At 44.2% G+C, this 144179-nt stretch overlaps 3 protein-coding genes and 1 non-coding gene across 10 annotated transcripts; 1 reads left to right on the top strand and 3 right to left on the bottom strand.

Annotated features, from left to right (window-relative positions):
- Window positions 1–1814: 1814 nt before the first annotated feature.
- On the bottom strand, window positions 1815–26235 carry ZNF449 (zinc finger protein 449). 3 transcript variants are annotated; one of them, XM_022554222.3, is made up of 5 exons: window positions 21702–26235; window positions 19024–19473; window positions 17122–17326; window positions 4936–5049; window positions 1815–4743 (listed from the first exon to the last, which is right to left on the bottom strand). In XM_022554222.3, the coding sequence occupies exons 2-5, from the start codon at window positions 19375–19377 to the stop codon at window positions 3857–3859; spliced, it is 1560 nt and encodes a 519-aa protein (XP_022409930.1). In that variant the 5' UTR covers window positions 19378–19473; window positions 21702–26235; the 3' UTR covers window positions 1815–3856. The 3 variants fall into 3 exon arrangements, with proteins under 3 accessions (XP_022409930.1, XP_030617686.1, XP_089760193.1); XM_089904067.1 differs by having other exon boundaries at window positions 4655–4743; window positions 4875–5049; XM_030761826.2 differs by lacking the exon at window positions 21702–26235 and having other exon boundaries at window positions 19024–20597.
- Window positions 23604–23901, top strand: LOC149744173 (signal recognition particle RNA). Its single transcript, XR_016391444.1, has one exon.
- Window positions 26236–26372: 137 nt separating the features above from the next.
- ZNF75D (zinc finger protein 75D) lies at window positions 26373–63349 on the bottom strand. 5 transcript variants are annotated; one of them, XM_089904064.1, is made up of 8 exons: window positions 63236–63349; window positions 61222–61748; window positions 59546–59738; window positions 58728–58819; window positions 58266–58392; window positions 28808–28884; window positions 27339–27427; window positions 26415–26556 (listed from the first exon to the last, which is right to left on the bottom strand). In XM_089904064.1, exons 2-8 carry the CDS (start codon window positions 61666–61668, stop codon window positions 26526–26528), a joined length of 1056 nt encoding a protein of 351 aa, XP_089760190.1. In that variant the 5' UTR covers window positions 61669–61748; window positions 63236–63349; the 3' UTR covers window positions 26415–26525. The 5 variants fall into 5 exon arrangements, with proteins under 5 accessions (XP_089760191.1, XP_089760190.1, XP_022409925.1 ...); XM_089904065.1 differs by lacking the exon at window positions 27339–27427 and having other exon boundaries at window positions 26373–26556; XM_022554217.3 differs by lacking the exons at window positions 26415–26556; window positions 27339–27427; window positions 28808–28884 and adding an exon at window positions 52039–52978.
- Window positions 63350–100337: 36988 nt separating this feature from the next.
- On the bottom strand, window positions 100338–121828 carry LOC111164553 (small integral membrane protein 10-like protein 2A). Its single transcript, XM_089904068.1, has 2 exons — window positions 121087–121828; window positions 100338–102215 (listed from the first exon to the last, which is right to left on the bottom strand). Exon 1 carries the CDS (start codon window positions 121665–121667, stop codon window positions 121431–121433), a length of 237 nt encoding a protein of 78 aa, XP_089760194.1. The 5' UTR covers window positions 121668–121828; the 3' UTR covers window positions 100338–102215; window positions 121087–121430.
- Between the last annotated feature and the right edge of the window lie 22351 nt (window positions 121829–144179).

Genomic DNA, 144179 nt, shown 5'->3' on the forward strand with positions numbered 1-144179 from the left:
GCTCCACGGCATGTGGGATCTTCCCGGACCAGGACACGAACCCGTGTCCCCTGCATCCGCAGGCAGACTCTCAACCACTGCGCCACCAGGGACGCCCCAAATATGTGTCTTTTTAAAAAACCTAAATGAACTTTAAATGTAGAAATAGAGTGAACCTCATTTTCTGATCACAGGGCAGGAGAACCAAAAATTAAGAGGAAAATGGCAATATTGTACAGTTCTTGGGTCAAAGAGGAATTATAATGAAAACTGTGATAATAAATAATTTTGAAGTCATCAATAATAACATTGTGACGGTTAATTATATGTGCCAACTTGACTGGGCTAAAGGATTCCCAGATAGCTGGTAAAACATTATTTCTGGGCATGTCTGTGAGAGTGTTTTCAGAAGAGATGTGCATTCATTCCGTGACTGAGTAAAGAGTTCCGCCCTCACCGATGTGGGTGGGCATCACCCCATCTGTTGAGAGCCTGAATAGAACAAAAAGGCAGAGGAAGGGCGAATTCCCTCGCTCTCTTCTTCAGCTGGGATGTCCACCTTTTCCTGCCCTTGAACATTGGAGCTCCTGGTTCTCTGGCTTTTATTTATTTTTTAAATTTTTATTGGAGTATGGTTGCTTTACAATGTTGTGTTAGTTTCTGCTGTACAGCAAAGTGAATCAGCTATACGTATACATATATCCCCTCTTTTTTGGATTTCCTTCCCATTTAGGTCACCACAGAGCACTGAGTAGAGTTCCCTGTGCTATACAGTAGGTTCTCATTAGTTATCTATCTCTGGCTTTTAGACTCAGGGACCTACACCTGCAGCTCTCCTCCCATCCTCCATTCTCAGGCTTTTGGACTTGGACTGGGAGCTAAACCATTGGCTCCCCTGGTTCTTACATCTTCGGACCTGGACTGAATTACACCACCAGCTTTCCTGGTCCCCCAGCTTGCAGACGGCAGATTATGGGATGTATCAATCTTCATAACTGTATGAGTGAAGTTCTATAATAAATCGAGTTTTATATATATATATAAATACATACACATATGTATATGTATGTGTGTGTATATATATATATATATATATATATATATATATATATATATATCCACCTACCCATCCTACCTGTTTCTCTGGAGAATCCTGGCTAATAGAAGCATTATATATAAAAAGTATGGAATGTGACTAAAGACATATTTAGAGGAAAATCCATAGCCTTAAATGCTTTTATCATTAAACAACAAATACTTAAGATACGATATGCTGGATATTTATTGAAAGTGTACACTGTGTGAGGCCTGAAAAAAATATATTTCATTTAATCTCCGTAGTACTTATGAGGTGGGTACTGCGTTTTGCTATTCGTAATACTTAGGAGGTACGTACTATATTTTGCCCTTATCTTTTTGAAATGCTCAGAAGTATAATTAGGCACATCCACACAATGTTTTAACTATGATATGTTTCCAAGGACTATTTCACATAATTCTTGATTCAATGCCACAAATATTTATTAGTGCTTATTATATACAAGGCTCTATGACAAAGAAATGAATAATAGATGTTCTCTACCCTGTAAAATCCAGTCATGTGTGTTTATGATATAGATGATACAGCTCATATTATGATTGCAACTAACACTACTAGCTAAATTGATTGTATTAAATGCTAAAACTGGTACATAAACCCAGCACCATGGTTGCAGGGAGTAAAGTGATTCCAACTGAGGTTGGGGTCAGGAGTCCATCGTGGTGCTTGTTGCCACTGCTCAGGGAAGCATCTCTAAGTTGTTCAAACAATTAGTTAATGTGATTGAAGCAGGAAGGGCACATACATTTCCACTTTATTAAAATATTGCATAGATACAGAGCAGTTGGGCACATCCATTCTAAGGCACTGTCCTGGTTTGAATGCAATTCCACAAGAGAGAAAAGAGAAGCCATTACATTCGGTATTATTCACCTCTACATTCAGACTCCTCCCATGTTCCATGTTTATTGCTACTGGGATCTCAATTTTAACCCCAAACTTATAGCAGCATCATACTGGGGCCTAGATGACAAAAATGAAAGACACATCCTGGCTCTAGCACTTGATATGATTTGGCACTTAACTACAAGCTCTCTTGCATTGCTCTCCATTTGTTTCCCAACTCTTGTTTAACTAAAGATATTATAAACTCTTTATGAATTAATTTCTTTACTAGTTTTCATTAAGCCTAGAACAGGACTAGTTAGGCACATAGTAGATACCCCCAAAATGCTTCTATTAAATATCACTTCCAAGAACTTCAATGGAATAGAAAAAAATATACTTTCCATAATTCTAGTTTAAGGAAAGGATGACTGGTATCCTCATAAAGGGGAAATACTTGAATGTCCTATTTCTTGTATTTTACAAGGAACTAGGCTGAATGAATATTTTCATGTATTAACAGCTTTAACTGACAAAGAGAGTTCTTCCCTTGCTACAGGAACTTGAGTCATTACCACTATTATATGAGAACATTTATATAAGTAGCAATGTGTGTGTGTGAGATTATAAGTAAAATTCAAAGAGGCTGTGAATCACTGAGCAACGTATAAATATCTGAATTAGTGACCTTCACCTCCTTAAATAATGTGTGTGTGTGTTACATAAAAAACATATAAGTTTAAAGAGTTTTTCATAACACCCTTGAGACAACTGGAGATAACTAGGCTTGGGAACAATCAGACTATACAGATAGCTATAGAAATATCTGTTAAAGGCAGTGTGTTCCAAAGCATATTTGCAGAATACTAGCTTTGCGGGTCATTACTGGGTATACATGAAAAAGGGTTCTGGGCTCAAACAGGATTGTAAAACACTGAGCCAAAAGAGGTGCTTTTTCCGCCTTTACCAGAGGACCTCTCAGAATTCTTATATGCTGATGTGCGCTGTGAATCTACAAAGCAGAAACAGCAGGAAGTGATTCCCAAACTTATTTGCAGACTATCTTGTATAACTAGGTGTTCTATGACACACACTTAGGGAGACACTGAATTAAAGGATGGGTAAAATTTAAAAGCACTGAGAGATACATAGCTGGATAGCAAAGGAGAGTGAAAAGCAATGGACACTGGTTCCTCAGTCAATCTAAATTAAATTAGATTCCACTTGTATAGCTTCAACTGTCAAATGGGTTCTTCCACAAAGAGCTGACTTATTCTGGGAACAAAATAAATCATCAAATCAATACTCAGCTCTAAGCGGCACCACCCCCGGCTGCAGCTAAGCAGACTAGCCACCTTTGCAAAATTCAAAAGTAAAAATTAAAATTCTAATTTCCTCAAAAATAAAATTTTCAATGGAAAGAACCCAGTTCATACCAGGCAAATGAAATCGTCTTCATCCATGTGTTCCTAACACATTTTCATTATTTCATAAAATACACTGTCTCCTTTCTTGCCACTTGGGACACATATAAAGCTTTAAACTAATATAATCACCTTTAATAATGACAGCAGAATAATTATAGTGTTGCTATAATAGATATGTCAGACAAATATGATTATCCATTATGTTGACCCTACCCTGAAAAGGATTGCCATTATTTTTATGCTTACATCTATGATACGGTTGGCTTGGTTCACAAAATTTTTCAATGTAATAAAAAAATAAAAGTTGTAGAGACAGAATAAATCAAATCTAGGAAAACTGCAAGAGTAGATAGATACTCTAGAATTCATATGACTTGGAAGAAGGGTTTTTAAAGTAGAAAAAAAAAGCTGTTCTTATAAGCTCAAACAAAAAAATTCTTCCAAGACAAACAGGATGCTGCAGGTTTAAGATTTTGTTTTTTGAGTTACTGTCAATCTCTGTAGGACTTGTTTCCTTTAACAATCCTTAAAGAAGACCTCTAAAGTGAGTGACTTGGTGCATAATAAGGCCTGCTCTCTGTCTGAAGCTTTTAGAACAATGACTACACTTGTATGGCTTCTCCCCTGTATGAATTCTTAAATGAATAACAAGGCTTGGTCTCTGTCTAAAGCTTTTCCCACAGTAATTACATTTAAATGGTCTCTCTTCAGTGTGAGTTCTCTGGTGCAAAGTAAGAGCTGTCAGCCTACTAAAACTTTTCCCACAATTATGACATCTATGAGGTTTCTCACCTGAATGAGTTTTCAGATGTCTTTTAAGACTTGATCCATGACAAAAGCTTTTCCCACACTCAAGGCATTTATATGTTTCTTCTTCAGAGTGGGTTCTCTGGTGCCCTATAAGGTGTGACCGCCGAGTGAATCGCTTTTTACACACCGTGCATTCATAGGGTCTCTCCCCGGTATGAAGTCGTTGGTGTCTGTAAAGGTCTGAACTACGAAGGAATCTTTTTCCACATTCAGGGCACTTATGAGGTTCCTCTCCTGAATGAATTCTCTGGTGCCCCGTAAGCTGTGACTTCCGAGCAAAACATTTCCCACACTGAGAACATCGGTGAGGTTTGTCTCCTGGACTCTTTTTCTTATGGGGTCTAGCGTTGAGGGGTTCTTCCAAGTTGGAGCTCTCAGGTTTCTCTCCTGCTGAGGGGTTCTGATGCTCTACAAGTTTTGTTAAATCTCTCTGTAAATCCTCTGGGGGGGTTTCCCATTGATTTTCTAACTGTACATAGTCTTTTTGCAAAATGGGGCCATGAAGAGCATTCCCCTCTAAAGTAACAATAAATGGATACATATTCTCCATTTTTTTCTGTTTTTCTGAAGTAGCTTCTTCATTTTCTATCCCGATCTCAAAACCTGAGAGAAGAAACAGAATGCAGATGTCACTGTGTCCCACATTGAAAAGAACATGAAGGAAAATGAGTTATATTAAACCACTGGTAGAAATAGAGACATTCTTAAGTACAATAGAATCCAAAACTCTTTACCTTGTTCAAAGTTGAGTTTTTTCTTTTCTTTCTTCTGTGTTATCAACGAATGATTACTTACCTAACTTGGAATCGAGTAATTGCTTAATTTCTTTGGAATCTTGTAGTTCCTTCACCCATGCCTCTTCTCTATGCTCCAATGGAAAGCTCACGTCGAGTTTTGGTATTGGATATCCTGGCCAGAAGAAAGATGAGAAGCATAATAGTTTAGGTCACCAAAGATTTTTCCAGAGTTGAGGCTGATATCTTGGACATATGGCCCTTAATATCTACGTCCTCCTCAACTACTATTATGTCATCTGGAATCTCTTGCAAGAGTCTTATTTTTCTTTAAGACAAGAACAAAACAAGGCTATTCTCTTCTAACCTATGGAAAGAGAGTAAATCAATTCTGTGCAGAAATCAATACAATAAACTGCTACTGTATCTATTTTGATAATAGATTTATTTAGGTTAGAGCCAAAATATGAAGTAAATCTTCATAAAGTTTTGGCACATTAAAACTGAGAAATGCTGACGTTGAGTACTACGTAAGGAGAGAGAGGTAAAGCCAGAAGTTATACAACTGCTTCCTGGAATAATTTCAGTTGAGATTTTCAAATTATAATGGAAACGGACTGGGTTAGCAACCAGAAAAGCAGTCTTTATGCTTGCTTCAGCTGAAGACTAGAAGTGGATCCTCTTGAAATTAACCCAAGTAACCATCAAAGGGTGTTTCTCACTGTCAAGCTAAGGACAACCAGAGAAGTTTCTACATTCAGTGCTCTGCTGTGTCCTACCACCCCCTCCTCACTGAGGAGAGCCACTCTGACTCCCATCCTCTCTCCATGCCCCTTCCTCGCCTTCCTCTGCTCTGGCCAAGTTAACCGGTCCGCCATCAAGTTTGGGTTGCAAGTGGCTCATCTGAGATCAAAATGCGGCATGATGTTTAAATATTAGCATCATTAAAATAATATCAGCAAGTTAATTTGATGAAACTTTAAAATTTAAAACATGTCAAAACAGAGGAAGTGGACTAAAATACCTTATTTTATATTTTCATGGAAAAAAGGACCTTTTAAGATTAAGAAGCAAAAATGCGTTGCAAATAAAATTCTTTTTAAATTCACTATATTGTTTTTGTTTGGGTTTCAAAGCTAAGAATAGGATGAGAGGGTAATGAGACCGAGGTCAAATAAAAATGGAGGTCATAGATCAAAGGAAAGCTGCAATTACATAAAAGTAGGAGCAAACTGAAACTTGAAATAAGCACAGAGAGTAGCAAAGTCCTAGGTGTGAAACACTAATTTATAATCTAAATGCAGGGAGGGAGACAGACTTCCAACACGATACCATGAGGAGCTCTGCAGACCTATTTCCTAGTGAAACTGGTGAAAATTACTAAAAATAACAAAGAAACGTTCAAGGTCTAGAAAATTAGGAAACATCTATTGGGTTGGCCAAAAAGTTCGTTCGGGTTTTTCCATAAGATGTTCTAGAAGAACCTGAACAAACTTCTTGGCCAGCCCAATATTTTAAAAAATCTGCTAAAATGTACAGAGAACAGCAAGAGTCTTACACATTTAAACCAAAACTGTTCTCTTTGGTCCCTCTCGCAGCTCCACTACAGACTGGCATAGCCAAGAGCCTGGGGCACTCTTTCCCCCAGCTCCCATTCAGAGGGATATCTTCCTGGGAGGGGCAGGACCCCAGCATTTGTCACCCTACCCTTAGCTATCTACAGTTGAGTCTAAATTCCAGGCCACTGTGGCTGAGAGGTGAGGGCTCCTTTCATCTACCCAGTCTCCACTGGTGGGATAGAGGATCTATCTACCTTGGGTGTAGTATTGCTGAGAATACTAGGGCCCTGATTGCCCTTGCAAGGCAGTTGTGGTTTTGTAAGGCAACTGTGATTGTAAGGCAGTGGTTTCTTGCCTGGAAAGGCAAGTCAAGGAGACCTGAGGCTCAGACTTAGTGCTCAGCTCCTAAAGTGGCAATGTGACTCAGGGATAAGCACATTATTGTCCCCACCTCCAGCTCCAGAGCAATGCATCTGAGATTTGGCCTGAGAGGACAAGCAGGCCTTAAAAGAGGTAGCTCCTAAAGTCTTCTCAAAGAAACTGACTTCATTTCCAAGAGAGAGAGGAGACGTTCAAGCCTAAGGATACTCTCAAAAAGAGTGGAGGCTGTAATGAAAGGCAATTGGAAAGAGTGATAGATTTATTGCATATACACACTAAACTGTAGGCTGACTAGTTTGCAGAAGAGAACTGGGGAAAGAGACAGCTGGGAGGAGCCCTCCTGGGATCAGAACAAATCTCAAAAACTGACCTCAGGAACTAGCCCATCTAAGGTGTCTGAATTTGATTGAATTAGTCTACAGAGCAATTTATGCTCCAGGGCATTGTTGAACGCAATAGAGCAATTAGCTGACAATTAATAGCTGGGGCTGGTCACGGCAAGAGGCAGCCAAAGAAAGCCCTGCAAAAACTACTGTCATTCCAGGGTGACTATGCGCACACCCAAGGCTGTGCTCCACGAGGGCAATATCAAATGCTTAATATTGCAGGGTGAACTAGAGTTCACTAAAATAATCCAGCCACTCACCAAACAAATAAATAAACTCTGGAGAGTGGGAAGAAGGACACACAGTTGCTACAGTATGTAATCTAAAATGTCCAGTTTCCAACAAAAAACAAGACATGTATGTGAACAGGAAAGTATGACCCCTACACTGAAAAAAAAAAAAAAGAGCAGGCAACAGAATCTGCCTATGAAATTGACTAGCTATCTAATTTAACAGACTTCAAAGTAGGCATTATGAATATGTTTCAAGGACTAAAGGAAACCATGATTAAAGAAGTACAGTAAATTATGATGGCATTACATCACATCAAATAGAGAATATTGATAAACAGGGACTTCCCTGGTGGCGCAGTAGTTAAGAATCCACCTGCTAATACAGGGGACACGGGTTCAAGCCCTGGTCCAGGAAGATCCCACATGCTGTGGAGCAACTAAGCCCGTGCGCCACAACTACTGAGCCTGTGCTCTAGAGCCCGTGAGCCACAACTACTGAGCCTGCGTGTCACAACTACTGAAGCCTGTGCGCCTAGAGCCCATGCTCCACAACGAGAAGCCAGTGCAATGAGAAGCCTGCACACCGCAACAGAGTAGGCCCTGCTCGCTACAACTAGAGAAAGCCCGTGCGCAGCAATGAAGACTCAACGCAGCCCAAAGATAAATAAATAATTAAATTTAAAAAATATTGATAAATAGAAATTATTAAAAAAAATAATTGAAATTGAGTCCCCCTAAAACTGAGTTCCTCTGCTGAGTTTATGATTAACCCCTCTATCCAAAATTTTATTCCCTTTCTTGTCTGGCACCTGCTCCCCTCAGGATTGAGGAGTATCAATGCAAAGGGGGGATTGGAACCAAGCAGGACTCTCTGTGCCCTCCATTTCTTGTTTGTAGAAAAAGGCTTTAGTCTCCTAGGCCTTCCCTGACTTCCAAAGAGCAAATTCAAGCGGTTACTAATTAGGGAAGTGAGGGAATGCAGAAACAAAGGAAAAGCAGTCAAGAAACAATAGTTCAGTAAACAGAGTCCTAGTTCCTCCTCAAGGGAGGGAGATATACGTGTGTGTGTGTGTGTGTGTGTGTGTGTGTGTGTGTGTGTGTATAAAATAATCTGATACATATCTTTGAGTTGTTCTGCAGGAGCTAAGGTTCCCCACCCAGGTGGAGGATGGTAACTACCTTCTGAGACCCCAGACTGGTCAGAAACTTGATGACTGAGATTCCTGAAACATCACTCTGCTACCTCACTATCAACCAATCAGAAGAAAGTCATGCACCCTGCAGCCCTCACTCCGAATGCTGCCTTTAAAAACTCTTCCCTGAAACCCATCAGGGAGTTCAGGTCTTTTAGGTATGAGCCATCTGTTCTCCTTGCTTGGCCCTGCAATAAACCTTTCCTTCCTCCAAACTCCGACACTTCTGTTTGTTTGGCCTCACTGTGTGCCAGGCACAAAAACTTGGGTCTGACAACAGAATCAAGTGGTAATTCTGGAGTTGAAAAGTACAATGACCGAAATGAAAAATTCACTACAGTGGCTCAAGAGTACATCTGAACTGTCAGAAGAATTGCTGAACTCGAAGACAGATCAATAGAGGTTATGCTATGAAAAGAACAGAGGCAGAAAAGAATGAAGAAACATGAATGGAGTCTCAGAGAAAAGTGGGGCACCATTAAGTGCACCAACAGATATATAATGAGAGAACCAGAAGGAGAGGAGTGAGAGAAAGGAGCCGAAAAAATATTTGAAGAAATAATGGCCCCAAACTCCCCAAATATATTTAAAAATATCAATATACACACCTAGGAAGCTCAATAAATTCCATGTACAGTAACTACAAAGAGATCTACAAACAGACATATCAGAGTAAAAATCCTAAAAGCCAAATAAGAAGAAAAAACCTTGAAAGACAGCAAATGAAAAATGACTTGCCACTTACAAGGGAACCCTAGCAAGATTAAAAGCTGAGCTCTCATCAGAAACAACAGAGGCCAGAAGACAGTGGGATAATAGATTCAAAGTGTTCAAAGAAAAATAAAAACTGTCAACCAAGAATCTTATATCCAGAAATGCTATCTTTCGAAAATGAATATGAAATAACATTTCTGATAAACAAAAACTGATGAGAATTCATTGGTAGCAGACTTGCCTAACATGAAACACTAAAGGAAGTTCCTTAGTCTGAAAGCAAGTGATCCCAAACAGTACCTGAATCTACATGGAAAAACAAAGGGCACAAGTAAGGGTAATTATTTAATTATAAAAGATAGTACAAATACAAATTTCTGTTTCTTGTCTTAAAAGATTTTAAAAGCAATTATGTAAAACAGTATTTATGTAGTATATTGTTGGGCAAATAACATATAGAAATGTATCCTATTTGCCAATAACAGCACAAATGAAGTGGGTAGGAGAAAGCTGCACTGGGCTAAAGAAATGACTTCAGTTAGTAACTTGAATCCACAGGAAAAATGAAGAAAATCAGAAATGATAAATAATGTTAATATAACAAAAGCTATAACATATACTTGTTTTCCTTTCTTCTCCCAGCTCCTTTAAAAGTCTTAAAATTATATAAAGTAATAACTATAACAAGATATTGTTGAGTTTGTAACATTTTTGATATAATATGTATGACAGTAACAGCCCAAAAGGGGAAAAAGGGAATAGAGTTACATAGGAGAAATATTTCTATAGCTCACTGACATTGTTAGTATAAATCCAAAGCTGATTATGATAAGTTAAGATGTACATAATAAATCCTAGAGTAACCACTAAGGAAATAACTTTAACAATAGTGAAAATCCATTAAAGTACATAAATTTTACATTGAAAATATTTACTTAGTGTCAAAGAAAGCAGTAAGTGAGGGATAGAGGAGCAAAACAGATATGAGACACATACAAAAACAAAAAGTGAAATAGCAGATATAAATCCAACCATATCAAAAATAAGGTTAAATGGTATGAATTAAACAACTCGATCAAAAGGCAGAGATTGTCAGACTGGATTTTTAAAAATCCAACTATATGCTGTCTAAGGAAACACATTTCAGATTCAAAGATACAAATAGATTGAGTGTAAAAGAATGGAAAAAGATATATCATGCAAGTAGTAACCACAAGACAGCTAGAATGACTATATTAATATCATACAAAATAGACATTAAAACAAAAAAGTTATTAGAGATAAATAGAATCATTTTATAATGATAAAAGAATCAATCCATCAGGAAGATGTAACAATTATAACCATACGTGCACTTAATAAGAGAATACCAAAATACATGAAGAAAAAATGGACAGAAATAGTAAAAGAAATAGGCAATTGAATAGTAATAGTTGGAGACTTCAATATCTCCTTGCACTATTGGATAGGAAATTTAGGCAGATGATCAACAACAGAAGACTTAAAAATTACCATAAACCAACTAAACATCACAGACATTTATAGAACACTCCAACCAACAACAGCAGAATATACATGCTTCTCAAGTGCACAGAGAAAATTCTACAGGACAGTTGAGATACTATACCGTAAAACAAATGTTCAAAAATGTTAAAGGGGACTTCTTTGGTGGCGCAGTGGTTAAGAATCCGCCTGCCAGTGCAGGGGACACGGGTTCGAGCCCTGGTCCGGGAAGACCGCACATGCTGCAGAGCAACTAAGCCCGTGCGCCACAACTACTGAGCCTGCGTGCCACCACTACTGAAGCCCACGTGCCACAACTACTGAAGCCCATGCACCTAGAGCCCATGCGCCACAACAAGAGAAACCACCGCAGTAAGTCCGCACACCACAATGAAGAGTTGCCCCCGCTTGCCACAACTAGAGAAAGCCCGCGCGCAGCAAAGACCCAATGCAGCCCCAAGATAAAAATAAATAAATGAATAAAAATTTATAAAAAATGTTAAAGGATCACAATTACAAAGTATATTCTCCCACCAAAATGGAATGAAATTATAAATAAATAACAGAAAGAAAACTGGGAACTTCACAAATATTTCAAAATTGAACAACATACTCCTAAGTAACCAATCAGTCAAAGAAGAAATCAAAAGGGAAATTAGAAGTATTTTGAGGTGAATGGAAATGAAATGAAAATGAAAACTTAGGACTGTAAAACCAGTGCTTAGAGGGAAATTTATAGCTATGAATGCCTATATTAGAAAGGAAGAAAAATCTCAATAACCTAACTTTGCACCTTACACCATCTCTGGATACAGAGAACATGTGCTCATACTTGAGCTTCTTCTTGGATGAACTTCTTAATTATCTACCAACCTCGCCCCCCACTCACCTTGTCGTCCTACATCCTACATAACATTCAGATCCTTGTGCCTCTGGTGCACTCAGCCTCCACTTCCTGGACTCTCAGAGCCCTGCTCCTGACACTATAACCAGTTTGCATTTCCCAACCTATGCTCATGACCCATGTCAGCGGAGGCTACTGACCATTCCTTGACCCATCTTCCACCCTTCTGATGTTAGTTCCTGTCCTCTACTCTTACACACTCCATAGTATACCATCACAGATGCTGAATGAATTGGACGCTTATTGAAAAGGTTTTCACAGATATCAGCCCTCCTTCTATTTGCTAACATGGTGATAACAGTTATGACTTTTACACAGCAAAGATCAAACACTTTGATGATACAGAATAAGTGAAGGCAAGGAGAATTTGGCACTCTCATATGCTGTGATGGGAGAATAAATTGGTACAACAATTTTGGAGGACAATTTGACAATATCTATTAAAGTTTTAAATACCCATTAACCAATCAACCCCACTTCTAGAAATTTAGCCTATTGACACCTGCATATACACAAGGATGCTCACTGTATATTTTACAGCTTGGCTCCAGGGCTTTGAATCAATGTTGAATGGCAGTCAGAAAGCAGGCTCTAATTTCTACTTCTGTCAGGGGGCTCTTCTCTTCACCCTCAATGCAGACTAGTCTGTGTAGCTGCTATTACCATTGGATGAGTGGTTTTACAGCAATAGAAGAAACATCAATTGCTATTCAGTTGGTATAAAATAAGAGGGTCCTACAAATAGAAACCAAAGCCTATTACCTTAAATTCAACCATTGCTTCTGTCTTTTAGACTATAGTCTAGAACCTTAGACCTTAGTTTCCAAGTGATGATAATGTGTTGTCCAGGATGTTAAACTCACCTCATGGTTATAGCCAAGAGACTCATCATGGGTATATTTTATTTGACCTAATTAACTGAAGAAATTTACTCAAGAAAAATTGACTGCAGAAAAAGAAAAAAAAAGATACAAGGATATAATGTACAGCACAGGGAATACAGCCAATATTTTATAATAACTTTAAATGGAGTATAGTCTATAAAAATACTGATTCACTATGTTGTACACCTGAAACTAACACAATATTGTAAATCAACTACACTTCAATTTAAAAACTACTTTCTGACCTAAAAAAACTGAAGTATAAAGTAAAAGGCTAGTAGGGACAGGGAAGCATAGGTGCATACTTGTTTTAAAATATAGCTCCAAATTCTTTGATATTTTTCCCTTCAAGTGGTGGAGTTTAATTTTCTTCCCCTTAAGTGTGGGTTGGATTTAGTGACTTTCTTCTAATGAATAGAATATGGTAGAAGTGATGGTGTGTGACTAGTTCATCAAAAACATTGTGGCATCCTCCTTGCTTTCTCTTGATTCGTTTGCTCTGGGGGAAATCTGCTGCTGTGTTGTGAGGACACTCAGGCAGCCTATGGAGAAGATTGCTTAGCAGGGAACTGAGGTCTCCTGCCAGCCCCTGCTGACATCTTGACAGCAACTACATGAGCAGCTCTGAGCCAGAAACACCCTGTCAACCACTCCCAAGTTCCTGACTCTCAGAAACTGTGAAGTGATAAGTGCTTTTTCTTTTAAGCTACTAAATTTTGGGGGGTAATTTGTTATTCAGCAAAAGCTATCTAATACAAAGAGGGAAAAAGCAACTTGAGGTTAACAAAGAAGGTGCTTGATTGATGAATGTTCCCCCCATCCCAGGCTCAGGGAATGACTTCATTAAGCCCCATTATCAAACATTGTGTCATAAAGTCTCCACTGTACCAAGAAATATCATTACTATTGTTAGGGCTGGATATTAGCTAATGATACATCATTTAGTATAAGAATAATCTGAAGAAATTTAAGTTACAAGACTCTTTTGTTGCTTTACAGACAGCATTTTTTGCCCTACATTTTACTTTAAATTTTCATCTCTCATATCCTGCATCACCAAAAAGATGTGACCTTTGACATTTTGTATACAATTTCCTAGTGTAAGCTCATGCACTTAAATTTTAAAAACCTGAGGCTTCGGCAAATGAAAATTGTTCCAAATTTGGTGTACTAATTTTGAACTCCAGACTTTCAAAGATAAGCATGGTATACTTTATATTTTTAGGACCAGCACATCTTTTCTTTCTTATTGCAGACATTCTAATATTTTTGCCTATCTCTTAACATCTGGCGTGTCTGGCTTGAATTCAAATAAGGGATTTTTTTTTAAATAAGGGATTTTTTAAAGCTTATGTATTTCTTAGATCTCTTTATATTTTCTACTTAAGTTCTTTTCCCTCTTTCTCTCTTATTCTCTCTTCCCACCCCCCTCTGTATTCACATTAAATGAATATCATTAGGTGAATATATGTGTGTATATACATATAATTTTTTCCATTTTATATATACCCAACAACTTAATGTTTTGCTAACAGGGAATACATTCCAAACTTTAATATAAAATCAACTGACCTCTTCCATTACTTTGAAATTTCTTCTATTCTGCCAGCATCCTGTGCTTTTCACTCACTCAGCCTACAATATGATGTGCTTCATGTAATATACCGAAGATGTTTTCATTTAAAAAAAACCCAGTAAAAGTATAAGCAACCTTTAAATTATAGAACAATAAGTCTTGCATCATTTTGCAAAGCATAATATATCACTTTAACAGTGATGAAAAAGGGGTAGTTTCCTCTCCTCCAAATTGGTATATTTTACTTGTTTAATTCATTCTATCTCTTCCTTGTTGAACACACTGGACATTCCCGTGCTTTAAAGAGTAAAGTATTACAATCAAGAGCAACATTGCTGTTCTGCATCACCTGTGATCTTTGTACCTGGGACTGTTGCTAAGAGGAGCAAATTAACATGGGGAATGAGAGTGCATGTGCAAAAACATTTATCATTAAATATTTCTAGCTAAGTTTCACTACTTGTTGCTGGCATACATACAAAATTACAGATTTTTTAGAACTTTTAAACAGACTATAGACTATAGGTAATGTAAAGATTGGAACGTAAATGACAATATTATATAGTTCTGCTTTGACCATAATATACATACATATGTAGTTGTCGGTTTTTCTTTTTTGTCACCTTTATTTTAAAATATCTAGAGACCCACAAACACCTCAAACTCCACATGGTCAACATGGTCAAATCTAAACTCACATTGACCCACCAAATCTGATCCTCTCTTCTGTTCCCTGTGTCAGTGAATAATATTATCAATCTTCCCAGTTCATTGGCCAGAATCCTGGATACCATCCTTAACCTCTTTTTCTTCTTCATCCAACACCCAGTCAATCACCAAGTCCCATAATTTCTATTTCCTACCTATCTTTCAAATTGGTCTTTTTCTCTCTACCACCACCGACACAATCTTAGACCAGAAAATCATGCTCTCTAAGGTGGATGATTGCAGGATAGCTGTTTCCAGTCTTCCCTCTCTTATTGTAGCCAGAGTGACCTTCTAAATGCAAATCTGTGTATATCCCTGCCTTACTTAAGAACATCCAGTGGTTCCCCACTGTCCTGGTAATAAAGTATATCTTCTCAACAAGGCTGACAAAGTTCTTCAAGATCCAGGACCCTGCTTCTCTCTCCAGCCTCTTCAGTGGAACTCTGGCTCCTCTGCTTCTCCTCTGCGCCCTCACACTGCAGCAGGAAGTCTTCAGATATGCCATGCTCTCTACCCCTCTGAGCCTTTGCATAGGCTGCCCATTCTGTCCAAAGCCCTCTCACCTCCCCACTTCCACCACTCAGCAGGCTTACTGCAATTCATCTTGTAGGTGTCTACCCAGATCCCCCTTCCTCAGGGATGCCTTCCCTCTCTGCCAAAAAGCTGGTTAGGTGGCAATCCTATGAGCTCCCATAACATCCTACTCCCTCCAATACATCATTTAACCATCCTATTTTCATATCTGAATCATCCATAGGAGCTGAAGCTCCAAGGTGCCTGGGACTGATTTTTTGTCTTGTGTACTAGAGACCCCAGGGTGGCAACCCACTGAATGAGGAAAATATTTGCAAATCATATACCTGATAAAGGATGGATATCCAGCATATATAGAGAACTCTAAAATTCAACAACACCAAAAAAAAAATCAAAAATGTGCAAAGGACCTGATTAGACATTCTCCAAGGAAGATTTACAAATGGTCAATAAGCACATGAAAAGATGCTCAATATCACTAATCATTTGGAAAATGCAAGTCAAAACTACAATGAGATACCACCTCACACCCATTAGGAATGCTACTATCAAAAAAAAAAACAAAACAGGTGTTGGTGAAGATGTGGAGAAATTGGAAACCTTGTGCACAGTTGGTGGGAACATAAAATGGTACAGTCTCTGTGGAAAACAGAATGGAAGTACCTCAAAAAATTAAAACTAGAAATGCCGTATGATCCAGCAATTTCACTTCTGGTTATATACCCAAAAGAAGTAAAAGCAGGGTCTCAAACAGATATTTTTACACCCATGTTCACAGAAGCATTATTCACAATAGCTAAGATGTAGAAGCAACCCAAGTATACGTTTATGGAAAATGGATAAGCTAAATGTGATATATACATACAAAGGATTACTATTCAGCCATTAAAAGGATGGAAATTCTGAACCCTGAGGACATTACGCTAAGTGAAATAAGCCAGAAAGGTGAATGGTGGTTGCCGGGGGTTGGGGGCAGTGGTGGAATGTAAAAATGGGGAGTTATTGTTTAAATGGATCTAGAGTTTCAGTTTTACAAGATGAAAATAGTTATGGAGATGGATATTGGTAATGGCTCCACAAAATTATAAATGTATTCAATACCACTGAACTGTACACATAAAAATGGTTAAGGTGGCAAATCTTAGGTCGTGGGTATTTTACCACAATAAAAAAAATTGAAAAGAGAAAAATACGCTTCCTGAGCAGGGTCATTAGCTTAAGGGGTTTTCAATCCCATTCGATTGAAGGTGCTTTGTACCCAGCTATTCTCAGAGAGATATTTCCTCCTTCTGCTCTTTTTTTATTTTTTGATTTTTTTGATGTGGACCATTTTTAAAGTCTTTACTGAATTTGTTACAATGTTGCTTCTGTTTTATGTTTTGGTGTTTTTGTCCACGGGGCCAGTGAAATCTTAGCTCCCTGACCAGGGATCGAACCCACACTCCCTGCATTTGGATCTTAGCTCCCTGACCAGGGATCAAACCCACACTCCCTGCATTTGGAAGGCAAAGTCTTAACCACTGGACAGCCAGGGAAGTCCCTCCTCCTTCTACTCTTGATCAGAGTGGCCTGTTTCCATCAGGTTATCGGTATTCTAAGCAACCTCAACCCTGGAGAGCTCTTGAGCTCTCAAAATGGAAACCAAAGAAAGGAAATAAAACCCTTGCCTTACCAGGGTCCAGAAAGGGCTGGCCTTCCCCAGCAGCACCGAAGCTCAGCTCCTGCGGCCCTGCCTGTGGGATCCACGCCTCTGCCACTGGGACCTCCGGGGCAGGTCCCATTACTTGGAGTGGGGGTGACTCCAGGTGGATGTTTGGCGGTATGTGTGCCATTCCCACTGGTGCCAGTTCTTCCAAGAGCATTTCCTGCCTATCGAGCTGGGGGAAATGCCAGAACCGTCACTGAAGTCCAGACCAGCCCTGCCCAGTAGCAATATAATGCAAGCCACCCATGTCCTTTTAAATGTACCAGCAGCCATATGAAACAAAAAATGAAATAGGTAAAGTTGATCTTAATAACACACAGTATTTAACCCAAAATATCTAAAATATCATAATTTCAGAATGTAATCAATATAAACAATTGTTACGAGATATTACACCGACTTTTGTTTCACACTAAGTTTTTGGAATGTGCTGTGCATGTTACACTTACAGCACATCTCGATTTGGACTAGCCACATTGCAAGTGCCCCAGAGCCACCCCTGGCTAGTGGCTACTGTTCTGGGTGGTGCGCGACTAGACCATACAAAGATAAAATCTATGTGGTAAGCTAAACCGAGAAGATGGAGAAAGGAAGGGAAACCATAAATTCATTCTATCCTAGGGGGACAGGGACCCTTGGATGACTCCAAGGAGAGTTGACCCCATCAACACACCAGGCAGAAGTGCCCCTAATGCCCACCAACAAACACTTTCTTCTCCCAAAGATTCTGTCCGTGCTCAGCTATGGCTTTCACTGGATGGTTCTGAACAGAGGCCAGCGCCACCGCCCCCATGGGGCATTTTGCCTATGATGGCAGGTGGTGGCTATCAGAATGTAACGAGCCAGAGGTGGGAGTCTATGTACTTGGCTGGCCAAAATGTTCGTTCGGGTTTTGCTGTAACGTCTTATGGAAAAACCAGAACAAACTCTTTGGCCAACCCAACAATTCACAGGGCAGAGTTGTTCCACCTCCCAAACAATTTAGGAATGTTCCCTCAAACATTCATGTAGGTAAAAAGAACCTTTCAAGGACCTCACCCTGTTGGTCATATAAACACAAAATATTTTTGCATATTTTAGCATGACTTGAATGCTCTAGGAAAGCATTACTTTGGAAATCAAATGAAGACTATACTACTTATTGTTTGGACTGACCAAGAGTTGTTTGCCACTTTGAGAAATAATATGACCAACAGCAACACCGCTCACAGTGTTTGAGCTGTATCACATCAGTCAGAAGTTCTGCCTGTCGCCTTCCCAATGTATCTGTGCATAGATTCAAGCAAATGACAACCTCCTGAAGTTTTGGTGCAGTCAAGTCCAAATATGTGCACGCTCACATGCTTATTAATTCATAAGAAATCACATTCCTTTTCCTTTATATTCCTTCTAGACTCTACTTGACTCAGGGTTGGCAAAATTTTCTTGTAAAGAGACAGACAGTAAATATTCTAGGCTTTGTGGGTAGTATTGGTCTGTTGCCTCTTCTTTTTTTTTAAACCACTCTTCAAAAAGGTAATAACCATTACTAGCTCATGGGTTGTATAAAAACAGGCTTTGTCCAATATTTGGCCCATAGAGCACTTATTATATTGATTTTTTTTCTAATTCGGTGTATATAAGGAGGTTATATTATCTATAAATTTCATTTTAGCACAGTAAAGGGGACATTACCAAATATCTGTTATAGAAGTGGAGTTGGGTTTAATAGTTGAGAATCACTGAAACATATGCCAATTCCAGCAGAAGGAAAAAATGGAAAGCCCTGCAGGGAAATCCTGAGGCACCAGACAGAATGTCTGATCTGGTCCCAGCTGCCTCTGCTACTTCTTTTGGTCTAATTCCCAAGATCCCAACCTCTTTTCTCACCTGCTGCTCTGGTATCTCAAGTTCTCTCTGTAAGTCTTCTATCAGTGACACAACTCTTTCTCTGTTCTCCGGGCAATGTTCCCTCACCCAGGTCTCTATCTCTGTGGGCAGAATCGTTAGGAATTGCTCCAACACCAGCAGCTCCAAGATTTGCTCCTTAGAACGCATCTTTGGCTTCAGCCATTGACAGCAGAGCTCCCAGAGTTTGTTGAAAGCTTCATGAGGCCCAGATGCTTCTTTGTACTGGAACTGCCGGAAGCGCTGGCGGAAGACCTCACAGTCGGTATCATACTCTTGAAACACCGAGCCCTGATTCAAGGAGGCCTGGATTGCACAACCCAGGGCCACAGCCATCGCCAACTTCCAGCACTGTACAATTTATCTGGGTCCCGAAGCGGCAGATTCCAATTTCTTTCTTTGTGTTATCCTCCGGGCAGAGCCACCTACAAGCTGAGGACGGGACAAAATGAGGAAGGAGAAACAGCAGTGGTTACCAGAGGGCAGACTAACCTCCCTTAACTTGTTTACTTTTCTCCAAAGCCCTAAAGAAGCAGATCATAATCTTTTGGGGGATTTTGAGAATCTGATGAAAGTCATGGACAATTTCCAGAAAGATACACTACACAGCAAATTCTGCATTCAATTTCAAAAAGTTTACAAAATCTTCAAGACCATCCACGGATTCTCTAGAACTGTGCTATCCAATATGGTATTCGATAGTCCCATGTGGGTCGGGGGAGAGATAAATTAGGAGTTTGGGATTAACAGATACACACTACTATATATAAAATAAGTAGACAACAAGGACCTACTGTACAGCACAGGGAACTATACTCAATATCTTATAATAACCTATAATGGAAAAAGAATCTGAAAAAGAACATATATATATATATATATATATATATATATACACACACACACATATATGTACATATTGGGTTGGCCAAAAAGTTCGTTTGGTTAGTGAATACGTTGTTCCATAAGGTTTCTCGTGAAAATGAAAAATGTGTCCTTTATTTTCACTTAAAACCGAACAAACTTTTTGGCTGACCCAATACATATATATCTGAACCACTTTGCTGTATATTTGAAACTAATACAACATTGTAAATTAACTACACCTCAGTAAAAATAAAATAGTCCCAGCTAGGGCCATGCCTTGCAAAGACAGCAAACCACCAATCAGTCCCTCATTCCTCTCCACTGGAGGTTATGCATAGTTCAGGCAACATCACTGTGACCCTCATCCTGAAACAGTATTCTAAGTGACTTTCTCATGAGCAAAACACATGGCAACAGGGCAGGCCAGCAGGAATCAGTTCTACATTAATAACCAAGAACATCTGTCACATTCATCACGCCTTGTGCCAGCTACTGTTCTAAGCCTCCCACACGCATCGGTTCATTTAGCCCTCACCCAACGTTAGGAGGTGGGTTCTAGTACTGTGCCCTGAATACAGATGAGGGGACTGAGGTGAACCTGAGGAGGACGGAATAACTTTGTCCCAAGTCACACAGTAAACGTCAGAGGGAAGTGGGGAGGAGGTTGGAATCTACAGACTCCCGCACTGCTCACGTCCCAAACATCCACATGTTCTCTGAGTGCAGCCTCTGAGGTCACAGAGGCTGTCACGTACATGTCCCCACAGGTCTCAGCACCGGTGCCCACTCCCCCCACCGCCCCGTGTGCTGTGGCTGCACTCTGTCTGCATTTGCCAGGATGCCTCATGTACCTGTCCTCTTCCTTGGAGTGGTGGGACAAGGAAAAATATGCTCATGATCCCACCCAGTCATGCCAGATGGGCACTGCCCCCATAGCACCGTTATCTTGATGGCAGCCTGGGCTTCAGCGGCAGACCCATCTCGTGATAACATGCTAGCTCTGAGTCCCTGACGCCCAGGGCTTCTGTCGCTAACACGAGATAATCACGGCATCTCTTTCATAGAAGTTCCTGAGGCGGATCCCAGCGCAGGGAAAGGAACAGCAGTGTGCCTGGCACAGAGGAAGCGCTCAGGAAAGCTCATTTCCTAGGAAGCTCCTATTTCCTCCCACCCCACCCCGCCAAGGCACCTAACCGTCGCTGGAGGGCATCCAGGGACCGTGCTGGTTTGTGCTATGGACCCGCCTTGAATGCGCTCCAGCCTCACAGCTGGGCAGCCCTCCGCGGACGGTCCCCAACCTTCCACCACGCCGACCAGGGACTTGACCCTCCGCCTTTCTCCCCGTCGGCCCTTCCGGATGAAAACTTCACTCCACCCCGGGGCTGATGGCTTCTCCTCAAAGCCTCCTGAATGAAGCCGGCCCACAGGGCCCGTGGATGAAGAAGGGTATAAAGAGAGGGCACTCGGGGAAAGGATAGGGGGACAAGCCTAAAAGCCGGCTTAAAATCGGGGGGCCGCGGCGCGGCCCGAGCGAGCTCCCCGGGGAGGATGTCCCGCCGCCCGGAGGGGCGCTCCCCGCCCAGGAGAAGCCCGGGAAGGCCCGGCCGGGTCGCAGGGAGCGGCGGCGGGGATCCGGGCCGGACAGGGGCCCGCCGCCCGTCGCTCCTTCCCGTGCCCGCACCCGGACCGGGGCTGGAAGCGGCCGGTTAGCGCAGCCCGAGCGGGAAGGGAGCCCCGCTCCCCGCGCCCGCGCCCCAGGGACGGCCACGCCCTCTGACCGCTCCGGGACTCACCGCCTCAGCGCCCACGGCTCTCCCAGGCTCACCGGGGGCAGCTGCCCAGGGCGCAGGCGCGCGGCCAGGCTGCGGACTACAACCCCCGGCAGGCTACACGCCACTCGCCTAAAGATCTCGGCCCCTAAGGATGCTGACGCGGGAGAGGCTGGGAGTTTCCTTGGTCTCCCCTCGGCCTGAGGCCGCTTTTGGAAGCGATCCCATTTCCGGTCTTAAGCGACTCTAGATTCCCGGGGACTGGGTGGGGCGTGCTCCAGTTCTAGATCCTAGTGAGGGCTTCTCTCCCGTCAGCCCTAGAGTAACCGGAGCGACTGGGGACATCCTTAAATCTGTTATGACTGTATCAGTGATTCTCAAACCTCTCTTTTTAGGAAGAATTTTTTTGCGAGAATCTTAAAAATTCAGATTTCTGCGCTCTACCCCGACACCCATACTCATTGGATCTCGCATGAACTCGAGAATTTGCATTTCAATAAACTTTTCTGGGGATAATGACTCTGATCTTCCGCTCCCGGGTCACAGTGGCCTAGCTACCTTTGTATTTTCTTCTCGTAAAGAACCGAGCTTCGACGAAACTACCCCGTGCATTCCTCTCTGCTTTCGGCCGCCACCAGAGGGCTCTTGGGTCTTTAGGTTAGCCCAAATGGCCCCTCCTCTTGTCTTCCAATTGGTCGTCCGCAGGTCCCGCCCCTGGAGTCAAATTTTCCCTTCTGGGTGGTCAGCCGTGAGTTGTGGCCAGGCCAGAGGCGATGATGTCATTCTGGAGATGTAGTCCTCACATTCGTCCCGAGCTAGTTTGTGAGTGTGTGTGTCTCTGGACGCCAAAGTTTAGTGTTGGTCCAAGACAGAGAAGAAAGAGCTGCCTGCGATTGTGCCTCCCAGAGGCTCTGGTGGAAGCGAGACCTGGGGCAGGCGCCCCGCTGTCGCGAGCCTACAGAGGCCAAGGCACTTGAATCTGCTCCGCCTGGGCTGGAGTTGGGCTCATGGACTGGGTGGCCCCAGGGGTACGCCGACTCCTGCGGATTCCGTGTATTGTTGGGTGAGGCGCCAGGCGCCTTCGCCAGCTGTCGCAGCTGGTTTCCGGACCAAGATGGTCTGCGTTTGACCCCAACTCCCAGGAGTAAAAAGTAGTCCTCATTGTGATAGCAGAGTAGTTTCTGCGCCTGGAGCCATGCGAGGCCCAGCTTGGAAGCATGTCATCTGCGCTTCTATGTGTTCTGCCGCTGGTCCCCCAGAAACCCTCAGGCGGCTTCTGGAGCTTTGCCACGGCTGGGTGGCTTTGGCTTGAGATGTGCACCATGAAGCAGGTCCTGGCGCTGCTGGTGTTGGAGCAGCTGCCGACTATCCTGTCCCAGGAGATCCACAACAGCGTGCAGAAGCTGCACCCGCACAGCTTGCCAAGAAGCTGTGAGTCTTTTAAAATGCATGCAGACAGAGGTTGCGAGACGGAGGGGGGGGAATAGGTGAGTGAGACAGAGATGTTTTATGTGCGGTTTGGTGGCCGCGACTGGGACATCACGGTGTCGTACTTCCCCACCCGGAGTCTCTTGATTGCCCTGAGTAGAACTACACGGGCAAGTGACTTTGTAGTTTAGTCTGGAACTTCCATCCTCCAGATTTCCCCCCAAGCGCACAGAGGGAACAGTGAAGAGGGCCTGTTTCCACAGGGAGGCAGGTCACTGCTGCAATAGCCAGTGTCAGCTTGGATCACAGGGGTTCGAATCTTGGCTCTGCCCTCTGCGCACTGGCTCCGTGGCTTGGGACAAGTTACTTTCCTCTTTGCGCCTCAGTTTCCCCTTTGGTAAAATGGCTTCTGGTATTGTTTTGAGGATTAAAGGGAGAGCAGCGCGTACATTTTGATCACACTGCTGGCACGTAGTCAGTGCTTAAAACTGTGAGCTGGCCGGGTGCGGCGGCACACGCCGGTGGTCCCAGCTACTCCGGTGGTTGAGGCGGGAGAACCGCTTGAGCCCTGGACTTCCGGGCTGTAGGGCGCTCTGTGATCGCGTGTCTGCACTAAGTTCAGCTTCAATCTGGGAACCTCCAGGAAGCGGGGGACCACCAGCTTTCCTATGGAGGGGTGAACAGGCCCAGGTCTGAAATGGAGCAGGTCAAAACTGCCCTGCTGATCAGTAGCCACATGGCGCCTGTGACTAGCCACTGCCCTTCAGCCTGGGCAACAGAGCAAGACCCCCGCCCTGACAAACAAACAAAACTCTTAGCCGTCGAGTTCCCTGGCAGTCCAGTGGTTAGGACTCTGCGCTCTCACTGCCGAGAGCCTGGGTTCGATCCCTGGTCAGGGAACCAAAATCCCACAGCCGCGTGGCCAAATCTGTTAGCTGCATATTAGGGTCAGCAGTCACGGCTGTGGAATGGCCTCACTGACACCGGGAGGGTGGAGCATGGATGCTAACAAGAAAGAGTTTCTGAAGTCAAGGTTCCTCAGTGCGGAGAGAAAGACCTCAGAAATGGTGGTTTGGGGTTTTTCTGGAAGGGGGCTGGGGAGTATCTCTTAGTAGAGTCCCTCTTTTAAATTAAACTTTTAATCTTGACATTATTGTAGAGTGGAAGGCAGTTGAAAGAAATAGAGAGGTCTCCTTTCCCCTCTCCCTCCTTTCCCCAGTGGTAGGTAACATCTTGCAAAACTATAGCACAAGGCACAACCAGGATATTGACATGAATACAGTCTGGATACAGAACAGTTCATCACTGGAAGGGGCCCTCCTGCTGCCCCTTTGTAGACGCACCCACATCTTGTCCTTCCCATCCACTCCTCTCCTGCCCATTCCCAGACCCCTCACCCCTGGCAACCATGAATCTGTTCTCCTTTTCTAGAAGTTTGTCATTTCAAGAATGTTTTATAAATGAAATCATATAGTCTGTAACCTTTTGAGATTGGCTTTTTTTGTCCCACTCAGCATAATTCACTGGAGATTTATCCACATCCTTCTGTGTAACAATTATTTGTTCCTTTTTATTGCTGGGTAGCATCCCATGGTATGGATGTACCACAGTTTGTTGAACCAGTCACCCACTGAAGGACCTGGGGGTGGTTTCCAGCTTTTGGCTATTAGAAGTAAGCCCGTGTGAACATTTGTTTGCTGAATTATTTTTATGGTCGATGCTTTACAATCATGGTCAGATCATTCTGACACCTAATTCACTTTGGAGTTAGTGTCACTTGATTGTCTTTTCTCATTCAGGCTGTGAATTTCCTGGTTCTTTGTATGAAGGATGATCTTCCATTCTGTCTTGGACATTTTGGTGTCGTGTCAGGAGACACTGGGTTCTGTTGGAGCTGGGTACTGTAGCACAGGGGTCCCCAAACCCCAGGCCGAGGACCGATCCTGGTCGGAGGCCTGTTACGAACCGGGCCGCACAGCAGGAGGTGAGGGGCGGGCGAGGGAGCGAAGCTTTGCGGCTTCCCACGGCTCCCATTACCGCCTGGACCACCCCCGCTCCCCCGTCCGTGGGAAAATTGTCTTCCATGGAAACCGGACCCTGGAGCCAAGAAGGTTGGGGACCGCTGCTCTAGCTTGCAGTCCCCCTGTTGAGGTTTGGCGAGCAGGCCCTGGCCTCCTGCCGTGGGCTGTGCTTGGGAGGACAGCATGAATTTCCAAGCCTCTGCGGTGCTGTTTCGGTTTGCTTGGTTTACCGCAGGCTGCTGGGGATGCTGCCTGGGGAAATGGAAGGAGCTTCCCCAGGCCGGGCCACCTTGGGATTCTAGGCGGGGGAAGGGATTCCACCTGCTGCCTCCGAGAAAGGGATGCTTCTGGAGGCAGGAGCCCCCGCCAGTGGGCAATGGGGAATGTTTCCTGGGCCTGGGCTCTTTGTGGCCGGTGCCTCCCAGCAGTAGAGTGTCTCTTGGGGTCGGAGAGGGCAGTTTCAGGGCCAGCAGAGAAGCAGTGTGCTTGCTTCGCAGTGGATGTCTTCCTTGAGTGACCTAGAACTACATAACTATTACATTTTTTTTCAGATTTAAGATGGAAGAAATCTGACATGCAGTGTGATCTCACCATCTCCGCTGTGTCTGAGAGCCCCTGCATAGACTGTTAGGAGGAATAGAATCCCCTCTCCAGTGTAACCCAGGAAAACTGTATCGACATAACAACATATCAAATGAAAAGGAGTGACAGGCACCTTTTATTTTAACAGGTGAAACAAGGGAGGAGTTTGTTATTCTACAATTATTTATTGATTTATGGCTGTGTTGGATCTTCGTTGCTGCACACGGGCTTTCTCTAGTTGCAGCGAGCGGGGGCTACTCTTCATTGCGGTGCACGGACTTCTCATTGCGGTGGCTTCTCTTATTGTGGAGCACGGGCTCTAGGTGCACGGGCTTCAGAAGTTGTGGCACGCGTGCTCAGTAGTTGTGCCTCGCGGGCTCTAGAGCTCAGGCTCAGTAGTTGTGGTGCACGGGCTTAGCTGCTCCACAGATGTGGGATCTTCCTGGACCAGGGCTCGAACCCGTGTCCCCTGCATTGGCAGGCGGATTCTCAACCACTGTGCCACCAGGGAAGTCCTCTACATTTTTTTTTCATTTTCCAAAATTACAGATAGGCATAAGCAGGTAGGTTATACGACTTTTTGGCAATGGCCAACTCCATCCTGGTGCAGCTCGTGTCAGCATCCATAGCCATTTGGACAAATCCACATCATTTCTGTGCCTCCCCAGTTGCCTACCGAGTAAAAAACTCATTATGTTTTTGGAGGCCAGGGAGGGTTTTAGGTATTCATCTGTCATCCTTCTGACGATGGGTGGGGCGTCCTGGGAGTGACTTCAGAGGCTCCTTTATCCATGACTGGTTGACGCCACAGGCAGCTTCAGGAAGAGAGCACAACCGACCGAGGTGGCCTGAAAGAGATGATGAAACCCACTTAATCCAGTGGACCCTGGGGCCTCTTGCCCCGCCCCCCGGCCACCTCCCCACCACACACACTTGTTTCCAGCAGTGGTCATAAGACCTTGCTTTGGGGCATAGTCTGATTTGAAATGTCAACCTTATCATTTCCTTCATTCTGTCATATACATGGGTCTGTGTCGAGAATCTCTGTTCTGTTCCATGGACAAATTTTTGATTCCTGTTTTAATTGCTAAATCTATAATGTAGATTTTCATATTTTGAAACAGCTCACTATCATGGCTGTTTCCACATAGAGTCTCTTCAGTCGGCTCATTTCATGGCAAGATCCTGTTGAGGTTCATGACTATATTTACACTGAATTCATAGATGTATTTTGGGAAGAATTGATACGATGACAATAATTAGTTTTCCTATCCTGCAAGAAATGGTATTTTTAGTCTCAAAACAGGAAACATAAAAACGTTTCAAGCATATTTCCCTCTAGTTTAAAAAATGATATTCACATGTGTTTTGTGGCCAGTGTGAAATGGACATATCATTTCTGTTATTTCATATTTTATTCTTCAAGTATATAATATCTTCTGTGTTTAACTTGTATCCAATCTTACTTTTTTGCAAAATATCTGGTTGAATGACTTGTTATTCTAAAGAGACACTCAAGAAGACAAAGGCAATTTTTTCAATTTCCTTATGTACATAAATTATAGTATATCAATAATATGATATAAATTACAGCTATTGAAAATGATAAAGGGGTCCTCTATGTACTGACCTGGAAAGATCTCCAAGAAATGGTAGTTGAAGAAAGAAACTCGAAAAACAATGTGTCTTATCATCCCATTTGTCTTTCTTCAGAGTCATCTATATCAATAAAAGTAAATGCAAAGAATAGGATCTGAAAATTTTACAGCAAACTGCTAATGGCAGTTCTTCTGGTGTAGGTGTGTAAGATGGGGGAATATAAGAAAGGAGTGGGGAGATGGATTATTAGTTGATCTCTATAAATGTAATTCTTACTTGTATTTTCTATAGGAATGTAAAAATATAAGTCAATTCTGTAAAATTATTTAAATAAAACAAGATTCCTCAGAAGCATACATTTGAGACGCAGACAGGTGCAAACACCAAGGCAGACTGACGCAGATTCAGCCTGTTTTCTCCATGGGAAGGGCACTGGGGCTCAGAAGAATGACATCAAAACCCCCAAACAAAGAGTCAACCAACCTGTAACTGGAGTTGAAGGCAAGAGCACAGACTTAGCCAGGGAAGACTCTCTACCTGTCTGTGGCTTTAAGAGGTTCTCATTCAGGAGGGAAAGTGGAGGTGATGACACCCATTCTCCAGTCTATTAGGCTTCCTTGTCCTCCCCATTTTACCAGGAATACACTCATGATAAGAATAGCAACAGCAGCAGCAGCAGACGTCTGCTCAGGGAGTCTGCCCGCCAGGCACTTCTCCAAGGGGCTTAACATACACTGGCTCATTTCATGTCTTAACAGGTTTGGTGAGTGCCACTGTCATGCCCATTTACCCAGAGCAGGGCACTGGGGTACGGGAAAGGCATGTAATTGGCCCAAGGTTACATAGCTAGTGCGTAGCAGAGCCAGGGTGTAAACCCAATTTGTTTGGCTTCAGAGCCCCCGCCTTCCACCCCTTCAGTTTGCCTCCTCTTGATCCTTGTGGAAGACAAAGAAACAATTCCCCTCCTTCTATTTGTTTTGAACACTGAAAACAGTATCTTAGTGCCTTTACATGGTTCTACATGGGTGAGAAGAAACCTGGATGACTGAGCCTTCCCTGCACTCTAGGAAGGGTGTGTGTGACCTGGATCCCTCCTCCACATATGTGTCTCAATTTCCTCAGTTGTTATGTGAGACTGAGTAGGACAGCCAATATGGGGGCAAGGCACATTTCATCATAATAGTCATTTTAGTTCCTTAAACAGCAGCACTGTAAGAAACACAAAGCCCTGTCCTCACTGTTAGTAAAAACATCCTGTAAAAATCCATGTCCTACTTCTAGACAATATCCACATGGGTCACACACTTTAATGTTAACTATATACTTGTTCTATATCAGACACTCACAAGGTAATACGGCGTGAGAAGTCTGACCACTCACAACCATATTTTCTACAATTAAACACCCCATTTATGTGAATTGGTGTTTAACAAAAAGCAGTCATTTGAGAGTCATTGCCAAGGCTGGATCCAGAGATCAAGGAAGTGTAGAGAATCCTACCTGGGACTGAATTGCCTTGCAGCTTTCACGGGGTAATTGGATCTTGAGACCACAATCGCTGACAGTACCCAGTGGACCTGTTGAAATGCAATGAGCACTGTTAGGACACTTTTTGTAATTCCTCCCATGGGAGAAGTTTTAATGGAGAGATTTTGCTCAAGTCAAGGAAAAGCCTGAGAGAAGAGAGCTGAGTGTCCAGGCAACAGATACACAGGTGGTACCCAAACATAGGTAATGTCTGCCCTGCCTTCCAGCACCTCTAATTCAGTGTATTCAGCCCTGAACATGGAGTAACTCAGGTGGTGGCAGCCACTGTCAGATCTTGCCATTGCACGTGGCCACAGTGTTCTGAGCCATTGTGCGTCACCATGACTCCTCTTGGTGCCTAATGAATCAGGTCCTGGGACTTAGAGAAAGGTAGTGGGAGAAGGGGCAAAAGAATTTTTCTCCCCTTTTTTGCTCTCTCTTCCAGACCAATTGTTACTGCTGTGAGAAATGTGGCTTATCAGAACAACTCCTGGGATAAAACACTCAGATACATCTAGCTAACGTAGCATCTTTATCTGCCATCACAAAATGAATTGGCTTGATAAACTCCAGCCCTGCTGGGTAATAGTTATGTGAGTACCATTTGTCCACATTAGGAAAATGATGCTGCACACAGAAGTGTTAGGAGTACAAGCTCAGGAGACAGACTGTTTAATTTCCAATCCCGGTTCTGTGGGATCTCGGGCAAGTCCCTTAAACTCTCTGATCCACAAGTTCCCCCTCTGTAAAACGGAGAGGACAACACTTCCTTCCTTAAGAGTTTGTGAAGACTGAATGAGACGATACTACTAAAGTGCTCAGAACAGTGTCTGGCATGCAGGGAGTGCTCAGATGACCTTAGCATTCATAACTGTGCTCATCTCAGCCAACCTCTTTGATTTGGCTCAGTCTTGGTTGGATCTACTGTATATCCAATCCCTTCAAAGTTCATCTCCCCAGTGGCACTGTTCCCCTCCTCTCCAGCCCATTTCCAAAGAAGAGGTCTTGGAGTGAGGCAAAGCTCATGCTCCTTGCAGTATCAGAAGGGCTGGGGCTCCCGAATCTTGAGCTGGTCTCCACATCACGCTGATGGTCAAGTCCTTGGCTATGCAATTACTTGTATTCTCTCAGGAGAGAACATTCCATTTGTATCCCTGAAAGTTCTGCTAGCTTCTGCTGTTGAGAAGCATTGCTGGAATAACTCGGCATGTGCCATATTCCCAGAGAGCTAGGACAACTACTCTTGCAGCCATGCATGACCTCAATTCCAGTTCTCGCTGGCGCTGGGGATCCCGAGGTATGCCTGTGACCAGGATGGGTGCCAGTATGGGCATCTAGGCCAGAAGCGCTGCTGCTGGTGATACTAATGGTGATCAGGGAGTCATTGCCCCAAGCCAGGCACAAGACTGTGAAGTTCCATAGCCTACAGACACACCAACCTACAGCCTCTGTCTACAGCATTGCTGGTGGCAGCGAGGGACATGTGTGTCCTCAGGCCAGAACATTTTCATTAATGCAGTACGAGGCACTGATGTAAAGGTGAACTTCATGTCCAACTGGAATAAGGATTCATATACCAGCAGTAACATCCTGAAATTTAAAGGGTAATTGTATACTGTACATAACTGGTGCAACATTTTTCATTAATTTACAGGAATCCAGACATAATAAGAACACTCTGCTCACTTGCTTTGGAAATCAACTCGTTGTTAATGCAAATGTTCCCCACTTTACCTTATATCAGTTAAAGACACAAGCACTGACTGACATAAAATAAATGTGTGCTCAAATCCCATCACTGTGACAATATGATTTATCTAAGCCACATTTCTTCATCTGTAAAGTGAAGGTCATAATTGCTCCTACCCCAGAGTTTGTCAAGGAAACGTCTGTAGTAACGTGTTCTACTTCGGTTTGAATGTTTGCTGAGAGATTTTAAGCCCTACTACTACCCCTTCCCCTTCTCCCCTACATGTGGGCAAGCTGATAAGAGAGCCTGAGTACTCCCTCCTTTTTTTATATGTCTCTGTTTTTTCTTAGTTTTTATTTACCATTTTGTGTACATGGATTATGCATTCATTGTGGAATACATTTCCCAATTTCTCCCTCTTATTACAACTTTTTTTCAAATTCTTTTCCCACTTAGAAACATAATATTGAGCAGAGTTTCCTGTGCTATACAGCAGGTCCTTGTTGGTTATCTATTTTAAATATAGCAGTGTGTACATCCCAAACTCCCAGCCAATCCCTCCCCCCACCCTTTCCCCCTGGTAACCATAAGTTCAGTTCTCTAAGTGTATCAGTCTGTTTCTGTTTTCTAAATAAGTTCATTTGTACCATTTTTTTTAGATTCCACATATAAGTAATATCATACGATATTTGTCTTTCTCTGTCCAACTTACTTCACTCAGTGTGACAATCTCTAAGTCCATCCATATTGCTACAGATGGCATTATTTCACTCTTTTTAATGGCTGAGTAATATTCCATTGTATATATGGACCACATCATTTTAAAGAAGATGTGGTACATATATTCCCTCCTTTGATGCAAGCCAGAAGTTCAAACCATGCCAGCCCCACCCAGTGGAAGCAAAATCCCTCACCCCAGCTCCATCTCCTAAGCATAATAAAGCCCCAAAGTCAATTTCCTTTCCTTGTTCACTCAAGCCATTTTCAGACCTACTTGGGGAGGCTGCCCTGGTCTCCCAAGAAAGCCTCAATATGTGAGTAGTGATCCTGTTACTAGTGCTTTAATGCATGTAAGGCGTAACCTGTCTTGATATCTAAACCAAATTCGGGGTTAAGCAGAACAGAGAGGACACTGGAAGTATCCAGTAACTACTCAAAAAGCAAAACACTGGATGGTGAGGGGGACAAAAAACTAAAACAGAGGTTCATAGTTTTACCCAATTGGAAATCCAAAATTTACTAAAAGAATTTATGCAACAAAAGATTAAATTATGCTAACTGGCTTTTGTACTTCTACAAGAGAGGTTCTGAATTAACTTTAGCATCTCAATATGTACCAATTGGCAAAGCTTCATAGCCTTAATCAGCATCAGACTTAGGACACGAATACAGTTATACCTGGAGATTTTCACTAAATCTTAAAAAGGTACCAATTATACTTTTAGGAGAGAGTTATCAAACACAAAATAAAGGACAAAAATATGCCTCACCCTAACCATCAGAACTGTTGCCCTGCATAAATTCCCCCATAGTCAAATTACCCAAAACTATGCTCTGATTCAATGAAAGATAAAGTCTTTGGCACAATTGGTTTTACAAAATGGAAGCCCTTGGACCTTCAATCCCACATAAAATAGTTAATACAGCCCAATATAAATTAAAACAGGGGGTTATGGGTTGACTTCCCCCCCCCAAATATGTGGAAGTATTAACCCACTGTGTCCGTGTTTTTCTGCCAGCTGAGCATAGTCAGGTGCAAATTATAAGTCAACTGTACAAGGACGTAAGTGTACCTTGCCCTGGAATCATCCTTACACACAATTACCAGCCATGAGCCATTATGCAGACCCAGAGGTTCTGGAACACCAGGGCAGCCTGAGGAAAGGACCTCCTGTAGCTCTTGTGGAGCCTCCTACTGGTCTTCCCCCAAATTCACCTGAACGCATTGACTCCGGCAACCGTGCAATGAAGAGGACAGAAGCAAAAGTTTCAGAGACTGATTGGATACTAGGTATGAATCAACAGTGATGGCTGGAATTAATCTTTCTTTCTTTTTTCCTTTTTTTTTTTTTTTGCAGCGTGGCATGAGGGATTGCAGTTCCCCAACCCCGGATAGGACCTGCGCCCCCTGCAGTGGAAGTGCGGAGTCTTAACCACTGGACCTCCAGGGAAGTCCCGGGAGTTAATCACTTTGATCACATTAATTCCTTTTTAGGTAAAAGACTAAATCCATACTTAATACAAAGGGAAAAAAACAACATTCCTCAAACGTATGGACACCGAGGGGGGAAAGCGGCGGCGGCGGATGGTGGCGGTGGTGGGACGAATTGGGAGATTGGGATTGACATTTATACGCTAATATGTATAACATGGATGACTAATGAGAACCTGCTGTATAAAAAAATAAAATTCAAAAAAGAATTATAAAAAAATTAATGTTCCTTTGGTAAGTATAATCAAGTATAATATTTTAAAAATATTACTTATACCTTAAAATTTTAGAACAGGCTTATCTTATTCAGTATTGGAGATACACTCTTGCAAATGAAAGCACTAACCACATCACTATTATTCAGTCATTACAGAATAAGTCGTTTGGAGATGCTTTCCAGGCATAGTAAATATTACATGATCAACATGTAATTAATATGCAATTAGAAGTTTATTACCTAATGTCTTTTTCTTCTCTGCCTCTTTTACAATTTGTCTAATAGTGGATTTTGCCAGACTTGGAATATGGCCCACCCAGATCTACCTGATGTTTACCTACTTAAAATCTGCATTTTTAAACAGCCTTTAATCACCAAAGTAATTCCTTCTTTGACTATGCAAACTATTTCCTGTGAAGCAGAATATGATAATGAGAAAATAAAATATTAGTGGCAAAGAGACCTTCACAGAGTAAACAAAACAAACTTATGGACTGAATGTTTGTGTTCCCCCTCTTCCCAATTCAGATGTTGAAATCCTAACCCCCAGTGTGATGGTATTTAGAGGTGAGGCCTTTGGGATGTGATTGGGTCATGAGGGTAGAGCCCTCACGAATGGGATTAGTGCCCATATAAGGAGCTGAAAAGACCAGAGTTCTCTTCTGCCATGTGAGGACACTGCAAGAAAACCTCTGTGTGAGAACCAGGAAGTGAGCATTCACCAGACACCGAATCTGTCAGCATCTTGATCTTGGGCTTCCCAACCTCCAGAACTATGAAAAATAAATTTCTGTTGTTTATAAGACACCCAGTTTATGATATTCTGTTAGAGCAGCCTGAACAGACTAAAACAAAACCTATTGGCAAGTGCCTGTCAAACTGGGTAGAGTGACTCCGTTTCTGCTGGTTTGCATTCACAGAGACTTGTTTCTATCTGTGCCTACATGTTTTTGCACTCCTGCTGTCCACTGTGTTTCAAATATATTGGTAAGAATAACTTGAGACCTAGAATGCTAGCAGCTTACTCCAGAGAGGATTTTCATTTGCTTCTGCCAGATGCCTGGGGTCATTCTAGATGGGGTCCAAGAAAACCAAGTGCAAAACTTGAGGCCCCTACACAAACCAGGGTATTTGAAAGTAATCTATAATTCCACCCAATATTAAGTCCACTTCCTGTTCCTCCCAGCCGTTAGATCATAACAACTTGGGGGCCCAGATCATTTCTGGCAGAGTTAGAATCCCCATGTTGTGTGCCTCTGGTTTCTTTCACCTTGTCAGTTAAGGAAGTCAAACCTCACCAGGCTAACAATTTCCCTTAGGGAAATAGTCACTTCCATGCTCCTTCACATGATTAGATTCCTATTTTCCTTTTGATTTTTAAATTCAAAATGATATACAAAATTTTAAATATACAGAGAAATTGAAAGAATAGCACCATGAACACCCAAATATTCACCATCTAAACACAACTATCATTAACATTCTTGCCATGAACACTGTGCACATAGGAGAGCAAAATTTGCCACTCCAAAATGTCTCTTAAGTCCAAAAGACTCAAGAAGAAACTTTGACTTTCCCCCTAACCACCTAAAGAATTTAGATACAGGGCTTGTTCTCAGAATAGAACTATCACCAGAGACATCTGTAAGAATATGGGCTGGGTCTGGGGGGGGGCAACTCTTAGAGATCAGAGTCCACCCCGGGTCCCATTGTCTCTGCAGGGCCCAGCAAACATTTGTTTACCGAACATTTGCTTTTCCATCTTCATGTGGAATGCCTTCCTCCCGTTTTACATTCCAAACCCCTACCCCCAACATCCTTTCCTATCTTTAGCTGAAGTTGGTATTTAAGATGAAGGTTTTGTCCATTTGGGGGAGTTACTCATTTCTCCTGGGGTCTCTCCCATGTATACACATTATTAAACTTTTCTGTGATTTTCTCCTGTTAATCAGTCTCATGTCAATTTAAGTCTTATTACTTCTGAAACTAACAAAACATTGTAAATCAACTATACTCCAATAAAATTAAAATTTTAAAAAGTTTAATTCTTAGACCAGCCAGAAAAAGCTAGAAGGGTAGAGGAAAACCTCTTCCTCCCCAACATGCTGAACCTTTTCAAAGACATTTTCTAACCTCATGACACCTCATTCCTAATTTTATTTTTTTAGCACATATCTCCTAAAAACCAGAACATTCTCCGACATAAAAATAAAACCAGGTTTCCTGCCCAGCAAGTAAGGAGCTTGGAAGTCATGACTCTCATCCTCATAACAAGAAAAAAGATGAACAAATTGAAAATCAACAACTCTTTTCAGATACATCAGATGTTAAATTTAGGAAAACCACTGCCCCTAAAGTTGGAGCAAGAAGCAAATACACCGACTCACAGCTTACAAGGATCAGAAAGCCAGGGAAAGGTGCTAGCACACACCCCAGACCTCCTCCTGATCTGTCAACCAACCCCTCTCCGCGGGGTCTTCACCACTCTCTTGGGGAGTGTTTCTGGAACGAAGGGGGAAGGAGTAGAAGGATGGGTGTCTCCAGGCTCTGGCCGCTGAGCGTGACCCTGTGCTCATGGGCACCAATGATGGAGCCAGACTGCTCAGGCCCACATCCCATTTCCCCCTGGCTGGCACCGTCAGGCAAGTTGTTCCACTTCCTTTAGCCTCAGGACCCTCATCTTTTATAGATAACACCTACCATGAAAAACTTGGCGGATGAAATCAGTTGCCGCACGTCAAGCGCTCAGCACAGTACCAGCACAGAGCACACGCTCTAAAGGCTCAACCATGACGAGTACGTTAAGGAAAAACCTTGCCTTTATTCTTCCCCATCTCTCTCATTTTTTTTCATGCTGACACTTGCTGAAAGGACAGACCACACTCTCTATTCTCCCCTTGTGACTTGTTGCTGCCCAAATCCATCCCATAGCCACTGGTGATCACCTAAGCCCAGTAGACATTTCTAGCCCCCTGCACTCAACACCATGCCCCCCACGCCCTATAGACCTCCCCTCGTTGTCCGAACACTGCTCTCCCCTGGTTCTCGGGCGTCTCCCTTTCCATCTCCTCCATCAGATGATCCTCTTTGCAGCTCTTCTGCCGTCTCCCTCTGCAGGGCATGAAGGGCACACAGTTTCCGCCACAGTGCCCAGGCATGAAGCAGTACCTTTCTACTTGGCCTTCCTGCTTCACTCTTCAGCCCATTATAACATGTTCACAGTCAAGCAGCCACAGGCGTCCTTCCAAAACATAAGACAGAATCCTCTCTAAGGATCCAAACCCTCCAGGGACTTCAGATCTCATGTACAGTAGAAGCCTGAATCCTTATTCTCTTTCTGATCACATCTCCTACTATTCTATCTCTCACCTACACTGCTCCAAGCACTTGGCTCTTCCTTGAATACATCAGGCACACTCTGGCCTCAGAAGCTTTGCACAGGCTGCTCCCGCATCTGGATAGCTCCAGAGAGCTGCCACAGGAGCCCGCCAGCTGCACCCTCATTGGCTGGACGGCCACAGGGGTGGGCCTTGCATGTGATGAACCCACACACTGGAGCATGGGGCCCGTGTCACCTACTAGGGTGGAAGCTGGGTCCCTTGGGGGCACCGAGGCTGAGGACAGACAGCAGGAGGCTCAGGCCCCGAGAGGTCGCTGTGGCCAGAGGGCATCCGCGAGGCAGCGGCGTCAGCCTCGTGCATCATCTCGTGCGGCGCATGCCCAGGCTGTGGTGACCACGCTCAGGCCTCTGACCAGGGCGGTGCCCGTTTTCCGGAGGAGGGGGACCCCGCGGAGGGGGAATGCCCAGGGCAGCCAGCGCTCCCACCAGGTACCTCTCAGTCCCCTTGTCCCCCCACAGCACCCTCGCAGAGAAGGCCCATGGGGGCGCTTCCCGACCCTGCATTTCCCCAGCTGCTCCTGCAGCAGATGACTTTCCAGATTTCCCCTACGGTGCATCGGCCCCATCTGAGGGTGACCCTGATTTTACTTGACAAACGCGCGCGTATTTGAAGCCAAGTGGAGGAATCATATATCTGTCCCCGTCGGAGGGCAGGGGCCGTGTTTAACTTGCTCACCTTTGTGCCCTAGAAACCTGCCCCAGAGTCTGGCACCGAGGGGATGACTCGGGGGACACTGAGAAGACGTCATTTTCTTGGCGGGCATCTGTTAAATTGAGGTTTGCTAGGGAGGGTGGCGTCCGTGCTCTGGTTGCATTGATTCCGTGGGTGCTGAGCGCTCGTCTGTGCCAACCACCGGGCTCAGGGCCTGAGAGGCATCCACGTCCTTTAACCCTCAAGCAACTCCCGGAGACAAGTCGCAGTGTTTCTGAGTCCATTTGGCGGCGGGGTCGGGGAGACGCAGGCAGGGAAGGGCAGGTACAGGCCAGTCTCACGCGGCCCCGAAGCCCCACGGCCGCTTCCTGACCTCTGCGCTTCGCCCCGGGCGCCTACTGCGCGGGAGTCCGTGCGCCGGGCGTTTGCTCAGGATGGCAGTTTGCCAGAGACGGCTTTTTTTTTTTTTTTTTTGCGGTACGCGGGCCTCTCACTGTTGTGGCCTCTCCCGTTGCGGAGCACAGGCTCCAGACGCGCAGGCTCAGCGGCCATGGGTCACGGGCCCAGCCGCTCCGCGGCACGTGGGATCTTCCCGGACCGGGGCACGAACCCGTGTCCCCTGCATCGGCAGACGGACTCTCAACCACTCCGCCACCAGGGAAGCCCCCAGAGACGGCTTTTGAGCAGCATTATTCCCTCAGCAGGGCCCCGGCTTCCAGGTGCCGGAATCTCCCTGCAGCTTCTCTGCCAGCAGAGCTCGAGGAGTTGGAGCCCCGCAGAGGTGGCTGAGGCTTAGTGAAGTTTGCGACGCGAGGCTGCTGCGGAGCTGTTAGCTGACATCTCTCACTGCAGCGTCCACGAATTGCCACCCTCCCTTTTACCAACGGAAAGACACAGGAGAGTCTTTGACAATTTGGAGGTAGGTCTGTGCTCTGTTTACTTCCATATGGCTCAAAGTCACTTATTTGAGCTTGAGACGCAGTTCCATCCTAGTTTGAAAACTTCACAAATTTGTTTCTCAATGGGCACTGTCTGCTTTTCACAATCACTTTCTGAATCCTCTGCATCCCAGTGCAGCAAATATCTCAGTAATGAGATTTTAACAAGTTAAGGCTATACGAGCTACAGAGAAAAACATCAAAGGTCCCCTCTGACATTTAGCTGACTATATTTTTTGGTTTACACTGAATATATGTATATTCATGGGCTATGTTTAGCATGACATAAAACTTTTAGTAGCTCTGAAAAATATCAAATGTGCAGCAAACAGAGTGAAAACTACAAGCTGAACCCCACCCCCGCCAATTCTACTCTCTAGAGGGGCCCTTTTTATATCTTGGGTATCCATGCAGATATTTCAACATAAAAATATTTTTCCAGTATTAGAAAAATGGTATTATTTTATGTACATTGTCTTCCAAACTTGCTTTCTCATTCATTAATATATATGGCCATCTTTGCACATTAGTGCACAGAAATCCATCACATTGTTTGCAGTGTCTTCAGTGTAGTCTGTGGAATGGATTCACTATAGTTTATTCAGGGAGGCCTCTGTTGATATTCACTTAAGTGTTTCCAATTTGTAACACATTGGCCAGGGTGGTGGGCAGCTGCATGTTCTAGCAGGATGAGTGATCTGAGAGAAATAGTGCCAGTGAGACTGCCATTAGGCCATTGAAAAAGTGCAGGTGAACACAATCTTTTTTTTCTAAAGAAGAAAGTAAATAGAGAAAATATCTTGCTGCATAGGAGTTTCACAAATGGAATGTTGGAACTATAAGTAGAGACGGATAGGTGGGTATATATCTAGGTGGGTATTTCTAAGCTACTTTTTGGATGGGTAAAGGCTGCAGTTCACTTGGGTCAAAGAAATCTCTCTTGAAGGTATAGTATATGAAGACAGTTAAAAAGCAGAGGCCTCTAACGATTCCCTCATAAAACAGTTAGAACAAATAACTGAGTTCACCAAGTTGCAGGATACAAAACCAAAGCACAAAAGTCTATTGTGTTTCTATACACTAACAATGGACAGTCCGAAAGGAACTCAGGAAAACAATTCCATTTACAACATCATCAGAAAGAATAAAATACTTAGGAATAAACTGAACCAAGAAGGCAAAGGACTTGTACACAGAAAGCTATAAAACATTGCTGAAATTAAAGAAATAAATGGAAAGACATTCCATGTAAATGGGCTGGATGACTTAATATTGTTCAGATGTCAGTACTCCCCAAAGTGATCTACACGTTCAAGGCACTCCCTATCAAAACCCTAAATACATTTTTTTTTGGCAGAAATAGAAAAAGTCATCCTAAGATTCCTATAGAATCTCAAGGGACCCTGAATAGCCAAAGCAATCTTGAAAAGAAGAAAAGTTGGAGGGCTCACACTTTCTGATTTCAGAACTTACTACGAAGCTACAGTAATCAAAACAGTGTGGTTCTACCTCCAAAGTAAATATAAACATACAGATTAAGAACAAGCATTAAGTTAATGTAGCCACAGACTCTTTAATTGGGGCACAAAATCTCTCCACTGTATACCTAGTGAAAAATAAAATGCACACTCCATGGTCTTACATGACCTCACCTTGGAATTCATAAAGCATCACTTCTGCTGTGCTCTGAGGGTCTATTCATTTTTCTTCATCCTTTCTTCTTTCCATTCCTCAAACCGGATAGTCTCCATTAGGCTGTCTTCACACTTGCTGATTCTCTCTTCAGCCTGCAAAAATCTGCTTTTGAGATTCTCTAGGGACTTTTCATTTCCAATACTGTATTGTTCAACTTCAGAATTTTCACTCGGTTCTTTTTTTTTTTTTTATAATTTCCCCGTCTTCATTAATATTCTCTGTTTGGTGAGATATTGCTCTCCTACTTTCCTTTCATTTTTAAGCATGTTTTAATTTATACCTTTGGACACATTCAATACAGCTCTTGAAAGGTTTTATCTAGTAAGGCAACATCTGGGCCTTGTCAGGGACAGTTCCCATGAACTGCTTTGCTCCCCTCTGTATTGGTTACACATTTCTGCTTCTTTGCATGCCTCGATCATTTTGCTTAAATTATACATTTCAAATACTATAATGTGCCAACTCTGGAAGTCACATTTTCCCCTTCTTCCAGGTTTGTTGTTGTTGGGAGTTTGTTTGTTTTATCGTTTTTGTTGTTGCTGTTTGTTTAGTGACTTTCCCGAATGAATTTTTACTGTTTGTATTCTTTGTCACTTGCGGTCACTGAAGTTTCTTCTCAGTTACCTTTGTGGTGAACCAACAACTGGAAATAGATTTTATTAAATATCTTGAATCAATAAGTCTCCCAACTTTTGTGTTCATGTTAGGTCATACCTTCAATGCACATGTAGACAGGTTACAAGTCTACTTTAGTCTCAATTCTTGCTTACACAGAAACTCAAGATCAGCCAGAGCAAAAGCATCAGCCTTCTCAAGTGTACCATAGCCTCAGGCAGCCATAAAATTAGCCAATTGCCAGTAACTTTCTTTTCGACAAATGGCCTCAGGAAAGGCTTTTCACCCTGGGTTAACTCCAAGTCAGGACAAATAAAATCAGGTTTGCAAATGGAACCTTCCAGGGAACACCCCAATCTCGTCAAATAATAATGCTATGAATACTAGACCCTTGCTTCTATTAATAGATATGATTTGCAAATATATTCTCTCATTCTGTGGGTTGCTCTTTCACTTTCTTGATAATGCCCTTTATTCATTCACGTTTACCTCAAATATTTATTGAAAGTCTCCTATGTACCCCTCACACTGCCAGTTGTATGTTCCATGAGTTCAACAGTGAACATGATAGGCAAGATCCCTGCTCCAGTGAGATTAACACACAGGCTAGGGCGAGGCGGGGGGTCACACACCATACATAAAGAAACAGCAATTTCCAATTACAGCAAGAGCTATGAACGAAATAAGCCATTCAACCCAAATGCAAGCATTATTAGCCTTCTAATTTATAAATGGGTAGAGATTTGGACTAGAGTATTGGTTTTCAAAATATGCCCCTTGAACCCCTAGAGAACAGATTCTTAAACTTTAGCATATCAGTGTTCCTTGTTAAAATCAAATGAAAATTATAGGCCATGGGGATTATGGATTTCCTTAGTGAAAAAGCACATGCACCAATAACTTCCTATCTCTCTCTTAGGTTTCATAGATTACCTGAAGTCTATCTGCAGGAAGCTGGTAGGGGTGGCTCTAAGCTTAGCCTATCCTTCTGCCAGAGCAGCTCCTATTGTCCACTATTTTTGCATATTGGACCTTCAAGAAAGATTTTATTTGATCCAAGTGTGTTGTGGGCCCCACTCTCCCAGAAAATAGTTTAGAAACACCAAGTTAGAGGATCTCTCTGTGTTATCTCTTTCAACAAAACATTAGTAAGAATTCTACCCTTTGAGATGCTTTTTCCTTGTTTACTTTCTTCAATGAAAAAACTAGACTGTGTTCACTTTCTCTTTTTTCATTCTTGCCATCCTCCTGGAACCTGCCTGTCCCTCTTGCCAGCGAGATATAAATTGGGATTGATACAATGTCTCTCGATAGGGGCCTGTCTGAATGAGTCATGGTGAGTTCATTCCATGAACTACACTGCAGCCATTGAAAACAAGGTGGTTGATTTCTGTGCACTAATATGCACAGTCTGATTTCTTAGACTAAAAGCACGGAGTTCTGATTAAGATAAGGTCCACTACATTAATCTAGACAGAAAATAGAGTGAAAGCCTGAATTAAAATAGTGCTGCAGGGCTTCCCTGGTGGCACAGTGGTTGAGAGTCCGCCTCCCGATGCAGGGGACACGAGTTCGTGCCCCAGTCCGGGAAGATCCCACGTGCCGTGGAGCGGCTGGGCCCGTGAGCCGTGGCCACTGGGCCTGCGCGTCTGGAGCCTGTGCTCCACAACGGGAGAGGCCGCGACAGTGAGAGGCCCGCGTACCACACACACACAAAAAAAATAGTGCTACAGCAGATGAAGAGGGAAAAGAGATAAGGAAAACATAAGGAAGCAGAATCCATAGGATCTGGTGATTGATAACATAATACTTCGCTTCCCCCCACATAATGACACCACAGTAACAGGATCTAGTATAAGAACAGGGGATTATTATACTGTTACACTGCAGTGGAAAAGGCTGCAAGGTCCAGACCCTAAGAAGGAGTTTTTAGGGACAACCAAGCCAACAAGGGAGATAAAAATAAGGATGCTAGAGGAAATTGATGTGTCTGACACTTACAGCTAGAGCAAGCACTAAACAAAGCCCAACTCCTAGGCAGATTAACATAAAACCTCACTCTGAAGGCCTATTTATCTTAGTTCCTGTTATCTAATATATCATTACAGCTTTCAACAAAGAATTACAATCCATGTTAGAATGAAATAATATTCAGAGTCTGAAGAGACAAAGCAAACATCAGAACAACATTCAGATATGGCACAGAGTTTAGAATGGTCAAACAGGGAATTAAAAATGACTATCGGGCTTCCCTGGTGGCGCAGTGGTTGAGAGTCTGCCTGCCGATGCAGGGGACGTGGGTTCGTGCCCTGGTCCGGGAAGATCCCACATGCCGCGGAGCAGCTGGGCCCGTGAACCATGGCCGCTGAGCCTGCGCGTCCGGAGCCTGTGCTCCAAAACGGGAGAGGCCACAACAGTGAGAGGTCCACATACTGCAAAAGGAAAAAAAAATGGCTATGATTGGGTTTCCCTGGTGGCACAGTGGTTGAGAGTCCACCTGCTGATGCTAGGGGACACGGGTTCGGGCCCCGGTCCAGGAAGATCCCACATGCCGCGGAGCGGCTAGGCCCGTGAGCCTTGGCCACTGAGCCTGCGCGTCCGGAGCCTGCGCTCCCCAACGGGAGAGGCCACAACAGTGAGAGGCCCGCGTACAGCAAAAATAAAAAAATAAAGTAAAAAATTTAAAAAATAAAAAAATGGCTATGATTAATATGTTAAGGGCTATAATGGAAAAAAAATAGACAACAGGCAAGAATAGACAGGTAGAATACAGAGGAGTGGCATCAACAAAAGTAGTAGAGTAGGGAATTTGAAGGGCCTGTCCTTCCACAGAAACACCAAAATGAGCAAACACTGTCAGAACTAAATTGGTCAGACTCTAGGAAATAAAGGTTTGAAGCAACCAAATGAATGCTGAATCAACAAAAAGAAGCCTTCGACAGGAGGGCTTTGTGGTGTTTTAACTGAGCCTTGCCCCCTTCCCCTCCCCTCCATGGTGATAGTCTTGAAGACAGTAGCCCTCATTCCTGATGTAGGTATCTTGTTCTGGAGGAACAGCGTAGACCTTGTTCCCAAGGAATTGTATTTGTCTATTTTGACCCGTCTAGGGTTTCCCTGAGGACAGATACAAGGTGCAAGTTTTTTTTCACCCAACTCAGAACTCTCTCATGGTGACACAGTGGCTGTAAAAAGACAAAGATAGAATCTTGAAAGCAGCAAGAAAGAAGTGACTCATCAAGTAAAAGGAATCTTCAATAAGATTAGCAGTCAATTTCTCAGAAGAAACCATGGAGACCAGAAGGTAATGGGATAACATATTTAAAGTGCTGACAGAAAAAAAAATCTGTCAATCTCTCAACCAAGAATTCTATATCTGGCAAAACTATGCTTCAAAATGGAAAGAGAGGGCTTCCCTGGTGGCGCAGTGGTTGAGAGTCTGCCTGCCGATGCAGGGGACACGGGTTCATGCCCCGGTCCGGGAGGATCCCACATGCCGTAGAGCAGCTGGGCCCGTGAGCCATGGCCACTGAGCCTGCACGTCCGGAGCCTGTGCTCCGCAACAGGAGAGGCCACAACAGTGAGAGGCCCCCGTACCGAAAAAAAAATGGAAAGAGAAATTAAGACATCCCCATATTTTAAAAAAGCTGAGAAAAGTCATCGCTAGTAGACCTACCCTAGAAGAAATGCTAAAGTTAATTCTTCCAGCTGAAATGAAAGGATACTAGGCAGTAAATGTAAGTCATATGAAGAAATAAAGAACAGTGGTAAAGATAACAATACAGGTAAATATAAAAGCCACTTTTATCATATTTACGGTTTGTAATACCTCTGTTTCTCCTACATTATTTAATATGCAAACACATAAAACAATACTTACAAATCTATGTTAATGGAAACAATAAATAGAAATTTAACTTGTAATAATAACGACAAGAGTGGGGACTGAGCTGTATAGGAACAAAGCTTTTGTATACTATTGAGACTAGGTTGCTATTAATTCAAACTAGATTGTTAAAAGTTTAATATGTCAAGTGTAGTCCCCAGGGTAAACACTTAGAAAATAACTTTTAAAAATACAGGGCTTCCCTGGTGGCTCAGTGGTTAAGAATCCACCTGCCAATGCAGGGGACACAGGTTCGAGCCCTGGTCTGGGAAGATCCCACATGCCACAGAGCAACTAAGCCCATGCATAACAACTACTGGGCCCATGCACGACAACTACTGAAGGCCGCGCGCCTAGAACCTGTGCTCCGCAACAAGAGAAGCCACCGCAATGAGAAGCCCGTGCACTGCAACGAAGAGTAGCCCTCGCTCGCTGCAACTAGAGAAAGCCCATGCACAGCAACGAAGACCCAACACAGCCAAAAATAAATAAATAAAAATAAATAAATTCATAAAAGAAAGAAATAAAGCACAGATTAAGATCACATTTAACCCTAAAGTGGTCAGGCCCATATGTTCAGGGAGTTTCGATTGCTATGCAGCCCTGGGCCAGCCTCTGATAGAGTTACTAAGCTTCTAAGACAACCTCTGCCCTCAGGAGAAAGTACATGAGACAGGTTCTAAGGCAGAGGTTCTCAAAGTGGGGTTGCTGGCACATCAGCATTACGGGGGAACTTGCTGGAAATGCCAGTTTTCTGGCCCTACCCCCAGCTAACTGGAGCATAAACTCTGAGGGTGAGGCCCAGCAATCAGTGTTTTAGCAAAATCTGGGTTTTAAATACTGTTCTAGTGGAAAGGACAGTCAGTATGGAGTGAGTTTGGGGCGGAGGTAGAAGGAGGAAGGGGGGATGCGATGTTGAAAGAAGGATTTGGACAGGCCAGGAGGCAACACTGGGGACTAAATGCAAAGAATAATTGAAGACAGACTAACAGCCTGGTTCAGCAGCAACAATATGTGAGCTGGGAGAGAGGAGAGAGGGTTGGCGATCATGTGAAGCCACGTGATCTACTGAGCCAAAGCAGGGAGTGGGACTTAAACGATATGGGAGCTGTTGAAAATTGAGTGGAAGAGTGACTTGGTGACCATGGTGCTTGAGGACAATTAATGAATATGTAGCACAGAAACGAGGAGGTGGGGGACTTCCCTGGCGGTCCAGTGGTTAACACTCCACACTTCCATTGCAGGGGGCACGGGTTCGATCCCTGATCGGGGAGCTAAGATCCCACATGCCGCGTGGCACAGCCAAAAAAAAAAATGAGGAGGGGGTATTTGGAGGAGAGTCTGCCTCTCCAGGGACATGCCCCTCTTGTCCAGCTTTTCCTGTGACTCTCCCACAAGTCCCAGACCCCTTCGGGCGTTAGAATGGGGATGATTATCTGGTCACAGTCTGTGTACAGGGACAAGACGTACTTTTGAAGGACACAGTATCCCGTTAACAGGGAAGCCCTTTCTTAAAGAGCTCAGGAGTGGAATCCCTGCCTGAGTGGTTATCCTGAAAGAATAGAGTTTGGAGCCCTCCTAGAACAGAACAGACCATCACTAAAAAGGAATTCCTAGCCCCTGGGAGACAGCCAAGAGATCATAATTTGAGAGTGATAACATTTCCTGAGATGCCACTGCCAGGAGGTGAAGGTATTGTGATGTGTAGAAAGAGGGACCTTAGTCTCCAGGCCTGGGGCTTGGGAGACTCTATTCCAATCCCCCCTCTGCCTCAAGGTCCTGGAAAGGAAACCCCCTAAGCTCCAGTTGCCTCTTCTGTAAAACCAGGGGCATGGTCTCCACGGCTTCTCCAAGGGCTCTTTCAACCCTAATGCACTACAAGACTTGAGGGAGTCGGGGATACAGCTTTAAGTAACTGCAGCTGTAATTGTGCCTAAATGCTTGGGGGTCACGAAGACTTTTGATAATCCCAAAAAGGTATGGGCTAGCTTTTTGGACAATTGCCCGCATACTCAAAACTTTGAAGGCCCTTTGAAGTCATCCACGGACCCCCAGATGAGGAAGCCTTGCTTCCCAGGTTGGTCAAAGACCACTGAAGGAAAGATATTGATATACTGGGTTGGCCCAAAAGTTCGTTCGGGTTTTCCATAGGATGCTACGAAAAACCCGAACGAACTTTTTGGCCAATCCAATGTTTTTTTGTGTGCTGATCTATCCCGTGGGTATGCCCAGCTCCCAGAGGGGCCCTTGCCAGCAAAATGGGTGGAAAAGGCTTTGGATCCCTTTGGCAGGGGAGGGGGAGAGTCTTTGCACAAGGACCATTAGGAGCCTGGCCCTGGGTAGGCCTATGTCCACTGAGCCTGAAGACTTGAGAATTTTCTCCATACTTGAGAATTTTCAGGAAGATTTCACCCACTGTGTCAGGATCTGTGGGAGTGGGGACTGGACAAAGCAGAGTATAATCCATATAGACTGCCCTATGCTGCTGTATTTTTCTCAGCTCACATTCCCGCTTCCCTGTTGTAGCAAGGATTTTAAAAGCAAACAATGTATAGAGTTGAGATGATTATTTTTCAATCTTGGCAGGGGGTTACATTTATCCCTTTAGGTTTACTTCTCTCACACACAAAAATCTGCAGACAGCTTACGCCCATACTACCTCTACTCTGTGTGAGATCCTGCACCAGCTCCAACAGGGGGAATGCCCAAAAAATAAGGTGCTGACACTCCAGTGAATGGGGCACGAGGTGAAGAAGAAAACCCAGAATAACACCCTTTAGGAAAGCTGAGAGCCTCCCCAAGGGAGGCCTGGGGATGGCAGATATATGGGTACTACCTGAAGAGAGAATGCTCTCAGCCATGACATCTTCTGCTACCAAACTCGAGTTCCTCTGAGGTGTCTGCAGCCCTTGGGTCGGAGTCAGTTCCTTCTTGTCACCCCAAGTCGCACACGGCCATACCAGAGCCTAAGGAGGGACGAGGGAAATGTTTCTTGGTGTTTCGTGGCTCCTCCTCTCCACTTCCCCCCTAAATCCCAACCCTGGAGCAGAGCTCCCTCCGGAAGCTGGCCTGGCCACCTCCCTCCCTCCTTCCCCCGGGTTGTCCAGATCTGAGGGTGAAGGGTGCTCACCACCACTCCTCTCACCTCGCCTCCCGCCCTCTCCCCCTCACACGCTCATGATTGTCGACCCTCGGGAGGGCTTCCCTGACTCCCTGTCACTTTGTCCACAGCTGCATCCCTTGCCTGGCACCACGATGGTAGTAAGAAGCAGGGGGCACAGAGGGAGGGAAGAGAGACGAAGACGGCCACGGGAATGGAAGGGCTTAGAAGCGACTACGTCCGGCTGCCGAGCCTGGGACAGACTTTGGCAGGGAGTCCCCTCCTTTACGTGACCGACAACCTAACATTTAATGATTTTCAAAGGACACAGAGAGAAGGTAGCAAGGAGAGCATTTAAATCTCCTGACAAAGATGAGACCATGATTCCTTTTTTCTTCTCTCTCCCGCCCTGCCTGCCCATTCTCAGTCACCGTGGCCGTTCCTCTGGGAACAGTGGGACAGTTTACACTCACTATTGGCAGTGGCCATGGCAGAGGGAGCCAGGCAATGAAGGAGGAAGAGGCCGCTGGAGTGGGGGAAGGGCTGGAACGGACCCCCACACACACAACAGGCTCTTGAGTAGCAGTCACCTCGCTGTTTTCTGGGAGGGAGAAGCTGAAGAGCCAGGCCCTGCACGCAGCTGGACAGATCTGGCCTGGACACGCGGACACGCCCTAGCGTTTCGGCCACAGCGGGCAGCGCCCCCTGCTCCCCGACCCCTTGACTCCCAACCTCAGGCATCACAAATGCAGACCGATCAGAGTGCAAGAGGACCGCTGGCCTCTGCTCTCCTGGCTCCTTTCTCATCCTCTTTGCTCAGCCCATCTTTTCCCTGATGTCCCTCAGTTGCTGAGGGCCGGAGCACAGGGGTGGGGATAGGAGCCCACACCCCTCACACCTGGCTCAGGTCAGCTTTCGTCTCCTCAGTGCCATCTCCGCCTGTGGGATCTGAAGTTGGAGTGTTCTGCCTCTCCATTCTATCCCCTGAGTGAATATCCGGCCTGTGTCTCCAGCCCCCGGGCTTTTGTGTGATGTCTTCCTGTTGTGTCCTCAGAAAAGCATCAGAGTTCTCGTCTTTCAGCCACACGCTGGGGAGGTGGCAGGTGAGTATGAAGCAGAATGACATCTCCCCTCCATTCCCTCCTGCCATTTCCTTCCTTAGTGCCCACGTCTCTTCTTTGTCTGAGATGATGAGGGCTGATGTGAGTGGTCAGGATGCATGAGCAAGGCGCCCCTGCGAGGCTGTGGCAGAGGGTTGATAGGGAAGAAGAGGTACTAATGAGTCAGCTAGGAGCCCCAACTTCTACATCCTGTGCCACAACAGCTGGGACAAGAATGTCCATTCTTCCTGGAGCCCCTGTGTTCAAAGGGTGCTGGAGTATCTGAGCTTGGAACCAGGAATCCTCGATTCTTTTCCTGTTTCTGCCCATTCACATCTAAATGTCTTCCTGCCACTTGCCTTAAAAAAAAATCTCTAAAACAGGACCCATGTTCCATGCTTCTGACCTCTCCTGGGAAGGTCAGCATAGACGAGGACCTGGAAGATGAGCTCTGAAGCTAAAAGGTGTTGTAACGGGATGGCAGCTTTGGGAAAAGAGTGCCCTTTTGCTGACCCGTTTTCAGGAACTTTGCTGAATCTCATGAAGGGGCAGTATCTGCGGGCTCCATCCACGCGGTACTTCCTTCAACTTTTGAATCCATCTCTTCTTTCTAAATGCTAAACAGGGAATTCCCTGGCGGTCCAGTTGTTAGGACTCCGTGCTTCCACTGCAGGGGGACGCAGGTTCGATCCCTGGTCGGGGAATTAAGATCCCGCAAGCCACGTGTCGCGGCTAAAAAAAAAAAAAAAAAAAAAGCTACACAAATAAATGTCCTTTGCGTGGCAGCATGATACCAGCTATCTAGGGTGCTACCAAACATGGATTCACACAGAAAGTGCCCTCTGCAGGAAGCTGAACTTCCCCTTAGTTCCAAGGGCACAATCACAGAGAGACCTGGAAGGGATGGTGGGGCAGTCCTTCTCCAAGCCTTCTGCAGTATAATGGTCTCCTTTCCTTCCGGGTCACTTCCTCCTGTGAGATTAACTCTTTCATTCTTTTTAGTGGCCGTTCTACAGTCACCTCTCATGAGTTTGAGGATACACCTAATAGTGTAAATACTGTCCACAAAATTTCCACCCCTAGCCATCACTTGCCCTCCTTTTTCAAGCATCTCAAGTTTAAGGAATCTAATATATTGTGGTTGTTACTCATTAGCAGTGTATCTAGCTGAATGGGGACATTAGCTTCTTGTTTACCACTGACTAGAGAGGAGCATCTCTAGAAAGGAATGTCACACCAGAAGGCTACCCTTCTGACCATCATGAGCCAGCTTTAAAAAGAGCTGGAGGGGCTTCCCTGCTGGCGCAGTGGTTAAGAATCCGCCTGCCAATGCAGGGGACACGGGTTCGAGCCCCGGTCCGGGAAGATCCCACGTGCCGCGGAGCGTCTAGGCCCGTGCACCACAACTACTGAGCCTGCGCGTCTGGAGCCTGTGCTCCGCAGCGGGAGAGGCCGCGACAGTGAGAAGCCCGCGCACTGTGATGAAGAGTGGCCCCCACTCACCGCAACTGGAGAAAGCCCTCGCACAGAAACGAAGACCCAAACACAGGCAAAAATAAATAAACAGGGCTTCCCTGGTGGCGCAGTGGTTGAGAGTCCGCCTGCCGATGCAGGGGACACGGGTTCATGCCCCGGTCTGGGAGGATCCCACATGCCCCAGAGCGGCTGGGCCTGTGAGCCATGGCCGCTGAGCCTGCGCGTCTGGAGCCTGTGCTCCGCAATGGGAGAGGCCACAACAGTGAGAGACCCGCATACAGCAAAAATAAATAAATAAATTTATAAAAAAAGAAACAGCTGGAAATGATGGAAAACTCAGTAAGGATGCTTAAAAGCTGAATAAGTAGACAGAGTTGATTTTTTAAAACAAGATGAAACATGTTCCAAATGTTTATGGACCATCTTCTGTAACATGGTTTATGGACCATGAACATAGACTGTTCCAAATGTTTATGGACCATCTTCTGTAACCAATCAATGTTAGGCATGCTCACCAGTCTCTCTTAATTCTCACAGCAGCCCTGATAGGAAGGAATCACTATCTCCATTTTATAAACATGTAAACAAGCTTAGAAAGGACTCTTCATGGAAAAATTATCTGGGGAATTCCCTGGTGGTCCAGTGGTTAAGACTCAGCGCTCTCACTGCCAGGGCCCGGGTTCCACCCCTGGTTGGGGAACTAAGATCACGCATGCCGTGCGGTGTGGCCAAAAAAAAAAAAAAGAAGAAGAAAAAAAGAAAAATTATCTGAAGACACCTATTCTAAAAAAGTGAACGTTGGTCATCTCTGGGTAATATGGAAACAATGGAATTTTGTCTGATGTTTAAATCTCATATGAAACAAAATGCCGTTTTCATTTAAAAAGTAAAATTTTATGAAATAATAAGTATATAGAAGGCTTGACCAACATCCTAAACTAGGATCTGACACAGGTATAAACCCATGTCTTCCAACTTCCCTGCCCTTCCCTTGACATCACGTCGTCTTCTCAGGAGATACAGTTGTCTCTCCCGCAGGGGATTGGTTCTAGGACCCCCTGCAGCTACCAAAATCTGAGGATGCTTAAGTCCCTTATGTAAAATGGTGCAGTATTTACATATAACCTACACACATCTTCCCATATACTTTAAATCACCTCTAGATTACTTACAATACCTAGTACAATGTAAATGCTATGTAAACAGTTGCCAGCATGCAGCAAATTCATGTTTTACCTTTCCTAAGCTCTGGAATTTTTTTGATCCGCGGTTGGTTGAATCTGTGCACGTGGAACCTGTGGATATAGAGGGCCAACTGCGCAACCTCAGGCCAATGGGGAAGGAAGAGGAACCATGAACAAACCAGTTTCTGTCTGACCTGGCTCTCACTGAGCCATCACTCTAAGTCACAGGCCTCACCCTGCTCTGACTGGACACTCCCTCCTCATATCCAATGTTCACCGAGGCTACGAGGCCATGAGGCCACGTGGCTCTCCTTACCACTCTAGTAAATCAGTTTGCAAAATCTCCAGACCTTCCTGCAAAGCATCCATGTATATGGGGCTGTGGCTGAACAGCCATAAAAATGGGCCTCCTGTTAGGTCCTGGAGCAGGGTGGCATCAACTTGAAAGCCTTCCAGTCCACATAGTGAAAGTCAAAAAAAGGCCATTCACCACTGCCCTCTGCCTTCTACAGATGCCTGGATGAAGGCCCCGATTACCTCCTTCATCATTTCATTCTGAATACCTCAGTGTTGAGAGGACCAGCAGGAAGAACGATATCAAGTGCTTCCAGGGTCCCTAGGTCTGTGCTGGCATTCAGGCCTCTGCATGCTGCTTGGAATTCCTTTGACAGAAAACACTGCAGCAGTAGTGGCTGCTCAGGAGAGAGGCAACTAGAATGGGGGTACTTCTCCCAGGGCAAACACTGAACCCTCTCTTCCTATTCCAGAATGAAGTTCCCTGAACCCTGGTTTGGTTGTTCATGTAGCCAGAATGGTAGCCACAGAAACTGCCTCAAACTTAGTAATTCTCTCTGAGCTCCCTTCAGAGGACCTGAATACTTATTTTCCGTCTCTCCTGAGAAAGAATGGGAGTAGGACTCATGGCCATCACATATTTGCTGAGCACCTGATACCTGAAGAATTTAGATCACGGAGGGTGGGGAAGCTGAGTAACCAGACAGATACAGATAGTTAGAAATAGATAGATAGGTAACTTTAGATATATGAGAACTATTTCACTCTTTTATTTATAAAGAAGTCATTATGGATCAGTCTTGTGCTAGGAGGCACTGAGGATACAATGCTGAATAAAAGAGAGTTTAGATTCCTTTTTATGAAACATGACATGTACCCCTCCCAAATTTTGTTGATGATAGATTCCTATCACTGGGTGCCTCATCATTTTGTATTCTTTTATCACCTCTAGGGTCAAGCTCTAGCTGCTGGCTTTCTTCAGACTGGAGACACTGGACACGATTCCCTTCTCCTGTGGAGTTTCTGGTGTCTAAGAAGGCTTGACCGCCTGCTAAAATTTCTCCTGCATATGCTACAAGTATAAGGCTGCTCACCTGTGTGGGTTCTCTGGTGTTTAATAAGGTGGGAATTCTGAATGAATCTTTTCCCACATTCATAACATTTAAAGGGTTTTTCTCCTGTGTGAATTCTTAGGTGGGTGTGTAGATTTGTGTTATGACTGAAGCTTTTCCCACACCATGAGCATCTATATGGTTTTATTCCTTGGTGTGCCAGTAAGTGCTTATTAAGATCTGAACTCCACCTAAACCTCTTATCACATTGTTGACATTTATAGGGTTTCTCTTCAGTGTGAATTCTCTGGTGCTTAATTAGGTCAGAGCTAACCCTGAAGCTTTTCCCACATTCCTGACATTTAAAAGGTTTCTCTCCTGCATGGCCTTTCCCATGAAGATCCATACGTTTTGGAAGCTCTTGTCTGCAAGTTGTAAGTTTCTTTCTTTTCTTCCCTGGAAAAGCTCGATGCCGTTTCCGTACCCTGTGTGTACCACCATGATTTTCTTTGCCCGTTGTTTTCTGGGCAACTTTCATTCTGGCCTTTCTTAATACTTTGCATCCTGATGCTTGTATTTCTAATGTAGAAAGAGACATAGGTTGGTCATTTCCAGTGTCATTTTTGAGCTTTAACCCTGTTGAAATAAACAGAAGAATCAGACATCTGATCCCAGAACAAGAAAACTACAGGAATGAAAAGAAAAATCAACGATGACAGCTTTTAAAAAATACAAGAACAAGTGATTTCTGGTCCAATCTGGACAAAATGGCATAGACCCATTTCTCCCTGATCCTCCTTGCTAGGCACAACAACAAACCCATTCAAGAATGCAAGACACAATGAACAGAGAATTCTAAAAAGTGGTAAAAAGAAGGCAAAATGGTTTGGGACCCCAGAACTACAAGAGTAACACAGCAGGTGTCTTACATCCCCACACCCAAAAAAGAAGGCAAACCAGATCTAGTGTTTTCCAAACCGCAACCTAGCAACAGAAGGCTATCTGGATAGGCTTATTCCTTCCCATATCTGAATGGGAAACCTTCTGACAACACTAGAACTCCAGTGAGGAGACACCAAATTAGGCATGCAGAACTAGCAAGAGGGACCTAGCCACAAGTGGCCGGGCCCAGGAAGCCTCTTCATCCCTACAGGTCAGAGATTCCCACTGAGAGACACTCTGGCCTAGGTAAATATCTTCCTCACCATCAGGCAGCACCAGCGGGGACGCAAGGGAACCCTAGCAGTACCATATAAACCAAGGAGACCACAATAACACTATAAAGGCTCTGAAAACTAAACTGTCACTAGACACATACTCCACAAAAGTAGGAAAGAACCTGTGTGCTAAATTAAAACAGAGTGACTGCCCATTAAAATAAAATATTTAAATAGGACCCAGACTCTCCTAACATAATAGACAAAATGATCAGGATGCAATAAAGAAAATAACACATCACACCTAGAACCAAAAAAAAAAATCACAGCTTGAGTGAGAAAAGGCAATCTGACAAAAATGGAATCAGACTGGAAGTCAAAACCAGAAAGACAACAGAAAAATCTAAAAATATATGGAAATGAAACAGTATACTTCTAAATAATCCATGATTCAAACAGAAAGTCTCAAGGGTAATTTAAAAATACATAGTTAAATGAAAATGAAATTAAAATATATCAAAGTATGTGGAATGCAGCTAAGGGAATGCTCAGAGGAAAATGTATAGCCCTAAATGCTTACAATAAAAAAGAGGAAAGGTCTCAAATAATCTAAGTTCCTAACTCAAGAAACTAGAAAAAAAGCAAAATAAAATTTTAAAAAGTTGAAGAAAGGAATAATAAAGATCACAAAAGAAATCACAATCAAACAAAAAGCTTATTCTTAAAGAAAATAAAATTGATAAACCTATATCAACACTGACAAAAATAATAGGAGAGAAGATATAAACCATCAGTGTCAAGAAGGAAATTGGGTATATCTCTACACATTCTGAAGCAATTAAAAAGATAATAAGGGGGCTTCCCTGGTGGCGCAGTGGTTGAGAGTCCGCCTGCCGATGCAGGGGACGCGGGTTCGTGCCCCGGTCCAGGAAGATCCCACATGCCGCAGAGCGGCTGGGCCCGTGAGCCATGGCCGCTGAGCCTGCTCGTCCAGAGCCTGTGCTCCGCAGCGGGAGAGGCCACAACAGTGAGAGAGGCCCGCGTACCGCAAAAAAAAAAAAAAAAAAGATAATAAGGGAATACTATAAACAACTTATGTTCATGGATTTTAAAAGTTAGGAAAAACGGGCCAATTTCTCAAAATCCACAAACTACCATAATTCAGCCAATATGAAATAGATAATCTGAATAGCACTCTGACCATTAGAGAAACTGAATTCATAATTTAAAAGCTGCTAAAAAAGACATCTCCAGGTTCATATAGTGTTACTGGAGAATTCTACCAAATATTTATAGAATTAACACCACTTTTATATAATCTCTTCCAGAAAAGACAAGAGGAAGAAATACTACCCAAGTCATTTTATAAGGCCAGTAATTACCCTGATAGCAAAATCATACAAAGACAGTACTAAAAAAGAAAACTACAGACTAACATCTCCCATGAACTTAAATACAACAATCCTCAACAAAATACTGGCAAACTGAATGTAACAATAATTAAGAATTATATACCATGATCAAGTAGGATTTACTGCAGGTATGCAAAGCTGGTTCAACATTTGAAATCAATCAACATAACCCACCATATCAACGAGCTTTGAAAGATCATAATCCCATTAACTGACACAGAAAAGTATTTGACAAACCCCACATCCATTCACGATAAAAAAACACTCAGAAAATAAGGAATTATATCGACCTGATAAGAGTATCAACAAAAAAACCTGTACTAACATCATAGGTAATAGTGAAAGACTTAAAAAACTTCTTAGAACTAATAAGTGAATTCAGTAGGGTCACAGGATAAGAGAACAAAACAAAATTAGTGGCACGCCTATACAAAAACAATAAACATGCAGAAACCAAATTTAAAATAATACCATTTACAATTGCTCCAATGAAAATTAGCTTCTACATACACGTAACAAACATGCAAAAGATCTGTACACTGAAAATTACAAAAAGCTGATGAAAGAAGTCAAAGAAGACCCGAATAAATAGACATACTGTGTTCACTGATTAGAAAGATCAACATAGTAAAGATATCACTCCCCCTCAAATTAACATATAGGTTTAATGTAATTTCTAGCAAAATTCCAACAAAGTTTATTGTAGACATAGATAAGCTTATTCTAAAATTTACATGGAAAGGAACAGGCCCTAGAATAGCTAAAATAAAATTTTATCTTGACAAAAGAATAAAGTGGGAAGAATCACTCTACCTGATAGATATTAAGGCTTCCTAAATTGTATAGCTACAGTAATCAAGACAGTGCAATACTGGCAGAAGGATAGACACATAGCTCGATGGAACAAAATAGATGTACACAAATATGCCCAACTGATCTTTGACAAAAGTGCAAAAGCATTTCAGTGGAGGAAGGCCAGTCTCTTCAACAAACGAGGCTGAAGCAATTGGACCTCCATACGCAAAAAAAATGAACTTCAACCTAAACTTCATACCTTATATAATAATCAACTCAATAAGAATCGTGGACTTAATTAAATGTAAAATTATAAAACTTTTAGGAAAAACAGAAAATTTTAGGGATCTATAGCTAGTCAGACTGCTAGCCTTGATAACAAAAATACAATCTGTAAAAGGAAAAAATAAAAAATTGGTTATCACAATTCAAAACTTTTACTCTGTGGAAGCCCATGGGAAGAGGATAAAAAGAAAAATACACAGCCTTGGGGAAACTCCTTGCAAACCACATATCCATGAAAGCACTAGAATCTAGAATCTATAAAGAACTCTCAAAACTCAACAGTTAAAAAACAACTTAATTAAAATATGGGCAAAAGCCATTTCACTGAACATAGAGATAGCAAATAAGCACATGAAAAGCTACAAAACATCATTAGCTATTAGGGAAATGCAAATCCAAACCACAATGAGATAACACTACATACTTAGCAGAAAGGCAAAAAAGTATTTTTTAAAAATGGTGATACTACTAAGCAACGGCAAGAATGTAGAAAAACTGGATCACATCCATTGCTGGCTGAGAATGTAAAATGGTACAGCAACTTTGAAAAACAGTTTGGCATTAAACACGTAATTACCATATGAACCAGCAATTGCACCCTTAAAGGCATTTATCCCAGAGAAACGAAAACTTATCTCTACACAAAATCCTGTACGTGAACGTTCACGGCAGCTTTATTCGCAATAGCCAAAAACTGAAGACAGCAAAAATACCTTTCGATGGGTGAATGGTTAAACAAATTGTGGTATATCAATATCATGGAATGCTTCTCAGCAGTTCATCTGAACTACCGATACACGCAATAGCTAAGATGAATTTCCAGGGACTTATTCTGAATGAGAAAAGTTAATCCCCCAAAGCTACATACTGCATGACTCTATTCGTATAACATTTTTGAAATGGCAAAATTAAAAAACTGTAGAACAGATCAGTGGTTGGCATAGGTTGGTGATGGGGTGGGATGTGGGAGGGAAGTGTGTGTGGTTATAAAAGGGCAACAGGAGGGCTCCTTGTGGTTATGTAACTGTCCAGTATCTTGATTGTGGGGGTGAATACACAAACCTCAACATGTGATAAAACTTTATAGATCTAAACACACACACATACAAGGGAAAACGGAAACATGAATAAGGTCAGTGGACTATATCAGTATTAATATCCTGGTTGTGATATTATATACTTTTGCAAAAGTTATCGAGGGAAAATGGGTAAAGTGTACATGGGTTCTCTTTGTATTACATTTTAAATATGCATATGAATCTACAATTAACTCAATTAAAAGTTTAATTAAAAAAATACAGGAACAGAACCTTAAAAATGTTAAGCTCCTATAAAGGTTCCTATCAAGGAATCTTCTCCTCTTCCTATGTATACACTTACCTCAAGGAGACTCTCTAAGACTGTCCTTGAACTCTTGGGGACCTCGGGTCTATGGTTCTTGCCCTTGTGCTAAACAGATCGCTTTAAGTTTAGGGTGCAATGATAATGTTCTGAGAATAAAACTTTGAGGTCATGGACGGCCATCTTAATTCCAGACTATTTTCAGGAAAAGTGAATGACTCTTTTATACTTTTATTTACTCCCAACATTTAAACGGGCAGAATCTTAGATTCCACATCTTCTTTATACTCTGCTGTGGTTGTAGGTGGATATGCAATGAGGAAGCGAAGAACTAAACCTATAAGGAGGACAGATGGAAACGACGTGGAGGGGGCGGGGAGTCCAGTGGTATTCCAGCAGACCTGCTTAGAGATGAGGTGGCTTAGACCAGATGGTGAGAGCAGAAGAGGTTGAGACATGGTTGTATTCAGCACCTTTTGTTAAAAACTTTTTTATCTTATACTGGAGTATAGTTGATTAACGGCGTTGCAGGACCTATTTTGAAGACAGAGCTCAGGGCACTTGCTGACGGATCGGCTGGGGGGTGTAACAAAAAGACCAGAAAGAAGGATAACTGAGAGGTTTTGGGCCTGAGCAACTGGGTAAGTCGTGGTGCCTGCTACTGACATGGAAAAGATATGGGAAGAGTGGGTTTGCAGGGTGGGGCAGGAGTATGAGAGATCAAGAACTCTACCTAGAATAAAGAAGTGAGATGTGTATTCGTAAAAAGCTCTCCGGGTGGTCTGGATATGCCTTTCCTTTTCCCCACACCATCAAGCTGAGAACCAACCCGCCACTGGAACACTGGGACTTTCTCACAGGAGTTCATTTTTCATGAACTGAGGACGGGACAGATTACACAAGTTCTATACAAAGGAAAGGAAGAATCTTTACCTAGAGAGATGACAGTCTCATAGTTCTCCTGCATTACATTATTGTAGAGGATCTTCTGAGCAGGGTCCAGTAATTGCCATTCTTCCTCGGTAAAAAACAAGGCCACATCTTCAAATGTCAACAGACTCTAAAGAAGAGAATAAGTTGTAGTTCAGTACTTGCCACGACAAAAGCCATCCTATCACTCATCTCCGAATGACACGGGAGGCCAGTCACTGAAGACCTTAAGAGTATAATATTTAAGGGAAAAGAAGTGAGATGGCAGAAAAGGAAGGCACCAAAGAGATCAGTACACAGCTTGGGAGGTGCCCAATTCCCACAGGGCCAAGCCTCGTTGCCTAGCGAACACCTGGGGCTAACGCACCTCAGAGCACCTGCCAGGTACGGTGGGTCATGGGTAGCAGAGAAAAGCAGGCAAGGCCACGTTCAGGCTGCCTGGAAAAGCTGGAAAGTACAGCTCACCTGGGACTCAGGCAGGATGAGCTCAGATGCCATCTTCCAGCTTGGGGTGCTTTCCTGCTCAGAAAAGGCTAGAATCTGTTGAGCAGGCACAGCTGTGGGGGGAAAAGAGCCAGAAAAACTTTCTCTTTTCTATTTATGAATACCCTGAGGCAATTTCTACAATATAGGACTCCTTCGGTAAAGATGGCTCATCTTCGCGCACGTGTGTGTGCGTGCGTGTGTGATGTGCTGTGCCAGAAGTGGCCTTCTCCTTGCAAACAAGAACCAAATATCCACCACTCCGCAGAATTGGTTCCCAGTTGACTCCTTCCACAGATTTCATGAAATAAAAGGAAATCCATTATGTTTTTCCTCTCATAAAATAAATTGTTCGCTGAGCTGGGCAAGAATTAGAGGTGTTTGAAAATGAAAGCCTCAGGTCCTCCAGTGTACGGTAGGAAATGTGGGAGATTTACTACTTTTTTCCTGGTGTACAATTATCTTCCCATTCTGCCAATGACAGCCCATTTCTGATCCCAATTTCTCCTTTAACTTGTAAGGGTGAGATGACCCCGCCTGTCCCTGCTGTATCTTCCTCTCTCCTCTCAGATTTCTAAGGAGCAAGGTCCACATTGTAAATACCAGGGTTCTGTGGTTGGGATGTTTCTGTACCACAGAATGACCCTCACCTTCACCCACCACTGGCCTACTATACTCCCACCAGAGAGACATCCTAAGTGCCAGCAGGGCTGGGCAGCTGGAAAATTCCCGTGACATTCTAGCTGAACCAATTACTATCACAGCTCCCAGGAGAAGAGAATTATTATGAAGCTCCTCACCTCTTCCATATAAAGGCTGGGTTTCTTTCTGAGTATTCCAGCCCAGCTGTTCTTGCAGTACCCGGTATGTATTCCAACATTCTTTCTGGAACACACCCATTGGTTGGGGCTCTGCTGGCTTCCACTTAAAGCCTGGGGCCACTGCTGTTCCTCCCAAGAGCAATGCCTCCTTTCCCAGCTCATGGGCTGTGACCTAGAAATAATCCCCATCCTCATTAGCAAAGAACTTTTGGTCTTGGGGTGGTGGTGGAGGAACAAACAAGACTAGAGCCCAGGTTTGGGGAGCATGTAACGTTAAAGGAAGTCATTTTTTAATTAATTTATTTATTTTTGCTGTGTTGGGTCTTTGTTTCTGTGCGAGGGCTTTCTCTAGTTGTGGCAAGCGGGGGCCACTCTTCATCGTGGTGCACGGGCCTCTCACCATCGCGGCCTCTCTTGTTGCGGAGCACAGGCTCCAGACGCGCAGGCTCAGTAGTTGTGGCTCATGGGCCTAGTCGCTCTGCGGCATGTGGGATCCTCCCAGACCAGGGCTCGACCCATGTCCCCTGCATTAGCAGGCAGATTCTCAACCACTGCGCCACCAGGGAAGCCCAGGAAGTCATTTTTTAAAAGAGATACTGCACCATGGTTTCCTCACAAGGAACTATACACGTGATCTGGGAAGATTAGGATAAAATGAGAGAAGCTGTGACTGCTGCTGGCCTCCACCCCTCAACAGATGGTCACAGCTCAGGCCACGAGCAGGGTGGGGTAGGATGCCTGTCCTTTCGCTGCCTCCACTCTTGCTTGCTAGACTTGGATCCTTGACCTAGTGGATTTGTATCTTCTAGTTTTCTCTAAAACAATAAGGATGCAAAGAAAAAAGGTTTTCCTGTCAGTCAGATTTTCCAATCCTCCCATGTCCAGGGAACGATTTCATGGAGAAAGGGGATGCAGTGGAGGGAAAAAATGAGGGAAGAGTTGGGACTCTAACTTTCCTCCATATGCTTCAGTTGTAATAAGACGCCTGTGTTCCTCAAGGTGGACTCACGAGGAAAGGAAGTGTGCTGCCATCTCCCAAGGACAGACCTTGGTTCCCCACTCACCAGCAAGGCCAAGGCCGAGCACTAAGGGAGGCCACAGGGCTCTTTCCCCCTGGCCCTGAGATGTGTGTTCCCACCACAGAGGGCACCACCCCTCAGCACTTTCTATTTTTCTGTTGGCACTTTTCTTCTTTCCATATCCCTGTTTCCCTTTTTTCTTTCTATCTCTTCCTTTGCAGTCTCCCCAGAGATGTTTGATTTATACTTCGGTTGCTACCCTCTCTTGCCTTTGACCTCTAAGTGCTGTCCACGCTTTCAGGTTTTTTTCTCCTTCCCCAAGTCTTTCTTGCCTTTTATTTCTCTGTTGCTAAGTCCTGTCTCCTCGGCCATGCTAGACCAGGCCCATCACCCTCAATTCACCCTGGCCCTGAAGAGGGCGAAATGCATTTCTTTTCTCGAAGGCCAGGAAAGACTCCCAGGAACTCCGAAACCTGGAGGCTGACTGTCGCTGCCAGTCTGTGATTTCAGATCGCACTTAGCTGTTCTAAAGCAACAACAGAAGAGTGACCTAATCCATCCCATTATCCAATTAGCAGCCCCCGCCCCGGACCTTTACCCTATTTCAGTGTACACGTAAGGAATCTTTCTGCTCACCTCATTACTTATTCCACCATGTTCTTTCTGAAAACGGTCTACCAGGGCCACAGCCTCTCTGATGCTCTGTGGATGATACTTCTGCACCCAGTTCTGGATATCCCTGGGCAGAATGGTCAGGAACTGCTCTAGCACCAGCAATTCCAAGATCTGCTCTTTTGAGTGGATCTCTGGCCTCAGCCACTGATGGCATAATTCCTGCAGTTGGCTGACAGCCTCAAGCGGTCCAGGTGCTTCATGATAATAGAAGCTCCGGAAGTGCTGGCGAGCGCTCTCAGGACCAAGACTGTCCATCTGTGGGCTGGATTTCTTACTCTGACTGGAGCTCTCTTTCACAGACCCCTTAGTCTCCCACAAAGCCTCCACGTGTGGGTACAAGCATGCATTCACCTTCAGATGTCTCATCATCATTTGCTCTAGGAATAGTTTTACTCCTATGTGTGACATCCTCCTGGTGCCACCTTTGACAACTGAGGCCTTGTCAGGCTTGGTACAAAACCAATGAGTGGATCTTCTCCCCAAGGTCACTGAGGGAGGGCAGAAAAAAAAAGTACACGTCAAGAAGAAAGCCACATGACACATATTTACTTGCTATTTATAGTTATCAGAGAAGAAAGAACAGAAAAGTTCCTGTCCTGCCTCGTCTTTAAAATCAACTGCCACTCAGGATGACTCAAGACTACTTCTGGACATGTTTTTCCCCTTTCCTTTGTTACCCAACTCCGAAACAAAGCACAGCTCAGGGAAGACAAAAGTCAGTTGATCACTTTTTATTTTTTAAGGTTGATGGGTGAAAAAACTGGCACCCATTCACTAAAACGAGCTTTGATATTATCCAATACTTAATCTGTGTGCTTCCTGTCCCACCTTTACAAACGGGGCATATCTGACTTTCTCTAAATTGTAATAGATCACCCCAGTTTTTTGTCTTTAGTCAGGGTGAAAACAACTTCTCTGCCCCTTCATCCTATTATGGAGACTGATGCCTTTGCTTCATGGAACATTTGATATTCTCTTTTCCATCATATTAATATTGGAAAGGAAACTGAGGTGGCCAGATCAGAAAAGAAGTAATTAGAGAAAAAGTAACCTTATTTCTCTCAGCAAGTATCCCCCCACTAAGCAATCAGATGGCGTCAACATTGTTTTTTGGGGGGAAGACTTATAAAGGGCACTGAGCGGCTTTGTACCTGTGTCTGAAATTTTTTGCTTACTTTACTGGAAAAACTGACAGTTCGCTTTGTTTACAAGATACCCAAACGTCAAACTATAAAAAAGGAAAGGAGAAACGGTGACGATTAAGGTTCTTCAGAGACAGGAAGGGTCCTTGTAAACGTAAGCCTCCTCTTGACTTTACACTTCCTCAGGGTCATAGAGATCTTTAAGCAAGGCTGAGGACGGCCTTGAGAGTCTGATTTTCTCGGAGGTGATCCAGCAGAAACAACAACAAAGTTCTTTCAAGGATGCCACCGGTATTCAAAGAAATAATTTGGCTGGTTCCTTGCTGCCTGTACAGGCTCAGGAGGTACAGGGACACGTCCTGTTTTTCTTTGTCAGCCAAAACTAATGTCTAGGAGGCTGAAATGACCCTTTCTCCAGGGATATGCTCATAAGCCAGCGGAAACGGGCAAGTTTCGCTGGGCTCATTGGTAGGCCTTACGCCCCATCCCCCATCTACACCTACATGTGGGGACCGACCGCGAGGGCGCCTGCGTGCACTCAGCACACCGGCAGCCTCCGAGCGTGCTTCAGCAGCAGCCCTGGGTTATATCTGCACACAGGGTACAAAGAGGTTGCTTCCAGAGATTAGATGTGGCTGTAGGAGACTGAGTGCCGGCCTCGCTGAGAACAGGTCCCGCCAGCTCTCAGGCCGACCCGCCGCCCGGCAGCGACGCCACCGCGAAAAGGAAAAGGCTGCGCGCCCGCACCCCAGCTCGCCACCACGCAGCTGATGCATGCGGCCGGCATCTCTCGGGGGCCCTCCTGACCAAACCCAGAAGAAAAATCAAATTACCTCCACCCAGCTCCGGCTTCCGTGGACGCCACTTCCCTCTTTCTGGGCTCGGCTATGAAGTCGCCACGCCTCTCGCCCCCGCGGGGAGGAAGGAAGGTCCGGGTTCCCGCGCTCCCGGGGGCGATGTCGGGAAAGCGCGAGGCCCCGCGAGCGGCGCGCCAAGACGCCGGGGTCCGGGAGCGCGGGGCCTTGGCAGCTCAGTCCCCAGCCCAATCCCACTAGCGGCCCGAGAACATTCCGCAACCCGCCATTTTGGGGTCGCGGGCTGTGGACTGGCCCCAACCGGAAAAGGAAGAATGCGTTTCCGGTGGCTCCGTGACAGCCACGCCCAACCTCGCCCTCTCTCAGTCTGGGGAGTCGCAGCCTAGCGAGTTCGGAGCGGCCTGCGGGTCCTTCCCATCCCGGGTTTAGCCCCAGATGCAAAAAAAAGAGTTCTGGTCACCGCGTCTCGGGCCCGCGGGAGGCCTAGCTATGCCACAAAGGCGTCTCGTCTCTTGGGAACGATGCAGCCTGCTGACGCGCGACGCCGTGATCTCGGACCCCCGACTTGCGGAGTGGCGTCCAGATTACTCCTGCGTCGCGTTCTGGCAGTCGGTGTCCCTTTCTACCGGGAAGTTCGCCTGGTTAGGGCCACCAACCCCGAAAATCATCCCTAGGCTCGTCCCGGGACTCCTTAAGTTAAGAGGCCTTTGGTCCTCCTGGTCAGACCCCTCGCTAGATCAGGAATAACAGTCCCTTATATTTTTAAAACCCTTGTCTGGTTCGCTGGCACTTCCTTCCCAGCTATTATTATTTTATTCTTGTTAGGTAGGTTTTAACCGTATGGTGTGGGTTCCATTTATATTTCTCCTTGACATATAAAAAAATTGAGATGTAGGACGCGACGTCCGCAGGGTCACTTGGATTACCGGTGGCAGATTTTAGACCAATTTTGGTCTCCTGTTGGCATACCCCGTGTTTCTGCTACTACATTATGCTTCCCTGAAGGAGAGGAACCTTGTTTCGTCTTATATCTTCTGTAATGCTTAGCATAGTCCTCTGGAGAAGGCCTCTTTCTAAGAACCCGAATATCTCGGGTTGTCAGTGCCATTTGGACAGAAGTTATCCATATGAATCAAAGAGGAGAAACTGTATGTAGCTCAATTGTACAGTGGGGATGAAATTGACGTCTTTTGTAAGTCAGTGTGAGAAACCACTCAGGCTAGGGAACCAGAGCTCTGCATGCCTGGGAGGAAAATAAACAAGGATCACCTGTCCACCTTTTTACATGCAAATGAAGATGACTCTCAGAAGATAAGGTCAATCCATATTTGCAAAGTAAAGCTGCCCAGAAGTGTGCGAGAGGACACTGCGTTGTCTGTGATTGTAAACCTAGTAAAGATGTTTGCTTCACCAGAGAATCATTTTCAGAATGATTCCTTCAAAGCTCTGTTCCTGAGGTCAGGCATTGTCAACCGAATGTTTTAGGACAATGAAGGGGAAATCAGAGCACTGTTGCTTCTGGACAATTCCCAGGCTTACCTTTCAGCTGAGTCACTAACCAATGAGGACGGTGGGATAAAGGCATTTTCTTTTTCTTTTCTTTTTCCTTTTTATTTGAAATAGTAAGGTTTTTAAACCGTGTGGAGTTTAATATTAATCTGCCAGTTATCCCTTGTAATTGTCTTCAATAGAAATTATCTATAGATTATATAGTTAGCCATTTAGAACGAATATGGACATAAATATAACGATCTCTTCAATTTTTCTTATAGCCTACTATGGCTTTTACGCTTCAAAGAAAAGAGAAAATTCTTGAAAAGGACTAGAGGTTCCAGGAAGACAAGTTGTAATTCACTTAAAACAAATTTCATCACATATTAATATGGTTAGTGGTAAAAGCATGCACTGAGTCATGTTTTCTTTTATAAAACTCTACAAAATTAAAGGTTTATAATTTAAACCCATAACACCCAGATCCCATCCACAGTAATGTCTTGGCTAATATGTTTGAAACACAAAATAAAGAAGAGAAACTATGTAAAATCTAAAGGGCATTTTCTTTCCCCTAAACACTTCAACCTCGATTCACCCAAGGAATCAAGATGTGATCCTGGGCAGCAAACAACTTTATAGGTGGAAGCAACTTGAAGAAGATCTCCAATTTTTGAATAAGGTCATATGAGCAGGACAAAGAAGGAGAAGGAATTTCTAAAATTAAAACCTACAACACAAAAATGTTGTAATTTCTAACTGGGCCAAGAGTTGGGATAGAGGAATTTGTTTAGCAACTGCATAGGAAACCTTTACAGAAAGGAATCTGAAGATGTTCTGGAAGGCTTAGCAGAGGGCAATTGTAGATAAATTCTTGAGAAATACAGAGAATTGGAAACCAACTTGGAAGAGAAAGGATGTGGTTAAATGAGAATGAGAAAGAAAAGGATTGCCTCCAAAAACCAAAGTTGTGATGACAAAGGGAGTCGTTTGGAAAAGAGGAAAGACGGGTGGAGAATAACAGCAGGCTGCTGAATTGAAATTATCTCTGCTGTAAGACAGAGTTTGGACTCCCTCCATGATTCTGTTGATGCTACAAAGGAATTTTAAAAGTTTTATTTCGTGCTGAAGGAGATGCAACAGGTAGTAATCAAAGAACAGTTCCAGTGCAGATTCCATTGTAAAAGTGGTAGCTTTTGAAACTGAGGCCTCATAATATTAAGGAGTTGTTAAACATGACTTTGACTTCTGGTTCTAGTAATCAGATTTTTAAAACAGCTTTATTGTGATATAACTCACAAATCATACAATTCACCCATTTGTAGAATGCCAAAAGTCAGTAGTTTTTAGTATATATGTAGAGTTGTACTACTATTATGGCAATCCATTATAAAATTTTCACATCACCCCCAAAACAAACACCAAACCCTTTAGCTGTAACTCCTCATTTCCTATAATTCCCCCCATCAACCCTAAGCAACCACTGATCTACTTTCTTCTCTATACATTTGCCTATTCAGGACATATCATATAAATGGAATCATACAATATGTGATCTTTTGTGTCTGGTTTCTTTTATTAAGCCTGATGTTTTCAAGCTTCATCTATGTTGTAGCATGTATCGGTACTTCATTTCTATTTTACTGCTGAATAATTTTCCATTGTATGGATAGACCACATTTTGTTTTGTATGGATATACATATTGAAGTGTTTAGGGGAAAAATATGGCTTTTATTTTTATTTATTGGCTGCGTTGGGTCTTCGTTGCTGCGTGCAGGGTTTTCTCTAGTTGCAGCGAGTGGGGCTACTCTTTGTTGGGGTGTGTGGGCTTCTCATTGCGGTGGCTTCTCTTGTTGCGGAGCATGGGCTCTAGGCGCGCAGGCTTCAGTAGTTGTGGCACGCAGGCTCAGTAGCTGTGGTTCGCGGGCTCTAGAGCACGGGCTCTAGATCGCAGGCTCAGTAGTTGTGGTGCTCGGGCTTAGTTGGTCCGCGGCAGGTGGGATCTTCCCGGACCAGGGCTCGAACCCATGTCTCTTGCATTGGCAGGTGGATTCTTAACCACTGCGCCACCAGGAAAGCCCAAAATATGCCTTTTAGATTTTACATAGTTTCTATTCTTAGTGTTTCAAAATGTATGGATTACATTTTTTACCATTGTATGGATAAACATATATTACCGTCGTATGGATAAACAAGATGGATCAGTTAATGGATATTAGGGTTGTTTGGCTATTATGACTAATGCTGCTATGAATATTCATGTACACATCTTTGTGTGGACATATGTTTTCATTTCTTTTGCATATATACCTAGAGGTGTAATTGCTGGATCATATGGTAACTCTATGTTTAACTGTTTGAGGAACTGCCAGACTATTTTCCAAATAAGCTACACCACTTTATAGTCCCACCAGAAGTGTATAAGGGTTCTAATTACTCCACATTCTTGTTAACACTTGTTATGATCTGTCTCTTTTGTTATCTCCATCATAGTACATGTGACATGGTATCTCATTGTGGTTTTGATTTGCCTTTCCTTGATAGTTAATGATATTGAGCATATTTTCATGTGCTTATTGGCCATTTGTATAAGGATATTAATATCAACTGCAAGATTTATCAAACACTTTGAGGGTGTGATATCAATAGACATTGTCTAATATTTTAAGATTTTCCTGGGTCATTCCTACTGCCTCTTTTCTTTGTACCTATTGCAAGCAAGAGGCACTCTTAAACATTTCCTCCTGTAGAAGAAACACACATAATCCCTTCTTTGTAAGAAATTATATGACCATAATGAAATGAGTTTTCTTTTCAAGAATGGAAGTCAATTTTTATTCAAAAGTGCTTGTAAGATAGCTTGAAGGGTAAAAGAAAATGTTTCAAAACAAACCCATTTTTCCTTTCACTGATCTTCATATTCCTGAGCTCTTGGGGAGAAAGAAAAGTTAGAAATTCTCTTAGTGCTAGTTGGTTTTCTTATAACACATATGAAGACTCAACTGTTTCAACCGCTTGTAAAACATTTAGATAAATTCCAGCTGTTAAGTAGTGGTGGTGATTTTGCACATTCCAAAATTATATAAGCGGATGGAGTGATTCAACAGTAAGCTTCTAAATTCTTCTTAAAAAGGTGCTGAGTATAAAACCTCAACTTTCTGATTATGATGTTTAGACCCATAAGTTCCTTTATGACTTCAGTAAAAAAAACTTTAGATAAAGTGATTTCTAAGGGATTTTCCCGAAAAAAAAAAAGTGAAAACAATATAGTGATTCTGTTGTCATTGCTATAAAACTTCTTCCATACTCCCTGTCCGCTCCCCCCGCCACCCCCGGTACCACAGGCTTTGTTTTCACTGTTAGGCTGGGCATCTCATTTTACCTTTGAACGTGGCTCTGCCGAGCCTTTCACTTTGATTTAGCGTGGTACTGAAGCTCCACCCACGAGACTTCTGCCAGTCTCATGTGCTACCTTTGTTACAGGGAGTTGTGGTTCTTGCTCAAGGTAAGTCCACATTTCCCAGGTCTCCTTTTGTACCCACTTGGATTTGGGGGCCAGGGATCCTTATGACCCCACTTTTAGTCTTCCTTTGATATAAAAGACAGTGAAATCTGTTCTGGCTTCTTTTATGAGAGGACTTGAGAGTAAAAGTATAAACGTAAAAGTAGGCATGTGATGTACAAATATGAATGTAAAAAGTATGAACTTAGCCATCCTTTGTAGTGACCTCATAGGAGCCTCCAGTAAAGCACTGATACTGCTGTTTGAAATATGACTACAAGTGGATAGAAGGTCATTAGTCCTGCTGATCAACAGCAGATTACTCTTTGAAATTCCTTCCAACGTTGTCTTACATTGACCCCAGTGCCAGGGACTTAGAAGAAAGGAAATCTGCTAGTTTTATCTGCCCACAGTTGACACAAATACATGTGTGCACCAGGCACTGTGCTAAGTGTTTTACACGTAATATTTTGTATAACATCATCTCATTAAAACAAAACAGAGAACAGCAGTGCCTGTAAAGTTTGCCAGAAGGGGAACTAAATTAGGGACTGGGTGAAGACCCCTATTGGAATACCTTTCTCTAGTGCCTAAGGGCAATTATCTGGGCCTTCTCGTTGCTCCAGCTCCAGGCACAATGCTCTAAGTAGGAGCAACAGCAGTTTGGTGACATCATAAGATCCGCATGGGGGCTATTACAGTGGCCATGGTGGTGAGGAGAGGCTACATCCTTATGAGGTTTACCATCCACATAAATTGCCATCTTAACCAGAGAGAATGCTTAGTAATAACGTCAACTTTACTCCCCCCAACACATTTCATGTCTTCAACACATATACCAGCCCTGCCCTGCTGTATTTGACTTTGGCCCTGGTCCCGCCATTGGTGATCATATATCAATCTCTCTCTAATACCCCTCCCCTTGCCCTTCCTAATCTTCCTAATCCCTGCCTCCCTGTCCCCCACACTGATTTCCTCCTGTGAACAATATGGATCAAAGAAAGGGAGAAAGTAAGAGAACATTCGTGTTTTATTTTGTTTGTTTGTTTGGTTGGGTTTTTTTGCAGTATGCAGGCCTCACTGTTGTGGCCTCTCCCGTTGCGGAGCACAGGCTCCGGACGCGCAGGCTCAGCGGCCATGGCTCATAGGCCCACCAGCTCCGCGGCATGTGGGATCCTCCCAGACCGGGGCACGAACCCGTGTCCCCTGCATCGGCAGGCGGACTCTCAACCACTGCGCCACCAGGGAAGCCCAACATTCGTTTTCTTAATTGGCTAAGAAAACCACGGAAAAACTCATACTAAACTGGGGCAGGGCTAAGACAAGGCTGTTAAGGAAAGGGAAGCAAGGGTGTTTCCATCACTTGAATTGCTATTTTGGATGGCCTGTTGCCAGTAGAATTTTCTCACCTGCTCTTTCTCCCAAATAATAGTTGTTAGGTGTCTTCCTTCAGAGCCATATCCTGAGATACTTTCCTGGCATCGCAGTTCCCTACTCCTAGAATACTGCCTGGTGTGTGCCTCATCGTGGTGGTCATCATAATGTATATGGATCTTGTTTTATGTTCTTCTTTTCTTTTTTGAGGTCCCTGGGTGGGCATGAACCATAATGTTGTTTTTTAAGGCTTTCCCAAATTTCATCCCATGAGGATTTTCCTACGTATAGAAGAGTTGGAAAAATTGGACCATGAACACCTCTATACCCTCCAGCAAAATCCAATGATTAGCTTTTTGTCATGCTTTATGGGCATCATTGTACATTTCTGTGTAATAGTTCATCATATCCATGCATATTATTTATTTAGACAGCCTCTTATTTTGGACATAATCCTTGGTTCCAAATTTCCACAATTATAAGTACTGCTTGCTGAAAATCTCTGAGCACACAGATCCTCCTTCCTGAATTTTTAAGGCCCTTGACAGCTGATAAACTGAAACACTGAGTGAGTGCCCCTGAAATATTTGTCTTTGGGAAGGACCCTAAATATACCAATGGAGAATAGAAAGTACGAGAGATTCAGAAGCACAAGTTCCTTGAAATTGCAAGGAGTCAAAAACTTCAAGCAGGCGCAGTACCCTGAGACACCGTGAGTGTGTGTGGGGTGAGGGCGTCACTGGAGTCTCCTTGTTCTGCCCTAGGACGTCCACTATGGTGCAACCTCCCTTCCGGAAGCTCTGGTGGCTGGGGCTTGAGTCTGAGGCTACTGTGCTGCTTAGCTGATGCTGAACTGATCCTAGTCAAGGGGACATCACATCAAGGGACACCTGCTGTGGAGCTTTCTTGGCCCAACTCAGAGCTGATGTCAGGAGGTGGGTGTCTAAGGGACAGGATCCTGGTCAGAAACAGCCCAGTCTTCATCCCTGGAAAAGAAGTCCTCACCCACTGAGTCCACATTCCCATTAATCTCCTGTACCGTGTCCCTGGAGAGGACCCTCTTGCTGGGACCCTGACACCCCATGGCTCCTGGGAGAAGTACATAGTCACCGGAAAGAGCACAAGGTCCCCTTCAGCTCCAGATCCATCAAGAACAGTTCTATAAAAGAGGCAGGGGGTAAAGGGACAAAATGTTCGGGCCGAGAACAGGTTTCATGGGGGGAGAAGGGGAGCAGGCCTGCATTTGAGATGGGGGGAGACAAACAAGGAGGGTGGGGTGACACGTGTGGGTGACAGAAGAAGGACCCTCTGCAAGTGGCAGGAAGGGCCCCCCAAGAGGAGCACTCAGGAGGGGGAAGGGCACTGCGGGGAGACAGTAGCATCTGTCACACCACCCGCGGCCATCATGACTTTGTCTTCCATGGTTCCCTCAGGAGGAAGGAGAGGAAGTCTGGGGACAGAAAATGCTGAAGGCGACGGAAATCACAATGACAACAGCATCGCCCAAACCCAGTCCCTGCTCCTTAGGACTAAACACTCTAAAAAGAGAAGGCAACTGGGGCTTAATAATATCCCAAATGGTGAGGTCACAGTAAAGGAATAGCGGCCATCCTTCCCTGCTGGCTGTAGGGCTCCTGTCATCCAGGGGCCCTCCCTCCACATTGAACAGGACTCCCCTCCCCACCCGGTCTGAGGCTCCCCTCCCTCACACAGAGAAATCTTGTAACTGGGGGCACTGGCAAGGGACGGGTCACCAAAAGGAGCACCCAACCTGGGAAATTCTTTCCTTCACAGCTGAGACTCCATTCCTCCGTGCAAAGACACACAAAGGGGGGATTGGACCACAATAAAGTGCCTGCCAAGCAAGCACACTGCTTCTCTGCTGGCCCTGAAACTGCCCTCTCCGACCCCAAGAGACACTCTACTGCCGGGAGGCACCGGCCACAAAGAGCCCAGGCCCAGGAAACATTCCCCATTGCCCACTGGCGGGGGCTCCTGCCTCCGGAAGCATCCCTTTCTCGGAGGCAGCAGGTGGAATCCCTTCCCCCGCCTAGAATCCCAAGGTGGCCCGGCCTGGGGAAGCTCCTTCCATTTCCCCAGGCAGCATCCCCAGCAGCCTGCGGTAAACCAAGCAAACCGAAACAGCACCGCAGAGGCTTGGAAATTCATGCTGTCCTCCCAAGCACAGCCCACGGCAGGAGGCCAGGGCCTGCTCGCCAAACCTCAACAGGGGGACTGCAAGCTAGAGCAGCGGTCCCCAACCTTCTTGGCTCCAGGGTCCGGTTTCCATGGAAGACAATTTTCCCACGGACGGGGGAGCGGGGTTGGTCCAGGCGGTAATGGGAGCCGTGGGAAGCCGCAGACAAAGCTTCGCTCCCTCGCCCGCCCCTCACCTCCTGCTGTGCGGCCCGGTTCCTAACAGGCCTCCGACCAGGATCGGTCCTCGGCCTGGGGTTTGGGGACCCCTGTGCTACAGTACCCAGCTCCAACAGAACCCAGTGTCTCCTGACACGACACCAAAATGTCCAGGACAGAATGGAAGATCATCCTTCATACAAAGAACCAGGAAATTCACAGCCTGAATGAGAAAAGACAATCAAGTGACACTAACTCCAAAGTGAATTAGGTGTCAGAATGATCTGACCATGATTGTAAAGCATCGACCATAAAAATAATTCAGCAAACAATTAGATGTTCACACGGGCTTACTTCTAATAGCCAAAAGCTGGAAACCACCCCCAGGTCCTTCCACAACTAGAGAAAGCCCACACAGAGCAACAAAGACCCAACGCAGCCAAAAAAATAAAAATTAAATTAAAAAAACAAAAACAACTTAACCCTAATAATCTTTGGTAAGTAAAAGCTAGTTTAAGTTTGTTGGTTTAATTAAACATGTTTTCAAAGTTATCAGCATTCAATATAATGCAGATAAACAACTTACAGTCTACCTGGGTTTGTTCGGCAAATAAGTTCACGTTATTTCCGTTGCAAAAATTTGTCTGCAGGAAAAATAGCTTAGGATGATAGCTGACTCTGTCTAATGACTCATGAAGTTTTCATGAGTAGTTTAAACATAACTGCTGGGAGCAAATAATTTAGATAAATGTAAGTGGGATAAGAGTTTTTAGGTGAAGTTTTTAATAGTAATTATGTTTTACGGTACGCGTACTTAAAAATAGTTTTCCACATCTCTTTGGTAATTTGAAACCTTAGAATTTTTGCTAATTTAGAGTAAATGATGAATAGTAATTAAATATCTAGATCATTTCCAAATAAGATAAAATAATGAAGCATTAATTACCTACTCTTGTCTTATTACAGAGGAACTAAAGATATATGGGTTTATTAGTAAACATGTCTTGTGCTACACTGAAAGCCCACAGCATGAAAAGGCATATGTTTCTAGAAATTATGAAAGATATTTATAAATTTGTCCACCTAAAGAATGCTGGTATAACAGACAGTACACAATTGCTTACTTCTTAGTTTTCACTAGAAATTAAGGTTTCTAAGGGTTAAAAATTCTAATTAATATATGTAATCAAAACTACTAGAAATAATAAGGGAAATATCTCTGCATGCAAGAAAAGTAGGGTACGTGTTTTTGGCAAGAAAATGTGTAAGGAATGGAGACGCATTTTTGTTGAGGAAATAAAAGTGATTTTGTCCTAAAAGCCAGTTATTTCAGAATGAGAAGGAAGAAAATGAAGAACAAACTAAAATAGACATAGAAAATTACAGAAGGCTTATTTTTTGAAATCTTGGGATAGGAATTTTATGTGTGGTCAAGCTGGCTAAGATTGGAATTAATGTATTTAAGTTAAAAATGAGTTTAATATCAAAAGTAAGGTGGTACAAAATTAAAATTAGTTTCTTTCTCTGTAAAAGGACAAAGTTTTTTTAGATTATTGGTCTGATCCTGATAAGAGATTATTAAAAGTTTTTCTTTACCTCTTAAGTGATCTGCCTAGAAAGCAAAGATTTTGTGTCTTATCAAAATTATTTTCTGTGCTTTATCAGGTCTTTGATTGGTTTTACTCATAATTAGGTAACCTTCTGCATTTGCCTTTGAAATCTTTTATTGTCGGTTTGGTTAAATGGATAATTATTGTTTCATAATAGTCTGTGATCCTATTTAGTCAAGTGTGCAAACCTTTTTGATATTTTTGATAAAATTCCCCAAATTCAAATTCAGAAGTCTTTCTGCCCTTGAACTAATTTGAGATTTCCAGAAGGCCCTTGGAACATCTTAAAGGATTTGTTCTCCTGCCTTATTTAAAAAAAAAAAAAAAAGGAGGGGGGAGGGGAAGAGATGTTAAACTAGCTTACTTGGTATATTGAATTACATGGGAAGTATTGTAAAATAAATAATGATAAACCTTCTTAGGTCATAGTATAAGGGTGACTTTTTTAATATAAATTTTCTAGAAACTATAAAATTCCTGAAATTTTGATGTCCTCGTATAATGTTATCAGTCATAATTCTACTTATTATCTTCACTCCACCACTCCTAAAGTAGAAAAATTTTGAACCTCACTCAAGCCATCACACACCGCTGTGGGTTTAGCTAGTTGTAGAAAGCTGGACCAAAAGCACCCTTGAAGACCACAGAAGTGTCCCAAGGATCTTTTTTATCCCACACTAGATGAGAATACTTCCTTGCACATAATTTGATATTCGTGGAATAAACTGATAACAAATTTGAAAAGGGGAATGAGTGAAATTGGAAAAGGGAATGAATGAATTGAAAAGGGAATGTCTTACCCGTCTGACACTGCCCTGGCATTAACTTAGGTTAGTTATACTCCTTGTGTCTATCTCAGAAGACTAGGCCTGCAAGGTAAGGGAGGCGTGCAAAAATCCCCTACAAGGTTTAGAGACAAGAAAAAGACACAGTTAGGACTTCCCTGGTGATGCAGCGGTTAATGAATCCTCCTGCCAATGCAGGGGACACGGGTTCGAGCCCTGGTCTGGGAAGATCCCACATGCTGCAGAGCAACTAAGCCCATGTGCCACAACTACTGAGCCTGCACTCTAGAGCCCACGAGCTGCAACTACTGAAGCCTGTGCACCTAGAGCCCGTGCTCTGCAACAAGAGAAGCCACCGCAACGAGAAGCCCGCGCACTGCAGCGAAGAGTAGCCCCGGCTCACCGCAACTAGAGAAAGCCCGCATGCAGCAATGGAGATCCAACGCAGCCAAAAAATAAATATTAATTAAGTAATTAATTTTAAAAAAAGACACGGTGCTCAAGAAGGGGAATTCTCTAAACATTTTTTTTTTTTTTTTGCAGTACACCGGGCCTCTCACTGTTGTGGACTCTCCCGTTGCGGAGCACAGGCTCCGGACGTGCAGGCCCAGCAGCCATGGCTCACAGGCCCAGCCACTCTGCGGCATGTGGGATCTTCCCAGACCGGGGCACGAACCGTGTCCCCTGCATCGGCAGGCGGACTCTCAACCACTATGCCACCAGGGAAGTCCCTCTGTAAACATTTTTGACGAGGGTTCTAAAGTGTAATCTTACGCCACTGATATGGAGATTGAAATTTAGATCTTTCTAAGTTAGTTCTTGAGATCCCCTAAGAGCAGGGGATCTCAACCTTGGCTGAAAACTAGAAACACCAGGAGAGCTGTTAAAATCTCCCGATGCCCCAACTCCACCCTCAGCGATTCCAGTCCCATTTGTCTGGGGTTTGGCCCAGGCATTGGTAAGGTTTTAAAGCTCTCCAGGTGATCCTAACGTGTAGTCATCCTGCCAGATGAATGGTTCACAGAGCTCAGCCTTGCAACTGGTGATAAATACACAAGCAAATTCATTGCCACCTCCCCTCCCTTCAGAGACCCAGTGGGAAAGGAAAGAGAAAATTCCTAGCCAAAGAGGAGAATTAGGGGAATTAGTTTTTTACCACTCCTGGCACAGTAAGGGCATGTGTGCACCATGGAAAAGAGGAGTTAATTTTCCCAACAGCTGCAGGTTCTCAGAAACCTGGGCCCTTGCTTTCAGGGCTGGAAGAAGAGCAGGTCAGCAGCTTCCAGGCAGGGATCACGTCCACAGTGAGGTTCATACAAAACCCCATTGCTTCAGGCTGTCCCAGGGAGGGGCCCTGGGGTGAGGCAGCTCAGTCACATGGGAAGTGACCAGGAGGGCAGGGGTAAAGGGTCTGCAGGCAAAAATAACCATCAACCCTTGAAAAATACATGAGCAGAAGACATCCACATGTTGCATCTCCAGCGTAGAGCTGGGGCCTGCCTTATGGAAGGGTTGGGAGCAGAATGCGTCAGTCAAGTTTCTATCTAGCAACCAAAGGAAATCTGTGCTCCTCAGCCCTTTCACGTCCCGGTCGGTGGTCATGGAAAGTAGCATAGTCATCTACACACGGGTCACCTGCAGGGGACGAGGAGACGGCGTCCGGATGGACTTGGTGAAAACACCACTGCATTTTCTCTGCATTGGACAATTAAAAGAAAAATAAAATGATAAGTATTCAGGAAAATGTTAAATATTGAATCTGTTTAAAATTCCCAAATAAAATCTGATTAAAAATTTTAAAGAGAAAATTGAACTTGGCTTGAAACCAAGCAGGACACTGAGGGGTCTTCCTGGGTACAAATGCCCCTCTGTGTCCCCCCGTTTCTTGCTTGTAGAAGAAAGGCTTTCATATCCTAGGTGTTCCCCAGTTCCAAAGAGCAGACTCCACTAGTGAATGGAACAGTAGAGTCACAGGACCCCTAGTGCCTCCTGAAGGGATAGAGATAATAATCTGACGAAGATCTTGGGTTGTTCTTTAGAAACTAAGACCCTCCCACCATTCCCACCTAGTGGAGGATGGTGACCACATGCTGACCAGGAGCATCTAGACCCCAGACTGGTTGGAACCAGAAGGTTGATGACTGAGATTCCTGAGACATCACCCTGTTACCCCTCCACCAGCCAATCAGAAGAAGGTCCACAAGCTTATCGGGTCCCCTGCGGCCTTCATCCCTAACACTGTCATTAAAAACCCTAACCTGAATGCTCTAATGATGAACTGTCCCTCCCAAAATGTCAGTAACTGTCTGGCTCCTTATAGGAGCGAATAAGACCCATTTCTGCCTATTTTCAGCTTTCTTCTCCAATCTCATTTCAAACTTGCCTTGTTAGGTTCAATCCCTTGTTTAACCTTTGGATGCCATTTTGTCTGTTTGCTTTTAGATCCTAATTCTGTCATTCCAGATTAAATTCAGAGTAGCAAAAAGGATAAGGAACCATTTACACCTACCTAGTATAACTCCTAGATTCATTCCTGAGAATATGGTCCTCCAGGTCTGCCCTGGTGGCCCACACGGTGGCTCTGAAAGAGTCTAAACATCTAGAGATCCTTAGGGAAGCCAGTGGGTCTAGAAATGTCTTTCATCCAGACTTTCAGTGTTGCTTAAGAATGCAATGCACTTGATCTAGTTTTGTACATCACGGGTTTTCAAGTGACAGAAAAATTTCGCCATTTGGTTCATGATGATTTTGGAGTAACTGTAATAGCTGATTCACTGAACCGAATTAAGTTATTCACTAATGCTTAGTTGCATTTCACTTAATTTCATTACTGGAAGTTCAGGTAACAGAGCCGTGCCAAGGCTTGTTTCACCCTATCAGACTGTGATCTGTTAACACCTCCTAAGTCAGAATGTCTGAGATTTTTCCCTCCTGGTTTATGATAAACATGGGGTGAGAGTTAGAGTGACAGAGGCACCTTGAGTTTTACCTACTTCCATGTGCTATTTTCCAGTTAGCCCCCCAAGACAGAGAGCTATCTTGCTGCTGCAGATCAAAGATCTGTAATGATTCACATTATACTACTTCCCAGATAACCCAGTGTGAACAATTAGTTGTCACATCGCCTGGTATGCAGTCGGCACTTAGAAATATTTTCTGATGAAGGTTGAATAAGTAAAATGTTCAAGCTGAGTTTCACTTTAGGTCCCTTTTGTCTCTCTTGGACCTTAGCAAAGAAAACTGCTCAGTATTTTTCTCAAAGCCCTTTATTGGACTTGAAGAGAACACCAAAGTCTTTTCTCTTGATGAAATGACTTTTTAAAACTTTTAATAGGAGCACTTTGTAATTTTGCAATTTTGTTTGTAATTTTTTATGATAATTCGGATAACCAGTCTCTGTATTTTAGGGAAGAACAATGAATACAATAAGCTGAGAAGGCATCACAAATCAAGTGAGGAAGAGGAAGGAGAATATTCTTGACCTTAATGTCACCATCTACATGGATTAATTTTTAAGCTAGCCCCATAAAATAGAACTAATAGTTCGGAGAACGGCGTCGTCTGCTTCTTATCAAGATTCAATTCAGTTAGCATTTATTGAATATCTTTCCATTGTGCTCTGGGCAGGTTGAAAGAAATAAAATACACAGTCCTTCTTTTGAGGAGCTAGTAACTCCAAAGGTGCTGGGCTCTCTCAATAGTTTCTTAATTCATTAAGAACTCTGTTCTGGTTTTATATACTCTGAGAAGGCTTTTGCATGAAACACTAATTTCTAGTGTTTACATGCCTTAGAGCTTTGCCTCAGGAGGCAGAGAAAGAGTTGGGGTGTGTGTGAAATTTTTTAGTTGGCCAAGAGTTTCCATTCACTTTGAATCTTTGAATCCTCTCTTTCCTTTTTGCTATTTCATGGTGTTTTTTTCTTCTTTTTTCTAAATACAATCAAAGGTTTTTGCTGCATCCCAAAGAAGTTCATGTAAACTTTGCATATGTAAATGGAATTCCCAGCATAGCAGAGTGGAATGCGTGTTATTGTGAGTAAATAACTTTTCCTTCTATTTATTCTCAATGCCCTTTACAACTCTGTGAATTAGCCCTTTATGTGAAATTTTTTTCCAGGGATTTTTAAAAAGACAGGCAACAGCTTTTTACAAGTTGCATTAACCATTCTTAGATAACACATTATAAAGTTTTGGACCCAATTCCAATGTGTGTTTTTTGGGGGAAGTTCCCACACCACCAAGGAGCAGCTGGGTGTCCTACAATTCAACTCAACTCTGACACTATCCACCTGGAGACGGCATCAGATCCCACAGGTCGGGGCTCAGACCCACGAGACTGCCCTCCACTTCAGACGGCAAGCACAAGCCCAGGTTTTTAACTGTGCTTCTGACTGACTGGCTACAGATTGGACACGGACATTCTCTCTGTGGGTTCCACTAACTTGCTAGAGCAGCTCCCAGAGCTCAGGGAACCCACTTACTCACTGGATTAGTAACTGATGGCAGCTTCATACCATGCGTGACCAGGTAGCCATTCCAGGGGTCAAACGTCCTTCATCCCTCACCCTTTATCCTTTCTCTTAACAAACCACGTGTTTGTGTGAGCCAGGGCCACTCTAGCAAACCCCTTTTCTCTGACACCGACTAAGGGTTCTGGTCACTGTGTCCAACGTGTGGAGGGCGTCCCCACACCACCGAGCAACTCTCAGACACCAACTAACCTTGGCATGAATCTAATAAGAAAAGTGCTTGAGCTACGTGACAAAAAACTATAAAACTTTAAAGTCCTAAATTAAAGGGTGGAAAACAATTCTATAAAAACATAATTTTTAAAAAATGTTTATTTATTTATTTATTTGGTTGCATCGGGTCTTAGTTGCGGCAGTCGGGCTCCTTAGTTGTGGCTTATGGGCTCCTTAGTTGTGGCACACAAACTCTTAGTTGTGGCATGCATGTGGGATCTAGTTCCCGTACCAGGGATCAAGACGGGGCTCCCTGCATTGGGAGTGTGGAGTCTTAACCACTGCTCCACCAGGGAAGTCCCATAATTATTTTATATTAACCTGTACATTTAATGTTATTCCCCTCTAAAAATCCCAGTGGAAAGAATTTGACAAGATGATTCTGATATTTTTCAAGAAGAGAAAAATACAGAAGTAGAAAAGAAATTCTGAAAAAGAAGACATAAAGAGGAAAATGATATAACAAATATGTTTTTAATAAAGGTATATTAAAAGAGTTTGGTATTGAAAAAGGAATAGATAATTAAATCAATTGAAACAAATGAGATTCCAGTATGATTCATATGTAAACTGTAATTTAAGATACAAAGAAGACGAGTAATCAGTAGATGGCTTTGAGATAATGGCTATCATTTGAGAACAAAACATATTTTATTACATTTTACATAAAAATACAAATACAGAAAAAAATAGGTAACAGTTCTACAGTCTTGCGGTGGGAATATCATTCTAAGTAAGTACTAGAAAGAAAGGGAAATGAAAAGCAACTTAAAGGGAGTAATATTTGTAAGATATAAAATAACAGTGTTACTATCCATCATGTTGGATACATACTGGATACATACAATACATAAAAAGCTTCAGCAAATCTGTAAGAAGACAAACAATCCAACAGAAAAGGGTCAAAATGCATGACACAGTAGTTTAGAGAAAAATAAATTAAAATGGTAAAATAACCATTTGAAGAGATGGTCAACTTCATTAATAATCAAAAACGTGTAAATTAAAACAAGACACCACTTATACCATCAGATTTTGAAGAATTCTAGATTGAATACACAGTTTGGTGAATGGGCTGGACAATCAGGTACTTTTAAGCACTGTTAGTGGAAATGTAAACAATGATTACCTTTGTGGAAGGCAGTGTGGACCCTCTGGTCCGGTACGTGGCATATGGTAGGCATGTGATAATTATCCGTTGACTTAATGCAAGATTACTTTTGTGAATGGAAAGAGCATGGACTTTGCTATCAGACAGAGTTGAATTTTATTCCTGGCCCCGCCATTTATTTACTAAGTAAACTTGAAGCAATTTACTTCTTTATGCTCCAACTTCCTTTTCTAGAAAATGGAGCTACTTCCTATTAGAATTGTGACAAATAATGAAACAACGTACACAGGGTTTCATCTTATGGCTGCCAAGTTTATGTGCCGGAAAAATGGAAGACACTATTCTCTTCCAAAGATTTCCCTGGCTACCCAAGAGAATTCCATATCCTCAGAAAAGTTTACCCAGCCTCCTTTCACATTCTCCTTCCTGGTCATCCAAGCACCTCGCTGTTTAAATCCAGCCATCCTAAATCTGCCCTTTGATTCTTCTCTTTCATGCTGCCAAGAGTTCATTCAAATCTTCCAATGAAGGATGATTTTCCACCATCACATCAGCCTTTTAATAGACTCACCAACATTGCCTTTTGTGGGTTGAATTGTGTCCCCCAAAAGGATATGTTCAAGTCCTAACCCCTGCCTCCTGGGAATGTCACCTTATTTGGAAATAAGTTCTTTGCAGATGGAATCAAGTTAAGACGAGGTCAAGATGGAGTAAAGCAGGCCCTGACCCAACGTGACTTGGTGTCCTTATAAAAAGAGGAAATTCGGGCACAGGTGCACGCTGGGCGAGCGCAACGTGATGATAGAGGCCGAGGGTGGAGCGAGGTGCTTCCAAGCCAAAGGATCCCAAGGACGGCTGGTAACCACCACGAGCCAGGAAGAGGCAAGGAAGTAGCCTCTCCTAGAGCTCTCAGAGGGAACACAGGCCTGCTGACACCTTTGTCCCAGACTTCCAGGCTCCAGAACTGTGAGAGATTAAATTCCTTCTACTGAATCTGTGGTACTTTGGTGAGACAGCCCTACGAGACTAACACACTGCCCCCAAAAGGTCATTTGACTCCGATTTTTGGCTTAGTAATAATCTGTGGATCAGATGGAGGCAGCACCAGGTTTTGATAATTCTGGATAAATCCGCTAAAATATAATCTTGGTTTTCCAACATGAAGCCGGGCTTAGAAAAGGGGAGAATATTTAAGGATGAGATGGGTTAAAAAAAATTCTAAGGAAACAAAGCAACAACCTAGTTCTCTCAGGCTGCCTGGCCTCAGGAAAGATGGTTTCAGGGGTAGATTCCCCACCAGGGAGCCCCAAAGCCCCACATTTCCCTGGCAGCGTGCCAGAGGGTGGTACGTTCTTAGTGTCCGTTCAGGTGCTTCTGGGGCTGCCAGGTTCTTTTCTGCTATGCTGCCTAGTGGGGAGGATGTCTCCCACGGGGGACAGGGACACGACAGCAGAACAACTTCACCATCATGTCTCACGGCACAGGGTCGCATCCCAGATACGTGTCAGTCTTGCCCTGACAAGGGGAACGGAATTATCATGATGAGTTCAGAATAACTGACACTCACACAGGTGCTGCGTTCCTTGAACACTTGCTACAGGTCCTCGTGTTGGGACTCAAGCCTCAGTGTCTGCTGGATGACCGTCTCCTGCCAGCCATGGTGCCGGCACCGCCACTGCCTCTGATTAGGCCCCAGCTCTCTGTGCTGCTCAGTGGCAGCTGAAGCTTCTGTCCCCACCATCCTCACTGCTCTTCAGTGAGGTTCCTGGAGGGGCAGCTTGCTTTCTCGGGGCTTACTGTTAGCTTTAAGAACTTGGGATGAATTACGGCAGAGCTGCACCTGAGGATTACTTGGTGGCTCCACCCACCGTCACACCAAAAGTGAATCTTTTTATGAATGATTAGGACACAATCAAGGACAGAGCCCAGGTACACTTCAGCCCTCCTCCTGTTACCGACCAGGGTTCTTGGCCTTCCCCAATCAATAGAAATTGACTAGAGGCCAGACATGAAATTCAGGCAAGGCTTCAGTGGGGCCCCTGCTACAGCAGGGGGGAGCGAGAACAAGTAGCGGGTTCCCTCACTCACTCCTGGAGGGCAGGCGAGCTGGTTCCTTATATGGGGAGGGTAGGGGTGTGTCCAGGGGTTTGGCTTAGGTGGTGTGCTCACCCCTTTGGTGGTGTCGAGTGCCGGGGGCGTGTGCGGTACCCTGTTTTTGCTTCAGCTCTTCAGAAGTGGCAGCTGGGTTTTTTTGGCTTTTTTGTAGCTTTTTGTCCGTAATCTGCCCCCACTGCGCATGCGTGCAGTGATTTTTAGTCCCATGTAGTTTCGTTGTATTTTGTTGCTCCTGGAGACATCTGTCCAGGTGCAAGCTCTGCAGCCCTGCAGCAAAGGGGCCCAGGTCCCAGCCTACCTCATTTCTAGTTCTAGAGAAGATTCCTTAAGACTTACCTCCCAGAGGTCAAAGGAAGCTTTCTCGGTGGGGGAAGAAGGAGCCATTAAAAAAATTCATTAGCATCAAAATTCTTACCATGTCTCCCAGCAGGTCTAGCAAATTCTCTAATGCATAGGCTTTGTGGTGTATGCCTTTATAATCCTAATGTTCCTCTGTTACCTACACACATTGGGCCCCTAGCCCAGACCTTCCTGGGCACACAGGTATTGGAGAGAAGATTGGAAGCCAAAGTGGACTCAGCCTGGAGAAACCGGAAATTTATGACAGCATCCTGAATATGTTCAACATGTTAGTACAGAAGGGTAAAGTTTTCTGGAATTAGAATTCTTACAATTAAAAATGACACCTGGGGCTTCCCTGGTGGCGCAGTGGTTGGGAGTCCGCCTGCCGATGCAGGGGACACGGGCTCATGCCCCGGTCCGGGAAGATCCCACGTGCCGCGGAGCGGCTGGGCCCGTGAGCCATGGCTGCTGGGCCTGTGCGTCCAGAGCCTGTGCTCCGCAACGGGAGAGGCCACAACAGTGAGAGGCCTGCGTACCGCAAAAAAAAAAAAAAAAAAAAAAAAAAGACACCTGTATCTTAACCTTGAGGCAATTTTGACATATTATAAGGGTCAGAGTAGTAGCCAGGAACTGGAAGGTTTCCCTAGGCAGTCAAGGGTGTTTTATTACCTCATCTAATTTAAAGAATGATGTATTACCCCTACTCTAGTGACTATTTTGCGTTATGGGAGATTCACTTTTTATTGGTCACAGCTTTAGGAAATATCACAAAGGGGGAGTGAGCACGTATGCGTCCCAAAATCCAGAGAGGAGAATGCTAAAAATCAGAGCCAAGGGACACTTAAAGCTTCACATGCTTTCCCCCTGAGTTTGATGCCAATAACGGAAAAACAGCGTTGTGTGCCTTGAGTGGAGATTCTAATGAGACGGTACAGCAGTGACCCCGAGGCTGTTCTCCCTGGGATTTTTGTGAATTAAGAAACTAAGACTACCAGAGGGGAAAACTTTCCCAGTGGATAGCTCTTCTAGCTTGAAAACTATTAGTCCAACTAAAAACTGAAATTTTAAAAACAAAGGAGGTAGGGGCAGGGTGACATCAGGCACACATGCTCCACTAGAGATAGAGTGTGTATAACAGGGCCTAGAGAGCATCCTTCTAATACACGTTTGCCTGAAGACAGAGAGCTATCTGATGGGAAATTGTATGAGTGAGGATGTGAGAAGCACGTCTTCGATTGTTTTGGATACATTTTCCCTTTTCTAAAATCATGGTCTAAAAATCTTGCAATATTGTGATTTCATTTGTCAAGTGGGAAACCCCAAAGTGGAGGTGACGGATTTCAGGAAGTCCTCACAAACCTTCCAATTCTGTTTCTAAAACTCTGCTGCTTCTGCCACAAATCCTAAGACAGGAGACTCACACAAGTTAATTTTATTCTGAAGAGAAACACAGTGGAAGACAGAGGTCTGAGTGGTCTCATCTCCAGTGGAGTTGGAGCTGATAAGATTTTACTTAAAAATTTGCTACTTCGGGGCTTCCCTGGTGGCTCAGTGGTTGAGAGTCCGCCTGCCGATGCAGGGGACATGGGTCTGGGAAGATCCCACATGCCACGGAGTACCTGGGCCCGTGAGCCATGGCCGCTGAGCCTGCGCGTCCGGAGCCTGTGCTCCGCAACGGGAAAAGCCGCAACAGTGAGAGGCCCGCGTACCGCAAAAAAAAAAAAAAGATTCGCTACTTCTATCCTGCTTTATTTACTGGAAAACTGGTATAAATCCTGAAATAGAGGGAAAATAAAAAGGAAATGGTCTCTTCTTTCCCACTGGATATTTTCCCTGCTACAGCCCTTCTCTCTCAATTACACACACACACACACACACACACACACACACACACAACCATTTCGTTGGCCTTTCTATGGAGGTGAAGGGTACCTGTCTGGAGTTTCTGTCTCGTCCGTACTGCTGTGTCCATCAGAGTTTAGAGTGGGACACAGAAACCACCGAAGGCAATTCACGTAGAAAGGGATTTAAGGCAAGATATTCTGTTAACAAACTCTTTGCAAGAAAACAATTTGGAAGTTTAAAACAAAACAAACAAATAGAAAACCCCAACTAAACATGCAATTACTATATGGCCAAGCAATTACACTCTTGGGCTAAGTGAAAATTATAGTCACACAAAAACCTGTACGTGAATGTTCATAACAGCTTTATCTGTAGCAGCCCCAGACTAGAAGCAGCCCAAATACCCTTCAATGGGTGAATGGCTGCACAAACCTGGGGCATCCACACCATGGATTGCTACTCAACAATAAAAAGGGATGGGCTGCTGATACACACAACTGGGATGGACCCCCAGGAAACCTAGGCTCAGTGAAAAAAGCCAGTTCCCAAAGACTGCAAGCTGTATGAGTTCATTTATAATACTTTTTGAAGTGACAAAACTTGAGAAGTAAAGGGCAGATTAGTGGTTTCCAGGGATGAGAGATGGGGCTGTAAAAGGGCAGCAGGAGGCATCCTTGTGTTGCCAGATATTCTGTATTTTGATCTTGGTGGTAGATAAACGAACCTATACATGTGATAAAATGGCATAAAGCTAAACACACGTATGCACAAATGAGTACAGGTAAAACTGGGGAAATCTGCATAATAGAAGCAAATTGTATCAATGTCAATATCCTGCTTGTGATGTTGCACTGTAGTTTTTGAGCATGTGACCATGGGGGAAATTGGGTAAAGGGTGCATGGCATGTCACTGCATTATTTCTTACAAATACATTTTGATCTACAATGATTCCAATAAAAACCTTGGTTTAGAAAAAAAAACTTTGTAAGGAGTGGAGGAACAGAGGCTAGAGGGCTATCACTGGGCTGCTGATGTCAAGGGCACACCCCCAGAGCTCCAAGCCAGAATTTAGGAAGCTGCTGCCGCCACCACCCTGACCGGCTCTGGTACTCATGCAACTTGTGACAGACCTAAACTTGGAACCTAGCTGCCGAAAACTTTTCTACTATGTGACCAGCAGGAGAAAGATGGTGCCTGTTTCCCTTCCACCTGTCATAGTCTGACTGGTGGAACTCAATTTCCAAAACCCTGGATGCAACATAACCTGGGAAATGTGGGCTTTAGCACTTCAGTTTTTCCAAATAGAATATGGAATGGAGTTGGAAGAGCCAATCATGGTTTTTACCCTAACCAGCTACTAGCTATGTGACCTCGGCAACGCTTTTTACAAATCGCAATCACCATTCTTAGATGACATGTTATATAAGGTTCTGGACACAATTCCAATGTGTTTTGGGGAGGGTTTCCCATACCACCAAGGAACATCAGCTGGGTGTGTCCTAACAACGCAACTCATTTTTTTTTTTTGGCCAGGGATTGACCCACGCCCCCTGCAGTGGAAGCGTGGTGTCTTAACCACTGGACCGCCAGGGAAGTCCCAGCGTAACTCAATTCTGACACTTGTTACCAGGAGGTAGCCGCCTCTAAGCCAAGGAGAGAGGCTACAGAAGGAACCAACCCTGCTAACACCTGATCTTGTTCTTCCAGCCTCCAGAACTGTGAGGAAACAAAATTCTGTTGTTTAAGCTCTCAATCTGTAGCAGCCTCAGCAAACCAATATACTGCTCTACCACTGTTCTCGGGCCCACTCCAGATTCTGGGACAGCAAGACCATAGAAATGACTGTCGCTCCCACAAGACTCCTAGGCGAGCAAAGCTTTTTATTGGAAGGAGAGCTGGTGCACGAGGGAGAAGGTATGAAAGAATGCCAGCTCCCCGAGGACTTTCAGGGAAGGGGTTTTAAAGGCCATGTGAGGGAGGGGATGCAGGAGCCTGTGCTCAGGTCTCCAATTCGCTGGCGTCAAGGTGAAGTTTAGAGCATCATCAACCATCTGGTTTCAATAGGTCTGGGGTCCACATGCTTGTAGTCAGCAGTTTTCGTCTGCTTCCTGCAAAAACAACTTAGGAATGTGTGTCACGCCTTTATCTATATCTTTCAGGGAACCGGCAGTTCAGTGGTTCTGCTAGGTGGCTGTTTTACAGTCCTGCTTTTGTTCTTTGGAAACTATGTACATTCATCAGTGGAACAGAGATAATCTTCTACTCCTGTGGGTCTCTGGTTATTGTCTCAGAAGGCCAAGCCTTTAGGTGCTTTGTTTTACTGGGCCTGTCAAGCCCACTAACTCAAGGCCATTCCCCAGTCCTTTTCCAAAACGGCTGTACTCCTGTCTTCCTGTCTCATCACCTTTCTTCAGAGAATTTTTTTAGAGAAATTTCCTTCTTTTTAAACCTCCCACTGTATTTCTGAACTATCATTTCCCTCAATATTTTGTAATTATTTTATTTGCAGGCCCTAAAATATAATTGATTTTCTTTCCATGGGTCTTCCACTGTCATGCTTCTTACCAGGACAGGCCAGCAGTGTGATCGGAGGTCTCGGCTGCCAGATAAACTTGGCACGTCCTCCCTAAGGATCCACTTTTTCAGCAATTTGGGGGAATGTTAAATAATTTATCTGCAAATTAATTCAAAGCATATTTATAGTAAAACAAACATAAGTTTTTAATAGAATCTAGTAGATTTCAAAGACATTTCTTGCTTATAGCGAGTTGCCCTAGTGAGAGGGTTTCCTCTCCTCTGCCTCTGTTCACCAGTGATGCAGCCCTCTGCTGGGGCTAGTAACAGACCTTCCTTTAGTCATTCTCTGAATGGAACGGACAGGGGAGAGGCAAGTGAATCCAGAGACAAGTCTATCCATAAAGTTAAGGCATATTGCTGACATGCTTAGGGGACAGAGAGATTTTTAATGAAATCCTGAGCTCTTCTATTTTGGGATTTGAAGGGTGTAAGGGTCTTTACCCCCACCCCCACCCCCAGTTTTTGTACGGGCCCTGCCAGCATGCGGGATCCTAGTTCCCCGACCAGGGATTGAACCCGCGCCCCCGCCTGCAGTGGAACCGCGGAGTCTTGACCACTGGACTGCCAGGGAAATCCCAAGTCTGTAAGGGTCTTGCAGGTTAGGTTGGGCACCTCCTAGTCACTCAGTTTGTGATTTCAAGCGCTGGTCTGTGCTGATCCGTTGGGGAGAGGAATATGTACAGTGCAGAGAAGCAGAGCAGTGGGCACAAGGAAGTTCCTCTCTCCTCCCTGGTTCCGACCAATGCTTAGGTACACACACCTGCTACCCTACCAGCGTCTGAGTCAGCTCCTCTCCTCTCCCTGCCCTATGTGCAACTGCCACACGGAAGCCAAATTCGACAGACGTCAAGCTAGGACGCCACCTTGCATCTGAATTACTTTTTGAAATTCGGCATGTCCAGGTTTACTGACCTGTGCGGTCTTTTCAACGTTTCCTTCTGCTGCACATGGTTGGCGTCAGAAACTTTCGTCTTGCTCTGCCAGTCCCCTGACTACAGCACTTTGAATCGAGTTACTTGGAATCTCGTGCCTGGTTCCAAGCCTCAGAAAAACGCGAGAAGATCCAGAAAGCAGGTTAGGCGTGAGGCCGGTCATTGCCCCTATCCGTGACCCCATTCAGGGCCCTTGTAACGCTAGTGCCCTTCAGGAAACAGAGAACCAGACTCCTCAAAGGGCATTGCAGCAGGTTTCCAGGAATTACTTATCAAAGCCGATGACCCAGGGGCCGTGACCCCTAGATTCGGACGGGATTCAGGGCTTTCTCCTAAGGGAAAGGTCTGCCCCTACTTCTTCCCAGCATCCTCGGATAGTGTGACGATTCCTGGGAGATTCAGGAGGGTGGAGGGGAGGACGTGCAGCGTGAGATGGTGAAGTCAGGCCGCCGACGGCCCGCCCCGTCCACTGCCAGCCCTTGCAAGCGGCATCCCAGCCTCTCCTGAGGATCTGGATAAGCCCGCGCATGCGCGCCCGACGCCCCGCCTGAAGCGCGCGCTGCCAGAAGTGGGCGGGGCCTGTCGGCGTGGGGGCGGGGCCTGCCGCCGGCGCGGCGGTGCGTTGTGTGGTTATGCAGCTGACGCTGCGCCCGCCAGGCCGCAGTCCGGCCGCCCCGCCCCCGGCCCGCCCCGCCGGCCTCCCAGGCGGCTCTGTCAGAGTGCGGCGGCGGGCGGCGCGGGGCTGGTCCTTGCAGCCGGCGAGGAGGCTCCTGCGGCACACCCCCGTCGGTCGGCGCCTCGCTCCAGCGCGCGCGGACATGGCCCAGGCAGCGGCGTGCTGCCCCAGCGCCCGCGGCTCCGGGGACGGCGAGACTGGCAAGCCCAGGAAGGTGGCGCTCATCACGGGCATCACGGGCCAGGTGAGCAGGGGCGGGGGCCGTGGGCACGTGTGCGCTCGGGGCGCCGGGGGGGCGGCCGCGGGGCCGCCGGGAGCTCGGGCCGCGAGGAGGCCGGTGCCAGCGCGCGGAGTTCCCTTGCTGCCCGGTCCCCTCACCCGGATCCCAGTTCGCGGAGGAAGTAAGACGGAGCGGTGCTGTGCAGTCGCAGACCAGAAAATGTTTTCTTGTTTTGTGTTTTCTTACACGTTAAAAGCCCACCTCGCAGGAACTTCCGAGACCAAGGCCGCACGTGGGGCAGGCTGGTCTGGGCTCGGGCCAGGCCCTCTCCCTGCCCCAGACCCTCAGGAGTGTCCGGAGCCCGGCCCGCGAGCGGCGGGCGGCGCCGGGCTGGGCCTCTCGGGTCCCCCCGGGCGGTGGCGGTGCCGACACCCAGGAAGTGATGGGGTGAATAAAGGTGATAATCCTAATGCGCACGCAGGCTGTGCTTATTACACGCAGTCACTTGGCTGATAGGACCTCATTTAGTTTTCCCAGCTGCTCTTTGAGGCGGTGCTCTTACGATCTCCACTTCACAGATTGGTAAACCGAGGCCCGCGGTCAAAGCGCTAGGAAGTGTCCAGTTGGGATTCACACTGCTCTCAGACTCTGGCAGGAGAAAAGAGGTAGAAACTGTCTAGATGTACAGCCAAAGGGCATTAGACAGTTGTAACTGCTGGGTACCTGATTACTTCTTAGTTACTCATGCATCGTGCTGTGTTTAAGGTAATTACAGTAAACCCCGTTTTGAAAACTGGTGGGAGGGGTGTGGGGGAGGGACAGGGATCTGAGGCTAAGAGAACCCTCAAAGTCAGTCAAGGGCCTGCATACTTTCAATATTATGGAGAAATTAGTTAAGCTGTTCGTGTAACTCTGTTGGTATGGCTTATGCCTACGGAAGTGCCAGCAGCGTGAATCCATGCAGGTTAGAAGGGAAGCCTTATTTAGAGCCGGGAGTGCAGTGGTTGGGTTGGTGCTGAGTGGCCTCCTCCAGGCTGTCTTCCTGAGCTACTCCCTGGCCAGACAGTTTTGGCTCCCCACTTCATTTCCACCTTAAAACCCCTGCTTGAGGGTCAGGCTCCTTCTAACCTCTGCACCAGTATCTCCCACTTCCCTCCAACTCCACCCTGTGCATTGTCCCCTCATTTGTTGGGTGTTGTGCTGGCTTCTGCAGCCCCTGGCACAGTGCTGAACTCTGGTTGCCACGTAAATCCCTGCTGGTGGAGTTTACTGCTCTGCTTCGCATTTATCTCCCAGGACAGTGACTCCCGCCGTGGGTCTCGGAGTGCTGTGAGGTTAATGCAAAGGGTCTGGAGAGCCATACCTGCTGTCCAGTTTCGTAGTCGTGTTGGGTGAGAGCTTGTTGAGCTACTCACTCTGCTGAACATTTTATATATTCCTATGTAAGAGGCAGGTACAGTTTTTGTCCCCATTTTACACCTGGCTTAGTAAGTAAGGTTAAGTATGTTCCCTGAAGGCGCACACCTCATGAGTGTCAGGGCTGAGATCTGAACCCAAGAGTTGCTCTAGCCATTTTGTTATACTGCCTCTGTCGTAAGCCACCCACATTAAGTTACAGCCCTGTGTGTGTGTGTGTGTGTGTGTGTGTGTGTGTGTGTGAGTGAGAGAGAGACAGAGAGAGACAGAGACAGAGACGGGGGAGTAGGGGAGAGAGAGGGACTGTTTTACTCTAAGAAGAGGTCTCAGATTCAAGGTGAGGTTGAAACCGCTGCTCTGGCCCTTAGGGCTGTCGTGGCCTTTGTGCTAAGATGGGCTCTTGCATGGGTTGTCCCACGTTCGCCCTTGAGAGTGCATGCAGGTGGCCAGGGTGCCTGTCTGCTGTGCATCTCTAGTGCTCACTGCCAGCAGTCACTCCAGCTTTCTTCCTTCTGTCTCTTCCTGACAGTAGTTGTGAATCATTCCTGGAGTTTTTTTTACCTTATTAAATCACCTCGAAGAAAACCAGGCTGTGCTCTGCATTGCCGCTTCAAGGCCCTCTGCCAGCCATCCCCAGGGCTCACCTGATGGTCTAATTATGCTTGCTCTTTGCTACACCCGGGGAAATGTTATTGCTGGTCCCTGAATTTTGCTGCCTTTTACCTCCGTGGGGTCATTATTTTGCACCTGAATGCCCTCACAAGTCTTACTCCTTTTAACTCAGCTAAAAGCCTCAGCCAAATGCAATCATTCCAGGCTTTGTATTTTCAATTCTTTGTATTTACAGATGTGCAATCCACGTTGGCTACATAGATAGTTTACATAGCTTAGTTCTTTGGTTTCTTAACTCCTTTAGGGTAGAAACCTTCTTTTGAGCTTACTACCTCCCATGTGGCTTCACCTAGTGGGCTTCCAAAATGTTGACTTACTCTTCCCATGAACAGAACTTGTCTCTACTGTGTGCCTGCAGGGTGCAAGGCTTGCTTTGTGGCTGCTGGGAGCCAGAGCCTATGTAAGCTGTACTCTCTGCCCTCCAGGATCTCACAGTTTTTGAGGGACTTAATGCACATGTCAAAGTCTGTATTTTACAAATATGTTAGGGGCCGCATGCCTGGTTCATCCAACCTCACTGAATGCTGGCAGTAGCAGGGGCTGTGTTTGGGGAGAACAGCGTGTACAGGAGTGCAGAGAGGGGAGAGTTTGGGGGGCCATGAGGACCAAACATAGTAATAATGGGAGGAAAGAGAATTTATTACATTTTGTACCCCTTGCTTATTTCCAAAAAGATTCTGAGGTGACTTCAATAAAAAAAAAACACAGCGTTGGACCATCCTAAGAAGAATGAAAAAAATAGGAGTCTGCAGTGAAGGCTGTAGAAAGATGGAGGTAGTGTCCCCAGCACTGAGGACAGCTGCCAGGTGGGCATGAAATTCAGCTTTGAGCTTCCTGACCGTCGAGGCAGAGTGGCTGGGCACGTGGAACTTTGTTAGTACTGAACTCTCAGGGGGACACAGAACAACATGATGCACAATGAGCTCGATAGAGTCATCTCCTCAGGACGCTCTTGTTACCCAGACGGACTGTGGGAGCACATTTTTCGGTAGGTGGAGACTTTAGAGAACTGAATGGTCAGCGTTTGTGGATTTTTCCCTTTCTGATATCTGTTATGTCAAGCTAGTCTCTGCCAGGAGCATAGGCAAGTTGGAACTGTAGATTACCTTGTCAGGTGTCCTTGGTACGAAATTAATATTGGTGTTTTAAGTATGGAAGAACTGACACGTTGAGGTCCTCCACACCTGCAAGTAGCCTAGGTTTTCCTTAGGAAGCGCTTTAGATGTGGTCAGACATCTAAGCAAACACCAAGTCCAGAGTTCTGCGCCATGACACATGGAAGGCAAAGTGTTTATCTTTAAATGGTTGGAAAGTTAGTCCTGGTCAAGAGGAGTTAACTTGTCTGCTGTTGGCAGACAACACATTTTTACCAAGTCTTGAGTAGAGGAAAGAGATGGACCCTTTGAACTGTCAGGCAGATTATTTAAGCTGTAATATTTTGTTTCAGAATTTTATTTTTATGGCCTTATTTTTTATTTTCACTAATTTAATTATTTTCTTTTGAGCATGTTCTAGCTGCCATCAGACAACCATAGCCTTTAAAGAGAGCATGTTTAAAACAGATACCCAGATTCCCTAGACTTAGGTGGCTCTCACAGGCTTTATCTTCTTCATTTAAGATGCTGGAAAATGGTAATTGAGAATTGGCAGGAAGTACCATTCTTTCCACAGTTTTCCTTATCCCTTTTAAATAATGCTTCAATGGGATCATAATAGATGACGGGGATATTACATCTTCTGGTTTTACTTTCTAATCCATATTTGGTGTCCCGCAAATTTCTGCATTCCAGTATTGGCATCAGAATCATCACTTGTGTAGATAGAGATTTCGTGAAATGTGATGAAGTCTATTAAAATAAGCCTATTTGATTGGTAATGGCTACATGGAATCGCGGAGCCAAAGCTGTGTCCAGTTCGAGGGAGAGGCCCATGATAGATTAGTGATGTCTGCCTGGGAGAGGGATGGGAGTGATGGCACAGTGCTATGTCTTTACAGGATTGTGAATCCTTGGGTTTAGGAAAAAAGTGTCTTAATCACTTATCCCCTATATCTAGCATAACTGGTAAAGGTTAGGTACTCAAAATATTTCATAATTAAGTCTTTACTTACTGATGTTTATTATCTTGCAGAAAACTTGCCTGGAAGTTGTAGAAGTCTGTAGAAATGAGAACAGCATGCAGTTGTTGTTGGTTGGGTAGAAGCAAGGCATTTCAGGGTACTGTGGGGGAATTGGACAGTGTATACCCAACATAGTTGCAATTTAGGAGATAAAATGATTTGTTGTAACTTCAGATTTAAAGGATTTAGAAAATACCCATTTCAGGGAAAAAAAGTAACATATCCAGTTTTGTATGATAGATTTCCTACCGTTTTTGTACTCATGTTAACCATTGAATTAAAAAAATATTCCACTGTCATGTGCGTTGAGATCTTCGTACTGGAGTTAAATAACCATCATTGTGTGGAGGAGGAGGGGAGGCTGAGAAGGTGTGATTCCCCAGGTCACACAGCCGGTTAGCACGGGGGCTAGGACTGATCAACACTGTCCTTCACTGACAGCAAAGGGGCTGCTTTGAGCCAGAAAAATTGGGGTAAAGGAGTCTATGGTAGTGAAATGTGGAGGATGGTATTCTGTAAAGTTGAATAATAATAAATTACACCTGAAAAGCCATCAAATCTATTTCAGTATTTAAGGAAAAGGTGACTTTATGTTAAGTTTTATAACATTTAACATCTTATTTTGACAAAATTTTTGCAGTTTGAAAAGATTGAGAGGCAATTAAATAGGAGTCTTTAGTATTTAACTTACAAAGGAAAATTAATAAAATACAGGGACTAGAGAAGGTGGTTCACGTTCGGCCATTCCTTAGAGAACTCGGACACTCCCTTCATTGGAGGCGTATGCTGTCCCGAGCTAGAGTTGCCTCCGGAGCCTGCAGACTTCTTGAGCACGGCCTGTCTCCCCATTACGCGCGAAAGCCCAGTGCTTCTGTCTCCATGTGGGGCTTCGGGACTCCAGGGCTGAAATCGAGGGGAGTTTTATTAGTTACCACCTGATCGCTGAGATGAACTAGAAGAACTGCTAATTGTCCTTGTGATCTTGAACGGCTTTCTTTGAGGTGTGGAGTTCTCAACTTGCCTGTCCTTTGAAGCAGCCGTTCCTCAACGTTTGTTAGAGGTTTTCACTAAACTGGGATTATTTGGCTATGATTCCGTATAAAGAATCAGGCTTAAGGAGTGAGGCAAAATGTTTGCCTTTAACCAGGATTCTGGACAGTTGGTAGATAATTATTTGGGGGGAGGGCACAGAAAAAATTTACTGACATTGATAGAATGATTGCTGTGTGCCAGGCAGTGTGCCCAGCATTTTATATAAATTATCTCATTTAACTGTGGGTGGTAGGTATTTTTACTGTCCTCCCTATACCGAGCAAGGAAACTGAGATTTGGAGAACTTCAGACTTGCCTGAGAACCTCTTGCACCAGTCTTTTCTCAGGACCTTCTCTCCTGTGTCAAGTCAGACTAGCTCTGTTGGCCAGATTGTTGACAAACTGTACAAGTTCACTGCTCTTGAGAAGCAGGTTGTTTTTAAAGGCTGCTTTTTGATTAGTGCTTTACCATGCTGTTTAGGTGATATTAACATTACTAGCCTGTGTGTCTAGGAGAAGTCTGGGGTGAGGGGGGGAAGGGGGGCGGAGGGCTGCCCTCTGAAGCCTGCTGAAGACCCCTGGTGGCTCCTTTCCCCAGCGTTCTTCCCAGTTCTCTGAGGGTTTTACGGTAAGAAATGGAGATGGGGGAGCAGAGTGGCTTCCCTGCCCACAGACCTCCTGGTGGAGGGTCAAGAGCCAGCAGCCACTTCGTGGGCCCTCAGAAGCGGGCCAGGGCTGCAACTTGGGTGAGGGCGGTCTGGTTGGAGCCTGTGGCTGCAGAGCTTGCCCGCGGCCCAATGTGCACAGGGATAGCCAGGTCTCCGGGTGGTGGAGAGAGGCGGGCGAGGGCCCTTCTCCACCTGCATGTGGACCGGAGTTACAGCTCCGGGTTCACTTGCTGTGCTTCTTTCCTCTCTGCAGAGTGGGGTTTGTCCTTGCTGTCAAGGCCCAGATTCCTGAGGAGACTAAGAAGTCTCCTGTTCTAGACTCTTGGATGCCGTCATGTAAGCTGGAACATCTTTTGGCCTGCAGAGTGCCCTTAACGGATACTTTGGACTTGCCTTTTCTCCAGGTGGTAGTTTAATCTGAAGAGATGCTTCCTTGAGTTGAGAGGACCCTCCTCTCTTCTCTCTTCCAGTAAGCCTTGCATTCGGGCTGAGAGTGGTTGTCTATTTCATATCCCCAAAATTTCCAGTAGCAATTTGGTGTTTTGTTGTTGTTGTTGTTCTTTGCTTAATTAATCTTTTCTCTTGGAGGCAATTACATTTGGGGGCAGGTCATCCTCTACTTAGTGATAGAAGTACTAGTGCTCATGATTAATTCGGTCGACGGATGTTTGAGTGCCAACGATGTGTCAGGCACTGGGGATACGACAGTGAACAGAACAGACAAAAATGAGCCTCCTGTGACACTCATGTTCTGGGTGGTGGTGATGGCGGTGATGGTGGGTGGATGACAGTAATTAAGGTGTGTTGAGCATGTACTCTGTGCCAGGCACTGCTTAGCGGGCTTTACACCTGTTTCCTTTCTGGAGCAAGGGAGCCCTCCTCTGAGGCGGTTTTCTTGTCACCCCTGAGGAACGCAGAGGTTAAACAGATAGCCCAAAGGTCACTCCCATCCTTGTTTGCAAAGTCAGAGGTGAAATGTAAATCCCAGTAATTTTATTTTCTATCAAGTTTATTACTAGAATTAACAAATAAATTCTAAGGAGAGGTAAATAGATGGTGTGTCAAATTTGAAAAATAAAGCATATTCAAGAGGTTTTTTTGTTTGTTTTTGCAGTTGTGGAAAGATATGGATTATAGTAGTAAAATAAGCCTGTATTAATCACTACATTATATGGCCCTTATTTTATTTTCTTTGCTGTCATTTAGGTCACACCGTTAATTAATTCGTTGATGACTTATCTTGCGAACTCCCTAAATGCTGGGACTCTGTCTTGGGACAAGTGGAAGAGGAGTTGAATTTCTTGGCCAGCATGGGTTTCAGTTACTGCTTAGCTAGTTAGGAGCTGCATTGATTTGGGCAGGGTATTTACCTTTGCTGCCAGGTTGGAAGAGTTATTCCTACCGAATAGAAAAGAAGTCCGGCATGGAATAGGGCGTTTGCCCCATGACTAGAATGGATCTCTCTTCACAGTGCTAACTGGATAGTGAGAGTACTCCAATATGGGGAAAGGACATTGAATGTGGAGGGCGCCAAAGTCAGCCTTGCTCCGTGGGGGGAATCTATCGCCTAGGGCGGAAAGTTCCCTGGGATTTGGAATCAGCCACAGGCTATAAACAGATTTGAAGTCCGGTGTGTCTTACAGTGCAAAGCAGATCTGGGGGCCGGTCTTATCTTCCCGTGTGAGAGGACTGTGGGCAGTGGACTGGACTCTAATCCTCCTTACTGTGATTTTCGGTCCAGGAGGAAAGGTTTGGCATAACTGGGAATGAGAAGGATGTCTTCAGTCCTGTCCTGCTTTGGTCAAAGACTGTTATGCGGTGAAACTTTTTTTTATGTCTTTACATTACACATAATTAATTGATTAACTGAGGAAAGAGCGTGGACCTGAGAATCAGAGGCTGCGTTTTAACACCAATTAATTGTACAGCCTTAAGTTTTTCTTAATCCATAATACGAAGGGATCACCTGGCGATCTCTAAAGTCTGTTCAGAGTGGAGCGTGCTATAACTTTAGGATTGAACACTAATTATAGTTTATTGTATGTAAAAAAGGCTTGCATTTAAGCAGTGCAGTCATTTAATATCAGTTTCAAAGCTAAGGCCAATAGGACAATTTAAAAAAAAATAAAACCAGTGACTGTTAACTGTAGTGAATTTGTAATTAAGTGTGTAAACTGGGAAGAAATTCACATATGAGTTGTATTTTGCTAGAATTTATAAGGTTAAAGCAGGAATTCTGAGCTGTCTGCCCTGGTAGGTTTTACCAAATGAAGTGGTTTTTTGGTGAGGAAGGATTTAAAATTCCTGGAGATCACGCCTCATTTTCCACATTAAAAATTAGATTCAGAGAGGGCTTCCCTGGTGGCGCAGTGGTTGACAGTCCGCCTGCCGATGCAGGGGACACGGGTTCGTGCCCCGGTCCGGGAAGATCCCACGTGCCGCGGAGCGGCTGGGCCCCTGAGCCACGGCCGCTGAGCCTGCGCGTCCGGAGCCTGTGCTCCGCAATGGGAGAGGCCACAACAGTGAGAGGCCCGCGTACAGCAAAAAAAAAAAAAAAGCCGTCTCTGGCAAACTGCCATCCTGAGCAAACGCCCGGCACACGGACTCCCGCGCAGTAGGCGCCTGGGGCTAAGCACAGAGGTCAGGAAGCGGCCGTGGGGCTTCGGGGCCTCGTGAGACTGGCCTGTGCCTGCCCTTCCCTGCCTGCGTCTCCCCGACCCCGCCGCCAAATGGACTCGGAAACACTGCGACTTGTCTCCGGGAGTTGCTTGAGGGTTAAAGGACGTGGATGCCTCTCAGGCCCTGAGCCCAGTGGTTGGCACAGACGAGCGCTCAGCACCCACGGAATCAATGCAACCAGAGCACGGACGCCACCCTCCCCAGCAAACCTCAATTTAACAGATGCCCGCCAAGAAAATGACGTCTTCTCAGTGTCCCCCGAGTTATCCCCTCGGTGCCAGACTCTGGGGCAGGTTTCTAGGGCACAAAGGTGAGCAAGTTAAACACGGCCCCTGCCCTCCGACGGGGACAGATATATGATTCCTCCACTTGGCTTCAAATACGCGCGCGTTTGTCAAGTAAAATCAGGGTCACCCTCAGATGGGGCCGATGCACCGTAGAGGAAATCTGGAAAGTCATCTGCTGCAGGAGCAGCTGGGGAAATGCAGGGTCGGGAAGCGCCCCCATGGGCCTTCTCTGCGAGGGTGCTGTGGGGGGACAAGGGGACTGAGAGGTACCTGGTGGGAGCGCTGGCTGCCCTGGGCATTCCCCCTCCGCGGGGTCCCCCTCCTCCGGAAAACGGGCACCGCCCTGGTCCGAGGCCTGAGCGTGGTCACCGCAGCCTGGGCACGCGCCGCACGAGATGATGCACGAGGCTGACGCCGCTGCCTCGCGGATGCCCTCTGGCCACAGCGACCTCTCGGGGCCTGAGCCTCCTGCTGTCTGTCCTCAGCCTCGGTGCCCCCAAGGGACCCAGCTTCCACCCTAGTAGGTGACACGGGCCCCATGCTCCAGTGTGTGGGTTCATCACATGCAAGGCCCACCCCTGTGGCCGTCCAGCCAATGAGGGTGCAGCTGGCGGGCTCCTGTGGCAGCTCTCTGGAGCTATCCAGATGCGGGAGCAGCCTGTGCAAAGCTTCTGAGGCCAGAGTGTGCCTGATGTATTCAAGGAAGAGCCAAGTGCTTGGAGCAGTGTAGGTGAGAGATAGAATAGTAGGAGATGTGATCAGAAAGAGAATAAGGATTCAGGCTTCTACTGTACATGAGATCTGAAGTCCCTGGAGGGTTTGGATCCTTAGAGAGGATTCTGTCTTATGTTTTGGAAGGACGCCTGTGGCTGCTTGACTGTGAACATGTTATAATGGGCTGAAGAGTGAAGCAGGAAGGCCAAGTAGAAAGGTACTGCTTCATGCCTGGGCACTGTGGCGGAAACTGTGCGCCCTTCATGCCCTGCAGAGGGAGACGGCAGAAGAGCTGCAAAGAGGATCATCTGATGGAGGAGATGGAAAGGGAGACGCCTGAGAACCAGGGGAGAGCAGTGTTCGGACAACGAGGGGAGGTCTATAGGGCGTGGGGGGCATGGTGTTGAGTGCAGGGGGCTAGAAATGTCTACTGGGCTTAGGTGATCACCAGTGGCTGTGGGATGGATTTGGGCAGCAACAAGTCACAAGGGGAGAATAGAGAGTGTGGTCTGTCCTTTCAGCAAGTGTCAGCATGAAAAAAAATGAGAGAGATGGGGAAGAATAAAGGCAAGGTTTTTCCTTAACGTACTCGTCATGGTTGAGCCTTTAGAGCGTGTGCTCTGTGCTGGTACTGTGCTGAGCGCTTGACGTGCGGCAACTGATTTCATCCGCCAAGTTTTTCATGGTAGGTGTTATCTATAAAAGATGAGGGTCCTGAGGCTAAAGGAAGTGGAACAACTTGCCTGACGGTGCCAGCCAGGGGGAAATGGGATGTGGGCCTGAGCAGTCTGGCTCCATCATTGGTGCCCATGAACACAGGGTCACGCTCAGCGGCCAGAGCCTGGAGACACCCATCCTTCTACTCCTTCCCCCTTCGTTCCAGAAACACTCCCCAAGAGAGTGGTGAAGACCCCGGGAGAGGGGTTGGTTGACAGATCAGGAGGAGGTCTGGGGTGTGTGCTAGCATCTTTCCCTGGCTTTCTGATCCTTGTAAGCTGTGAGTCGGTGTATTTGCTTCTTGCTCCAACTTTAGGGGCAGTGGTTTTCCTAAATTTAACATCTGATGTATCTGAAAAGAGTTGTTGATTTTCAATTTGTTCATCTTTTTTCTTGTTATGAGGATGAGAGTCATGACTTCCAAGCTCCTTACTTGCTGGGCAGGAAACCTGGTTTTATTTTTATGTCGGAGAATGTTCTGGTTTTTAGGATATATGTGCTAAAAAAAATTTAGGAATGAGGTGTCATGAGATTAGAAAATGTCTTTGAAAAGCTTCAGCATGTTGGGGAGGAAGAGATTTTCCTCTACCCTTCTAGCTTTTTCTGGCTGGTCTAAGAATTAAACTTTTTAAAATTTTAATTTTATTGGAGTATAGTTGATTTACAATGTTGTGTTAGTTTCAGAAGTAATAAGACTTAAATTGACATGAGACTGATTAACAGGAGAAAATCACAGAAAAGTTTAATAATGTGTATACATGGGAGAGACCCCAGGAGAACTGAGTAACTCCCCTAAATGGACAAAACCTTCATCTTAAATACCAACTTCAGCTAAAGATAGGAAAGGATGTTGGGGGTAGGGGTTTGGAATGTAAAAGGGGAGGAAGGCATTTCACATGAAGATGGAAAAGCAAATATTTGGTAAACAAATGTTTGCTGGGCCCTGCAGAGACAATGGGACCCAGGGTGGACTCTGATCTCTAAGAGTTGCCCCCCCGCAGACCTAGCCCATATTCTTACAGATGTATCTGGTGATAGTTCTATTCTGAGAACAAGCCCTGTATCTAAATTCTTTAGGTGGTTAGGGGGAAAGTCAAAGTTTCTTCTTGAGTCTTTTGGACCTAAGAGACATTTTGGAGTGGCAAATTTTGCTCTCCTATGTGCACAGTGTTCATGGCAAGAATGTTAATGATAGTTGTGTTTAGATGGTGAATATTTGGGTGTTCATGGTGCTATTCTTTCAATTTCTCTGTATATTTAAAATTTTGTATATCATTTTGAATTTAAAAATCAAAAGGAAAATAGGAATCTAATCATGTGAAGGAGCATGGAAGTGACTATTTCCCTAAGGGAAATTGTTAGCCTGGTGAGGTTTGACTTCCTTAACTGACAAGGTGAAAGAAACCAGAGGCACACAACATGGGGATTCTAACTCTGCCAGAAATGATCTGGGCCCCCAAGTTGTTATGATCTAACGGCTGGGAGGAACAGGAAGTGGACTTAATATTGGGTGGAATTATAGATTACTTTCAAATACCCTGGTTTGTGTAGGGGCCTCAAGTTTTGCACTTGGTTTTCTTGGACCCCATCTAGAATGACCCCAGGCATCTGACAGAAGCAAATAAAAATCCTCTCTGGAGTAAGCTGCTAGCATTCTAGGTCTCAAGTTATTCTTACCAATATATTTGAAACACAGTGGACAGCAGGAGTGCAAAAACACGTAGGCACAGATAGAAACAAGTCTCTGTGAATGCAAACCAGCAGAAACGGAGTCACTCTACCCAGTTTGACAGGCACTTGCCAGTAGGTTTTGTTTTAGTCTGTTCAGGCTGCTCTAACAGAATATCATAAACTGGGTGTCTTATAAACAACAGAAATTTATTTTTCATAGTTCTGGAGGTTGGGAAGCCCAAGATCAAGATGCTGACAGATTCGGTGTCTGGTGAATGCTCACTTCCTGGTTCTGACACAGAGGTTTTCTTGCAGTGTCCTCACATGGCAGAAGAGAACTCTGGTCTTTTCAGCTCCTTATATGGGCACTAATCCCATTCGTGAGGGCTCTACCCTCATGACCCAATCACATCCCAAAGGCCTCACCTCTAAATACCATCACACTGGGGGTTAGGATTTCAACATCTGAATTGGGAAGAGGGGGAACACAAACATTCAGTCCATAAGTTTGTTTTGTTAACTCTGTGAAGGTCTCTTTGCCACTAATATTTTATTTTCTCATTATCATATTCTACTTCACAGGAAATAGTTTGCATAGTCAAAGAAGGAATTACTTTGGTGATTAAAGGCTGTTTAAAAATGCAGATTTTAAGTAGGTAAACATCAGGTAGATCTGGGTGGGCCATATTCCAAGTCTGGCAAAATCCACTATTAGACAAATTGTAAAAGAGGCAGAGAAGAAAAAGACATTAGGTAATAAACTTCTAATTGCATATTAATTACATGTTGATCATGTAATATTTACTATGCCTGGAAAGCATCTCCAAACGACTTATTCTGTAATGACTGAATAATAGTGATGTGGTTAGTGCTTTCATTTGCAAGAGTGTATCTCCAATACTGAATAAGATAAGCCTGTTCTAAAATTTTAAGGTATAAGTAATATTTTTAAAATATTATACTTGATTATACTTACCAAAGGAACATTAATTTTTTTATAATTCTTTTTTGAATTTTATTTTTTTATACAGCAGGTTCTCATTAGTCATCCATGTTATACATATTAGCGTATAAATGTCAATCCCAATCTCCCAATTCGTCCCACCACCGCCACCATCCGCCGCCGCCGCTTTCCCCCCTCGGTGTCCATACGTTTGAGGAATGTTGTTTTTTTCCCTTTGTATTAAGTATGGATTTAGTCTTTTACCTAAAAAGGAATTAATGTGATCAAAGTGATTAACTCCCGGGACTTCCCTGGAGGTCCAGTGGTTAAGACTCCGCACTTCCACTGCAGGGGGCGCAGGTCCTATCCGGGGTTGGGGAACTGCAATCCCTCATGCCACGCTGCAAAAAAAAAAAAAAAGGAAAAAAGAAAGAAAGATTAATTCCAGCCATCACTGTTGATTCATACCTAGTATCCAATCAGTCTCTGAAACTTTTGCTTCTGTCCTCTTCATTGCACGGTTGCCGGAGTCAATGCGTTCAGGTGAATTTGGGGGAAGACCAGTAGGAGGCTCCACAAGAGCTACAGGAGGTCCTTTCCTCAGGCTGCCCTGGTGTTCCAGAACCTCTGGGTCTGCATAATGGCTCATGGCTGGTAATTGTGTGTAAGGATGATTCCAGGGCAAGGTACACTTATGTCCTTGTACAGTTGACTTATAATTTGCACCTGACTATGCTCAGCTGGCAGAAAAACACGGACACAGTGGGATAATACTTCCACATATTTGGGGGGGGGAAGTCAACCCATAACCCCCTGTTTTAATTTATATTGGGCTGTATTAACTATTTTATGTGGGATTGAAGGTCCAAGGGCTTCCATTTTGTAAAACCAATTGTGCCAAAGACTTTATCTTTCATTGAATCAGAGCATAGTTTTGGGCAATTTGACTATGGGGGAATTTATGCAGGGCAACAGTTCTGATGGTTAGGGTGAGGCATATTTTTGTCCTTTATTTTGTGTTTGATAACTCTCTCCTAAAAGTATAATTGGTACCTTTTTAAGATTTAGTGAAAATCTCCAGGTATAACTGTATTCGTGTCCTAAGTCTGATGCTGATTAAGGCTATGAAGCTTTGCCAATTGGTACATATTGAGATGCTAAAGTTAATTCAGAACCTCTCTTGTAGAAGTACAAAAGCCAGTTAGCATAATTTAATCTTTTGTTGCATAAATTCTTTTAGTAAATTTTGGATTTCCAATTGGGTAAAACTATGAACCTCTGTTTTAGTTTTTTGTCCCCCTCACCATCCAGTGTTTTGCTTTTTGAGTAGTTACTGGATACTTCCAGTGTCCTCTCTGTTCTGCTTAACCCCGAATTTGGTTTAGATATCAAGACAGGTTACGCCTTACATGCATTAAAGCACTAGTAACAGGATCACTACTCACATATTGAGGCTTTCTTGGGAGACCAGGGCAGCCTCCCCAAGTAGGTCTGAAAATGGCTTGAGTGAACAGGGAAAGGAAATTGACTTTGGGGCTTTATTATGCTTAGGAGATGGAGCTGGGGTGAGGGATTTTGCTTCCACTGGGTGGGGCTGGCATGGTTTGAACTTCTGGCTTGCATCAAAGGAGGGAATATATGTACCACATCTTCTTTAAAATGATGTGGTCCATATATATATAATGGAATGTTACTCAGCCATTAAAAAGAGTGAAATAATGCCATCTGCAGCACAGGAAACTCTGCTCAATATTATGTTTCTAAGTGGGAAAAGAATTTGAAAAAGAATAGATACAGGTAAAGAAAAAGTTGTAATAAGAGGGAGAAATTGGGAAATGCTAATGCCTAATTCACTAAACTAAGCAGATGGGGTTTGGGTCAATTACTAAAGAACTGCTGTGGGCACGGTGTTCCCCCCACCATACACACACACACCCCATCGCCACCTGCTCCGGGGAAGCTCTCCCCAGTCCAGGACTCTCGGCTCTCTGCACAGACACAGAGCACTTACGCTGCTGGGTCTGGCCTGCTTTTCCAATGGGGGACTGTGTAGGGAAGCTGGGGACACAGAGTGCCCCCTCCTCCTGGGGTGTTGGCCTGCTAAAGGGACCTCAGGTGGGTCTCCGTTAACCAATGTTTCTGATGTTAGGGTGGACACAGGCTGCTTTCCAAGGGGATCGAACTGAATAACAGCAGACTTTGAGGGGCCACCTCCCCACCATACATCTCCAAAGAAGTTTGTCATTTCCCTTTCTCTGCACTGTGAGTCTTGCCTCTGAAATCCCTGGCTCCCACTCCAGTTTCCTGCTTTTCCCAGATCGGCAAACTCCCTTTTGCTGATCTGACCCCTACCCTCTTCTTTGTATTCACCCCACCCAAGCAGAGCATCTCTTTTAGGAGCTGGGTTGCTCTGTCCCCCTGAACTAAGTATTCACAGCATTTGAGTACGGCTTGCATTTCCCCAGGGCACTTGCCCCTGCTCTCTGGGGTGTTCAGATGTGATTGGAGAGCATAGCTGTCCTCAGCCCCCACTGGTGGCTCCTCCCCGCACACAGAGTTCTGCCTCTTGTCCGAGGGAGGGTGTTCCTGCACCTGTAGCCTGTCCTTGGTGCTTTCTATTGTTCTCATATGGGGTTTGGAATTTTTTTTTTATGTTAAAACCATATCGTGCCTAGCCTCTCCTCTGTCCTCTAGTTTCTGGGATGGCCTGACCTTTCCCGAGTAATTGGCTTTGCATTCACTAAAAGTGAAAAAGACGATTTGTGGATATGCCCCTGCATTGCTGCAATGGTCCCTGTTTGCCTCCACTGTGCTTTGCTGGCTCCAAGGCAGGTTGCTCCCTGGTCTCTGAGGAGGTCTAAACTCTGCGACTGACCCCTGCCTTGCACTTGGATATTTGCACATTCCTTGATAAAACGTGCCAATGAACCCCCTATCACAGCCCTGTTGCGGTAGCTTCCCCTTTGGTACCCTAGTTGCTGGGTTAACCTCATTTTTACCTTTCAGTTGCTTTTTACAGTCACTACAGTGAATAATACTATTCTGAATGGGGCACCTAAGATGGGCTGCCAGTGTATTGCCTTCTGCAGTCTCCTCCATTTCACATGATCTGCCCTGAGCCACAGCTCCCTGCTCACCAAGGGTGGCAGACAGTGCTGGGGTGATCTCCATGATCCCCAACTCTCGGTATCCATGCTTTTGTGTAACCTCCTCCCCTTGACTATGAGTGGGACATTCTAACCAGCAGAATGTAGCAAAGGTCATAGGATGAACATGATGACAGTGTATAAGATTGTAACCTTCATCTTGTGTGAAGACTCACTCCCTTTAGGCTTTGAAGAAGCAAGCTTCCGTGTTGTGAGCTGCCCTTAGGAGAAGGTCACATGACAGGTAGCTCAAGGTGGGCTCTGGCTGACTGCCGGCAAGAAAGGTCCTCAGTCCAAAGACCACAAGGAACCGGATGCTGCCAACAACGATGTGAGTGAGGAAACAGATCTTTTGCTAGTAGAGCCTCAGAAGAGACCACAGCCTCAGCTGACACATGGCCTGAAGACTTTACTGCAGAGGACTCAGCTAAGCCAGGCTCAAACCACAGAATCTGTGAGATGTTTAATGTGTGCTGTTTTAATCTGCTAATTTTGTCTTAAAATTATTCCCCCACCATTAGATAACTAATATGCTGATGATGTATAAATTCTGCTAGTAATGCTTGGCCTTGGACCCCCATGCCTATTTTTCTTTCCCAAATGGACTGATATCTCCTCTGTAGTAGCCTTAGCTGTTGTTATGGTCTAAATGTTTGTGTCCCTCCAAAATTCATATGTTGAAATCCTAGCCCCCCAAAATGATGGTATTGGGAGGTGGAGTCTTTGGGAGGTGCTTAATTCATGAGGCTGTAGCCCTCACGAATAATATTAGTGCTTTATTTTAAAAAAAAAAAGAGCCAGGGAATTCCCTGGTGGCCCAGTGGTTAGGACTTGACGTTTTCACTGCCGTGGCCCGGGTTCAATCCCTGGTCGGGGAACTAAGATTGCATAGGCCACTCGGAGTTGGAAAAAAGAAAAAAAAAGGAAAATAGAAAAGTGAGAGAGAGAGAGAGAGAGAGAGAGAAAGAAATCCATCTGTTACCCCTTCCACCATGTCGCCATGTGATGGCACAGAGAGAAGACACCAGCTATGAGCCAGGAAAAGGACTCCCACCCAACCGAGCTGGCACCCTGATCTCAGGTTTCCAGCCTCCAGAACTGTGAGAAATCAATTTCTGTTGTTTATAAGATTCCCAGTCTGTGGTATTTTGTTACAGCAGCCTGACCACACTAAGACAGTTAACTTTGCATATAATACTCTGCTCCTAGTTTCAGCTAGGAGTAGGCTGACCGACTGCTGCTCTCTGCAGGTATTTAAACTGTTACTGACAATTTTTGCCCTACCTCCATGTCTGATTTCTCACTGCACAAGGTGTCTGCTTTATCCATCATGGTCTTGTTGTGACCTTGGGATAATGTGCTACTGTCTTTGGGCACCACTGTGCTCAGTGCTCTGAGAGGATGCCCCAGGTCATTTTCCTCATGCTACACAGATAGCTCTATCCACTCTTGTCCTGACCACTGCTTTATTAAGACCTAATCTTTTCTCAGACGTTGACCTTTTAAGAATAGCTTTATTGAGTGGATGGACCTAGAGTCTCTCATACAGAATGAAGTAAGTCAGAAAGAGAAAAACAAATACAGTATGCTAACGTATATATAAGGAATCTAAGAAAAAAGCTACTGATGAACCTAGATGCAGGGCAGGAATAAAGAGGGAGACATAGAGAATGGACTTGATGACATGGGGTGGGAGGGCGAAGCTGGGGTAAAGTGAGAGTAGCATGGACATATATACACTACCGAATGTAAAATAGTTGGCTGGTGGGAAGCAGCCGCGTAGCACAGGAAGATCAGCTCGGTGCTTTGTGATGACCTAGAGGGGTGGGATAGGGAGGGTGGGAGGGAGGCTCAAGAGGGAGGGGATATGGGAGCCTGTGTATGCATGTGGCTGATTCGCCTTGTTGTGCAACAGAAACTAACATAGTATTGTGAAGCAATTATACTCCAATAAAGATCTATTTTAAAAATAGCTTTATTGAGGTATAATTTATGTACAATAAACAGCGCCTATTTAAAGTCAACTTTGACATATGTATACACAATGAATCAAGATAGACGTTCCCGTTACCACCAAACGTTTCCTCTTGCTCCTTTGTAGTCCATCCTTCCTTCCATTTCCATCCTCAGGCAACCACTTATTTACATTCTGTCACCACAGAATAGTCTGAGATTTTTCTAGAGTTTTAAATAAATTGAATTGTAGAGTATGTACTTCTTTTTACCAGTGTTCTTCCATTCCACCTAATGATTTTGAGGTTCATACAGTTTGTTGCATTTATCAATCGTTCTTTCCCTAATATTGCTGAATAGTATTCCATTGTATGGATATATGACAATTTATTAATCCATTCACCTGGTCATGGACATTTGTGTGGTTTCCAATTTTTGCCTATTACAAAGAAAGCTGCCTTGAACATCCACGTACAAGTCTTTGTGTGTACGTGTGTCATCTTCTCTCTTTGGTAAATATCTAAGAGTGGAATTACTGGGTAACATGGGACGTGTACGTTTAACTTTTCAAGCAACTGACAAACTGGTCTCCAACTGCTTCACATCCTCCCCAACACTTGGTATGGTGAGTTTTAAATTTTTTTAGCTTTTTTATTTTTATTTTTTCAAATTTATTTATTTATTTATTTTTGGTCACGTTGGGTCTTCGTTGCTGTGCGTGGGCTCTGGGCGGCCGGGCTTCAGTAGTTGTGGCACATGGGCTCAGTTGCTCCGGGGCCTGTGTGATCTTCCCCCACCAGGGCTCGAACCCGTGTCCTCTGCATTGGCAGGCGGATTCTTAACCACTGCGCCACCAGGGAAGTCCTTGGCTTTTTTATTAGTGTTTAGTGATTGGTATCTCATTGTGGTTTGATTTTTCATTTCCCTAATGACTAATAATGGTTGAGCAGATTTTCATGTCATCTATATAATTTCTTTGGTCAAGTGTCTATTCAAACTGGTTGCCCTTTTTATTAGATTGTTTGTCTTCTTCTTATTGTATTGTAATAGTTCTTTTTGCCGCACTGCACAGCTCGTGGGATCTTAGTTCCCCCGCCAGGGATCAGTCCTGTGCCCCCTGCAGTTGAAGCATGGAGCCTTAACCACTGGACTGCCAGGGAAGTCTCTGTAATAGTTTTTTAAAGATATATTCTAGATATAAGTCTTTCATCCAACATGTGTTTTGCAAATACTTTTACCCAATCTGCGGCTTGTCTTTTTATTTTCTTAAGTGTCCTTTAAAGAGCAAAATATTTTAATTTTGATGAGGTCTACTTTATCAATTTTTCTTTTATATTTTGTGGGGTTTGGGGGGGTCTCATTTAAGAAATCTTTTCCTAAAACCTAGGTCATTAAGATTTTACCCAGTGTTTACTTCTAAAAGGTTATGGTTTTGTCTTTTACCTGTATGCCTATGATTTTGAGTTAATTTTTGTATTTGATGTAAGGTAAGGGTCAAGTTTTGTTTTAAAAAATATGCTTATCCAATGTTTTCAATACTATTTGTTGAAAATATTATCTCTTCTCCGTTGTATTGCCTTGACACCTTTGTCAAAAGTCAGTTGTCCATATAGTTGTGAGTATATTCTGAACCCTCTGTTCTGTTCCACTGATCTCTAAATCTATCTTTATGCCAAGATCACACTGCCTGGATCATTGTTGCTCTATACTAAGTCTTGAAACTAGGTAGTGTAAAGTTCTGCACCTTTGGTCTTTTTCAAAATTGTTTGGGCTGTCCTAAGCCTTTTGCAATTACAAACAAAAGAAGAGCAAAGAGCATTGCACTCACCATTCAAATCTACAAAGATTAACCCGCTGCAGCTGCTGACCGACAGTGCACTTGGTGCTTCAGACGAAGAGATTAAAGGGATAACTGGGTGAAGCACCCTGTGCTTCAGACAGAGGAAATTAAAGATGATAACGGGGTGCTCTGTTCTTTGGGCAAACAGGCCTTTAGATAGTTAAGATGCATTTCAGGAAGAATTTTAATGGACCTGCTTCTTGCACCTTCCCATACGTAGAAAAGCACTATATTCATTGAGTTGAGATATCTGTTTTTGGTGACTAGCAGTAATGTTTTGCCAAAGTGTATGCTGACTGCTTGTATTCCCTCGCACACACAAAAATCACATATAAACTAGCCTCTATCCCCACTGTTTCTTTGGAGCAGTTCCTCAGAGCTATCTGAGAGGCTGTCTCCTGGGCTATGCTCTTCAGTAAGACCCTGAACAAAACTTAACTCATAATTCTTACATTGTGCATTTTTCTTTTAGTCCACACATTTCTATAGAAATGTTGGACTCACCTTGTCAATTAAAAAAAAAAAGGTACTGCTATGGCTTTTTTACTTTACTTCCTCACTTCCTCCCCCTCTCTGTTCTATAAAAGAAACTGGCATCCAGACCCCGATAAGATGGTTCTTGGGGACACTAGTCTGCCATCTTCTTGGTCTGCCAGCTTTCCGAATAAAGTCGCTATTCCTTGCCTCAAAAAAAAAAATAGGTCCTGCTGTGACTTTATTGGGAATGCATTGAATATATAGATAAGTTTGGTAGTGTTGACATCTAACAATATTGCATTTTCAAATTTGTGAGCATGGTACATCTTTCCATTTATTTATATATGTGTTCTTTAATTTCTTTTGTAATTTTCAGTATACAGGTCTTGCATATCTTTTGTTAAATTTACTCCAACTACTTAATACTTTTTTCATGCTACTGTTAAGTATTTCATTTTTTTTATGTTATTGTACACGGTCCTTTATGTTTTGTTTTCTTTTTCTTTCTCTTTATTTTTTCTTCCAGTTTTATTGAGACATAATTGACATAACAGCGTTGTATAAGTCTAAGGTGTACAGCATAATGATTTGCTTTACACACATCATGAAGTGATGATCACAATAAGTTTAGTGAACATCCATCATCTCATATAGACACAAAATTAAATAAATAGAAAAAAGTTTTTCTTGTGATGAGAACTCAGGATTTACCCTCTTAACAACTTTCATATATAACATACAACAGTGTGAATTCTATTTATTATGTTGTACATTATATCCCTAGTACTTATTTATCTTATAACTGCAAGTCTGTACGTTTTGACTGCCCTCATCCAGTTCCCTCTCCTCCCACCCCTACCTCTGGTGGGTACATGGTCCTGTTTAAAAATAATTCAATTGCTGGAAATCCATTGCTAGTATATGTAAGTGCAGTTGGTATTTTTATTGACCATGTGTCTTTCAATGTTGCTAAAATCGTTTATTAATTCTATAAGCTTTCTAAAAATAATTCCTTAGGATTCTTTTTTTTTTTTCCTTTTTTGCGGTACGCGGGCCTCTCACTGTTGTGGCCTCTCCCGTTGCAGAGCACAGGCTCCGGACGCGCAGGCTCAGCGGCCATGGCTCACGGGCCTAGCCGCTCCGCAGCATGTGGGATCTTCCCAGACCGGGGCACGAACCCGCGTCCCCTGCATTGGCAGGCGGACTCTCAACCACTGTGCCACCAGGGAAGCCCTCCTTAGGATTTTTTACATAGATAATGAAATACTCAGCAAATAAAATTTTATGTCTTCTTTTCCTATATGTATTCCCTGAAAAAACTTTATTGTATTGTTGCATGTTTACTTTTTTAAGTAAATGCAGAAACTTTTTCCAGGGTGGCTGTTTAACAAGTTACACTCCCATTAGCAACATATGAGAGATCCACTTTCTATGCATCCTCCCCCAGTATTTGATGTTTTCACTAGTTTTAACTTTAGCCATCATAATAGGGTAAATTCATCTTTTTGTATAGATTTCCAATTGTCTCAGCACCATTTGTTGAAAAGACCATCATTTCCCCATTGAATTGTCTTGGTACCCTTGTCAATATCAATTGATCATTCTAATATACAAAATATATAAAGAACTCTTATAACTTAACAAAAAAAGACAACTCAATTTTAAAATCAGTAAAGGACATGAATAGACATTTCTACAAAGATACACAAATGGCCAATAAGCAAATGAAGAAATGTTCAACATCATTAGCCCTAGGGAAATGCAAATAAAAATTACAATACTTCACACCCACTAGGATAGCCATATTTTTTTAAAAAGGAAAATAACAAGTGTTGGAGAGGATATGGAAAAATTTGAATCATCTACACTACTGCTGAGAATGTAAAATGGTGCAACCTATGTAAAACAGCTTGGTGGTTCTAAGGTAAGCATAGAATTACCATGTGATCCAGCAGTTCCAATCCTAGGTATGGATGCCCCAAATTGAAATCGGGTGTTTAAATAAAACTTGCACATGAACGTTCATAGTAGCAATAGTCACAATTGCCAAAAGCTGGAAACAATACAAATGTCCATCAACATATGAGTGGATAAACAAAATGTGGTATAGCCGTACAATGGAATATTATTCAGCCATAAAAAGGAACACAGTACTAATACCTGCAACAGTCTGAGTGAACCTCCAAAGCATTATGCTAAATTAAACAAGCCAGACACAAATACTCACATATCGTATAATACCATTCTTATAAGATATCCAGAATAGGCATATACATAGAGACAGAAAGCCTATTTGTTGTTGCCAAGAGCTGGGGTAGGGAGGGAATGGGGAGTGGCTGCTTAATGGGCATGGCATTTCGTTTTGGGGTGATGAATTGTTCTGGAACTAGATAGTGGTGATGGTTGCACAACATTGTGAATGTACTTCATAGCACTGAATTGTATACTTTAACATGATAAATCTTATGTTATATGTATTTTACCACAATAAAAGAACAATTGATCATAAATGTAAGGATTTGTTCATAGTTTCTCAATCTGTTCCATTGATCTACACACCTACTTTGCACCAATACCACACTGTCTTAACTTGTGGCTTTATAAGTTTTGAAATAGGTAAGTGATTCAACTTTTTCAAAATGTTTTGGCTATTTAAGGTAATATACATTCCACATACATTTTAGCATCAGCTTTTCAATATCTATAGAAAAGTTAGCTGAGATTTTGATAGATACTGTGTTCAGTCTACAGATAACTTTGGGGAAGATTGCTATCTTGACGATATTCAGTCTTCTAATTCACAAAATGTCTTATTTATTTAGAGCTTTTATTTTCATTAAAAAAATTTTTTTAAGTATAGTTGATTTACAATGTTGTGCTAATTTCTGCTGTACAACAAAGTGACTCAGTTATACATATACATAATCTTTTTCATATTCTTTTTTTCATATTCTTTTTCATTATGGTTTATCACAGGATATTGAATACAGTTCCCTGTGTTATACAGTAGGACCTTGTTGTTTATCGTCTTATACATACTAGTTTTGCATCTGCTAATCCCAAACTCCTGATCCTTCCCTCCCCTACCTCCCCCTCCCCCTTGGCAACCACAAGTCTGTTCTCTATGTCTGTGAGTCTGTTTCTGTTTCATAGATATGTTCATTTGTGTCGTATTTTAGATTCCACATATAAGTGATATCATATGGTATTTGGCTTTCACTTGCTGACTTACTTCACTTAGCAGGATAACTTCTAGGTCCATCCGTGTTGCTGCAAATGGCATTATTTCATTCTTTTAATGGCTGAGTAATATTCCATTGCGCATGCATATATATATATATATATATATATATATATATACCAACTTTGCATTCCTGGTATAAATGCCACTTGGTCATGGTATGTATGTCTAGGGTGTTTGGACCAGGCCTTTCCTGGTCTCCCTACTTCCCATTCACAGAGGATGTGATCCATGAAGCAGAAAAAAAGAGAATCATAGTGAGGAGGGTGCAGATCCCCCAGCTTCTTCTAGGGCTGTATCTCTGATCAAAAAGCCACACCTTCCATGCCAGTCTCCCATCCTCCCAAGGACCCCACAGAGGAGCCCCTCATCCGCCTGAAGCACACGCAGGGCATAGACCCCAGCCCATTTCCCTATGGCCACCAAATTGGCGCCCTCACCAATGATGGGAGGAGCCAGAATGTCCCCGCCCACCTCCTCTTAGCGGCCACAGGAGCCCACCCGCTGCACCCTCATTGGCTGGACGGCCACGGAGGTGGACCCTGCACATTGCGCACCCAGGGACTGGAGCATGGGGCCCATGTCACCTCCTAGGGTGGCAGTAGGGTCCCTTGGGGACACCGAGGCTGAGGACAGACAGCAGGAGGCTCAGGCCCTGAGAGGTCGCTGTGACCAGGGGGCATCCGCGAGGCAGCGGCGTCAGCCTCGTGCATCATCTCGTGTGGCACGTGCCCAGGCTGCAGTGACCATGCTCAGGCCTCTGACCAGGGTGGTGCCCGTCTTCTGGAGGAGGGGGACCCCGCGGAGGGCACGTGCCCCGGGCAGCCAGGGCTCCCACCAGGTACCTCTCAGTCCCCTTTTCCCCCCACAGCACCCCTGGTCTGGGCGGCAGAGGCGGCTCCGTCTTGTGTGCAGGGGTTTTGGGGCGTCCCTAGTCCTCGAGAGCTGGGCCGACACCACCCAAGCCCCAACTCTCCATCGGTCTCAAGTGCGGAAGACGGGGGCAGAGAAGGCCCACGGGGGCGCTTCCCAGCCCTGCATTTCCCCAGCTGCTCCTGCAGCAGATGCCTTTCCAGATTTCCCCTACGGTGCATCGGCCCAATTTGAGGGTGACCCTGATTTTACTTGACAAACGCGCGCGTATTTGAAGCCAAGTGGAGGAATCATGTACCTGTCCCTGGTCGGAGGGCAGGGGCCGTGTTTAACTTGCTCACCTTTGTGCCCTAAAAACCTGCCCGGGAGTCTGGTACCTAGGGGATGACTCGGGGGACACTGAGAAGGCATCATTTTGTTGTCAGGGATCCTTTAAACTGAGAAGGTTTGCTGGGTAGCGTGGTGTCCCTGCTCTGGTTGCATTGATTCTCATGTGTGCTGAGCGCTCGTCTGTGCCCGGGCAGGAGTGGGAGGTGAGCACCTGACTTCACCCCAGACGCCAGGCAGGCTGGCCTCAGCACCAGGACAACTCCCATGCTCCTGGGTTCTAGGTTGTAAAAATAGAACTACCGTGTGATCTAGCAGTCCCACTTCTGGGTATATAGTTAAAGGATATGAAAACAGAATATCGAAAAAATATCTGCACTCCCATATTTATTGAAGCATTATTCATAATAACCAAGATATGGAAAGAATCTAAGAATCCATTAATGGATGAAAGGACAAAGGAGATGTGATATGTGTGTGTATATACACACACACACACACACACACGTAAACACACACATAGAGAAATTTTTTTCTTTTTTTTTTTTTTGCCACATAGAATGTGGGATCTTAACTCCCCAACCAGGGATGGAACCCGCGCCCCCTGCAGTGGAATAGCGGAGTCTTGACCACTGGACCACCAGGGAAGTCCCATAGAGGAATTTTAAAAATTTTTTATAGTTGATTTACAATACTGTGTTAGTTTTGGGTGTACAGCAAAGTGATTCATATATATTATATATATTCTTATAAGAATTATATATATAATTATATATATATATTCTTTTCTTTGATTCTTTTCCATTATAGGTTGTTATAAGATATTTAATGCAGTTGCTTGTGCTATAAGGAAATCGTTGTTGTTTATCTATTTTATTTATGGTATGTGTACAACAGAGGAACATTATTCAGCCATGAGAAAGAAGGAAATCTTTCCATTTGTGACAATATGGTTGGGACTTGAGGGCATTATGCTAAGTAAGATAGGAAAAACAGAGAAAGAGATACTATCTGACATCACATTATGTAGAATGTAAAAAAGCCAAAGTCATAAAAACAAAGAGTAGAACCATGGTTAACAGGGGCTGGGAGGTGGGGAAATTGGGGAAAGGTTATTTAAGGATACAAACTTGCAAACAGGAGATGAGTTCTGGGGATGTAATGCACAGCATAGTGATTATAGTCAACAATACTGTATCATAAACTTTAAAGCTGCTAAGAGACTAGATCTTAATGATTCATACTACAAAAAAGAAATGATAATTATGTGATGTGATGGAGGTGTGAGCTAACACTACTGGTGGTAATCAAACTGCAAAATATAAATGTATCAAACCAACACGTGTACAACTTAAAGGTAGACAATTTATATGTCAATTACATCTCAATAAAAAATTACTCCCCATAGTTTAAAACTACAAATGGCCAATGGACATATGACAAATTTTAATCTTGATATGTATTGAAAGGCATGCAAAATAAAATAAACAATTTGGCTTATCCAATTGAGAGATTCAAAACCTGTCTTGAGACTTCACTACAGGCAAAGGTGAGGAGCAGAAAGAAAGGAACCACGACTTTATCCCAGGACAACTGGAGAGTGGATTTAATTCTAGTCGTGAACTGGGGATGATGGGAAAGGAAGAGTTTGAGGGAAATGATGAGTTAAATGAAAGATTACACTGATCTTGAGGAGAGAGAAATGCACCCAGCCTGAGGCAGGAAAGGCAGTAACAGATTTTGAAACGTGTTGTGACCCACAATTGCCACCCTCGTCTGACAACAGTGTCACTCCTGAGGGGCATGAGCACAGTAACATGGCACCGCTGCTCTGGAGGGTGTCAAACCCCTAAGGCGTGCCTACCCTGTGGCCCACGTGCAGGAGTGTATGGTAAGAGATCGACCATGACTGCACCACAACATTTATCCACAAGGACACCTGTCACCGCGTCATCAGTAAAACCCAATAAAAACCACAAAAGCAAACCAAAGCCAACAACAACCTCAAACTCAACCCCCCAAACAAACAACAACAAAGGAAAACAAGCAAGAGGCAGTGCGAAATACATGAGACCTTCATACCAGAGGTACTCTGTGGCTTTGGAAGCAGAAGCGTACTTAATCACACAGGAAGGTGAGCAGGAAGTATTTATGTCATAACGTGACAAAAGTCATATGTTCCTAATTTTACGTATATAAAGGACATGCACACAAAGTGAAAATTCATCCGAAACTGGGCAGTTTCCCTCGGGGTGGGCTGGGCTGGGACTCTGTATGCCGTTTCTCTCTCTCGTGTTCTGACTGTATTGGGTTCTGACTGGCCCTCCTGGAACTGCCCTCTCAGCTGCTCTTTCGCCCTCCCCTGACTCAGTTGCTTGGATCCCAGTCAGTCTGCAGAGGTGGGAGGTTCGCAAGAAGACAGGTGGCCCCACCTCAGCGTGGCCCCAGCTGCTCCAATGGGGAGCTCCACGTTGCTAAGGTTCCCAGCTCCGCCCACAAGCCCTGGGTTTCTTATCTGTCCCCTGGCCCCTACCCAGAAAGACCAGGGTCGCCTTCGGACTGTGTCCTTGCACCACCCCTCCAGCCTAATTCCCTGCCCCTGCAAGAGGCACTGGGGCCTCAGGAAAGCAGCTTCTGCTTGGGCTTCTAGTTCAGACTGGGCTCCGAGACTCAGTTTCTCCAAAAAATGGGGATAACGGTGGTGCTGGTTTGCAAACTGGTCCTGTACACAGAAGGCAAGGAGAGACCTAGAAAGAAGCAGACCACTCCAGATTGGGAAGGGGGCACGGTTACTAAGCAAATGAACTTACAGATGAGGCTTGTCTTGAGTGCACAAGACAAGCAGATCTCCCCACCCACCTGCCAGAATCTTAAAAGTTTGTACAGAGGCCTTAATGGAATTCAGTCACGTATTCAGTCCAGATAGTCCCAGAGACGCCTTACTCTCTCAAGGCCGCGTCCTCAAAAGGGCTCTGGCTGTGGGAACAGTGGGCAGAACGTGCATCCCAAGGAGCGGGGAAGGGTGAGGAGCCTCCGACGGCCTGAGGCCAGCTCGAGGTTCAACCTCAGTGACATCCTAGTGGTGAGCTCCTCCAGAAGGTGGCCATGGGGATAATGAGGTAAAGGCATGGTGCCTGGAGCTCGGCAGGCTCTCATCACCTGCCAGTTCGTTTCCTTTCCTCATGGTGACAGAGCTGCTCTGGCTAAGACCTGGGGCCATTTGTTGAAGAGACATCCTCATACCGAAGGCCCACAGCACCCTGAAGGCTCCTTTCTGAAAATGCACGAGTGCCCGTGGCTGGCCTGGGGCTCCGCTGTGGTCAGTGGAAGAGCTGGGCTCAGCGCGCAGGTCTCTGGTCTCCTAGGCGCCCCTCTTAACCAGAGTGTGATGTGCCAGCCTGCCTGCCTCCCTCGTGGGGGAATACGGTCCTCCCTCATCACAGTCCCTTGGCCCCTGGGTGCTGGATCCTCTCTCCCATCTGGCTGTGCCAGGCTACCTGGTCCCTGAAGTGGGTGCAGAACCATCAGGGACTGAACAGGACCATCTGGACCAAGGGACGGGAAGCTCGGGGCTCTGGCCGGGACTGGAGTCTACCCCTCCCTCCTAGGGTGGCGGATGCTGGAAGAGGCCCTCTTGTCAAGTTACACTGACCCCTGCGGAGCTCTTGGCGACAGGTGTCTTACCCCAGGCTGCGCTCCTCGCGTGACCACACCCCGAGACCTCAGGACACCCCTCTCCTGGATCCTATGGGCCTGCATTCCTCCGAGGGGGGTGCTGCCCTCCCCTGCAGGTGCCCCTCCCCCAGCCTTCTGTCCTCGGCCCACCCTCCCCCTGCAGCAGCCTCAGAGCCCCCGCCCTGGCTTCTCTGCCGGGACAGCTTGCGTCTAAGGTGGGAGTAAGGGAGGCAGGTTTCCAGTCCCAGAGGTTGATTTCCAAAACTCAGGCACCACCTGGCCAGCTGGGAGGTGATGGAGACCCTGCCACCTGCGGCTGCGGAAGGGCCTTCGGGGACACAAAATGATCTGCACACAGTCCATTCCACCTCACCTACCGCAGCCCACCCTCGGGGTTCAGCTGAATTACGCGCCTTCTAACACCAGCCTCTAAGATGAAGAAAAGGCCTAGGCGTTAGCTGATTCAAATAAAGTTTGTGAATGGGACAAAGTGCCACCTCTTGGGCCAGGCCTGTGCTGCTGCCTTCCCCTCACGGGAGCAGTGGTCCGGGTCAGCTCGGGTCTCGCCACATCTTCTGACCGGGCACCAGCCCCGCCCTCAGCCCCGCCCCCTTAGAGCCCTCGGGGTGCTCCCCTCCCCCAGCTCCCGGCCACCAGAGTGGGGGGAGCTCGCCGCCCCTCTCTCCTCCGAGGCGGCAGAAACAGGAGGCCTCCAGGTTTTATTAGATTGAACTCAAAGGACTTTCTTCTTAACTGAGACAGACAACAAGATTTGACAACACCCGAGACAAGAACATTTCTCTGACCAGACGCTGCTGCCCGGTGCAGAGTACATTCACACACAGGAAAGTGGAAGTTGTCTTATTCAAGTCGGTGTCTGATTTTGTAAAAGCTCCACTGCCTGAGAAACAGACGGCAAATAAATAAAGTGCTCTGAAAGCCCGTCAAGCAGCAAGGGCCCAGTGGGGGAGACGAGGAAGAGGTGGGAAAGCAGAAGCAGCTAAGGACCCAGGGCCAGAACCGTAAGAACAGCCGCGGCAGGAGCGCATGCTAAGGACGCGTCCCCAGCGCCTCCCACGGCCAGCCCCTCAGAGCGCAGACAGCCCCCGCCAGGGCCACCGCCGTGCCCCTCCCACGATGGGTGGGAGGGGGGTCTCTAAGCCCGGGCCCCTGGGCCTCCAGCGCGCTTTCTCCCTGTTGGGAAGCAGCCCCAGGCAGCTCTAGCTGAGCCCCGAGCCCAGGGAGGACAGGGCACCCTGAACAACTCACTCTGCTCAACAGCTCCGCGCCCGCTGCAACGCACAGCCACTTGTGTGTGTGCACAAGCACTCACACACACGCTCACACCCGCACGTTCACTCACACACACACGCTCACACCCGCACACACTCATACATGCGCACTCACGCACGGGCACCCACGCGGTCAGTGAAGAGCCTCCCCTGTGCCATTCTCAGGCCCTCTCAGGCTGGCCCAGCAAGAGGCTGGAGCTGGGGATCGAGCCACCCGGAGGGTGAGAGCTGGGCTTGAAAGGGGCACAACTGCGAATCAGCCCCAAAGAGGCCCCTCGTCCTCTGCTCTCCTCCCATGCAGCCCCGTGGCACAGTCTCTCAGAGGCTGTCCCCAGAGCTCCGGGGATGCAGTCCGCAGGCTGGCAGGCTCCCAGAAGTGGCCCTGGGTGGGCACAGTTGGGCTGGAGGAGGGCCACCAGGACCAGGGCTCCCGGGTGACTTGGCACAAGGAAGGAAGCCATCAGGCCCCATCAGTGGGCATCTGTGGGGGGCACGTGGTGGCCGCGGTGCAGCCTCCGGCCCCGGGGTGAGGCAGGCAGAGATCCTCACCTGGGACCCGGGCTCCAGCTGGGCAGCTGAGGAGGGCACATGGTGTGAGGCTCGGCCGCTCTGTCCTGGGGGCAACCAGGCTGCTGGGGTGCTCAGCCCCAGGAACTCTGAGTGCATCGACCATGAGCAACCACCGCCCGAGCAGACGTGGGAGCGGTGTGGGGTGAGGGCCAGGGTCTCTCCTGCCTCCCCTCTGCACCGCTCCTGGGGCGTCAGTCAGCAGCGCAGCCAAGGCCTCCAGGACCAATGCAGGCCCATCCAGAGGAGACTCTCCCGTGAGATGCTGGGCTCAGGGGCCAGCCTGGGGACAGAGACATGGGGTCAGGCGTGGGTCTCAGCCCCATCCGACCGACCACTGTCCCTTCCCCTCCTGGTGACACGGTCCCCAGGAGCCACCCACCCTCCCGTCCTGCCACCCAAACTGAGAGGGTTGTGCCACTCAACACTGAGGAGCCCTTGGTCCAGCCTTGGGTGGGATTTGCGGCAGGGTGGGGAGGTCCGGCTCTGTGGGTGAGGACCTTGCTCCCCGGGGGTGCTGGGACTCATCTCTTCCGTGCCCATCTCAGCTCAGACTGTCCCCCGGTCTTCCCTGTGACTTCCCATACACTCCACTTTTCCTACCATGGGCCCCTCTGTCTCTAGGTCCCCTGGGAGCCTCTGCTCCCTTCCCCCATCCCACTGCGCTAGGTCTTTCAGAAGAAGGTGGGAGAGTGCAGGCCCAGAGGCAGATTCGGCTCCACCACTTCTTACCTGTGTGATAAGGGCAAAGCGCTCCCCTCCCAGAGCCCCAGTAGGTGGGGAGGACAGAGCTCCCGCAGAGTGTCGCTAGGTCTGTCCTTCCTTCCCCATGCCAGAACCGGACCACTGGGCCACCCCCTCCCTCGGGGTCTCTGCCTGGTCCCTTCCTGTCCTCATGGGTCAGGCCCTTCTCTAGGCTGCTCCCCAGGCAGCTCTAGGGTCAGGGTCAGGGTTAGGGTTAGGCACTCTCTTGACAAGACCAGAGAAGGGGCAGGTCACTTCCTATAACACCAGTTCCTGAGACAAAGAAAGAGATGGGGACTTGAGAGCTGCCTCCCCACCCAGAGAGGTCCCTGTCTCGCCAAGTGTCAACTCCTCTACAAGCCCCTTCTCCATCTCCCCTCCACCCCAGCCTGAGAGCTGCCCTCCGCTCAAGGAGATCCCCACTTTCCCAAATCCTCTGGGACACGGGGGCTGCTGGAGGCCGTCCAGGGCTGTGGCACCGGGAGGGCGCGGGGAGGAGCTGGAGGGAGCGTGGCTGAGATGGCGGGAGGGCCGGGGAGGAATGCACCTTTCCTGCTCTTCCGTGGCCGCAGATGCGGAGCTTTGGAGGATGCCCCAAGAGAGCGGAGAGGGGAGCAACAGGGCCAGCAGCAGCAGGCAGAGAGCAGTCCCCCGGCCGCAGAGACCAGGCAGGGGGCCGGTTTGCAAAGCGCTGAGAAACAGACAGACCTGGGCTTTGGCCAAGAACACAGCCACCCTTCCAGGCTGCCCCCAGCGTGTAGAGGACAAGGGTAGCAGCATCTTTTCTCCTCTAGGGCCTTCCCTGGGCCTCCCCTGGGCCTCCCCTGGGCCTCCCTGAGCCTATTTCCCTCCACTCCCCCGTGTTCAGGTGACACCACTGGGGCCGTGGCCGGGAGGTGATGGGCTGACCCTCCAAGATGCCAAGGCCGCCGCCTCTCACCCCCATCTTGGAAATATGACAAGGGACTCCGCAGGGCATGCGCCCGCCCTGCCTTGCCTGCTCGCGGCTCGGCAGCTTTCCGGGCTGGCTTTCTCGGGCCCCTTCCACGTCTCCCCGAAACCACCGAGGGGCCTGGACATCTACATGTCATGGCAACCGCCTCCCTCCAGCCCGAAGTCCAACCTCTGGCCTCCTACCTCTTTGGTCAGGGCTAGTCATTCACGTTCCTGCTGCAGAATTTCTTCCTTCTGCTCCCCACTTCGCCCAAGGTGAGGCAACAGGTCGGCCGCACTCAAGTAATTTTCTCGAGTTCGATGGAAAGGGCCCGTTTCGCGAGTTTCTGTGCAGTTCGTCACCGGCCGCGACGTGGGTGACCAGAGCCGGGGCTTGGGGCTCGGTGGCCGTGACCTCCGCCGAGGTCTAGGATCCGGGAGCCCGGGCCGCCCCTTCTCCTTCCCCCGCCGCGTCCCGGCGGCCCTGGGCCCCGCGGAGCTTCATGCCGGCGCCCCTGCCGTCGCGGCCGCGCGGTGGTTGCGGGCGCTCACTCGATCCGCACCTGCAGGCGGACGTTGAGCATCACCGAGGCCACGATGTAGAAGTAGGGGAAGTTCACGCGCAGCCGCCAGGCCAGGTCGAAGAAGGTGATCAGCGTGCGCGTGAGCCCCTTGCAGAAGGCGCCGTACGAGCCGCGGGCCGCAGCCGAGCGAGACAGCCGCACAGCCAGGCCCGACATGGCAGCCGCCGCCGCCGCCGCAGACAGGGCCGCCGACGCTGCCATGGGCCCAGCCCGGCGCACACCCCGCCGACCGATCGCACCGCAGGCGGGCGGGCAGGTGGAGCCGAGGCCTTGAGCCGACGGCCAGCAGCCCTCGCGTACCGCCCGGCTCTCGGTCTCGCCTACCCGGCTGGGCTCCAGCTGCAGTGGTTGCCACAGCCAAGTCTCCGCCTCAGCCGCCCAGGGACAGCTCCACCCCCTCGCCTGCTCCCGGAGTTGCGGCCGCTAGCATAGCTCCGCCCCTAGCGTGGTCACGCCCCTTGCCGGGCGCCACCCCCAGACCCGCCCCCTGGAAGCCCCGCCTCCTCCCGGGCTGCCAAGAAGAGAGCTCAGCGGGCCTTGAGTGCTTTGGAAGGCAGTGCTGTCCTGGGATTCTTTTGCAGAATGTGCTAGAGCAGGGGCAGTGGAGGCCCGGAGGGTCTGGACCGCTGGGCTTATTCTGCACAGAAGGTCCACCCTGAACGCTCTGCCCGTTTACACCATCCCCTCTCCCTCCCTGTCTCCACAGAAAACTGGGCCAGCCAACCCACTGTACTTTTTCTTAAAAGTATTCATTTATTTGGTTGTGCCGGGTCTTAGTTGCAGCAGGCGGGCTCCTTAGTTGTGGCATGCAAATTCTTAGTTGCGGCATGAATGTGGGATCTAGTTCCCCGACCAGGGATGGAACCTGGACCCCCTGCACTGGGAGTGCGGAGTCTTATCCACTGTGCCACCAGGGAAGTCCCACTCTGTACTTTTCTTTAATTCACATTTTTCTGGTAACTCTGCACTATAGAGTTTCACCAAACCCACATGCACATTTTTTCCCCTTTCTGGTATATTTGCTGGTGTTGTGTATTTCTTTATTCATGAATTGCCCCATTGTCCTTCCCTTTTACCTGTAGGGGAGGAAAGACTTTCCCTCTACCCTCCTAGATTCAATATGTCAATATATACACTTCCTAGGTCAATGAAAAAAACCGACAACAGGCAAAGTAACAGGAGAAAAGGTATACATATTTATTAATTTTTAATGTTATTTGGGCGATGGCGTCATAAGAAAATAAAGAATACCCAGACAGGCAGTGAGATTTGAGATCTTATATGCCACCTTAACAGGGGAAGGGGAGGTAAGATGTAGGCAATCTAGGGAAGAGTAAATGATTTGTAGAAAGTTGGATGACATCTTAGAAGCATAGATGGGAGATTTCACAGTTTGAGACAGAGTTTGTCTGGGTGTGGTGTTGACATCTAGTTCTTCTCCTGTGGTAAGAGTCAATCCTCCCTGGTTGATGAAACTTCCAAGAAGGGGGTTTATGACAGAGTTCCTATTAGAAGCTCTGTCTTTAAGCAGATAAGGGGATTTCAGAGAAAGCTGTTTTTTCAGATGACTTCAGCTAAAGATAATCAGTATAACCGAAGTGGCATATTTTGGGGTGGCATGTACTGAAGTCCTTCATACCCTACAGTGATTTCTAAGCACTTCTCTTAATCCATTGTTTGTCCTGGATACTGCACAGAATCTCTCAGGCTGTCATTTGCCCTCGTTCATGGCATTTCTTGCTGGTGTGTTTAAAAGCCCTTTCATGGTTTCATCTCATCTTTATTGTAAGCCAAGTCCAACCCAAACTTGATCATGTTTTCAAGACTATTTAATGAAGTGGAAAAATGCTCATGTTTCCTTATAGTTGTAACTTTTAAAAAACTGTCTGCAAGAGGTAGAGTCACCACGACCCCATCCCAGTTTCACAAGGAGGGCTGACCTGAGTATTAAGGCTTTCTCAAAGTGCCTGTTCACCATCACATTTGAACATCTCTATGGCATCCATGTGACTGTTTAAGAAACCCAACAGATTCGTATACACTGATTGGGCAATTGTCCTACCTACATGGTCAAGGGGAAAAAGGCAAATCTGAAGCATCAAGGACACTGAAAGAGGTGGTACAGAGCGGAACTAATCGCTGGTTCAGTTTACCACCCATACACACATACGCAAATTCTATATTTGTGAAAACCTCCTTCAGAAGTGAAAGGGAAATAAGGACATTCTCAGATGAAAGGAAATTAAGAGAATTTTTCATCAGCAGACCTACCCTTAAAGAATGGCTAAAGAAAGTTCCCTAGACAGAAAGAAAATGATACGTGAGGAGGATGGCTTGATGGTTGAAGCAAAAATTATGTCATCTGCTGCCATTTATTACATATGGTGGGTATTGATCTTTTTTTTCCCATCCAGATATTTGGCTTCAGAAAAAATCAGATTAGGAAATGCTTATAAACAAGCTAGTGTTTCTGTTTTTAAATAACAGTTTCATTGAGATGTAATTCACATAGCATAGAATTCATCCTTTTAAAATGTGCAATTCAATAGTTTTTAGTATATTTACAAAGTTGTGCAACCAGCACCACTACCTAATTTTAGAAAATTTCCCTCACCCCAAAAAGAAACCCTGTACCCCTTAGCAGTCAAACTCCATCACCCCCTTCTCCTAGGCCCTGGCAACCACTAATGTACTTTCTATTTTTGTGGATATGCTTATGCTGGACGTTTCATATAAATGAAATCATACACTACGCGGCTGTCCATAACTGGCTTATTTCACTTAGCGTAAAGTTTTCAAGGTTCATCTTGTTGTAACCTGTATCAGTATTTCATTTTTCATGGCTAAATAATATTCCATTGTACGGCTAGGACAAATTTTGTTTATCCATTTATCAGTTGAAGGATATTTGGGTTGTTTCCACTTTGGGGCTGTTATGAATAATACTGTTAGGAACACTCATGTACAAAGTTTTGTGTGGACATACGTTTTCATTTCTCTTGGGTATATGCCTAGCAGTGGAATTGTTAGGCCATATGGTAACTCTATGTTTAACTTTCTAAGGAACAGCGAAAGGGTTTGCCAAAGCAGATGCACCATTTAACAATCCCACCAACAATGTAAGAGGGTTATAGTTTCCCCCATATCCTGCCAACACTTGTTCTGCCTGTGTTTATTATAAACATCCTAGTGACTGTGAGGTGGCACCTCATTATGGTATTTACTTTTATTTCCCTAATGACTAATGATGTTGAACATGTTGTCATGTGCTTGTTGGCCACCTTTGGAAAAATGTCTATTCAGACCCTTTGCTGATTTTTTTTATTGTAGTAAAATAGATGTATCATATATGATGTAATAAGAAAGATATACTTGGTCTTTGACCGTGGTTCCTGACACTGAGCTCCCAAAACTCTTATAATGTCCTGGATGATAGGGGTGCTAGAAGCATCTTATTCAGAGTGCCTAAATCCCTTTCTGGGGTAATAGGAGTGTCTTTCATTCTAATGAGGTGACCCTTGGTGGGCTCCTGGGTAGTTTCAGGATGGGGGCTGGTCCCCAGAAGGACCAAGTAATGATTAAAAGCTTAGTGCTTTCAGCCCCAAGGGGAGAAGAACCTGTCCATGTGTTGGAAGGATGGCACACCACAAACTCCACAGGGACACAAACTCCTGTGGTCGAGACCCTTGCAGACCTCTCCCTGAATACTTCTTCACCTGGCTGTTCCCTTGTATCCTTTATAATACTCTTTATAATAAGCTGGTAAGTGTAAGTAGTGTTTCCCTGAATTCTATGACCTGTTACAGCAAATTGTCAAACCCGAGGAGGAGATCATGGGAACCCCTGATTACAGCCAAACTGTAAAGAAATGTAGGGAACCTGGGAACTCATTACTTGTGATTGGCATCTGAAGTGGGGGCAGTCTTATGGGACTGAGCCCTTAATCTGTGGGATCTGTGCTAACTCTGGGTAGTTAGTGTCAAGATTGAATTAAATTGTAGGGCAACCAGTTGGTGTCCACAAAGAACTGGAGAATTGCTTGGTGTAGAAAACCCACACATTTGGTGCCAGAAGTATTGAGAGCAGAGAAAGTTTCCCTTTACATAAAATTTACCATTGTAAAGTGTAGAATTCAATGGCATCAAGTACATTCACAAAGTTGTGTAACCATCACCACTATCTAGTTTCAGAACTTTTTCTCACCCTAAATGGGAAACCCCATACCCACTAAGCAGTCACAACTCGTCCCCACTTCCCCCTGTCATCCCCTGGCAACCACTAATCTGCTTCCTGTCTCTGTGGATTTGCCTGTTCTGGAAATTTCATGTGAATGAACTCACCTAGTATGTGGCCTTTGTGTCTGGCTTCTTTCATTTAGCATAATGTCTTTAAAAATCATCCATGTTCTAGCATATATCAGTACTTCATTTCCTGTTATGGCTGAATAATATTCCATTGTATGGATAGATCACATTTTGTTTACCCATTCATCCATTGAAGGACATTTGTGTTGTTTCAACTTTTTGATTATTGTGAATAATGCTGCTATGAACATTGGGTACACGTATTTTTTTGGACATCTGTTTTCAATTCTTTCGGGTATATGCCTTGGAGAGGAATTGCTGGATCATATGGTAATTTTATGTTTACTTTTTGAGGAACTAGGGAACTGTTTTCCACAGTAGCTGCACCTCATCCTCCCCTCCCGCCATTCACCCCTTAGCCTCTGGAAGGTCTCATGCCGTAAAGGACTTCCCCTTACATGCAAATCTGTCATAGCATTGCCCAAATGAAACTCTTGTACTACTTCCTCGTGGTCATATTTGCCCCTTGATTAACCCCGTAATCCTTCAAATTCACTACCATTGGCCCCCATACCTGCTGGTTCTGCATCTGCACATACGGAGGGCTGACTGTATTCACTGTACTAGCCATTTTACATAGCACACTAGAGCATCCATGGATTTTGGTACGGGGGAGGGTGTGAGGCTCCAGGAACCAACTCCACGCAGATACAGAAGGACGACTGTATATTGTCCCAGTCCAGATTTGTTTCGGGGAGACTTTAGTGAAATGGGAGAGCTGCTGGAAAAACTGCACCCCAACATGATCCTGCCCCCGAAAGAGACACTCAGCGCTCCGCTCTTGCCTCTTTGACGGCACTCCATGGCCTCCAGCAAAGGAGCACTGCAGCTGGAGGAAGGAAAATGCCCTTGCTTCAGAAGCTACTGGATATCGGCTCTTCATAAATCAGCATTTTCCAAATCAGCCTGGATTCCCAGACACTGTGCTTAAGGGCACCCAGCACTCAGGCTCTGCCCGCCAGGATCGCCCTCCCACCCCCCTATATAGTACTCTGTGCCGCAGACGTGGGACTTTTTGTTGATGTCTCTTGGAATGCAACAGCCAGTGCAGTTTCTTCTGTCTAGCCGCAGAATCTGTTGAACATCCATTTCCTTTCCAGAACTAATGACTTTTGTTTTTCCATCCCAAGAGAACTTTGAACCCAGGAAGGTGGCCACTGCAATCCATGGAGGGGATTGTATAAGTCATTTTATATGTCTGTTGCTAATATTTTGTTTGAGGTGAGAGGAGAACCTTCTTCTTTGTTGAGTTTTTAAGACATTTTTGTAAATGTATTTAAAAATTGTTGCCTACCAGCTGTTAAAACTCCAAACTCTGCTGGGTTGTCACAGACTCAGTTCCCCGTTTGTGGCCAACGCTATCGGGCAACTTGTCTGTGGGAGTAATTCAGAATTGGGCCTAAAGAATTTGTATTAGCCTCATTTTTCTTCTTCAGGTACCATGCTGGCCGCCACACAAGAGAGGCATAGTGGTAGTGGTGTCAGATTTCTACCAAGTCATCAAATATTTCCATTTAAAGAATTTGATCATCATATTCACGTTGCATTCTTGTCTTTTAGTGTGTTTACAATTTTCAACAGCGATATTGAAGGGTAATCGGCATCTAAAATCCAGTAGTTTTCAGGGGAGGGGGCTAAGAGTTGTGAATGGTCCCTGTTGCATGGACTTTCAGGGAAGAGGGCTAAAAAGGAAGTTGAAACTGGGGCTCTGGGACAGGTTAGGTGGGGGTCTGTAGACTCAGTTAATCTGAACTCACAATCTTCATTATTATTTAACTGGGAACTGCAATTCACATGTTGGACCCCTAGCCAAGAAAAAGGATTTTTGAATAAAGGAATATATTGACCATCATGATTACATTAAAATGAGAAATATTATTCTGTCAAAAAAAATCCAAAATCTCAGGGCATACATCAAGCTGGTGAAAATATTCACAAATACAGCAGACAAAAGGCTGACATCTTTCCTGTGTAAGAAACTCCTATGAATCGATTAGATAAACAAAGGACATGAACAGGCAATTTACAACATGGGAACCACAACCAGTTTACAGACATGGAAAAATGTTCAGGCTCTCTGGTACAAAGGAAATTCAAATTCAAACAGTAATGAGATACTCTTTTTACCTATCTAATTAACACAATTAAAAAATATATACCACCATCACCAACCAAAAAAGAATACCTAGTACCCAGTGGTGATAAGGGTGTGGTATATAACATAATTCTCATACGTTATTGGTGGGAATGTAAATTTGAATAATCCTTTTGGAAATAAACTAGGTAATATAAAGAGAACCATACAATTTTTATATCTTTGACCCATAATTTCCTTTTCTGGGAGTTTACTGGAAAACATAAACCTATATATGTGCTATGGACTATTTTCTCCCAAAATTGTGTTTCCTCCAAATTCATATGTTGAATTTCTAACCCTCATGTGATACTATTTGAAAGATAATTAAGTTTATATGAGGTCATGAGGGTGGGACCTTCATGATGGGATTAGTACCCTTGTAAGAAGAGATACCAGACAGCTTGTCTTCTTTCTCTTTCCCCATCACGTAAAGACACAGCCAGAACGCACCTGTCAACAAGCCAGGAAGACAGTTCTCATCAGAAATCAACCATATTGGCACCTTGATCTTAAACTTTTAGCCTCCAGAACTGAGGGAATATTAATTTCTGTCGTTTAAGCCACCTGGTCTATGATATTTTGTTATGGCAGCCCAAGCTGACTAAGACAACATGACTTTCATTCATTCATTCATTTATCTGTTTATTCAACAAATATTTATTGAGAGTCTGCTATACCCTAGGCACTATGTTATGTGCTGAGGGCACCATGAGGAATCAGGCAGGCATGGTCCTTGCCCTCATGGAGCTTACCGTGTAGTGGAAAGACACACATGAAACAGAAAATTATGGAAAGTGCCATGGAGGAAAAATACAGAGCACTATGAGAACATACACTATGGGATTGACTGGGGTTATTTACACAAGCAGTGAATTGAAAACAACCTGAAGATCCATATAAAAGAGATTGATTCAAGAAGTATCAATGCATCCACTTGGAGGATTACTACAAAGACATTTAAAAGTCCTTTAATAGTGACGGAAAATTGCTAAAAGAAAAAAAGGATAAAAATTGAGGACCTAGGAGGGTCAGATCAAGATGGCAGAGTAGGAGGACATGGAGCTCACTTCCCCCCACAAACACATAAAAAATACATCTACATGTGGAATACTTCTCACAGAAAACTAACTCGAAACTGGCAGAAGAACTCTTATACAACAAAAGCTGCAAAAAATATTTCCATGTAACAGGGTAGGATGGAAAAAAGGCATAGGGTCAGGATCTCTGCCCCTGGGAGGGATCTGCAAGGAAGAGAAGGTCCAGAACCTCACCCTGGGGAGCAAGTGGGTTGAGCCACAGACCAGACATCCCAAGCCTGGGGTCCTGTGCTGAGCAGACAAGCTGCCTTCACTGCTGGGAGAACCACTGGGACAGATAGAAGGGCTGGAGAAGCCAAGATTCCACTTTCAAAGGGTGTGGGGTACTGACTTACCAACAAACAGGACAGAGAAAGCCATGCACTGTCAGCTGCCACCACGCTGCACTTCCCCATTCCAAGGGGGCAAACACCCCAGTCCTGCTCACTGCACACCGCAGCTTGGTGCAGGTTCTGGGCCAGCTGGGCCCTGGGAAAAGACTATGTCTAGCTATGCAGATACAGCCCTGAGGCCTAGAGTGTTGTCCAGGTGGGGTGACGTCAGCCAGTGTTGGCACTAGCTTAATCAGAAGCTCAGATCTCTGATGGCAGCACAACCACTTCAAATCCTGCACCCACAATGCCCCGACCCCCAGCCCCAGCCTAGCAAACAGTTCAGCCCCACCCACTCCACATCACAGCCTTGCACTAGATCTGAGACAACCGCAACTGGAGAAAGGATGCAACCTTGGGCTGCATCTGGGCAGAGCTGCAGATGCCAACACAGGCAACACACCGCCCTCTGTGAGCACATGAGCCTCACTTACTTCAACACTCCCCTCCTTTGGGGCAAAATATGCACTCAAAGGAAACAGAGCCTGCTAGAGCCCAACCCTCAGGTCTTCTGCTCCAGCAACTGGGGAGCAGACCTGGCCCCTAACTGGGTGACAACAGCCATGGAGCAGAGAGGAAGTGCCACCTCATACCCTGCACAGGCTTTAGATCCCCCAACACTAACCACATCCCCTATCAAGGTGGTAGCAGCCAGCACACACTGAGGAAAGGCATGGTTGGCATCCACATCAAAAACAGCCCTTGCACTAAATACACTGGACACATGCAGCCTACACAAGGATGCTCCCACATAAAAACACCCTTTCACAACCACAATACATAAATGTTTCTCCTAAATTCATAGACACGGAGAAAGTTAAGTAAAATAAAAAGGCAGAGGAACTACTCCTAATTAAAGAGCAATAGAAAACCCCTGCAAAACTAAATAATGAAACAGAGATCACCAGTCTACCAGACATTGAATTAAAAAAAAAAAGAGGCAATAAAAATGCTAACTGAATTAAGAAGATTATCGATACAAATGCAGATCATTCTAACAAGGAGCTAGAAACTATGAAGATGCCCAAATCAAAAATAGATAATTCAATTTCTGAGATAAAAAGCAATCTAGAAGCAATAAACAGCCAACTAAATGACACAGAAGAACAAATAAGTGATCTCGAAGATAGAATAATCAAAGTCACCCAATCAGAACAGCAGACAGAAAGACAAATTAAAAAAATGAAAGCAACAAATGAGACCTATGGGATAATATAAACATGCCAACCTACACATATAGGGGTTCCAGAAGTAGGAGAGAGAGAGAGAAGGGGATCGAAAATGTATTTGAAGAAATTATGGCTGAAAGCTTCGCAAACCTAAAGAAGGAAACAGATATCCAAGTACAGGATGCACAGAGGATCCCAAACAAGATGAACCCAAACAGACCCACATCAAGACACATCGTAATTAAAATGGCAAAAGTTAAAGAAAGGATTCTAAAGGCAGCAAGAGGGAAAAAAAGAGTCATTTACAAGGGAACCCCCATAAAGCTATCAACAGAAACTTTCCAGGCCAGAAAGGAGTGGCATGATATATTCAAAGTCTTGAAAGGGAAAAACCTGCATGCAACCTAGGATACTCTACCCAGCAAGATTACCATTTAGAATAGAAGGACAGATAAAGAGTTTCTCAGACAAGCAAAAACTAAAAGAATTCAGTAATACTAAACCTACCCTAAAAGAAATATTGAAGAGCCTTCGCTAATCGGAAAAGAAGCAAGGAACTGTAGGAAAGGGAAAAATCCCAATAGGAAAGGCAAATATATAGTAAGGACTGAAGATCACTTAAATAAACCAGTATGTATATTTTTAAAAATTGTAAAAGTGACTATAACTAGAGTAAACAGTAAAAGGATAAGCATGAAGATAAAAATAGGACATCAAAAGCACAAAATGTGGGGGATGGGAGTAAAAATGTAGATATTTTCAAATGTGTTTGAACTTAAATGATTATCAGTTTCATGCAAGTAGATATAGTTGTGGGTGAACATACATGGTAACCACAATTCAAAATCCTTCAACAGATTCACAAAAAACAAGAAAAAAGAGCTCAAGCATACTACAAAAGAAAATCATCAAACCACAATAGGAAAAACAAAAAGAAGAATAAATAAACAAAGAAGAACTACAAAAACAACTGGAAAACAATGAATAAAGTGGCAATAAGTACATACCTATCAATAATTACGTTAAATGCCAATGGACTAAATGCTCCAATCAAAGGACATAGAGTGGCTGATTGGATAAAACAAAAACCTTCAACATGCTGCTTATATGGGACTCACTTCAGGGCAAATCACACACACACACTGAAAGTGAGGGGATGAAAAAACATATTTCATGCAAATGGAAATGACAAGAAAGTGGGGGTACCAATACTCATATCAGACAAAATAGATTTTAAAACAAAGGCCATAAAGAAAAAGAAGGACGTGACATAATGATAAAGGGATCAATACAAGAAGAGGATATTATACTTGTTTATATGCACCCACTACAGGAGCACCTAAATATACAAAGCAAGTACTAACAGACATAAAGAGAGAAACTGGCAATAATACAATAATAGTGGGAGAGTTTAACACTCCACTGAGATCAATGGACAGATCATCCAGACAGAAAATCAGTAAGGCAACAGAGGTCCTAAATGAGACAATAGACCAGTTGGACTTAATTTATATCTACAGGACACTACATTCCAAAAAAGTGGAATACACATTCTTTTCAAGCATGCATGGAACATGCTCCAGGATAGGCCACATATTAGGTCACAAAACAAACTGCAATAAATTTAAGAAGATAGAGATTATATCAAGCATTTTTTGCAGCCACAATGGTATGAAACTAGAAATCAACTACAAAAAGAAAAACAGGGAAAAAACAAACATGTGGAGACTAAACAATATGCTACTAAAAAGAAAAAACCAATGGATCAATGATGAAATTAAAGAATAAATCAGAAAATGCGTTCTAAGAGGGAACTTCATAGCGATGCAAGCCTTCCCCAAGAAACAAGAAAAACCTCAAATAAACAACGTAACCTACCATGTAAAATAATTAGAAAAAGAAGAACAAACGAAGCCCAAAGTCAGCAGAAGGAAGGAAATAATGAAGCTGAGAGTGGAAATAAAATAGAGATAAAAAAACAGTAGAAAAGATCAATGAAACTAAAAGCTGGTTTTTTGAAAAGATAAACAAATTAACAAACCTTTAGCCAGACTCACCAAGAAGAAAAGAGAGAGGACCCAAATAAACAAAATAAAATTTGTCCAAAATAAAATGGAAAATTCATAGAAACATCCAGCCTACCAAGACTGAGTCGAGAAGAAACAGACAATGTGAACAGACCAATCACTAGAAGCAAGATAGAATCTGTAATTTAAAGAACTCCCTGTAAACAAAAGTCCAGGACCGGACAATTTCTCTGTGGAATTCTACCAAACATATAAAGAAGAACTTATGCCTATCCTTCTCAAACTATTCCAAAAGATTGAAGAGGAAGGGACACTCCCAAGTTCATCCTATGTGGTCACCATTACCCTGGTACCAAAACCAGACAGAGACACTACAAAAAAAGAAAATTATAGGCAGATATTTTTGATAAGATGCAAAAATCCTCAACCAAATATAATCAAATTGAATCCAACAACACATAAAAAAGATCAGACACCACAACCAAGTTGGATTCATCCCAAGTTCACAAGGATGGTTCAACATACACAAATTAATCAATGTGATACGCCACAATAACAAAAGGAAAGACAAAAATCACATGGTCATCTCAGTAGACACAGGAAAAGCATTTGACAAAATTGAACATCCATTCATGATAAAAACTCTCATCAAAGTGGGTATAGAGGGAACATATCTCAATATATTAAAGGCCATTTATGACAAACCCGCAGCCAACATAATACTCAACAGTGAAAAGCTGAAAGCCTTCTCACTAAATTAAGGAAAAGACAAGGATGCCCACTCTCACCACTTCTATTCAACATAGTATTGGAAGTCCTAGCCACAGCAATCAGACAAAAAAAAAAAGACAGAAAGAAAAGAAATAAAAGGCATCCAAATTGGAAGGGAAGTGTTAAAATTGTCATTATACACAGATGACATGATACTCTATATAGAAACCCCACAAAAACTATTAGACTGATAAATGAATTCAGAAAGGTAGTAGGATACAAGATTAACATACAGAAATCTGTTGCATTTCTTTACACTAACACTGAAATATCAGAAAGAGAAAGTAAAATTCCTTTTTTAAAAAAAAATACCTAGGAGTAAACCTGACCAAGGAGGTAAAAGACTTATACACTGAGAACTATGAAACATTGATAAAGGAAATTGAAGATAATTCAAAGAAATCCCATGTTTTTGGATTGGAAGAATTAATATTGTTAAAATAGCCATACTACCCAAAGCAATCTGCAGATTCAATGCAATCCCTATCAAATTACCCATGACGCTTTTCGCAGAACTAGAATAAATAATCCTAAAATTTATATGGAACTATGAAGACCCAGAATTTCCAAAGCAATCCTAGAATAAAGAACAAAGCTGGAGGCATAACCCTCTCAGACTTCAGACAATACTACAAAGCTACAGTAGTCAAAACAGCATGGTATTGGCACAAAAACAGACATATGAATCAGTGGAACAGAATGGAGAGCCCAGAAATAAACCCACACACCTCTGGTCAATTAATCTTCAACAAAGGAGGCAAGAATATACAATAGGGAAAAAGACATTCTCTTTAGCAAGTGGTGCTGGGAAAGCTGGACAGCCGCATGTAAATCAGTGAAGTTAGAACCCTCCCTCACACCACAAAAAAATAATCTCAAAATGCCTTAAAGACTTAAATATAAGACATGACACCTTAAAACTCCTAGAAGAGAACATAGGCAAAACATTCTCTGACATAAACCCTACCAATGTTTTCTTAGGTCAGTCTCCCAAGGCAAAAGAAATAAAAGCAAAAATAAACAAATGGGACCTAATCAAACTTATAAGCTTTTGCACAGCAAAGGAAACCATAAACAAAATGAAAAGACAACCTACAGACTGGGAGAAAATAGTTGAAAATGATGCGACCAACAAGGGCTTAATTTCCAAAATAAGCAAACAGCTCATATAACTCAATATCAAAAAAACCCAAACAATCCAATGAAAAAATGGGCAGAAGACCTAAATAGACATTGTACAAAGAAGACATACAGATGACCAACAGGCACATGAAAAGATGCTCAACATTGCTAATTACTAGAAAAATGCAAATCAAAACCACAGTGAGGTATCACCTCACCCGCCAGAATGGCTATCATCAAAAAGTCTACAAATAACAAGTGTTGGACAGGGTGGGGAGAAAAGGGGACACTTATACACTGTTGGTAGGAATGTAAATTGGTGCAGCCACTATGGAAAACAGTATGGAAGTTCCTAAAGAAAAACTAAAAGTAGAGCTACCATATGATCCAGCAATTCCACTCCTGGGTATATATCCAGAAAAAAAAGAAAACTCTAATTTGAAAATATACATGCACCCCAATGTTCATAACAGCACTATGTACAATAGCTAAGACATGGAAGCAACCCAAGGGCCCATCAACAGACGAGTGGCTTAAGAAGATGTGGTATACACACACACACACACACACACACACACACACCACACACACACATAATGGAATATTACTCGGCCATAAAAAGAAGGAAATTCTGCCATTTGCAGCAACATGGCTGGAACTAGAGAACATTATACTAAGTGAAATAAGCCAGACAGAGAAAGACAAATATTGTATTATATTACTTATATGTGGAACCTAAAAAATAATACAAATGAATGTATGTACAAGACAGAAACAGACTCAAAGACATAGAAAACAAACTTACGGTTACCAAAAGGGAGCAGGAGGAGGGAAGGGACAAATTAGGGGTCTGGGATCAACAGATACAAACTACTATATATAAAATAGGTAAGCAACAAGGACTTACTGTATAACACCAGAAATTACACCCAATACCTTATAATAACCTATAATGGAATATAATCTGCAAAAACAAAACAAAAAAAACTGAATCACTATGCTGTACACCTGAAACTAATACAATATTGTAAATCAACTATACTTCAATTTAAAAAATTGTAGACCCAGTAGCACTAAAACTATGTTAAAAAAGAGAGAGAGAGATGAACTACTCCTCCAAACTTAGGCAAAAAAAGACAAAGAATGGAAGGAGAAATATCAGGATATTAATAGATCTATTAGTGATTTATTTTCTTTTTCTGCTATTTGGGAAATTTCTCCCATTCACTGATTCACAATGAATACCACGCCTAATGTTATATGTTATTTAAAGCAGTGCTACTGTAGGCTTAGAGAAATGTTTCTGTAAACATTAGTAAAATATTTATTGGCAAAAGACCTTTTGTAGCTTTAAGAACATCATTTTACTACAGACTGAAATTCATTTACACTGAGGAATTAATATCACAGAAACTCCAAGTTATTGGGTGATTTCACCTACAAGTTGTTGCCATAGCCCTAGGTGATTTCACTTACAAGTTGTTACCATAGCCCTAAGGGCAGATCACAAAACCAGGACGAGGAAGAGTTAGGACTGAATCTCACATCTTCTGAGCAATACCCCTTCTGTTTACAGCCAACTGTATAACGTTATCAGGAGTAAGGATGAATTCTGTTGAGTAACGGACAAGTGGGAAAGTGAAATGTTCTGATTTGGCCTGACTCACATTAAAACCATGTCCTCTCCATAGGTCACCTGGAATTTCCCAGAACATTACTCTTCTCTCACTCAACTATTCTTCAAGTATTTATTGAGCACTGATTATCTGCCAGGCATTGTTCTAGGTGCTAGAAGCACAGCAGAGAACAACACCCACACCATCCTTGCCCTCAAGAAGTTGACATTCTTTTTTTATGCCGGCAAGTGTCGTCATGGAGATGTTGGTTTTTCTTGTCCTTAGATATATGGGTTTGTAGAGGAGAGAAGACTTTTACTCTACTCTCTTATGTTCTGTAACTGGGACCTGGAAATTAAACTGATGAAAGCAAGATTAACAAGAGAAGATGCATACAAATTTAATTTTATGTGCACAAATGTTTGACAGAAAGGAAGTGAAAGCTCAAAGAAACTATTAGACTTGGGAGTTTATATACCACTTAAACAAAGGGTGATAAATTGTGAAGAAGTGACTAGATAAAGAAAAGTGGGGGAGGGGGTGTTGGGCTTCTATGGGCAGTAAATTGGGGGAAGGTAAATATATGGGAAATTATGAAGATAAGGGTAATTTAGTAAGGGTTTTTTGGTGCAGACTCATCTCAATGTCATCTTTAATGTCTAATAATAAGGGTTGTTTTCTTCCTCCTGGAACAAGAGGAGAAGGGACACCTTCAAAAGGGAAATTTATGTCCTGCTTTAGGCAGATAGGAGAAAGGCAAAGAGCTCTTCCTGTATTTGCTTTTTCTCAATTGCCTTCAGCTCAAAATAATCTTTATGCCAAGGTGGGATATTTGCAGTGGCATATTCTGATCCCTTTCAGGTTTGCAAAATTTTAGAGCTGGAAGAGGCTTTAGAAATCCTCTAATGTAGTATATCTTAAACTTTTGTGAGTCATTAATGACTTTGAAAATGTAGTGAAACCTATAAATCACCTCCCCAGAAACAATTTCAAATAAAAAATTGGTATATACTTACAGGGAGTTCAGACTCTCCTGAAACATGTCTATGGACACCTTACGAGTCTCAAAATGATTCTCAAAAAATGAGAATCAGGGGAATTCCCTGGCGGTCCAATGGTTAGGACTCTGTGCTTCCACTGCAGGGAGCATGGGTTCGATCCCTGGTCGGGGAACTAAGATCCTGCATGCCACGTGGCATCACCAAAAAAAAATAAAATGAGAATCAGTTTTCCCTGTCCTTGTCTAGCTAATTCTCCAGTGCCCCATGGGCTTCGTGGCAGCCAAAAATAAAATGAGAGGCTGGATGATTGCATGATTACTGCTTAATTCATTAACTTGCTTTTGATTAATTAAGTTTTATTATAAAAAATTCAAACATTCACAATTTTTTAAAGATAAGTTTAACAAGTTTCCTGGATCTGTCCCCCAGATTCAATAAATGTCAACATTTGGCCACCTTGTTTCATTTATCCCTCCCCTGACAGTTTTTCTTTTCCTTTTTCTTTTCTAAAAATCAATTTAAAAAATTTAATTGAATAGGGCTTCCCTGGTGGTGCAGTGGTTGAGAATCTGCCTGCCAATGCAGGGTACACGGGTTCAAGCCCTGGCCTGGAAAGATCCCACATGCCACAGAGCAACTGGGCCTGTGAGCCACAACTGCTGAGCCTGCGCGTCTGGAGCCTGTGCTCCGCAACAAGAGAGGCCGCGACAGTGAGAGGCCCGCGCACTACGATGAAGAGTGGCCCCCGCTCGCCACAACTAGAGAAAGCCCTCGCACAGAAACGAAGACTCAACACAGCCAAAAATAAATAAATAAATAAATAAAAGCCATTTCTAAAACACTACTCTTAAAAAAAGAAATTTAATTGAATAAATTTGACATGTATCATTGTGCAAGTTAAAGATGTTAGATACATTTATATGTTGTAATATGATTGCTAATGTGGCTATATTTATCACATCATATAATTATAGTACAATATTGTCTATATTCATTATACTGTGCCTTAGATCTGTGTGACTTATTTACTACTTGTCACAAGTTTGTAGCCTTAAACACCATCACTCTTATCCCCCCTCCATCCCCTAGTAACCACCATTTTACTGTTTTTCACTAGTTTAACTTTTTTAGATTCTACATATAAGTGATATCATACAGTACTTGTCTTTCTCTCTCTGGCTTATCTGACTTAGCATAATGTGCTCAAAGCCATCCATGCTGTCACAAATGGAAAGATAACTTCCTTTCTCATGCCTGAATAATATTCCATTGTGTATATGTACCACATCTTTTTTATCCGTTCATCCGTTGATGGGCATTTGGCGTCCCCTGACAGTTTTGACTGAAGTATTTTAAAGGAAATCTAAGACAACATGTTATTTCACTCGTGATTACTGCAGTATACGTCACTAAATCATAAGGATATGCCATATCCCAATTAATAGTAATTCCCTGGCCAATTAATAGAAATCACCTAATATCATTTAATTCCAAGTTTATATTCAAATTTCTCTTAATTGTTTTGTTCAAATGAAGACCCAAATAACATCCACATAGTTAATTTGCCTTTTGTATCTCTTTAGTATCTTTCATTCATTCAATAGTTTGCTCCTGACACCCCTGTTTATTGATTTGTTTTAAGAATGAGCTTTGTGTTCTTGAAGAATCTCCCACATTCTGGGTTCAGCCAGTTACTTCTTTGTGCCATCATTTTATTTGTTCCACTATTCCATGTAATCATAAAACCTGGGAATTAGAGATAGATAATGTTTATGTTTTGCTCTATTCTGTTTAGTATAAAAGAGAAGGAAGAATCTATGAGAATCCTCTTGCCTCATAGAGAGTGGGAAAGACATACTTTCCTATATCTTTTTCAATATGGATTGTTTCATTATTTTGCTGGTTTATTTCTGTGCTACGAAACAGAGGCCTTTCCAGATACAGGGACCTTCCATTTCCTGCATATGTTTCTATTCTGAAGAGCATGTAGGCTGTAGTAAAATATATTCCAAATCCAGCACTGAGGCAATGTGCATGGAAGTGTCTGGCATAATACCTAAGACAGCTCAATCTGGTAACTGTTAGTTAATGCTGAAGCAAAATAAATTCAATCCTCACTCAAAATAATTGTATGTCTAGTTATTAAAATAATCATTTTCTGGATTGAGGGAAACAAAATCCTCTAGAACCCCCCATAATATAAACTAAGGTATTATCTGTATTGGGTAAAGAATAAAAATACCCCTTCCTATTCATTGACACAATTTCAACTTCTAGAAAATTTTGTGATTGTCTGGTACCCCAAAATTGATCATAAAAAACCAAAATTATTTTTAATAAATAATAAAGCTAGTCAAAAGGCTGAAGCCCCAGCACACAACTTATGAGGGTGAAGTCAATTCTTAGTTCACATGTAATAGTTGTAGGAAAAATGAATACTCCGTGTAATTATCAAAAGTTTTTCAGCTTATTTACTTCGATAACTATACAGTCAACCCTCAGTGTCCGAGGGAGATTGGTTCCAGGAGCCCTGTGGAGAACAAAATCCACCGAAACTCAGGTCCCTTATATAAAATGGTCTAGTGCAGTCGGCGCTCTGTAACTGCAAATTCGGAAGCTGCGGTTATGGAGGGACGATTGTCTATTTTCCCTCTTCTTGAGTGCTGCCCAACCTTTATCCTCTTCTCTTCCTATTGCTCACACTCATTGATTCAGTCCATTATTTTAATTCCCACTTCTAGGGTCATACTAATGGTGTTCGCATGCTTGCAACTCAGAGCACTGTGCTTGGACATTGGCAAGAGTTTAATACAGACTTGTGGAATAAACTTACAAATCTCCTTTGTTAGCCTCGATTCTCTCCCAAGCTCCAAATCTACACGTTAGGGAACTAATATAGGGCAGTGGCTAATAGGGTGGGCTATAAGATAAGAGTGTTTAGGTATAAACCTTGGCTCAGTTACTAGCAAGTTGTGTGGCTCAGAGGAAGTTACTTAAATTTTCTAAGGCTTTTTTTCTTGATCTATAATAAGGGATGATAACAAAACAAGCCTTATAAAGCTATTGTAAGTATTAAGCAATGTAATGCATGTCACGGGCTTAGCAGAGTGTCCAGCCCAACACATAATAAGCCCTCTATAAACAATACCTTTGTTTAACTGTTTGGTAGATATTGTCTCACTGATGTCTCCCAAATACCTTAAATCTGTCCAAAACTTAATCCATTACCTTAAACTCAGTGTTTCTATCACTGGGCAGGCTTCTCAGGTGCAGGCAGACAACTGATTCCCTGTACATGGCACACTTTCTCACAGTTCCAGTACTCTAGTCACCGTATTCCCTTAGTGTAGAATACACTTTGTTTCGATTTCTGAATTTTGTACCTATACTTCAACCCCCTTCACTTTCCTGGTTTCCTTAATAAACTTTTTTGGAATTAAGAGCTTCCTTCTCCAGTGTTGTGTATTGAGTAATATGATTTCAAACCCACTTGTTTTGATCTAAGAATGAAGCTGTTTACATTGAGGAAGTGTGTCATTATTGATATCTGTGGTTGACCATAAGCATTCAGTAGTTCAGCTTTAGCACTGCTGGGGGCTTATCGATAAGAGCATGTGAAGGAGCGACTATGACTGGCGGACATTTAAGCTTTAAATACCAAGAGGTGTGAACAGCATCTCCAGAGTGTTTGGTCTGGGCGAGGCGACTCTTTGCTGATCTAAATAGCTCTCTGAAGACCTTGCGGGGAGCGGGGAGGGGAGGGACTCTTTACCTGCTGTGGTGAAAACCGAGCAGCGTCCCCTTGAAGGAGACCATCTTGCCCGTCAACATGGCTACTTCCCTCCCTAGCAACGTGCCCCAGCAACGGGGGACTTTTGCTTTGCTGGGGCAGCTGAATGTCAGCCCTTGTTGCCTAAGCCCACTTGTAGAAAACCAACTTGTAGAAAGGTGCAGCTCAACTAAATTTGGACTTTATTCCTTTCATCTCCCCCTTGCCTGGAACCATAGTGTGCTTAACCTAGTATTGGTTTGGAGTATGTTATTTCTTCATTGGCTTATTAAGAGATATTATCCTTTATGCTATTGGCTTGTGAAATTATTATAATTCCTGCAGTGAACCTGTGTTAAATAAATTATTGGCGAAGACAATCTCAGTCTCTGAGTATAATTTGCCCCCCCAAAAACATTCAGTTTTCCATGATATTCCCTAAAACTGCCTTAAAACACTTATTTGTCTGTGTTTAATAATGATTGTGTATATATCTGTCTCTTCTAATAAAGTTAATTGAAGACTTTAATTACCTTGTTATTAATTATAGGGCTTAACACAGAGGTGGATGGGTTAAAATTGAATGAATAAATGTATGAATGTATTCCAGTGTATAAATTAAATTATGAATAATGGTATTTTGAAATGTACTGTAAAATATGTGGCAGGAAATACATTTTTCAAAATCATGTAAAATGAAACCCAAAAGTTGTTAGTTAACACTGACCTATTTATAATCGAAATAAATTTACTGGTCAAAAAAATCAAGACCAGAGTTCGAATGAGTTTGAATTACACTCATTTTGTGTGGGATAATTCACATATTCCTGGTACAGTGGTATAAATGTGAAATGTCCTAGTGCCTACAGGAGAATTATTTCAAGTTCCACCATCTTTTCACTTTGAGCATTCACTGTCTTCTGACCCCTCCTATTTCAGTCCTATCCCATTTCTGGCAATTTCTTCCTCTCTGTATAAGCCCTACAGGTCCACAGCTCCACACAACTCAGGCATAGGACAACCACATTGTGTCCAACCCAAATTTCCAGAGACCACATTCTCTCCATGAACTTGGTACCTTGTCTTCCTGAAGACAGGTGGATTAGAAAAAGAGATAGAACACTGCAAATCATAACATTTCAATCACTTAAGTTTTTGTTTTAATTGTGGTAAAAAAACTTGTTTTGCCCTCTTAACTATTTTTAAGTGTACAATTTACTAGTATTAAGTATATTCACATTGTTATGCCCTATATCTGCAGAATTTTTACCTTGCAAAACTGAAACTCTGTACCCATTCAACAATTCTCCATTTGTCCCTCCCCCCAGCCCATGGTAACCACCATTCTACTTTCTGTTCCTATGAATTTGGCTACTTTAAATACCCCATATAAGTGGAATCATACACTATTTGTCTTTTTGTGACTGGCTTATTTCACTTAGCATAATGTCCTCAAGTTTCATCCATGTTGCAGCATGTGACAGGATTTCCTTCCTTTTTAAAGGCTGAATAATATTCCATTGTGTGGATATATCACATTTTGTTTTATCCATTCATCCATTGATGGACATTTGGGTTGCTTCCTCTTCTTGGCTATTGTGAATAATGCTGCTGTGAACATGGGTATGCAAATATCTTGTTGAGACCCTGCTTTCAGTTCTTTGGATATATACCCAGAAGTGGAATTCCTGGATCATTTGGTAGTTCTAATTTTAATTTTTCGAAGATTCAATCACTTACGTTTTTAAAAAGAAAGATGGTGCTTTTCAATAACTTTATAACCATTTAGGTTTGCTTTTTCAATCAATTGTTACAAGAAGAAATTAGTCTTAATTTAAAGAGCAGAGTGTACTTTAAAATAACTGGCCTTTTGAAAAAATATTTTTTCCCCTTTCATCTGCAGGCATCCTTCTGTGCAGGCTGAACAATCCTTTGTTTCTTGTCCCATAAATCAGCAATAGGTCAGAATTGCTATCATAAAGCCAGATTATCTCTTACCAATAATAATACACACACCTATATAGATAGATGATGATTACCCTGTACCCGGATTGTCTTGCAAAAGTCAGTATATTTGTGAGTGTCATCAACATTACCCTGGGAAGTGAGAGAGTGGGTCTTGCAGTGTGCTGGAGGTGGTTGACACTAGTTCCTGAGAGTACATTGCCTCACAACTGCCAAGAGCTGATTGTATGTTAGTGACATGATGTTGGTGGGTTGAAATTGACCATAATGACAGTATTTACACGATGGAAATTGGCAAACATTACAAATCAGGACTTTTATTTATTTATATATATTTTTTGAGAGCCAGTTGGCAACTATTAACCAGCATACTACTGAGTGGGTACTAAGGAACTTTCAGTTCACTGTCTCGGAGATTAACAAAAAGCATAGTAAAAAGATTTTTAAAAGAGCCTTATGTAAAATAGATGTGAGTAGAAAAAGAACCTTGATTAAAATTGAATGAAGTGAAACAAATGGCCTGGAAGAGGGTGAACTAACTTCCTTATTATAAATAGATGTTTCCATTTGTTTGTTTTTTTAAAACAAATAAAATAGAAAATATTTAATTTAATTTAAAGCTCTTTAGAAATATGTCACGAAATTTTTAAGAGGCCATTTTTTTCATAAAACTTGATCAAATATTTGATCTGACAGTATAAACGTATACCTATACAAATTGACTTAGACATCCAAAAATTATTGCCCAACAAAATTACATTTTCTGCAATAAAAGTAAGTTTATAGACAAATTTATCTTCTTTTTTTAAAATTAATTAATGCATTTATCTTTTGGCTGCATTGGGGCTTTCTCTAGTTGCGGCGAGGGGGGCTACTCTTCTTTGCGGTGCGTGGGCTTCTCATTGCGGTGGCTTCTCTTTGTTCCAGAGCATGCACGGGCTCTAGGTGCGCGGGCTTCAGTAGTTGTGGCACGTGGGCTCAGTAGCTGTGGCTCACAGGCTCTAGAGCACAAGCTCAGTAGTTGTGGCGCACGGGCTTAGTTGCTCCGTGGCATATGGTACCTTCCTGGAACAGGGCTCGAACCCGTGTCCCCTGCATTGGCAGGCGGATTCTTAACCACTGCGCCACCAGGGAAGTCTCCAAATTTATTTTCTTAAGTTTGCCAAGTTGTATTATTTTACGCTAGAAGTTATATTTTTGATAATTTTTCTACTTAAAAACAAATATTAAAGCTCTAGTACTCCACGTACCATTAAAGGAGAGGCTATTGAGGCAATGTTTGCAGTAGCAATCATACTTTACAT

The sequence above is a fragment of the Delphinapterus leucas genome, chromosome X (assembly GCF_059928025.1).
Source record: "Delphinapterus leucas isolate spDelLeu-1000000601 "Yukka" chromosome X, BTC_Dleu_Yukka2, whole genome shotgun sequence".
Taxonomy (NCBI): domain Eukaryota; kingdom Metazoa; phylum Chordata; class Mammalia; order Artiodactyla; family Monodontidae; genus Delphinapterus; species Delphinapterus leucas.

What these genes read in the sequence shown, in the direction of transcription:
- ZNF75D (XM_022554217.3), bottom strand. Translation starts at nt 61,668, where the DNA reads ATGTCACACATAGGAGTAAAACTATTCCTAGAGCAAATGATGATGAGA. An exon ending in CCAGCCTTTATATGGAAGAG is followed by an intron (nt 58,820 to 59,545) that starts GTGAGGAGCTTC and finishes TTCCCCCCACAG; the next exon opens with CTGTGCCTGCTCAACAGATT. An exon ending in TGAGACTGTCATCTCTCTAG is followed by an intron (nt 52,979 to 58,265) that starts GTAAAGATTCTT and finishes TTATTTCAACAG; the next exon opens with GGTTAAAGCTCAAAAATGAC.
- ZNF449 (XM_022554222.3), bottom strand. Translation starts at nt 19,377, where the DNA reads ATGGCTGTGGCCCTGGGTTGTGCAATCCAGGCCTCCTTGAATCAGGGC. An exon ending in TTGAGATACCAGAGCAGCAG is followed by an intron (nt 17,327 to 19,023) that starts GTGAGAAAAGAG and finishes CATTTCCCCCAG; the next exon opens with CTCGATAGGCAGGAAATGCT. An exon ending in ATTACTCGATTCCAAGTTAG is followed by an intron (nt 4,744 to 4,935) that starts GTAAGTAATCAT and finishes TTCTTCTCTCAG; the next exon opens with GTTTTGAGATCGGGATAGAA.
- LOC111164553 (XM_089904068.1), bottom strand. Translation starts at nt 121,667, where the DNA reads ATGGCAGCGTCGGCGGCCCTGTCTGCGGCGGCGGCGGCGGCTGCCATG.